The 109,296-nt window shown below is 51.5% G+C and overlaps 5 protein-coding genes and 1 non-coding gene across 8 annotated transcripts in view; 5 read left to right on the top strand and 1 right to left on the bottom strand.

Annotated features, from left to right (window-relative positions):
* Positions 1-25,893: 25,893 nt before the first annotated feature.
* LOC126028643 (sialic acid-binding Ig-like lectin 5) lies at positions 25,894-44,158 on the bottom strand. Its single transcript, XM_049787585.1, has 11 exons — positions 44,109-44,158; positions 43,464-43,525; positions 42,995-43,396; positions 41,925-42,219; positions 31,254-31,309; positions 30,784-31,161; positions 29,053-29,331; positions 27,224-27,322; positions 27,035-27,131; positions 26,681-26,747; positions 25,894-26,352 (listed from the first exon to the last, which is right to left on the bottom strand). The coding sequence occupies exons 1-11, from the start codon at positions 44,156-44,158 to the stop codon at positions 25,894-25,896; spliced, it is 2,244 nt and encodes a 747-aa protein (XP_049643542.1).
* A 1,727-nt stretch (positions 44,159-45,885) lies between these two features.
* On the top strand, positions 45,886-67,358 carry CEACAM18 (CEA cell adhesion molecule 18). The gene is made up of 7 exons (XM_049787584.1): positions 45,886-45,934; positions 58,211-58,564; positions 59,499-59,837; positions 60,657-60,932; positions 62,797-62,929; positions 67,179-67,251; positions 67,338-67,358. The coding sequence occupies exons 1-7, from the start codon at positions 45,886-45,888 to the stop codon at positions 67,356-67,358; spliced, it is 1,245 nt and encodes a 414-aa protein (XP_049643541.1).
* LOC126029333 (small nucleolar RNA SNORA2/SNORA34 family) lies at positions 62,021-62,158 on the top strand. Its single transcript, XR_007502948.1, has one exon. It is a non-coding gene; the product is annotated as a small nucleolar RNA SNORA2/SNORA34 family (small nucleolar RNA).
* A 349-nt stretch (positions 67,359-67,707) lies between the features above and the next one.
* On the top strand, positions 67,708-73,865 carry CTU1 (cytosolic thiouridylase subunit 1). Its single transcript, XM_049787583.1, has 3 exons — positions 67,708-67,750; positions 70,298-70,914; positions 73,285-73,865. The coding sequence occupies exons 2-3, from the start codon at positions 70,407-70,409 to the stop codon at positions 73,863-73,865; spliced, it is 1,089 nt and encodes a 362-aa protein (XP_049643540.1). The 5' UTR covers positions 67,708-67,750; positions 70,298-70,406.
* A 9,952-nt stretch (positions 73,866-83,817) lies between these two features.
* KLK14 (kallikrein related peptidase 14) lies at positions 83,818-88,596 on the top strand. The gene is made up of 5 exons (XM_049787582.1): positions 83,818-83,857; positions 85,097-85,268; positions 87,327-87,580; positions 87,731-87,867; positions 88,444-88,596. Exons 1-5 carry the CDS (start codon positions 83,818-83,820, stop codon positions 88,594-88,596), a joined length of 756 nt encoding a protein of 251 aa, XP_049643539.1.
* A 15,765-nt stretch (positions 88,597-104,361) lies between these two features.
* The window catches only part of LOC126028037 (kallikrein-13-like), a 12,063-nt gene continuing 7,128 nt past the window's right edge, over positions 104,362-109,296 (top strand). For all 3 annotated transcript variants that reach the window (XM_049787084.1, XM_049787083.1, XM_049787082.1), the window contains exon 1: positions 104,362-104,413. In XM_049787084.1, the coding sequence (XP_049643041.1) occupies positions 104,362-104,413 (52 nt within the window). The remainder of the gene's footprint in view (positions 104,414-109,296) is intronic.

Raw genomic sequence — 109,296 nt, 5'->3', positions numbered from 1 at the left:
TTGGTTTGTTTTTGGTTTGGTTTGGTTTGGTTTTGGGCACAGCTGGCAGCCCTCAGGGGTTACTTCTGGCTCTGTGCACAGAAATCGCTCCTGGCAGACTTCGGGACCATATGGGACACCGGGAATGGAACCCGGATCTGTCCCAGGTCAGCACTGTGCAAGGCAAATGCCCTACCGCTGTGCTATCTCTCCGGCCCGGCATTAACTTTTTATCTCCATTCTTATTTCTTTTTTCTTTTTTAGGCAAGCAATTCTGGCAGTGCTTGGGGAACCCCATGAGATGCTGGGGATCGAACCCGGGTTGGCCCTGTGCAAGGAAACAATACCCTCCCCACTGTGATGTCACTTAGGCCCTTTGTTTTGTTTTGGTTTTGGTTTTTGGGTCACATCCGGTGGCGCTCAGGGGTTACTCCTGGCTGCCTGCTCAGAAATAGCTCCTGGCAGGCTCGGGGGACCATATGGGACACCGGGATTCAAACCAACCACCTTTGGTCCTGGATCGGCTGCTTGCAAGGCAAACGCCACTGTGCTCTCTGGGCCCCCTTTACCCTATTCTTTAATCTTTTTTCTTTCATTTTTTTGTATTTGTTTTTGGGCCACACCCTGCAGCACTCAGGGGTTACTTCTGGCTCTGTGCTCAGAAATCACTCCTGGCAGGCTCGGGGACCATATGGGAATCTAGGGATCCAACCTAGGTCGGGCATGTACAAGGCAAATGCCCTCCATATCCTGCTATTGATCCTGGCCCCACTTTTTCTTCCTTTTTCCTTTCCTTTTCTCTTTCCTTTCCTTTCCTTTCCTTTCCTTTCCTTTCCTTTCCTTTCCTTTCCTTTCCTTTCCTTTCCTTTTACCTTTCCTTTTTCCTTTCCTTTTTCCTTTCCTTTCCTTTCCTTTCCTTTTCTTTTTCCTTTCCTTTCCTTTTTCCTTTCCTTTCCTTTTTCCTTTTCTTTCCTTTTTCCTTTCCTTTCCCTTTCCTTTCCCTTTCCTTTCCTTTCTTCCTTTCCTTTTTCCTTTCCTTTCCTTTCCTATTCTTTCTTTCCTTCCTTCCTTCCTTCCTTCCTTCCTTCCTTTCTTTCTTCTTTCTTTTCTTTCTGTCTTCTTTCTTTTCTTTTTCTTTCTCTTTCTTTCTCTTTCTCTCTCTTTCTCTCTTTCTTTCTTTCTTTCTTTTTTCTTTCTCTTTCTTTCTTTTCTTTCTTTCTTTCTTTCTTTTTGTTTGTTTTGGGGTCACACCCGGCATCACTCAGGGGTTCCTCTTGGCTCTACACTCAGAAATTGCTGTCAGGCTCTAGGGGTGGACCAAATGGGATGCCAGGATTCAAACCACCGTCCTTCTGCATGCAAGGCAAATGCCCTACTTCCATGCCATCTCTCTGGCCCCTTTTTTCCATTTTTCAAATGCCCGTGAGGGGGGAAGGTTTGCACACAGTTGTTCCCCTCACTTCTGCACCTCACTTCCATGTGCTGCTCCTCCCTTCACCACCAGCATCCCCAAAACCTGCTGACCCCCAAAAGACACTCTCACCTGTGTGTTTCCCCGCAGCCCTGTATGCCTCCTGTCTACATGAGGCGTCTGTCCCCAGGTTCAAGTCGAGGGGAAACTGAGGCCTCCCTCCCCCCACGAGGAAGGAGCCCAGCTTGTTTCTCACAGCAGGGGGGGGTGCAGCACCCACATCACTCACCTGGGCGGCTGATGCCGGCTGCCTGTCATTTCGTTTCACGAATGTATTGGCTCTTCTCTTCTTTCTACAGGAGGACAGTGGAGAATTGATCAGGATTTGGGGGTTGAGGGAAGATCAGTGGAAGTGGGGTTTGGAGGCACCTCAAATCCAGACCCAGTAGGATCTAGGGTATGTGAGAGCAGGACTGGGTGCAGGAGAATCCTGTGTGTGAATCCTCCCCCTGCCATACCCCCAACCCCCACCCCCAGCTCACCTGTAGAGATATCTGGAGACGCAGGCCCCCAAAAGGCCCACCAACACCGCCTCCAAGAGGGCCACCAGGATGATCAGCAGCCAGGGAATACTGCCCTTGGCCTCCAGTGGAGGAAGATCAGAAGGTGTTGGCTCTGGCTCTGGCAGCAGAAGGGAGCAGGTGAGTCCTCCATTCCACACCCCCCTCGGACCTCCCACCCACCCATCCACCTCACCTGCAGCCCCCCTTCTCTCCCCAGCCCAGGCCTGAGGGATGAACCCAGAATGGGGGTTCAAGTCCTCTGCCTTGGGTACTCAGATACAGAAAGAACCAGGGGATCCCCCCTCTGTGGCATCTCATCTTCTTTCTGGGTCTACACTGGCCCAAGCCATCAGGGTTCAAGATACTTCTCTGTTCTTCCAGAAGATTCTGGAAGGTTCTAGGCAGGGCAGCTCCAGGCCCTACCTTGGCCATGCCCCAGGGCTCAGAGGTGTCTCACTCTGGGGCACAGAAGAGGGGGCCCCCGGGAAGAGGAAGACACAGAAACTCACTTTCCCCAGTCCTCTCCCCACCCCACCGGGCCCCTCAAATGACTCAAGGCTACTGGTGAGGGTTCCCCAGGACATTGGGGACTGACCGAGGGAGGGACGGAGCCCTGGGGGAGTGGAGGGTCACTGAGAAGATAGGAGGTAGGCTTGATTGTGGGGTGGTGTATCCTCACAACAAACCCCCCTCCATGCTCTGAGCTTTGGGGGATCCAGCTGTAACCCTGGGGGTCAGCCCTCTTCCCTCGCAGCTCTTCCTACCTGGCTTTTCCTTGCACTTTTCCAGATCAGTTGAGTCACCTAATAGGGGAGACATGTCTCTTTTTCGCTTTTGTTTATTTTTGGGGGTGGTGGTGGTCACACCTGGCTGGCTCCTGGCTCTACATTCAGGGATTCCTTTAGACAGTGCTCAGGGGACCCTATGGAGTGCTGGGGTGGTCTCGTGACAGACAAACATCCTCCCATTGTGCTGTGAGATTTCCTTCTATTAGGGAGATGGTGGGGTAGGGGAGGGAAACCCAGCACCTCCAGAAGTTCCAGAAAACCCCAAAGAAAGAAAAGATCTAGTCTTGGGGCCTGAGTGTTAGCACAGCAAGGAGTCTGTTTGCTCTGCCTAAGGTCACCCTGGGTTTAATTCCCAGCATCCCATAGGATCCCTTAAGCACTGCCAGGAATGATCCCTGAGAGTTGTCAGGTGTGGCCCCCAAACTAAATAATAATAGCAATAAGGGCCAGAGTGTTAGCACAGCAGTGAGACATTTGCTGTGCACGCTGCCGACCCTGGACAAACCCTGGTTCAGTCCCATATGGCATACCACGAGGTCCTCCTGAGCCTGCCAGGAGCAACTTCTGAGCACAGAGCCAGAGCACTGCTAGGTGTGGCACAAACCACCCCCAAAATAGTAGTCGTTGTAGTAATAATAATAAAAATCCAGTGTCCTTGAAGGCTATCTCCTCTGTCCCCCCACATATTCAAACACACACACGCTCACTCACATCTGAGGTCCAGCACCGCCTCCTTGCTGGTGGAGAGTTTGAACCCGTCGATTATCACGTGGCATTTGAGGCTGATGGGGTTGTTCCTCCAGGTTGGGATGACCGAGATCGAGGACGACAGGGGCTTCTGGGGGCCCATCTTGTAGGGCACGGGCACCAACCAGGAGATGACCGGAGGCTGCCACGTGCACACCCAGGGCACCGAGCAGGTGACGTTGTTGGCGACACCCACACGCAGGGGATGCAAGAGGGTGATGGAGGGGGGCAGTTGCTTTTCTGTGGGGAGAGAGAGGAATAGAGAGAGGGAGAGAGACAAGGCGGGAACAAGAAGGAGAGGAAATGGAGAGAAGTAAAGAGAGGGAGAGGAATAGCGAGAGGGAGAGAAAGGGAGAGAGAGAAGAAGAGAGAGAGGAAGAGAAAGGGAGGGAGGGAAAGAGAGGAGAGACACGGAGGGGAGAGAGGGGGGAGAGAGACAGAGGAGGGGAGGAGAGAGAAATAGAGAAGAGAGGGAGAGGGGAGAGAGAGGGGGAGAGAAATAAAAGGGAGAGAGACAGAGAGGAGGAGAGAGAAATAGGGAACAGAGGGAGGGGAGAGAGGGGGAGAGAAATAAAAGGGAGAGAGACAGAGAGGGGGAGAGAAATAGAGAGAGGGAGACAGGAGATTGAGAGGAAGAGATGGAAAGGGAGAGAAAGAGGGAGAAGAGAGGAAGAGAAATTAGAGGAAGAAAGGATGGAGAGAAGGGGAGAGAAAAGAGGGAGAGAAGGAGGGAGAGGAAGAGGGTAAGAGAGGAAGAGGATAAGAGAGGAAGAGGGGGGAGACAGAGAGGAAGCGAGAGAGGGAGAGGGGGAGTGAGGGAGGGGCAATGAAGAGTCAGAGGGAAGGGATGTGGGGGCTCGGGGTCCCCATGGCCTCACCAGACACCTGGAAGTGGAGGTTCCTGTCGAAGTGAAACACTTTCTGGCCTTTGAGCACCACGAAACGGTAGATGGCCTGGTCATCCCTGTGGACGGAGCGCACCATCAGGGAGCAGTTCTTGGCCTTCAAGTTGCCCAGTATGAGGAAGCGGTTGGCGGTGCGGGACTGGACAGGCCGCCGCTTGTTGGTGGAGGCGACAGGTGGTTCGTGTAAGTTCCGGCGCCACTGGCCCTCCAGGGCGTTGGCTTTCTCCTTGGCCAGGCTGGGGGGCAGCTTGAAGGTGCAGGGGATGAAGAGGCACAGCGGCACCTGCCCTTGCACCAGGCTCTGGATGTTCAATATGCCCACGTTGTCCTTGGGCACTGCAGAGGGACGGACAGACGGATGGACAGACAGGGTGGACCAGGGGCCCGGGCTCCTGGGTTCCCCCAGGCCCACCCGATGGACCTCCCCTAGGGTTTTGCCCCTGGACCCTCTCACGCACCACCGGCTCCCTGCCCCAGAAGCTTCGACATCATCATAAGCAGCAGCAGGAGCATGTCCAAGGGGGTGGTTGCGGGCTTCCTGGGGAGGAAGAGAGGAGGTGGGCGGGTGGGGGGCTGTGAGGCCCCCAGAAGACGGGGAGGAACTCAGAGCACTCGATCTCGGTCTGGGGTTACCTCCTTGGGTTGTTTTCCTTGGTTTCCACTTGGCAGCACTCAGGGGTAACTCCTGGCTCTGTGCGCAGGATTCATAGCACAATAGTAGGGCCGCAGAAATGAGCCGGGTTGGATTCCCAGCTTCCCATATGGTTCCCCCAAGCACCTCCAAGCGTGATCCTTGAGCCCAGAACCAGGAGTAACCCCTGAGCACCCACCTCCCAAATAAAAGACCAAAAGGCTGGAGCGATAGCAAGATGGTAGGGTGTTTGCTTTGCAAGCCAATGACCCGGGGTGGCATCGCGGCCAGTTCCGTCTCACTATGCTCTGGGGTGTGTGTGTGTGTGTGTGTGTGTCTGTGTGTGTGTGTGTGTGTGTGTGTGTGTGTGTGTGTGTGTGTGTGTGTGTGTGTGTGTGTGTTACGGAAGAGAAGCCAGGCCCAGACTCACCCTCGCTGACAGCAATCCCTGGGGACTCCCTGGGGGAGAAGGATGCTATGTTCCCTTTCTTACACACCTCAGGATTAACCAGGTGGGTTAATGTCCTTTTTTCTCGGGGAACGCCTTGGACCATCGGTCCCGCACAACTTCAGTGACCCGAGACCCACGGTGCTGCTGTACTTCCAGTGGGGCACGCTCCCCCCTCAGACAGGGCTGAGCAGGTGCTGGGCCTCCCTCTGCTGTGAGCTCAGAGGTGTGCAGTGGACAATGGGTGGGCGGGGCCTCAGGGGCGGCTCACCGGGCTCCCCACTCCTCAGCCTCCTAGGGCAGCTTGCTCAGAAGCAGAAGCCAGGGCAGAACAGGAGCACTGAGGTTGGAGGCATCCCTTGCGTGGGGCCAGAGGGACAGCACAACGGGGCACTTGCACACGACAGACTTGGCTTAGATCTCCCACATCCCTTAAGGTTCCCTGAGCACCGTCGGGAGTGATCCCTCAGTGCAGAGCTTGAGTATGGCTTGGGTGGCCCCAAAACAAGAGAGAGAGGGGGAATGAGGTTGATGAGAGATAGACCAAAGACGGGGTGGACGTTGGTGGTTGGACATTGGTGAGTGCACAGTGGGGAACTCCTGAAATTTTGTGCACAAAAGTCTGAACTAATGTTAATACAGGGTTAGAACCGTGACTCCTTAATACACAAAATACTTTTTAAAATAATGAAGGACTTGAGAGGCTGGAGAGAGATTCCAGCAGTTAAGGCACATCTCGAAACACTGCCGGGAGTAGTGCCGAGCACAGAGCTAGGAGTAAGCCCTGAGCACTGCCAGGTGCGAGCTCAAAACCAAATAATTGAAATAAAATGATGTGAGCGAGCTGAAGGAAAGAACGAAGGAATGAAAGAAAGGAAGTTGGTGATGGATGGTGTTCTGTACATGACTGAAACCCAAACACAATCATGTATGTAATCAAGGTGTTTAAATAAAATATTAAAAAAAGGAAGGAAGTAGGGAAGTATGGAAGGAAGGGAGGAAAGAAGGAAGGAAGGAAACAAGAAAGGGAGGAAGAAGGCTGGAGAGTGAGGAAGGAAATAAGGAAAGGAGAGATGGAGGGAGGATAAAGGAAGAAAGAAGAAAGAAGGAAGGATATGGAGGAAGGAAATAAGGGAGGAGAAAGGAGGAAGGAAAGAAGGAAGGAAGAAAGGAAGGAGGGGAAAGAGTGAGGGAAGGAAGGAAGGAAAGAAAGGAGGGGAGGAGGAAGGGAGAGAAGGAGGGAGAGTTTCCCATTGGGAAGGGACTAGCAATGCAGGAATAAATGCTCAACTCCATATGACTCGTGTCCCCATGGAGGTGACATTGGGTGATGGAACTCAGGGGTGGACCTGAGATGAGATTGATAACCCTAGGGGGTCTGCTTGGAGGAGGCTGTACCTGAAGTCCTACTTACTACAGCAGTAGTAGCAGGCAATGAGAAAGGGCATTGCAGGAAGGAGGAGCAGGCAGTGTAGATGTGACCAAATCCCTGACGTGCCTTTTGGAAACGGTCCCCCATTGCTGGAGCAAAGTCTTGGGGCGACTGGCAGGACAGCCCTGGGCTTCTTAGAGGAGTTGGTGTGAGATGCAGCTGAGGAGTGGGAACCCGGAAATCACCAGAAGACTTGTGGCTGTGTCCAGGGATGGAAGTAGATACGCAAAGGACATGACACCTAAATGAGGAAGGAGGGGCCAGGCCAGCTACAAATAGGACTTATGTGGGGGCCACACCCAGCTATAAAGAGGGGATACTGCTGGCTCTGTGTTCAAGGCTCACTCCTGGGTCTGTCTGTGTGCTCAGGAATTACTCCTGCGGTGCTCGGAGGACCCCCATGGGACGCCAGGGATAGAACCGGGGTTGTCCACATGCAAGGCAAACACCTTTCCTGCTGTGCAATCTCTTCAGTCCACTGAGCATTGCCAGGAGTATTTCCTAAGCCAGGAGTGACGAGTGACCCTGAGCACTGTAAGGTGTGACTCCCCCGAAATCAAACCAAACCAAAATAACAACCCCGTGAGGGAGTTGATTCTGTCTGCCTCTTTCTTTCTCCTTCCTTCCTTCCTTCCTTCCTTCCTTCCTTCCTTCCTTCCTTCCTTCCTTCCTTCCTTCCTTCCTTCCTTCCCTTCCCTCCCTCCCTCCCTCCCTCCCTTCCCTTCCCTCCCTCCCTCCCTTCCTTCCCTTCCCTCCCTCCCTTCCTTCCCTTCCCTCCCTCCCTCCCTCCCTCCCTCCCTCCCTCCCTCCCTCCCTCCCTTCCTTCCTTCCTTCCTTCCTTCCTTCCTTCCTTCCTTCCTTCCTTCCTTCCTTCCTTCCTTCCTTCCTTCCTTCCTTCCCTCTCTCTCTCTCTCTCTCTCTCTCTCTCTCTCTTTTTTTTTTTTTTTTGGTTTTTGGGTCACACACCCGGCAGCGCTCAGGGGTTCCTCCTGGCTCTACACTCAGAAATCGCTCCTGGCAGGCTCGGGGAACCATATGGGACACCGGGATTCGAATCACCGTTCTTCTGCATGCAAGTCAACGCCCTACCTCCGTGCTATCTCTCCAGCCCCCTCTCTCTTCTCTTTCTTTCTCTTTTTCTTTTTTTTTTTTTTTTTTTTTTTGGTTTTTGGATCACACCCGGCAGTGCTCAGGGGTTACTCCTGGCTGTCTGCTCAGAAATAGCTCCTGGCAGGCCCGGGTGACCATATGGGACACCGGGATTCAAACCAACCACCTTAGGTTCTGGATCGGCTGCTTGCAAGGCAAACACTGCTGTGCTATCTCTCCGGGCCCTCTTTCTCTTTTTCTTTCTCTCTCTTTCTGTCACCCTTTCTTTCTTTCCTTTCCTTTCCTTTCCTTTCCTTTCCTTCCTTCTTTCCTTTCCTTTCCTTTCCTTTTTCCTTTCCTTTCCTTTCCTTTCCATTCCATTCCTTTCCCTTTTCCTTTTCCCCTTTCCTTTCCTTTTCCTTTTCCTCTTTCCTTTCCTTTTCCTTTCCCTTTCCCTTTTCCTTTCCTTTCCTTTCCTTTCCTTTCCTTTCCTTTCCTTTCCTTTCCTTTCCTTTCCTTTCCTTTCCTTTCCTTTCCTTTCCTTTCCTTTCCTTTCCTTCTTCCGTTTCCTTTCCTTTCCTTTCTTTCTTGGGCCACACCTGGCAGCACTCAGGGGTCACTCCCAGCTTTACACTCAGAAATCACTCCTGGCAGGCTCAGGGAACCCTATGCAATGTCAGGATTGAACCCAGGTCAGTCCCAGGTCAGCCACATGAAAGGCAAATGCCCTACTGCTGTGCTATCACTCCACACCCCACTTTTCACCAGCACAGACCTTCTGGTTCATAAGTGTAGCAGCTGACAGAGGCCTCACCTTCCCCGTCCACCCAGCCCCTCTGGCTACTGCACACTCTAGATCCATCCACATTGTGGCCCAGTTCCCCATGGGCCTTGAAGGTGGAGACGTGAGGGAGTGGCCTAGCTCTGTGGGGTGCAGTGATGGGGGAGTGAGGATGACCCTGTCACCTTCCTGAGTCCACACAGGGGTTTTTCACCTAAGGAATAAGGTGAAAGGGAAGAAGCTCAAAAAATAAATAAATAAATAAAAAGACGAAAGAACAAGATCAATGGTCGGAGAGGGCATTTGCCTTACATGCAGCCCACCCAGATTTGATCCCCGGCATCCCATAGAGTCTCCTGAGCACTGCTGGGATTAATTTCTTAGTGCAGTGTAAGGTGCTCCCTGAGCACTGTAAGATGGGACCCCCCAAGCAAAACAAAATAAAAGGAGACTCAAGCCCAGGTTCAACTGAGACAGACTCACTGCATCAGTGGGATGGGAAGAGGCAGAGAAAATGTGTGGAGAAGAGAGTGACCATTCAGTCCATCCTAGGAGGGTCTGCCTGGAGGAGGTGAGGGTGGGACGTTGGGGGTAAGTCATGCTCTCTCTCACCTCAGGATTAAACCTGGAGGGTGTTGGCCCTTCAGTTAGGGTCCGAGCAGATAACCCGACTGGCGCTGAGAGTCAAAGACCCCCTCTGGTAATATAAAATGCAAAAGGGAGTTGAATCAGCTGTGGCTGGGCACTGTGTCATGGACAAAGGGCCTGTATACAACATATATCATGCAGGTTATGTGTTAAATGTAACACACATGTATATACACATGCTACATGCATATAAATGTATTTGTGACATATAAACTCTGCATATTTATAGCACATATACATGTTATATTATATGTAGCATGTATTGTACAGGTATACAAGCATATATTTTCTGCACACAACATACATGTGTTATATAACATATATGTGTCATATATGACATGCAGGTTACATAGAGTTAACAGGCTTCAGGAGGCTAAGCATTTCTTTGGTTAATACAGTTTAACTTCCACAGTCTACATGATTGGTTCCATTTTCATTTTCTTTTTATTTATTTATTTTGGCCACACCCATCTGATGCTCAGGGGTTTCCTCCTGGCTATGCACTCAGAAATCATCCCTGGCTTGGGGGGATTATATGGGACGCTGGGGGACCGAACCTCCTTCCATCTAGGCTAGTGCTTGCAAGGCAGACGCCTTACCTCTAGCGCCACCGCTCTGGCCCCTATTTTTATTTTTATATTTTTGTGGGTTTTTTTTTTCCATTTTCATTCCCTTCATCCATCCCTTATATAGGTGTCTCATGTCTCCCAGAGGACCTAACTCCTGCCCCCCTCACCCCCCCCCCACATCTGGTATGATACCGTTTGGGCTGAAAGACAGAACGGCCTTCATAACAAGGAGGCTTTGGTCTGGGAATGCGGGTGGGGGGAGCAGTATCTGAGAAAGGAGAGGAAAGCGGGGAAAGAAACTTGGAAGCTGCTACAGGCTTCAGGCTTATTAGAGCTTCAAAGTCTGGGAAAACTTTCGAGCAGCTGGGGCTTGTTGGTCAGAGTTTCAGGGTCTGGGGTCTACCACTTCCTCGCCCCAGGAGGGCCTGCCTGGCTCCTTCCAAAGGAATCTGTCCCCCAAGAGAAAGGACCAGGGTCTGGCAGCTCAGAGGACATGCTGGTCACAGAGTCTCTCCCGATCAGGAGGTGAGGGGTGAGGGCAGAGAGGCCGATGGGGGCAGAGGGGGGTCCTCACATCTCTCTTGAGTCCAGAGGCGGCGCACCCAGGCTGACAATGGTTGGGTCTATGCTACCACCCTCAGCACCCCTGACTAGAAGGTTCCTTCAGTTCTGCCCCTGACAGTGTTCACAGAAGAGGAGGAGGAGGAGGAGGCAAAATGGCTTCCCTGATGGTCATTAGAGCCACATTAACCAAGAGCCCAAGTTCTCTGCAGGACAGGGGATGAAGAGCATTTTTTCATGTGCCTTTTGGCCATTTGTATTCGTTACCGTAGGATGGACCGCGGTTTGATCCCCCGGCGTCCCATATGGTCCCCCCAAGCCAGGGGCAATTTCTGAGCGCATAGCCAGGAGTAACCCCTGAGCGTCAAACGAATGTGGCCCAAAAACCAAAAAAAAAAAAAAAAAAAAAAGAAATACAAATGGCCAAAAGGCACATGAAAAAAATACTCCTCATCACTAATCATCAGGGAGATGCAAATCAAAACAATGATGAGATACCATCTCATACCACAGAGATTGGCACACATCACAAAGAATGAGAACAATCGGTGCTGGCGGGGATGTGGAGAGAAAGGAACTCTTATTCACTGCTGGTGGGAATGCCGTCTAGTCCAACCTCTATGGAAAGCGATATGGAGGTTCCTCCAAAAACTGGAAATTGAGCTCCCATTTGACCCAGCTATTCCACTCCTAGGGATATACCCTAAGAACACAAGAATGCAATACAAAACCCCCTTCCTCACACCTATATTCACTGCAGTGCTATTTACCATAGCCAGGCTCTGGAAACAACCAAGATGCCCTTCAATAGATGAGTGGCTAAAGAAACTGTGGTACATATACACAATGGAATATTATGCAGCCATCAGGAGAGATGAAGTCATGAAATTTTCCTATACATGGATGTACATGGAATCTATCATGCTGAGTGAAATAAGTCAGAGGGAGAGAGATAGACGCAGAATAGTCGCAGAATAGTCTCACTCATCTATGGGGTTTAAGAAAAATAAAGTCATTTTTGCAACAATTCTCGGAGACAATGAGAGGAGGGCTGGAATTTCCAGCTCACTTCATGAGGCTCACCACAAAGAGTGGTGAGTGCAGTTATAGAAATAACTACACTGAGAACTACCATATCATGTGAATGAATGAGGGAACTGGAAAGCCTGTCTAGAGTACAGGTGGAGGTGGGGTGGGATGGAGGGAGATTTGGGACATTGGTGATGGGAATGTTGCACTGGTGAAGAGGGGGTGTTCTTTACATGACTGAAACCTAATCACAATCATATTTGTAATAAAGATGCTTAAATAAAGATTAAAAAATTTGTATTAAATTTTGGTTTTGGTTTTGGTGTTTGGGTCACACCCAGCAGTGCTCAGGAGTTACTCCTGGCTCTGCATTCAGAAATCGCTCCTGGCAGGCTCAGGGGACCATATGGGAGGCAGGGAATCAAACCTGGGTCCATCCAGGTTTGGCCACATGCAAGGCAAACACCTTACCACTATGGATCTCAATGGTTCACTTTTTTTTTTTTTTGGGAGGGTCACACCTTGTGGAGCTCCTTGTGGGTTCTTCTTGGCTCTGAGCTCAGAAATTGCTCCTGTCTCGGAGGACCATATGGGATGCCAGGAATCAAACCAGGTCTCCTCCCTGGTCGGCTGCATGCAAGGCAAATGCCCTACCGCTGTGCTATCTCTCAGGCCTCTGTAAAGTTTTTGTTTTTTTTTGGGGGGGGTCACATGCGGCAGTGCTCAGGGGTTCCTCCTGGCTCTATGCTCAGGAATCGCTTCTGGCAGGCTCAGGGGACCATATGGGATGCCAGGATTCAAACCACCAATGTTCTGCATACAAGGCAAACACCTTACCTCCATGTTATCTCTCCTGTCCCTGTAAAGTTGTTTAAGGGGCCATAGCAATAGCACAGTGGGGAGAGAACTTGCCTTGCACATGACAGACCCAGGTTTGATCCCTGGCATCCCAGAGGGTCACCCAAGCCTTCCAGGAGTGTGATCTGTGAGTGCAGAGCCAGGAGTAACCCCTGAGCACCAGTGGTGGCCCAAAACAAAACAAAACAAACCCAAACATTTTAAGGGTCAGAGCAATAACACAGCAGGAAGGGCATTTGCCTTGCACACAGTCAGTTCAGGTTCGATCTCCTGCATCCGTGAGGGCCCTCTGAGCCTTCCGGGGGTGATCTCTGATCTTAGAGTCAGGAGTAGTCAGTCCTGAGCACTGCCAAGTATGTACCCCCCCAAACAAACAGAAAACAAGGTTGGAAAATAGGGCAGGAATGCAGTCTCCCATCTGCTGCCTCTTCTTGGGAAACCAGAGAGCCCAGGTTCAATCCCTGGTGACAGTTCCACCTCGAATGCTTCGCAGAACCTGACAGCCGGCAGCCCGTGCATTATTATAGTGGTTGTTTATTATTCCCAAGGCTGTGAGGATGTTCGGCATCCAGGAACAAGGCTCGTGGAGCCCACTGGTCCCAGCGGATGTTGGGGTGCTCCACTGAGATGCAATCTTGAGTGGCTTCCGTGGTAGAAGCCGGTTAAGTTTGCTCCACCTTCTTGTCCAAACTGCGTTGCATGGATCTTCCTATGTGCAAAGAGGGCAGAGAGTGAGCGAAGAGAAGCAAGAAGTTGGGCAAGACTTGGGGAGCAAATGCAGGAGGGGGCTGGCTTTGGGGGACAATTGTTCTTCCTTCAGCCCAAGATCAGAGAAGGTTCCAGGGTTGGCGTTGGCCAACAGAGAGCACGTGGTGATGGAGTGACATTCTCCACTGGCCACACACACGGGTGCGCCGGAAACACTGATATTCCACAGAAGGAGGAAAGGAGTGTAGATGCTCAGTCTTGGGGAGTTTTACTAATACCCAGGGGTCCCCTCACATCTATGGGAAGGGACTCAACCTCCCTCGGTCTCTTTGAGGTCCCCTTTGAGGTGCCAGAAGCCGGACACATGCACGAAGTTGTCTGTCTGTGCAAATGCCTCCAACATCATTTTCTGTCATTCCATGCTCAATAATTTTGTTTTGGCTTTTGGGCCACACCCAGCAGTGCTCAGGGGTTACCGCTGGCTCTGTGCTCAGAATTACTCCTGGTGGGCTCAAGGGACCCTATGGTTGAAGAGTTGCCCCATCTGCTTCCTGCTGGCCAGGCATCCCCAGGTTCAATTCAAGGGGGAAATTGAGGATTCCTCCCACAAGGAAGAGCACAGCAGAGGGGGTGCAGCACCCACATCACTCACCTGGCGACTCATTGCTTGGGCTCCCTGCGGCGGCTGAGCCAGTCGATTTCACGGGTTGGGGGGCTGGCTTCACCTTTCTACCAGGGGGACAGCGGAGTATTGATCAGGAATGTTCTTTATGCAAGGGGAACAACTGTGATGGTGGGGGGTGGGTTGCAAAAAGAGGGGGATGATGGAGTCCCGGAGACACTTGGATGCCCACCAGGAGGACAGCTCTGGGGACCGCCAGTCTTCCTCCTTGATCCCCCCACATCCCACCCCCCACTGCAGGACTCACGTGTGGAAATGCCTCTCCAGAAAGGCTCCTAACAGAGCCATAATAAAGGCTTCCACAATGGCGGCCACAATCAGGAACACCCACAAGGTAGACATGTCTTCTTCTTCTTCCTCATCATCTATTGCGAGGGGGCAGAGGGGAGGAGAAGGGAGGCGAGAGGAGGAGAGGGGAAGAGGGAAGGTGAGGGGAGCGGGTAGGGTAGACCCCCTCTAGTCTAATTGCCCTCACACCCAACCGGGCTCAGCCCTTTGGTCCTCCCAGGGGTGAGCCCCCCAGAAGGAGCGGAAGGACACCCCCTGCACCTCTGCACCCTTGCATCCCAGCCAGCAAACCCATTTCCCCCCAGACTAGATGTGGCCTCATCTTGGGTCCATGAGATAAACACACACCCCGTTGTCATTGGGGCTTAGAGATGACAGCTCGGCCTGGAAGGCAAAGACACCCACTTGGGTTGATCCCGGCTTCCCAGGCCTCCCTGAGATCCCAAGGAGCAGAGCCTTCAAGAGCAGCCATGTCTTGGCAGGACTAGGACTTGGGCATTCAGAGACACACAGGGCCAGGCAGCTCAGGGAACTTTATTTTTTGGGGTGGGGGAGCCACACTCGGCTACGCACAGGGGCTCACTCCCGGCTCTGTGCTCAGGGATCACTCCTGGGGGGGCTCGGGGGACCCTATGGGATGCTGGAGATGGAACTCAGGTAGGCTGCATGCAAGGCAAATGCCATCCTGTTCCCCGCCTTGCTCTCATATGAGCCCCCAAGTTACTTCTCGGTAGCTCCAGAAGTTCTGGAAGGTTCCAGGCATCTCCCGATCCTGCCTGGCCATGCCCCAGGGCTCAAAGGTGTCCCTGGCATTACTTGCCCAATGTGGTGCATGGAGGGGCAACAGCAAGGGGACGGGAGAGGGGACATGGGAGGATGTCAGACTGAGGGGATTTTGTGATGCAGAGTGGTCAGTGCAAGGGCAGAGGGATAGGCAGACGTGCTGAGGGACAAAGCCATCGGACACCTTAGTGATGCCTAGAAAGTCTGCAGCCCCGTCTGAGTCCCTGGGTGTCCTCTGAGCTGTAGGACAGGGTGACATGTCCATACAGTGACAGGAAACAGCAGCGAGAAGCCTCATATGTAGGGGACCCTCAAATGACTCAAGGCCACTGGGGCGAGTGTCCCCAAGGATATCGGAAACTGAGGGAAAGACAGAGCATGGGGGAAGCTCTGGGGGGAGCAGAGGTTCGCTGGGAAGATGAGGGACCAGGCCTGACTGTGTGGGGTCTATTTCCCCTCAGCCCCCGGCACCCCCTGAGCTCTGGGGAGGGCCCACCTCTGACCCTCACAGTCACCCCTCCCCTCGCAGCTCCTCCTACCTGGATTTTTCGGGAACCTTTTCTGGTCATCTTGGGAGGTTTCTAGGATGAGAGACGAGATTCCCTTCTGAGGGAGATGTGGGGAATGGGGAGAGACCGACAGACACCCAGAAAAAACAGAACAGCCTTGCCCTGGTAGGGCCACGAGGCCTCAGCTGAACACCCCCGAGTCTCCCATTGCCCCAGGACCCGGGGGTCCTGCCTCCCCCCCCCACCCCTCACACTCACCGGTGATGTTCAGCGTGACGGATTTCTTCAACTTGACGTTGGCTTCCACGAAGAGCACGGTGCAGGTGAGGGTCTCACCATGGTCGCTCATCTTGGGGTTGATGATAAGCTCGGAGGTGAAGTTCCTGTTGACGGTGAAAAAGGCCTGGGCTCTTGTCGTCCAGATGAACCTGGGTTTCTTCTCCCACTCACAGGTCCAAGGTATGGAGCAGATGATTGTCGTGTTGCGATTGGCTTCTATCACGGGGAGAATTTGGATTTCGATATCCATCATATCTGCAGGAACAGGGAGCGAGTTGAAGCTATAAATACACACACACACACACACACACACACACACACACACACACACACACCCAACACGGCAGGGGAGCCCTCACTTGGCCTATTTGGGGGGTTGGTGCTGAGGTGGGGAGCATCCAGCGGTGCTCTGGACTAACGCTGTGGCTCAGGCGATGGAGTACTTCTTTTTGTACTTTGTTTTGGTTTGGTTTGGTTTTGGGGTCACACCCGGCAGTGCTCAGGGGTTACTCCTGGCTCTGCTCTCAGAAATCGCTTCTGGCAGGCTCAGGGATCATATGCAATGCTGGGATTCGAACCACTATTCGTCCTGAATCTGCTGTGAGCAAGGCAAATGCCCTGTCGCCGTGCTATCTCTCTGGCCTCAGGGTTACTTCTTTTTTTGGGGGGGGGGCTCCCTGGTGGTGCTCAAGGGTTGCTCCTGGCTCTGTGCTCAGAAATCACTCCTAGCAGGCTCGGGGGACCATATGGGATGCCAGGGATCGAACATGGGTCAGCAGTGTGCAAGGCAAATGCCCTCCCCTACTGCTGTGCTATCACTCCAGCCCCATGGGATGGGTCACTCTAACAGGGCTCTGGTTGGGGGCCAAATGGGACTCTAAGAATCCAACCCAGGTCTCTGAGATGCTGTCAGCGCCAGCCCAGGGTCCTCCCCTCTCGTCCATTCCCCTTCCTCCCCTCCCCATCCCCATTGCCTCACCCTTCACCAGCAGTGTCACATTTTCTATAAACCGGATCTCTTGGTCCATAATGTTGGCAACAAAGTAGAAGAGACCCATGTCATCCACGGTGATGGGGTCAATGCTGAAGGAACATTCCTGGTCGGTCCCCTTCATGTGGCACTGGGTTCGGTTCTGGAACTCGGAGTCCACGATGGCGGTCAGGTTGCTGGAGCAGATGGGGCTGTCCTTGTCCACCCGGAACCAGGAGCCGGTCCTGATACTGTTGTTGGGATAATGATCAGGGTAGGAGAAGGAACAAGGCACGAAGAAGCACAAGTTCTCCTGGGCGTACATCAGGTCATGGACCTGGATCTTGAAGTCCTTGGCCGGGTTGAAGACAGTCTCTGTGGGGGACACATAGAGAGTCAGGAAGCCCCCTTCCCCTCTAAGGACACCCACCCCCGATGGGGGCTCTTCCCCCAGGCCCACTCACTCACTGGCGTGCAGCTCCAGGAGCCTTGACAGCAGCAACAGCATGGACAGCATCTCCGAGGGTGGTGGTGGGGGTGGCCTCAGGCTTCCTGGGGAGGGAAAGAGGGAGGCGAGTGGGTGGGGTCCCCCAAAAGGTGGGGAGGAGCTCAGAGCACCCAGCCAGTCTTTGCTTGGCTTGTTTAGATTTGTTTTCTTTTTTATTTATTTATTATTATTTTATTTATTTAGGTTTTGGGGCCACACCCAGCGGCGCTCAGAGGTTACGCCTGGCTCTCTGCTCAGAAATTGCTCCTGGCAGGCACAGAGAACCATATGCGATGCCGGGATTCGAACCACCCTTGCTCCTGGGTCGGCTGCTTGCAAGGCAAACGCCCTACCGCTGTGCTATGTCTCTGGTCCCATGTTGTTGTTTTTTAAAACTTGATTGATTAGATTTTGGGCCACATCCCACTGTGCTCAGGCTTTACTCCGGGCTCTGCACTCAGAAATCGCCCCGGCAGGCTGGGGGCCACATGCAAGGCAAACGCCCTACCACTGTGCTATCTCTCAGGCCCCGACTTGTTTGGATTTGGGGGCCACCACCAGACGTGAGTAGGGCTGACCCCTGAGAACAGAGCACTCCTGCCAGTGTTCCAAGGACCCTGTCGGATGTCCATCGGTGAGTGAACCCAAGGAAGCAACATGCAAGGCAAACCCCCTCTCTGCTGTGCTAATGTGCCAGCCTTGGCCTGTTTTTTTTTTTTTTTTTGAGGGGGAACCTGGTGGTGCTCAGGGATGACTCCTGTCTCTGCTCTCAGGGAGCACTGATAGGGGTATTCAAGGGATGCCTGGGATTGAACCCGGTCCACTACATGCAAGGCATGTGCCCTCCCTGTTGTGCTATTGCTCCAGTCTCAGGTTATTTGGTTTGGGGGAACACCTGGCGGTGCTCAGGGAGGACTCCTGGTGGTGCTCTGAGGGCCATATGGGGTGTCAGGGATGGAACCTGGGTCAGCTCTGTGCAAGGCAAATGCCCTCCCTGTTGTGCTATTGCTCCTGCCTTGGCTTCGAAAGGGTCTCAAATTCAATCTACCTGGGGGCCTCAGGAGACAAAGTCGGGGTGATCCTTGAGTGCAAAGTTAGTAGTAAGCCTTGAACATTGGGGGTGTGACCCATACAACTAAAACAAAACAAAACAAAAAAAGCTTCCTCTAGGGCAGGAAAATGTTGTACGAAGGCCGTTTGTGGCCCGCGGGCTGCGAGTTTGAGACCCCTGGTTCGGTTTCTGGACCACATCTGTTGGTGCTCAGGGCTGACTGCTGGTTCTGCACTCAGGGACCACTCCTGACGGTGCTCAGAAAGGGTCATATGGAGTGTTGGGGATCAAATCCAGGTCAGCTGTGTGCAAGGCAAGCGCCTTCCCCACTGTGCTATTGCTTCAGTTTCCAGAGCTAAGTGTCCCAGTAGAGGCTCAGAGCCTCTTTCTTTCCCGGGTGCCCAGAAGGGGCGTCCATCCCCCCCAGACCCAGCATAACCACCCTGGGAGAGAATCAAGGAAGGGCCCCACCTGCAGGGGGCCTCCAGGGGGTCTCTGCCCCTGTCTCCTCCCTCCCTCCCTCCCTCATCTCCTCCTTCCTTCCTTTCTTCTTCCTTCCCTCATCTCCTTCCTTCCTCCCTCCCTCCCTCCCTCCTTCCCTCCCTCCCTCCCTCCTTCCTCTCCATTCCACCCAGAGGAACCCTTGGCCTCCTCCTGTTCTCCCCCACCTCATCGCTAGACAATCCCCATGACCTTCATTAGGGCTCCAGTCCCCCCCCACACACACACACACACTCTCCCACCCCACCTCCGGCTCAGGCACTGCCCAGGGAGGGGACCCGGGTCTCTTTGGTCTCTCTCTGGGTCCTCTGGCCCATTTCCATCATTCTATTGATCAAACAGAGACCCCACTAATGAGGTCCTTCTTGTCCTCACTCTCCCTCGCTCTCTGGTTTTACTCCCTCTCCGCTGCTCTCCCTAGCCTGGAGGATTTGCTCCCCAGCCAGGCTTCTCGACCCTCACTCATTCCCTCGAACCTGTGTCTCCCTCCCAGAAAGATCTTGCTTCCTTCGTGACTGTATCTGGGCTCTTAGCACACAATACACTCACCAGATGTCTTACTTATTCCTCAAAGAGTGTAAGTTCCTGCTCTTCCCTGCTTTCTGGAGACCGAGTGTGTAGAGCAGGGGTCCCCAAACTGCAGCTCAAGGACCACATGGAACCCACCAAGGATACTTATCCTGCCCGCTGGGTGTTTTTATTATTATTATTATTATTTTTTTTGCCGCTACTGCCTATCCTGCTTAGCAGCCAACTCATCTCAGCCAGCAGTGCTCACATGTGGGGTGTGAAATAACTCCCCTCCTTCTTTTTTTTTTTTTGGTTTTGTTTTGTTTTGGGGTCACACCTGGCAGCGCTCAGGGGTTACTCCTGACTCTGCACTCAGAAATCGCTCCTGGCTCGGGGGGCCATATGGGATGCCAGGATTCGAAACAGGGTCTGTCCTGTGTTGGCCACATGCAAGGCAAATGCCCTACCACTGTGCTATCACTTGGCCACTTGTTCTTCACTTTAAATATTCTATGTTGGGGCTGGAGAAATAGCACAGTGGTAGAGCGTTTGCTTTGCAAGAGGCTGACCCAGGACCAATGGTGGTTTGAATTCTGGCATTTCATATGGCCCCCCGTGCCTGCTGGGAGTGTTTCTGAACACAGAGCAAGGGAATAACCAACCCCTGAGCGCCACCAAGTGTGGCCCTAAAACCAAAACCAAAAAAATTTTTTTTCCCATTTTATTTATTTTACTTCCAAAATAAGATATGTGCAGTACGGGGCTGGAGAGATAGCACCGCAGTAGGGCTTTTGCCTTGCAAGTGGCTGACCCAGACTGACATTGGTTCGAATCCCATCATCCCATATAATCCCCTGAGCCTTCCAGGAGCAATTTCTGAGCATAGAGCCAAGAGGAACTCCTGAGCACGGCCGGGTGTGACCCAAAAACAAAAACAAAAACAAACAAACAAAAGATATGCGCAATGTGCATAGAACTTTGTTCAGTTTTTTTTCTTTTTAACTATGGTCCAGCCCTCCACTGGTCTGAGGGATGGTGAACTGGCCCTGTTTAAAGCATGGGGACCCGAGGTGTAGAATTAGGCAGTAGCCTCACACATTGAGGGACCATGATCAGTGACCCCATGCAGCATGACATTGGCAAAGAGCACAGTCATGGCATTGGCTGAGGAGCAGAAACAAAGAGAACATCCAGAGCACCACCTGTCTTGGCTGGGCTGATTCTGTGAGCTGTGTGAGGTGAAGGGGCCAGAGGCCTGGGCGACTGTTGCCCCGAAACTGTACTGTGAGCCCCTCCTCTTTGACCCTGGGCATCGCCCCCATACTGTGGGAGGACAGCGACAGTCTGGTCTGGATGCGGGTGTGGAGGAGGGAGGAAGAGGAGGAGGAGGAAGCAGGAGGTGAGGTGAGGATGGAGGCAGGAGACAAGTCTTCAGGTGGAGGAGAGGAAGAGGAGGAAGGGAGATTTTATAGTCATAAATCAGAGGAGATGGGGCCGGAGAGATAGCATGGAAGTCAGGTGTTTGCCTTTCATGCAGAAGGTCAGTGGTTCGAATCCTGGCATCCCATGTGGTCCCCTGAGCCTGCCAGGAGCTATTTCTGAGTAGAGAGTATATGAGTAACCCCTGAACACTGCCGGGTGTGACCCAAAAAACAAAAACAAAACAAAACAAAGAAACCAGGGGAGATGTCTTCTTGGACCTGGGTAGGATGGACCAGGGAACGGAGCGAGAACACACACAGCTTGGAGGGCAAATGTTTGCCTTGCATGGGGCTGACTCAAGATAGATCCCCGGCATCCCACAGGGTCCTATGAATGAACCTGCTAGGAGTAACTTCTGAGCTGCCAGGTGTGGCCTCAAAACAAAGTTAAATGGAGAAGGACCCAGTTTAGGCAGCAGCATGACGTGTGTGTGTGTGTGTGTGTGTGTGTGTGTGTGTGTGCGCGTGCGTGCTAGAAGGAAAAGATGCCAGGCCCAGCCTCGCCCTTGCTGACAGCAATCCCTGAGGCCTACCTGAGGGAGGAGGGCACTGCACCGTCTTTGACTCACCTCAGGATGGAGTACAGAGGGCCAGTGTCTCCTCTTTACTTGCCAAGCACCCGTGAGCATTCGTCCCCACAACCTTAGTGACCCAAGACCCAGGGCTGCTGCTGTAATTCCAGTGGGGCCAATGGGCCACATACACCCCCTTCCCTGATGGGCTGAGCAGCTGCTGGGCCTCCCCTCTGCTGTGAGCTCAGAGGTATGCAGTGGACAATGGGCGGGCGGGGCCGCTGTGCTCCCCAATCCTCATCCTCCTAGGGCAGCTTGCTTAGAAGCAGAAGCCAGGGTAGGACACGGAGCACTGAGTTGGGAGCATCTGTTGTGCGGAACTGTAGGGATAGCACAGTGGGGGGAGGCAATGACTTGCACGTGGCAGACCCAAGTTCGATCCCTGGCATCCCATAGGGTCCCCTGAGCCTACCAGGAGTAACCCCTGAGCACCACCGGCAGCACTGAGATAGGAAACACCCCTCAGGTGTGGCAGGAACTGTAGGTTCTTGAAATCCCAGTTGTCTGGAGAGGGAGGTTGGCGTGTGGGTCCTGGGGTCCTGGGTCAGAGGGTGACCACTAAGGAAGGGAGTTTTCTGAGGTGCAGAATATAGAATAGGGGGAGACATGCCTCCTCCACACACTTGGGAGCACTGAGCATTGCATCTTTTTGGGAAAGGAGGGTCTTGGGCTCCAGAGTCCCTGGCACGGCATGTGGGGACTGGACAGATGGCATAGTGGGGAGGGCGCTTGTTTTGAAGCTGGCTGACTCGGGTTCATTCCCGGCATTCCATAGAATCCCGAGTCCTGCCAGGTGTGACCCCTGAGTGCAGAATTAGGGAATCAGCCTAAATGGAAATATATAAACATTTGCATCTGTATTATTTGGGGGTCATGCCTGGCTGTGCCCAGTGCTGTCTCAGTTGTTCTGTGCTCAGGGATCACCCTTGGCAGTTCTCAGTGCCAGGGACTAAACTCGGATTTGTCCAACTACAAAGGCAAGCACTGTCTCTCTCTTTCGAGGACCCCGTTGTCTGTATTAGTTAACATCATCATCTTGGGGCCAGAGCGATAGCACAGAGGTAGGGCGTTTGCCTTGCATGCTGCTGGTCCAACACAGACTCAGGTTCAATCCCCAGCATTCCATATGGTTCCCCAAGCCTGCCAGGAGCGATTTCTGAGCACAGAGCCAGGAATAATCCCTGAGTACCACCGAGTGTGGCCCCCAAACAAAAAACCAACCAAACAAAAAATCACCATCTTGCATCTAAGGTGCAAGCTTGCAGTATCTGAATTTGGTTGGTAGGGGTGGTGTTCAGGGGGCCGTTCCTGGCATATTTTTTGCTCAGGATTGACCCATTGGTGCTGTTCTGGGCTACATCCCCTGTGTTAACAAATCCTAAGGCCTAGGAAGGCACGATGTTTATAAAGGCCCTAACTGCCTAAGGGAGGGTTTTTTTTTTTTTTTAAAGCTGTCTGCTATTATAGGAACTTTTTCAAAGCAGTCTGTAATTGCAGAGAGGACGTTTGAAAAAAAGTAGCACCTGTAAGAAAAGATGCTTGACAAAATAATCTGTACTCATAGGCATTGGGCCCTGAAAAAAAAAAAAAAAAAAAAAAAACCTTGGTTGCCTGTATATGAGACATTTGGGAAACAAAGAATAAAGCATCAATATTAGTTGAAATCCATACCTTCAGCTGACATTCTAAGATTACTCAGATTTGGGGCCAGCGAGGTGGCGCTAGAGTTAAGGTGTCTGCCTTGCAAGCGCTAGCCAAGGAAGGACCGAGGTTCCATCTCCCGGCGTCCCATATGGTCCCCCCAAGCCAGGGGTGATTTCTGAGCGCTTAGTCAGGAGTAACTCCTGAGCATCAAATGGGTGTGGCCCAAAAACCAAAAAAATAATTACTCAGATTTAATATTTACATGGATTCAAATATTCTTTTTTTTTTTTTTTGGTTTTTGGGCCACACCTGGCAGTGCTCAGGGGTTACTCCTGGCTGTCTGCTCAGAAATAGCTCCTGGCAGGCACGGGGGACCATATGGGACACCGGGATTTGAACCAACCACCTTTGGTCCTGGATCGGCTGCTTGCAAGGCAAACGCCGCTGTGCTCTCTCTCCGGGCCCGGATTCAAATATTCTTTATCTAATAATTATGACTCACTTTTCTTAGAGCCTCTCTTAAAAATTACTCAGGTATATAAACACAACTTATGAGAAACATTTGTATAGATTCTAGTTTTTTTAGTTGGTTTTTTGTTTGTTTGCTTGTTTGCTTGTTTTTGGTTTTTGGGTCACACCCGGCAGTGCTCAGGGGTTCCTCCTGGCTCTATGCTCAGAAATCGCTCCTGGTAGGCTCGGGGGACCCTATAGGATGCCGGGATTCGAACCATTGTCCTTCTGCATACTAGGCAAGTGTCCTACCTCCATGATATCTCTCCAGCCCCAGATTCTAGTATTTTAATTTAATCACTCACCCAAATATCTAACTTAGCTTTTAACCTACCTGCAGTCATAGTAAGAGTTAACATTTCAGGGCCCAGGGGCCTGAGAGATAGCACAGCGATAGGACGTTTTGCCTTGCAAGCAGCTAATCCAGGATGGACGGTGGTTTGAATCCCAGCATCCCATATGGTCCCCTGTGCCTGCCAGGAGCGATTTCTAAGTGCAGATCCAGAAGTAACCCTGAGTACCACCAGTGTGACCCAAAAACCAAAAACAAACCAAAACAAAACCTTTCAGGGCCCAGTTCAGTGTGCATAAAACCAAAACAATTTTCAACTGACCTTGCTAGTGAGAAACTACTGATAGCAAGAAGAAGCCTCAAAAGTGAAATGATCCTGCATCAGAAATATGCTTTGTACAATTTGCCCCGATGCCTTTTTTTGTAAATTACCCTTATGATCTGTCAAGAAATTGAGTATAACTATCCCACCTTGTGCCTTCGAATAAACTGAACAGAGCTTGGTACCAACTTGACTCCTTGGCCCTCTGTTACCCATCTGTTACCCTCAGCCCTCTGTGACCCCGTACACACCTTTCCAGGAACCCCCAGATTTCTTTGTGTCAAGACCAACCGGTCTGTGACTCAGGGGAGCTATATGTTATGCCGAGAATAGAACTCAAAAGTAGATGCAGCCATGCTGCATGTGTCACAGGTGTCAAACCACTGTCCATTCTTTCTCTCCAGAAACCTGGGTATCTGTATTGAATGACACATTTACTAATCATCACACCATTGACACACACACACAGACATAGAACTTTTATTTATCTATATGAAGACAATGGGGATGATTGCACGTTGGCTATACAAAGTAAGCTGTGAATATTTCCAGACATGTGCTTTCATAAGTTTCGATATGAGAGAGTTGCTTTGTTGAATCAAAGGGTGAGGCATAACAGGGTGAGTGGAAGAGCCAGAATTCCAGTTTTCATTTTTATGCAAAATGGGTTGTTATCTCTGCAGGCTTCAGGCTCCGGAGGCAGCCAGAGCTATAGACATATCAACAGTGCTAACTTGAATAACATGTGAAGAGATGTAGCAGTTATCAGAAGAAGAGGGTCAAATGCCCTAGACTCAAGAAGTCTAAATCAGCTGACATGCCTGAATTTGTTTTTCCCTTCTCCAGTTCTGATCATGGGATTTCACTGTCTCTGAAATGAGAGGACAGTCTTGGGCCAATATTTCAGAACATCATTGATCCACTTTGCAAATTTGGTGGAGTGGTTGACATTAGGTCAAGGAATCCTCCTTCCTTCCCAGGGGAGGAAAGGACCCACACTTTGGTCTTCTCTTGGCCAGTTTGGGAAATGGGTCAGAGAGTCCTTCCTCTGTGCATGGAGGAATCAGGATGCACTATGGTCTGTCCCTCCAAGTTCATAGCCAACTTGACTCTTCTCATTTCCATGACCCTTATTTCCATGAATGTCTCTTACACTATTGAAAGGGTCTAGAATTTTCTGGAGAGGATATAAGAGGGGAGCATGGTTCTATATCTTGTTGTATTCTGAATCCTATTGTCCAGCTTGATGTGTGTTCAACAGGTAAGATGAACCACTTCATTCTATTCATGAATAGACACACTTAAATCCGTTCTGCCTTTTTTTTTTTAAATCAGAATGAGTGATGGCATCATGCCATATCAGAAGTTTTGACATGGGTTTCCTTAAGAAGTTTTGTCATGGGTTAGACAAAAGTTTTGTCATGTGTTATGTCATGGGTTTTGTCATGGGTTACCTTAGGACATATAACATAATGCCTTCTCCCCTACATGGTAAAGGAGCTGCTCTGTCCAGAATGGAAGAGAATTCTCCAAATTCTCACAAGGCAACAGGACTTTGTTGATGGGTCCCATATGTAGCTGCATTTAATAAAAGAAAATAGAGTCTGGGAGACAAGACTTCATACATCCATTTCTCTAGTCAGTGAGCAGAGATGTGGAGGGGTAGGTTGGCTTACTGATGCCATTCCTTTAGTGAATCAAGCTGGGGCTTGAGTCTGGGACTCTGCATGCAATGCCAAAGGCGGTGAGGAAGAGCAGGAAGTTTGTGTAGAACTGTTTATAATCCCGATGGCCATGGGGATGTTAGGTCTCGCCTTCTGGGTCCAACTTCCCATATTGCATTGTGTGGATGTTCGAACTAATACTTAAAATTCATTCTCTTTCTTTTGGTCCACGGGGGCTTTCTCCTCAGGAATTTGAGTCAAAGTGATTAAGGAGGGAGTTTTCTCCGCAGGATTTTGCGTGGAAGTGATGAAGGAGGGGGTTTCCTCCTCAGGATTTGGCTTGAAAGTGATGAGGGAGGCGATTTTCTCTTCAGAATTTTGCGTGAAAGTGATGGAGGAGGGGGCTTCCTCCTCAAGATTTGGCTTAAAAGTGATGAGGGAGGGGGCTTCCTCCTCAAGATTTGGCTTGAATGTGATGAGGGAGGCGGTTTTCTCCTCAGGATTTTGCATGGAAGTGATGAAGGAGGGGGTTTCCTCCTCAGGATTTGGCTTGGAAGTGATGAGGAAGGGTTGGAATTGCTCCTGCTGCTCCTTCACCATGGACGTGGCCCTTTTAGAGTCCTTTTGGTCAGGAAAAAGACCCACTTTGCTCGGGACAACCTGTGCATAGAGCAATAAAGTGAACTAGGCCTTAACAGCACATTCACCCCATTCATTCTTCCTTCTGTTCACTTCCCAAGAAAGGTCCCCTGGTTTCCATGTTGCAATGCTTTCTGGGTCATATCACAACTGGATAAACACTCCCACAGACCTATATGGATCATACCATTACTGCCCGGAAAGAGGACCTAAGTCTAAGTTGGGCCCTACACTTCCCAGGGTTGTAATTGAGAACTAACTCGGTGCAAGAGTCCGATTCTCAGCACCCTCCCAGGATCTCCTGAGCACTGTCAGGAGTGATTCCCTGAGCCCTCCCTACATCACTTACCAGGGTGTGAACTGTCGCCTCTTTGGCAGGGTGAATGGCTGCTCTTTTTTGTCGTTGCCTCTTCATTCTGGTGGGAAACACCAGGGTCTCAACTTAGGCTCAGATCTCTGTGGTTGGCTTGGGTTGAGGGCAAGTTGCAGGGGAGGGGTAGAGGGAGCCTGAAAATAAGACTCCGACATGATCCTGGGAACCCCAAGGGGTGGAAGCAGCACTAGACGTGCCTCCAAAGCTCTGGTTAAACTCTGACCCTCTTGAACCCTGAACCTTGTTCCCCCCCACCCCTGGCTCCAGGACTGGTTGGATGGAACCCCGGATGATGTTTCCCCACCTCAGAGCCCACCTGACCCGGCTCACTTGTAGTAGGGAAGGTAGACACAGACACCAAACAGGATTGTGACCAATGCTCCCACGATGAGCCCCTCAACCCAGCCTAAGACTACCTCAGGCTTCACTGAAGACAAAGGAGATGAGGGTGAGGCCTATTTTAGATGAGAACGTAAGAGAGCCCCCCCCCCAAATTTGTCCCACCTCAGCCAGGCCTACAATCCTGTCCGGTACACTCTTCTGGGCCATCTCTGAGTGGGGCCTGGTGCATCTCAGTCAGACTCAAGACGTGTAAGTGCAAGGCTGAGGATGTGAGGTCTTCGGAAGGATAGTGAGTGACCTGGAAGGTGACCCCCCTCCTTTACCCTGAGTGTATGTATCATCTATGTTGGCTCAGCAACTAAGGGGTGTCAGTGGGATTTCGCTTTGTTTCCAGAAGGTTCTGGAGGAGGTGGGTTGCTCAGAGCTTCCGTTTCCTGTTTCTGCCTGGTCATGCCTGGGGGCAGGTGCCTAAATTCCAGGACCTGAAATGTGTCCCTCTGTATGTGCATCAAAATTCTCCTGGGTGCTGGGGACATGGTACTCACAGGGCCAACTACCCAGGGCCACTATCAGGACAGTGGCAGAATACTGGGCTTCAATGTGAGAGATTCGTGGGTGGTCAGTGTGGTGGTGGTGGTGGGGGGGGGGGGCAGCAATGAATCAGAAAACCAGAGCAGGGACCAGAGTGATATATCGCACAGTAGGAAGGACATTTGCCAGACACACAGCCGACCCAGGTTCCATCTCTGGCATCCCATGAGGGTCCCCTGTGCATGCCAGGAGAGAATTCTAAGCGCAGTCAGGAGTAATCCCTGAGTGCTGGCAGGGTGTGGCCTTAAAAAAACCAGCACAGGGGCCAGAGAGATAGCATGGAGGTAAGGTGTTTGCCTTTCATGCAGAAGGTCATCGGTTCGAATCCCGGCGTCCCATATGGTCCCCTGTGCCTGCCAGGAGCAATTTCTGAGCATGGAGCCAGGAGTAACCCCTGAGCACTGCCGGGTGTGACCCAAAAACCACAAAAAAAAAAAAAATATTAAAAATAAAAAAAAAAAACCAGCACAGACTTGGGGTCCCCTACCACAGAGACGCGCTTACACTATCACCCATTTGCTGAAACTGTTTAGTGAGCTTCTCTGAGTAGGACCACGTGCCCCATCTGGAGAGGTGATGGGGGCTCCGGACAGCACTCTTGGCTGTGACACTGGCAGGGGTGTGGACAGAGGGGGATGTTGTGTTTGTGGAGGCCTAGAAATCTCTTCACTGCCCTTTCTTTTATTTATTTATTTTTTTTTTGGTTTTTGGTTTTTGGTTTTTGGGCCACACCCGGTAACGCTCAGGGGTTACTCCTGGCTATGTGCTCAGAAGTTGCTCCTGGCTTGGGGGACCAAATGGGACACCGGGGGATCGAACCGAGGTCCGTCCAAGGCTAGCGCAGGCAAGGCAGGCACCTTACCTTTAGCGCCACCGCCCGGCCCCTTCACTGCCCTTTCATGGCACCCTTTATGGTCAACCCTATTAGACACCAGCCTTGACGACTGAGGGCCAGAGAGGACCCCAATGGGGGAGGGTCCCCAGGAGAGTTAGTGTCTAGACTATTTCGGAGAAGAGGTTGATGGAGACAGGAGTGTCTTTGTTCATTCACCCTTACCCTCACCCCCGTTTGTGCCCTGGGGACCACATGGGGATCATGACCATAGGTGGTTCCTGCTTACATTTCACTGCACATAATTCCGGAGTTTCAGGATTGCCTAGGATGGGAGAGGATTTCCTTCTTAGGGGGAGCAATGGGAGAGAAGTGGGGGGCTCCCCAGATCTGTAGAAGTTACAGAAACACTCAGCAGGTCTCAGGTCCTTCCAGGCCTGCTGCTGGGCCAGAGCTGTTGGACCAAGTGTCCTCGCCTGGTCCCTGCACACCTTTCTCCCCATCTTCAGGGGGGAGATGTCCCCACCTGCCCCTCCACCTTCTTCCCACCCTCACGGACCAGATGTCCCCTAGCCACACTCACAGATGACGTTAAGCTGGAAGATTTTCTCCCGGATCACTCCGGGCACAGAATAGTACACCTGACAGGTGATATTGCTGCTGTTGTCCTGCATCATCGGGGTGAGGAAGAGAATAGAGGAGTGCCTGGTCCTGGGGCCCATGGTGGCAGAGACGGGTGACAGCCAGGTGAAGAACGGGGGTGTTTCCCACCCGCAGCTCTGAGGTACAGAGCAGTTGAGTTTGCTGGAGTTGCCGGAATCCATGGTTGGCAGAAAGTCAACTTTGGGCTCTATGGTGTTGTCTGGGGGATGGGGGAGAGGCAGAGTGCAGAGGAATCAGGTCTTGGAGTCCCCCAGGCTGGGATGGAACTTCCCTTGTGAGGACCTGGGTGGGCCAGAGCGATAGTGCAGCGATAGGGCATTTTGCCTTGCACGCAGCCAACACAGGACAGACCCCAGTTCAATTCCTGGCATCCCATTGGTCCCCTGAACCTGCCAGGAGAGCTTTCTGAGGGCAGAGCCAGGAGTAACCCCTGAGCACCAGGTGTGAGCCAAAACAAACAAACAAAAAAACATCTCCTTGGGTCCATGATAAGGTTTCCAGACAAAAACAAATGAGCCCAACCCCTAGCAGTTCTTTAGGCCGGTTAAAGGGTTAGGAATTTTTCCACTCTTAGCTAAAGCTTCCACTTTGAACCAAGGCAGAGGAAGTTAACCCAGAAATAAAATCACAGATGGAATACAGGGATGGCAAGTGTCTCTCTATTCTGTTAGAATAGAGGAATTAAGTGGGTCTAGAATGTTCCACCTGATAAGACCCCTCAGACAACCAAAGTTGAGTCAGATGAGTCAGAAATAAGTTGACACATCAATGCTAAGAAATAATGTGTTTTGTGCCAAAATGATATAAGCCAATCACAGATGCTGTAAAGATTGAACTGCTTGTATGACCCAATGAAATGCTTATCCTGTTAATGCTTGTAATGTTTATATAAATTGGCTAAGATTTTGCTTTGTGGTGCTTGTCAAGACTCCTGGGTTGATAAGATTGCCCTTCAACAGATGAAAAGCTAAAGAAACTGTGGTACATATGCTCAATGGAATATTATGCAGCTGTCAGGCGAGATGAAGTCATGAAATTTTCCTATACGTGGATGTACATGGAATCTATTATGCTGAGTGAAATAAGTCACAGGGAGAGAGATAGACACAGAATAGTCTCACTCATCTATGGGTTTAAAAAAATTAATGGCATTATTGTAATAAGGCCACAGACATTAGAGTTTAAGGGCCGGAAGGACTGGCTCACAATAGGAAGCTCATCCCAAAGAGTGGTGAATGCTGTTAGGGAAATAACTACACTAACAACTAGCATGACAAAGTTAATGAGTGAGAGAAGTAGAATGCCTGTCTCGAATACAGGCAGGGGTGGGGAGGTGGGAGGGGGGCATTGGTGGTGGGAATGTTGCACTGGTGAGCGGGGGTGTTCTCATTATGACTGAAACCCAACTACAATCATGCTTGTAATTATGGTGTTTAAATAAAATTTATATATATATATACATATGTATATGTATATATATATTGGATGAGATTTGGACATCAGGTAGCTGAATAAACTCCCTTTTGCATCTTGCATTATTGTAGGTGGTCTTGGACTCTCAGTGCCAACTAGGGTGTCAATTTGAACCCTCACAGTCTCTGAGCTTCTGGCTGACAACAGCCCTGCTGTCCGACCCCTCCGGCCTCCTTACTTGTCACAATCACGATGAGCAGATCCTGTGAGTAGATAAACTTGTTCTCACCAATCGTGACACTGAAGAAATATTTGCCATGATCTTGTCTCCGGGCATTTCGGATGACCAGGGAGCAATTGTGTTCTGAGATGTTCCCCAAGAACAGGAAATGATTCCAGGCATCCCCTTCCAACTCCTGGCCGGGGTGGCTGGTGGCCACCGGGTCGTCTTTGAAAATATGACTCCCTTCTCGGTACCAGGCACCGGAAAGCTTATCTGTGGACAAAATGGCCCTGGGGAGGGTGAAGTTACAAGGTACGTAGACACAAAGGCCTTCCTGGACTTGCACAGGACTTTGAATGTTCAAATTTTGTTCTGTTTTCTGAGCCAAAAACCCTGTGGGGACACAAAAGTCAGCCATAATTTCCCCACCACCACAAACCCTATTCCACCCCATCCTCCATGTCCTCTGTCCTGGACACACTCACCAGCCCACAGCAGTGGCAACAGCAGCAACATGTCCAAAATGGAGGATTCTGGGCTCCTGGGAGGGATACAGGGAAGGAAAGTGTGTGGGAGCAGAGGAGGCCCTACAGGAAGCTAGAAAAGAGCTCTGAGCCCCCAGACTTACAGCCCCAAACTCTTGAGAGCAGAGAACAGAGACAGCCCACAGATCCAAAGCCCACGGGAGCATGGCAAGAAGAGGGTTGGGAACAAAAATCTCAGGCTGATGGACGAGAAAGGACAGGGCACAGCACCCTGAAATATAGAATGAAGGCCCCAGTGTGGAAAGGCACCAAGATGGGGAATGGGAGGGGTTCTAGGACCACTTTGTGTGTGTGTGTGTGTTTTTTTTTTTTTTTTTTTTGAGTGTGGTTCACCCATTCAGTGATGCTCAGGGGTTGCTCCTAGCTTTGCACTAAGGAATCACTCCTGGTAGTGTTTAGGGGACCAAATGGGATACCGGGAATCAAACCTGGGTTGGGCGCATGCAAGACAAATGCCCTCCCTGCTGTGCTATTGCTCCACTCCCCTGGTCGCATTATTATTATTATTGTTATTGTTATTATATTTTGGGAGGCCACACCCGTTGACACTCAGGGTTACTACTGGCTATGTGCTCAGAAATCGTTCCTGGCTTGGGGGGAACCATATGGGATGCCGGGGGATCGAACCATGGTCCGTCCTAGGCTAGTGCTTGCAAGGCAGACGCCTTACCTGTAGCGCCACCGCTTCGGCCTCTCCCCTGGTCTTATTGTTGTGGTGGTGGTTATTTGGGTCACACCTGGTGGCACTCAGGCATTACTCATGGCTCTGCACTCAGAAGCTACTCCTGATGGGCTTGGGGGACCACGTAGGATACTGGGGATTGAACCTGGCTCCGTTGCATGCAAGGCCCTCCCCACTGTGCTATCAGTGTTTTTTGATTTTTTGTTTTGTTTGTTTTAGGGTCACACTGAGGTGCTCAGGGGTTACTCCTGGCTCTATGCTCAGAAATTGCTCCTGGCAGGCACGGGGGACCATATGGGACACCGGGATTCGAACCAACCACCTTTGGTCCTGGATCGGCTGCTTGCAAGGCAAACACCCTTCTGCTGTGCTATCTCTCCAGCCCCTCCAGCCTCCTTTTTTTGGGGGGGTCATACCTGGCGATGAGCAGGGGTCACTCCTGGCTCTACACTTCGGAACTACTCCTGGCAGTTCCCATGAGCCATTGTGAGAGGGAACCATTGTGCAGGGGGTTTGAACAATGCAGCTTCAGGCTTGTTGAAAGCAATCCATCTCTTGGGGGGCCTTCCTGGCAGAAGTATGAGTGTGACCTGGGCAGTGAGACACCTTCATACTCACCTCCTGATTACACCTGGATGGTGTGGGGATCCCCCTGGGCTCCTGAGAACCTGGCAGCCTCCTTCCTTCAGCTCTGAGAGAAGAAATCAGGGTCTATCACTCCACAAACCAAGCGGCCTTCACTGTCAGGCAAGAAGGGCAAAGGCCGTGCCCATGGGAACCCCACCGGAACGTCCTGTCCTGGACAATAGGCAGGCGGAGTCCCCAGAATGCTGAGAGTTCTCCCTAGACTCCTGAGCACTGGGTGTTCAGTGCTTTCTGGAACTGGCTTTGGATTCTACTCTGTGCTCTCACCCCTATGTCCCTTGGGCTGTACTCCAGATGTGGAAGGAGCCAGAAGATGAAAAGCAGACCTGAGACAGTGGCTCAGTCCATGACTATCAGATCCACATCTATGGGCCCCAGAATCCCTCTAGATGAGATTAGGGGGACCAGGATGTCACTTCAGTCCACCTGTGCCTGCAGGCCTGGCTCCTTCCTGGGACTGGGACACCTCTCAACGTTCCTTAGAGTGGCATCATCATCTTCCTCGGGTTTCCTGGACACTCTGGGTCCTTCTAGCAAATTCCTAACCCAAAGAGGTGGTCAGGCAACTTCCAGATTTTTGGGGGGGGGTCACACCCAGCAGCGCTCAGGGGTTACTCCTCGTTCTGTGCTCAGAAATTTCTCCTGGCAGGCACGGGGGATCATATGGGATGCCTGGATTCGAACCACCATCCTTTTGCATGCAAGGCAAACACCTTACCTCCATGCTATCTCTCCGGCTTCCAACTTCCAGATTTTAATCAAAGTGGATGGATGGCAAACACCATCCATCTTATGACACCAAATCCTGACCCCTGAGATGTGATGTCGTGACCAAGGAGGTGCCATTAAAACTGGATGAACAGCGAGGTTCCCCTGCTAGGGTGACATAAGAGCTCATGGAGAAAAAGCTCTCCCCCTGGGGGCCACGAGTGTGGAAGTGGCATTGACCCTATCTGACCAGTGCGTCCTCTAGTGGGTTGTCCAGAGAGGGGCGCTCTTTACGCACCTAGGGGCACAGGAAGCTCTTCACTGTTTTGTCAATTAAGTTTTTGGTTTTGGGGGCCACACCCACTGTACTATTCTCTCCAGCCTACCATCATTCTGCCAATTTGTTGTGATTTTTCCAAAGACCCTGAACTCAAAGTCCAATAGAAACTGTCTGGGCCCGGAGAGATAGCACAGCGGCGTTTGCCTTGCAAGCAGTCGATCCAGGACCAAAGGTGGTTGGTTCGAATCCCGGTGTCCCATATGGTCCCCCGTGCCTGCCAGGAGCTGTTTCTGAGCAGACAGCCAGGAGTAACCCCTGAGCACTGCCGGGTGTGGCCGAAAAACCAAAACAAAAAAAAAAAAGAGAGAGAAACTGTCCCCAAGTTGACAGGACTAAGGAGCAGAAAGAGTGTCATTAGGAAGCACCCAAGGGATGCAGAGTCACCTGCAAGACCAGTGGCTGAGCTATTTCAGGGAAGGAGCTTCAAAGGAGAGGTCTCTGTTGAAAAATCCTCTGATCCATTCAGTCCCCTGAGCTCTGCCCACTCCACAGTGACCCCAACACCAGTCAAACTCCTGAGCAAGGCCTTTGCTCATCTATACCACTTCCTAGGCATATCCTGGATGTTGGGGTCTGTGAAACAGGGTTCCCACTTAGGGGAGCAGTGGAGGAGATCACTGAGGATCCCCTAGCTCCGAGTGTCACTCATAAACTGAAGGGATGGAGCGTATGTCCTTCCAGGTCCTCTGTTCAACCAAGCCATCAAAGCAGAATCACCCATAACTCTTGTCTGTTCTCCGACATCCATGAGAACACAGATATCTTGTCCCCACACTCAGAGGTCTCATGGATCTAAATGATTCTCTCCAGATCCACAACCCTGTACAAAGTGACTCTGATTGGGGTGGTTATGGGATGAGGATGAACCCCAAGATCTTGGGATCCAAGGAGGTAAAGGCAGTTGACACAGAGAGAGGGTGCTCCCCAATCTCTTACAGGTCCAGGGCACAGAGGAGGCAGCCAGATCCCCAAGGAGTCATCACAGGGGTCCTTGGGAGGAGTCACTGGGTCAGAAGGAGAAGTCGTGGGGGGTCAGAGGGAAGAGTTATGGGGGTCAGAGGAGGAGTCACAGGGGTCAGAAGGAGGAGCTTGAGGTCAGGGAAGAGTCATGGGGTTAGAAAAGTGAGTCAAAAGGGGAGATGGAGGAATCACAAGGGTCATAAGGAGAAGTCATGGGATCAGAAGGATGAGTCACAGGGGTCAGAGGGAGGAGCCACAGGGGTCAGAGGGAGGAGTCACAGGGGTCAGAGGGAGGAGCCATGGGGGCCTGAGGGAGGAGTGATAAGGGTCAGAAGGAGCAGCCTTGGGAGTTAGAGGGAAAAGTCATGAGGGCCTGGCGTGTGTTCCACAAGGAAGCCTCAAACATTGCTCCTCCCCTGAGCCCCACAGACATCACCCTCATCCCTTCCCAGGATCTGGTCCTCAATCCCTCCCTGCACCTCCATGTCCTGATCCCACCTAGAGCTGGACTTCCGGTCACTCATCAGACCCTCCCTCCACCATCCCTCCTGGCAGTGGGGGCTGCAAAGGTCCTTTTCTCACCCATTGCAGCTCCCCGTGAGCTGGAAGCTGCATCCTCAGCCTCTTCTCAGTTCCAGCCCCTGCAGGCTGGCAGGACCCCACAGGGATGCCCTGTCCCCAGGCTCCTGGCATCTGTGACCCAGAAGATCTGGCTTGTGAGGAGGAGGAGAATTTTCCGTGGAGAGTTTTCCATGGAGAATTTTCTGAGGAGAATTTTCCCAAGAGGTCACAGTGAAGCTGCCTGGGATTCTGGAGAATGTCAGGGCCACATGGGAAGCTGAGCACCTGAGAGGGTGAGGGTTGCTTTCCCTGGAATTTCAGGGCCACGCGAGATTTTGAATGCCTCGCGGGACTTTGAACTGAGGGCTGTTCTCCCTGTGCATCCAGGGAAGCTCAAAGTCACACCGGAAGTTGGTCCAGGAACCCCAGCTTCCATCATCCACACACAGGGTAGAGACCCGGGGCAGTTCCTCATGCTCTCTGCTTTCTGACATAGACTAGGAGGGGCAGGATTCCTCAGTTTCCACTCAGGGACCCTCTCTCCATCCGGAAGTATTATGCCCCCTGTAGGTCTCCTCACTATCCACCTCCCACATCCAGAAAACAACTTAAAGCGCTCTGGACTCTCCAAGACTCCTTTTATATCTATTGTTCATTGGGCCTCATTTTTTTTTTATCATTTTTATCATTTTTATGCTCTGGAATCAAACCAGATCACTTGAGGTCTTTTCCTTTGCAGCCAATCATCATGACTGGCTAGGATTGGGGTACGGGTGTGTGATGTAGTTGAGCACAAGAATGCACGCCCATCATGGGCTCTTCGTGAACCATCACACACTCGAGAACCTCAGTTGTGGGACTGGAGTTCATGGCGTTGGTGTTACATGACCGAGAGGAAACCCAGCAGGAAGCTGGGATGGAGACTGACCACGAAGTGGGGAAACCACCTAGGAAGTATTGAGCCCCAGCGAGGCCTTGCACAGAGGATGACAGAAACCTCTCTCCAAACCTGTTTGTTCAGCTGTCTCAGCTTCCACACCTCAGAGGTTGGAGAATCTCATAGGATGGGAGGTTGGGTGGGGGGATGTTCCTGAGACTCGAGAGCAGAAGGGTCTTTCTGTTTTGTTTTGGGGCCACACCTGGCAACTTACTACTCAGGGTGGCTGTCTGCTGTGTTCAGCCCTTTGACTTCACTTGCCTTTTTGTTTGATTGCTTGGGGTAACTTTAGACACAGGACCTACTGAATTGGACAGTGTCACAGCTCAGCTCCTCTTAAAGGATGCTGTTATTGCCACTGGGAGCCACTGCAAGTGGGATGGGCATTCAGAACAGTGACCCTCTCAATAAATCCTTAAGATATATCTGACTTCCCTATGGAGAAGAGTTTGCTAATAAGCAGAGAGCAGACATTCAGGATGGGAGAGTTCTGGATTTATCTCTTACTTTCCCTCCACTCTCTTGACTACTCTCAGGCATTGTTCTTCTGGGGTGATGTTTCAGATCTAACTGGATCACCCCTTTATAAGAAAATCCACTCCTGTTCTTTGTTTTGTTTCCATGACAACACATACATATATACACACACATAGGGTCAGACAACTTATTTGTGCATTTGGCACAAAAGCTCAGGATTAGGGGTTGGGGCATCATATCATGACAGGGCCATTTTCTCCCACTTCTACTCCTGGGTTTGTTGTTGGTTCTTTTTTTGGGGGGGACCCAGCAGTGTTCAGGGGTTACTCCTAGCTCTGCGCTCAGAAATAGCTCCTGGCAGACTCGAGAACCATATGGGATGCTGGGAATTGAACCTGGCTTCATCCCAGGTTAGCTGCATGCAAAGCAAACACCCTACCACTGTGTTATCTCTCCATTCCCCTACTCCTGGGTTTAGAAGACAGAAAGAGGACAATGTTAGGGAAGGCTGCTGAGCACCTTGCTGGTGGCGTGGTTGATTATAGTGCCAGGGGAGGAAGGAGCTCTACTCTTGGTCAGGGTTTGGGAAAATGTGGATCCTTCCCTTATCTGTATGTCCCTCCTTGGGGGGGGCACCTCGCTGACTCATATATAAAAAGGATTTGTCATTTCCAAACTAGGTGAGTAGAAGAGCATCAGTAATAAAAATATCTTGTTGGATTGGCATCTGCCTATGTAAGTATGTTCAACAGGCAGGGTGGGGGCTGGAGAGCTAGCACAGTGGGTAGGGTGCTTGCCTTGCATGTAGTCAACCCAGGTTTTATCTTCAGCATCCCATATGTTCAGGTAAACAGCACCATGCTAGGTGTGGTTCCCACATAAAAACAAAAAAAAGGCAGAATGACTCACTTTACCCAATCTGACATCATACTAGCATGTGACTCCCATTTGATCTGGATGGAGGAAATGGGGAGACAGTATCATGCTATTTTTTGTTTTCGTTTTGGGCCACACCTGGTAATGCTCTGGGTTTACTCCTGGCTCTCCACTCATAAATCACTCTTGGCAGGTTTGGGGGACCAGAGGGACCAGCAGTGCTCAGGGAACTTGGGTCAAACTTGTGCAAGGTAGATGCCCACCCAGTTCCATATCATGCCATTTTCATACAACATTTTCATACAGAAATTCTACATCCGTTTCCCTGAGTGTGATCTTATGACAATACACAATGTTTTGTCCCCTTGGCAGTGTAGAAGTCACTCAGTCCAGGACAGAAAACAAACAAACAAACCAGTATTCCTCAACTTCTCACAGAGCAACAGGATTCATTGGTTCCAGGAGAAACAGCATTTAATCCAAAGATAGCAAGTTCTCATGCATCCATTTCATGTCAGGAAACCAAGGGCTTGGAGGGGCAGGTGGCTCACTAAAGCCATTCTCAGTGAATCAAAGAGCTAGGACTTGAGCCTGGGACTCTGCATTCAATGCCAAAGACAGTGAGGGATAGCAGGAAGTTCTTGTAGAGCTGTTTATAATCCCAATGGCTATGGAGATGTTAGGTCTCGCCTTCTGGATCCAACTTCCCATACTGCATTGTGTGGATGTTCGAGCTAACCCTTAAATAATTTCATCACTTCATCTTGGTCATAGAGGTTTCCTCCTCAGAATTTTTGGTGGAAGTGATGAAGGAGGAAGTTTTCTCCTCAGGATTTTTAGTGGAAGTGATGGTAGAAGTTTTCTCCTCAAGAGTTTTCCTGGAAGTGATGGAGGGAGTTTTCTCCTTAGAATTTTTTATGGAAATAATGACGGAAGGAATATCCTCCTCAGAATTTCGCATGGAAGAGATCAAGGAAGATTCTCTGCTGAGCTTTGGGGGTGTTGGGGGAAGAAACTGGAGGCTCGGGAGAGTTGATACATCTTGAAGACTAGGAGTTTTCTTCTCTAGAGTTGGCATGGAAGTGGGGATGGAGGTTTGGAATTGCTCCTGCTGCCCCGTGGTGGGTATGACCCCTTTGAAAGACTGTGTATCGACAATATGGGCTTCAGGCGAGGGCACTGGGGACTCGGCGGAGACGCTCTGTAGAACAAGATTGTGTTGGACAACATGTTTGCTCCTCCTTCCTTCTGGCTAACATTTCCTAAGGTCTTTATGTCTCCAGCAAGTAAACCTCAAGTTGGTTCCATTGCGTTTTTATGAACACGCAGGCCAACCTTTATCATTATCTCCCCAAGGGAAGGTCGAAGCCCTGGAGAGCTTAGGAACCTCCCAGGGGTGTCTGTCTAGCTGCTGAGAACTAACCCCAAGCTCTGGCATGCCTCTGGATTCACAGGAAGATGTTAGTGAAAAATCACTTCTTCCCCTACTATCTCCTTCATAGTCACTGTCATCTTGTCTACTCTCCTTTCATCTCTCCCGAACTCTCTGCAACCAACATATCTGCTTCCACCAGACAACCATGTTCACACTTGTCAAGGTAAACATGGGGGGGCCGAAGCGGTGGCACATCGGTAGGGTGTTTGCCTTGCACGTGCCTGACCCAGGAAAGACCTAGGCTTGATCCCCCAGCATCCCATGTGGTCCCCCGAGCCAGGAGTAATCACTCTGAGCGCACAGCTAGGAATTAACCCTGAACGTCACTGGGTGTGCCCCCCCCCCAAAAAAAAAGATAATCATGGGCCTGGAGTGATAGCACAGCAGGGGGTGGGATGGGGGAGGGCATAGCATCCCATAGGGTCCCCTAGGCACCACCAGAATAATTCCTGAGTGCAGAGCCAGGAATAAGCCCAGAGCATCGCCAGGTGTGGTCTTCAAAAGCAACTCAAAGAGAGGCCACAGCAATAGCACAGCAGGGAGAGCATTAGCCTTGAACATGGCTGACCTGGATGCCATCCCTGGCATCCCAAAGGATTTCCTGAGCCAGCCAAGAGTGATTCCTGAGCCAGGAGTAACCCCTAAACACAGAGAGAGACAGAGAGAGGGGGGGGGGGGGAGGGAGGGGGGGAGATAGAGGGAGAGAGAGGAGAGACAGAGAGAGAGGGAGAGAGAGGGAGAGAGAGAGAAGAGACAGAGAGAGGAGAGAGAGAGGGAGAGAAGAGAGAGAGGAGAGAGAGAGGGAGAGAAGAGAGAGAGGAGAGAGAGAGGGAGAGAGAGAGAAGAGAGAGATTGGTCCTAGACCCCCTTACTTTCTCATGTTTCTCACAATTTCTCTTTGCAATGTTCTCTTGTTCCTCACCAGAGCCAAACTGGGGTGGGTGAGACTGGACCGCCTCCCCCACGAGGACCGAGGGAGCCTTTTTGGGGCCCACAAAGTGGGTGTTCCTTGATTCTCACCGTGGAAGCTGGCTCTGTGGGTGCCTGGCCAACCTTTCTTTTCTTGACCCTCTGGGCTCTCATGGGCTCCTTTCTCTGTGCTCTCCTAGAAGACACCAAGATCTGGATTCAAAATCATTCCTTTGAGGTCAGACTGTGAGGGATGAAGAGTGGGGTGGGGGCATGCGGAGGGAGGAGAGGAGCCCCGAAAATCAGTCTCTGAAGCATGGTTCCCTAGACCTGTCCCGCAGGCTGCAGTGACCCCAGCCTTCCTCTCAGTGCCACCCTGGTTTAGCCCCCAAGTGGCCAGTCTTACATGTAGTACATGAGGTAGAGGCAGGAACTCAGCATGATGGTGATCCCGGTCCCCGTTAAGGCCCCCTCCACCAAGGTATGGAAAACGACTTTAGTCTCTGCAGGCAATGAAGAGTGGAGAAGAAGGGAACCCCAATCTGGGAGGACAGCACGAGGCACACCCCTCCCCTCCCCTCTGGTGCTCTGCCAGCATTTGCTCCCAAGGCTGGAAGGGGTGATTACAAAGAGGGAAGTCACAGTTCACCCACACTTCTGGGTGCAGCAAACCCCATCTTTGGGGTGTCTCAGGCAAAGACTCTGATCCATCACCCCAAGATAGTGAGTTCTGGGTTCCGTGGGTGATCAGAGAGATAAAGGAGATGGCTGCCCTTCCCTTCCCCAGAGATACCTGTCTCTCCAGACCTAGGGACCAACCAAGTTCAGGATTACTTCTCTGCAGCCACACCCCCACCCCAGAAATCTGAGGGAAAGGAGAGGCCCAGAGCTTTTGGGGGAGATGTGGAAAGTTCCCTGGGGCTTGGAACCATCGCACAGCAGGGAGGTCATTTGCATTGCACATGGCCAATCCAGGTTCCATCCCTGGCATCCTATAAGGTTCCATCTGAGCCTGCCAGGAGTAACCCCAAAACAAAACAAAACAAAACAAAAAGAATCACCACAGGGGGCTAGAGCACAGGGGGAGAGCATTGGCCTTGCACAGGGCCTACCCCAGTTCAATTCCCATCATCCCAGAGGGTCCCCCGAACATGGCCAGGAGTGAACATGGCCAGGAGTGCAGAGCCAGGAGTAACCTCTGAGCACTGTTGGGTATGGCAAAATAGAGAGTCATAACAGGAGCTTGCCATGGTAGTGGTGGGGTGTTGCATGGCAGAGCGATCAGGACACAGGGGAGAGGAAGGACAGATGTGGGCAGAGGGAAGAGAGACATGCAGAGGCAGTGCAGAGCACTCGGGCGGAGATGTGGCCCTCTGACCTGCAGTAAAGCTCAAAGAGTCCTGTAAGTCAGACGGAACTTCCGGGTGGTCATTGGGGGGGGGGGGGGGGGGGGGAAGAGGAAGAGGAGTGTCCCTGAGACCAGACCAGAGTCAAGACTTGGAGGCTGGAAATAGTCCAGTGCTTGGGGTGTATGCAGGTGACTGGCCTGGGTCCGAGTTCTAGCACCCACTTGGTCCCATCCAAGCATCCCATACGCCCCCAGTGTTATGGGGCCCATGCAGCACAGAATCCCCGGGTCACTCAGAATCTACGGGTCACTTCTCGAGCTTGTCTTGAATTTCTGGGCGAGAGGACAGCAGGTTTGAGGGTTAGAGGGTGGGGTGGGTTGGACTCCCTGGAGCACTAGAAGAATTCCCCCCATTGTCTCCCCCCAAAAGAGCTTAATAAAAAAGGATTATTTAGAGGCCAGGCCTCAGGGTGCAGGGTCTGTTTCTAACTTCATAGTGTGGGCCCCCCATATATCTCCCCACCTGAACTCTGCAACCCAGGCAAGGGATCCCCACCCTTGTCACAGGTCCACCTCCTGGACTAGTTGTCGCAAGAGCCTGAGATCTGCAGATCACCTAGGGCAGGAGACAGGACACGGGGCATATTGTTGACAAGGTTCCCCAAATAGAAAAACCTAGAGTCTTCTCCGCTTAACCCGGGCCCTCCCCCATTCCCCCCATGCCCCCAAGCACCCTTCTTCCAGCTCACAGCTCACTAAGACTCTGACTGTCTTCTCCACCTGGAGCTTGATGTCAGGAAAGTACACCATGCAGGTGATGCTAGAGCCATTGTCCGCTCTCATGGGGGTGACAGTGAGTACCGAAGAGGTGTTGAACCGGGGTCCCAGCTGGGCGGAGGCAGTGGCCTTCCAGGCAATGATCAGGTCGGTTTCCCATGCGGTGACCCAGCGTACAGAGCATGTCACATTGCTGGGGACACCTGAATATAGAATCTTGGGCATGGAGATGTTCGGAGGTAGAAAGGTGTCTGGAGGGAAGGAGGAGAGATAAGTGGGAAGGAATGGTCTGAGGACCCTCCTCGGGGGTGGGAGCCTTTTCTCCATTTCTTTTTGTTCTGTTTTGATTTTTAGGCCACACCGGGTGACACTCAGGGTTTACTCCTGGCTCTATGCTCAGGAATCACTCCTGGCAGGCTTGGGGGACCCTATGGGATACTAGAGATTGAACCTCGCTGTGTTATCACTGACTCCTGGCTTTGAAATATTTTTTGGGGGAGTGGGGAATTTTGGGCCACACCCGGTGGCGATCAGGGGTTACTCGTGCCTCTGAGCTCAGAAATCACTCCTGGCAGGCTTGGGGGACCATATGGGATGCCAGAAATTGAACCCCATCCTGGGTCAGCGCGTGCAAGGCAAATGCTCTACCGCTGTGCTATCTCTCCGGCCCCTATATGCAGTCTTTCTTTATACATATATTTATATATAATATATTTCTTTGTATAATTATATAAATATATGTATATATAAAGAAATATATATAAAAACATGCATATCTTGTTTGGTTGGTTGGGTTTTGGGGCCACACCTAGCAGCTTTCAGGGATCACTCCTGACTCTGTGCTCAGAAATTTCTCCTGGCAGGCTTGGGGGACCATATGGGATGCCGGGGATCCAACTTGGGTCTATCTTGGGTCGCATGCAAGGCAAAGGCTCTATGGCCGTGCTATCGCTGGGCCCCTCTTCTGAATTTCTTCCCCCCAACATGCTCCCAGGGCATGGAGCACCCTCCCCGGCCCACGCTCACCCGAGACATGGATGTAGACAGGATGCCATGAATAGGTGAAGGCGCGCAGGCCTTGGATGATCCGATAGACATAGAAGCCTTCATCCTCTTTCCGAGGTTCACGGATCATCAGGGAGCAGTCATTTCTGTGGGGGTTCCCCAACATCTGGAACCGGTTCTTGGTCCGTTCCAACACCTTCTTGTCCCCTTCCCTGGCAGCCACGGGCAAGTCCGTGATGACTTTGTGTCTGGCGAAGTACCAATAACTATAAATGCGCTTTTCTCCCGCCGAATTATTTTCCAAAGGCTCCCGCCAATAATCAGGGAAATAGACTTGGCAGGGGATGAAGAAAGACAATCCTGGCACCACTGTCACGTTACTGTCCATAATCATCCAGTAGATGGGAGACTGGGCCAACGACTCTGCAAGGGGGGTGCAGTCAGGGCTGGTTGCCCCCCCCCAATGTGTCCCCTATGAGCCCATACGCACCAGCCCACAGCAGGCAGAGCAGCAGCGAAGAAGGCTGAAGCATGTCCGAGGGAGGTGGCTTCCTGGGGAAGAAAAGGGAGAAGGGCAAGTGGGTAAGGGTTTGGGGGGGGGGGTGCCAAGAAGGTGGAGGAGCTCAGAGCGACTGAGCTCAGTCTTTTGGTTGATTGTTTGTTTTTTTTTGTTATTGTTTTTGTTTTAGGGCCACACCCAGTGGCACTCAGGGGTTACTCCTGGCTCTGTGCTCAGAAATCGCTCCTGGCAGGCTTGGGGGACCATATGGGATGCCAGGGATCAAACTTGGGTTCGTCCTTGGTTGGCAGCATGCAAGGCAAACGCCCTACCTCGGCTCTAACCCATTTGATTTTGAGGTCACACCTGGAGGTGCTTGGGGCTGGATTCTGCCCTGCACTCACAGAGCATTCCTGGTGATGCTCAGGGGGTCCTATGAGATGTCAGGTTAAACCACAGCAGCTGCACGCAAGGCAAACACCCTCCCAGCTGTGCTGTTGCTCCAGCCTTGGTTTATTTGTTTGTTTTTATTTTTAAGCCACACCCTGCAGTGCTCAGGGTTAACTTCTGGTCCTGCACTCAGAAAATCTCTCCTGGCAGTGCTCCTAGGGACCCTATGGGATGCCAGGATGGAACCCCAGGGAAATGACGTCACTGTTGTGCTGTTGCTTTGACCCCACCGTCATCGCCCCCAACACGCTGAGTAAAAGAAGGGACCACAGGATGGACAGATGCAGGGACATTAGCGTTGATCCCGGAGGTGGAAACTGACTGTGAGGCAGGGGAGGAGGGAAGGGAGGAAGATGGAGGAAGGAGGGAAGGAGGGAGGGAGGAAGGAAAGAAAGAGGGAGGGAAGAGGGACAGAAAAAAGGGAAGAAGGGGTCAGAGCCATAGCACAGAGGGGAGGGCATTTGCCTTGCATGCAACTGACCCAGGTTTGATCCCCAGATTCCATAGGGTCCCCAGAGCTCACCAGGAGCGATTTCTGAGTGCAGAGCCTGGAGTAATCCCTGAGCACTGCAGGGAGTGACCAAAAACCACACACACAAAAAGCAGGACCAGAGAGATAATACTGGGGTTCAGGCTTATGAACTGAGTTCATCCTCAAGTTTGGGGTGTGGCTCAAGTCTGGATGCTTCTACCTCTCTTCATCTGAGTGGCGCCCGGGGGAAGCAAGATGCACTGACCTTGAGACTGGGCACCTCAGACCCTGGTCTTGGGTCCGGATTGAACCCGGCTGCCAGATCCCCACTCAAGACTTCTTATCTGGAGTCCCAGCAGGTGGGTGTGTTTGACTTACACGCGGCCAACACAGGTTCGATCCCTGGCATCTCATATGGATCCTCGAGCACTACCAGGACTGATCCCTGAGTGCCTAGCCAGGAGTAACCCCTGGGCATTGCCGGGTGTGGCCTCAAAACAGAAACAAAACAAAGAAGGGAAGGAAGCAGGAGGAACAAAGGGAGGCAGGAGACAGGGAGGAGGGAGAGACAAGGATGAGAGGAGGGAGGAAGCAGGGAGGAGCACAGGAGAAGGAGCAGCCAGAAGCAAAGCCTCAGACACAGAAGCTTCTCTGGGGGGGGGGGGGTGTGGGTGGAGGGTCCCAGGAGAGAGAGAAATTAGGTCCCCCATGAGCTATATGGGAGCCCCAGTGTTTGGTCTCTGAGTCCAGAGCAGGTGAGGATGGTGCTAGGGGTTGGCCGTGCCCATGTGGAAGAGAGGAAGCAGAGGTGAGGAGGAGACAGTGCCCCTGGGAGGAGCAAGGAGGAGGAGGAAGACTCAGGGTCACACCAGGAAGCAGGAGAAAGGAGCCCAGAACAGTGCTCACACTGGGGAGCAGAGACCCTCAGGGTGGGGTGGGAGGAGGGAGGCAAGTCAGTTTGCCCTGTGTGGAAATCCTCAAGGCCTGCCTGGCAGAGGTGTGGGCAATGAGACATTCTCTCACTCACCTCCTGATTCCACCTGTACCGTGTAGGGGTCCCCCCTGGACTCCTGCAGCTCTGCCTCTGCAGGGAGAGACCCACAAATCAAAACCCTCGCTGTCAGACAGGAACAACAGAGACCGTGACCATGGGAACCCTCTGGGAAGTCTGGACAATGGGCGGTGGAGTCCCCAGAATTCTGGGAGTGCTCCCTAGTTTGCTGCCTGACATCCAGACTGGATTCTGTCCTGTGCTCTCAACCCTGCCCCCTTTGCTGTGTGCCCTGCACCCCCGCCCCTCACATGCTGTGCTCCCAGTGTGGGAGGATGATGAAGAGGATGAGGAGCAGCTCAGCTTGTGGCTGCCGAAACCACAACCAGGAGAGGGGACCAAGGTGTCGTCCCCTTAGTCTGGCTGCTGCCTTTGCACCTGGTTCCTCCCTGGAGCTCCCTCAGGTCTTCCTGCATCACTCACCATAAACAGGACGGGCCATGAGTCTGTTTGCTGTCACCTCATCACAGCTCAACTACCTGGCATATGGTGAGGGTTGAGGCAGAGGATTAAAAAAGAAAGAAAAAAAGAGGGGGCCCAGAGAGACAGCATGGTAGTAGGGTATTGGCCTTGCATGCAGAAGGATGGTGGACGGTGGTTCAAATCCTGGCATCCCATATGGTCCTGCCAGGAGCGATTTCTGAGCATAGAACCAAGAGGAAACCCTGAGGGCTGCTGGGTGAGACCTAAAGACCCCCCCCAAAATATATATAGATATCTATCTATCTATCTATCTATCTATCTATATATATATATATATATATATGGGGAAAAATGATAAGGGGCTGGAGAGATAGCACAGTGGTAGGTGCTAGCCTTGCATATGGCCAACCCGAGAGGGCCCAGTTCAATTCTCAGCATCCCATATGGGCCCCCAGCCTGCCAGGAGCTATTTCTGAGTGCAGAGCCAGAAGCAACCCTTAAGTAACCCCGGTTGTGGCCCAAAAACTAATTAATCAATAAATAAATAAAGGCTTTTTTTTTTTTTTTGGGTCACACCAGCAGTGCTCAGGGGTTCCTCCTGGCTCTACGCTCAGAAATCGCTCCTGGCAGGCTTGGGGGACCATATGGGATGCTGGGATTCGAACAACCATTCTTCTGCATGCAAAGCAAAAGCCCTACCTCCATGCTATCTCTTCAGCCCGAATCAATAAGTAAAGTTTAAAAAAAAAATAAAAAGAATAAAAAAATGGGGACCGCAGAGATAGCCAATGTGATCTTACTGCACAAAATCTTTCCATAAAAGTCGTCATTATCCTTGGAACAAGATGGAGGAAGTGAGTTTGTATGTGCCAGGCTTGTGCGGACAGTTTATAGGCCTCATCCTCCACCTGGTGCCAGGCCCAAACAGCCATGAGCTCGCCAAGAGGGTGCAGCAGTGTAAGAACCAAGATTCCCCCCCCCTTAAGTAACTCCAGTTGTGGCCCAAAAACTAATTAATCAATCAATAAATAAAGGCTTTTTTTTTTTTTTTTTTGGCTTTTGGCTTTTGGGTCACACCCAGCAGTGCTCAGGGATTCCTCCTGGCTCTACGCTCAGAAATCACTCCTGGCAGGCTCAGGAGACCATATGGTATGCTGGGATTCGAACATGCAAGGCAAAAGCCCTAACTACATGCTATCTCTCTGGCTCCAATCAATAAAAAGAGTTTTAAAAAAATAAAAAGAAAGAAAAAATGGAGGCTGGAGAGACAGCATGGAGATGGTATGTTTGCCTTGCATGCAGAAGGACAGTGGTTCGAATCCCAGCATCCCATATGGTCCCCCCTGCCTGCCAGGGGCGATTTCTGAGCATAAAGCCAGGAGGAGCCCCCAAGCGCTGTTGGGTGTGACCCAAAAACAAAAACCAAAAACAACAACAACAAATAAAAAAGGAAAGAAAAAAAATGATATGATAGGTCCTGACTCAGGTTCGATTCCCAACACCCATATAATCCCCAAACCCTGTGAGGAGTGATCCCTGAGCACAGCCGAGTGTGAGCCACAAACAAATCAACAGAAAAAAAATAATGAAGCAACCTGTTGTAGCTGGGTCTGTCTACTCTGGAGAAAGATGGTAACTCACTTCCTTCCGTGTAGACCCAACTTCTACTGCAGTGGATGTGAGTCCCAAAGCCCCGGGTTAGAGTGTTTGCCTCAAACATCCCCAGAGAGAAGATTCCTGGCATCCCATTTGGTCCCCTGAGTCTGCCAGGAGCAATATCTGAGCACAGAGCTAGGAGTAACCCCTGAGCACCACTGGGTGTGGCCCCAGAACCAACCAACCAATCAATCAATAAATAAAGATTTTCTGTTTGTTTTGGTTTTTGGGTCACACCCGGCAATGCTCAGGGGTTCCTCCTGGCTCTGCACTCAGAAATGGCTCCGGGAAGGCTTGGGGGACCATATGGGATGCCGGGATTCAAACCATGTCTTTCTGCATGCAAGGCAAATGCCTACCTCCATGCTATCTCTCCAGCAATAAAGTTTTTTTCTTTTTTTAAAGAAGAGTGTTTGTAGGGGGCTGAAGTGATAGCACAGCAGGTAGCGCCTTTCCCTTGTACATGTCCAATTTAGGTTCAATCCCCATCATCCCATCCGGTCCCCCAAGCCTGCCAGGAGAGATTCCTGAGCAAAGAGCCAGGAGGAATCCCTGAGCACTGCCCGATGTGGCCCAAACACCACAAATAAAATAAAAAGCAAAGCTTATAAATCTATAGCCCACCAGGTGGCCAATGTGATCTTACTGCACAAAATCTTTCCATAAAAGTCGTCCTTATCCTTGGGACAAGATGGAGGAAGTGAGTTTGTATGTGCCAGGCTTGTGGGGACAGTTTATAGGCCTCATCTTCCACCTGGTGTCAGGCCCAAACGGCCAGGAGCTCGCCAACAGGGTGCAGCAGTGTAAGAACCAAGATTCCCCCCTCCCCCCCACCCCGTTAAGTCCAAGATAAGGAACACTAGACTAAGACAAACCCACCCCCTAGTCAAGTATACTTTTCCACTTCTAGCTGAAGGGGAGAAAGAGTTAACTCAGAAATAAAACCAAAAATAAAATTTATTATTATTAAAAAAAAAGAAATGAAATCAAAGTTAGGTGACCTCCAAGAATAAGGAACTAGGGGGTTGAGTGAGCTTAGAGTATCCTCTCTGAAAAGGCTCCCCAGACAGCCAGGGTTCGAATCAGAGTAGCCTTAGACAACCCAAGTTGAGACAGAAAAGTCAGTGATAAATTAAGGCATCCAATCAATGAAATGATTGTACTGTTACTACTTGTGATTTCTAGATAAACTGCTTGAAGATCTGACTCAGGGTCCTTGGCAAGACTCCCTTGGTTGGATGAGTGTCAGACCTTGGTTAACTTAATAAACTCCCTTTTGCACCTTGCATTATTGGGGGTGGTCTTTGACTCTCCGTGCAGACATGAGTGTCAATTCGAACCCTAACAGCAGGCCAGGCTCAGCACCCCAGTGGGCAGGGAGATGGAGTGGAGAGGATTTAAGGGCAGAGACAACAGGGCAAACAGGCAGGCATGGCTGCCAGCGAAGTGATTTGAAGCAGACAGTTGTCCACAGTGGTCCAGTGGTCCTTGGCTCATTGCCAAGGCTGGTGGGCTTGGTGATGATGGGCTTTCCAGCCTGCTCCAGGTCACACCCCACTGGCCCCAGGCATTCTCCACACTGTAGAGCTCATAGGACAGTCTGTGGTCCACAGGCTCACCCAGTACTCTTGCCTTTCTGGATGGCAAATGTGTTTCAGAGATCAGAGATGCCGGCAGGATGGAGAAGCATTTTGTGCACTCACTACCCATGTGCAGAAGGGTAGACAAGAATTCAGGTTGTATGAAGTCCCTCAGAATGGGTGAGTGGTTAAAGAGACTGTGGTACATCTACATAATGGAATACTATGCAGCTGTTAGGAAAAATGAACTCCTGAAATTTGCTTATACGTGGATGAATATGGAGAGTATTATGCTGAGTGAAATGAAGCAGAGGGAGAGGGATAGACATAGAATAATCTCACTCATTTGTGGGGTATAAGAAAAATAAAGATAGTATGGTAAGGGGGGGAGAGAGTATGGTAATAATATCCAGAGACAATAGAGATGAGGGCCAGGAGGACCAGCCCATAGCAGGAAGCTTGCCACAATAAAGTGGTGAGTAGAGAAGGGTTAGGGTAGAGAAGGGTCCACTGTGACAATGGTAGTTGGAACTGATCGTTCTGGACTAGAACTGAAAGGGGGTAGAGTGGTAGTCATGCTACTTCTTCAATAACAACAGTGCGTGTTTCTATTAAATCAACAATGCAAGCAACAGTATCAAAAAGGAAAGCGAGAAATAAAAATGCCTGCCCCAGAGGTAGACAGGGTGAGGGTGGGAGGAAAACTGGAGACGGTGGTGGGAAATGTGCACTGCTGAAGGGTGGTACACATTTTATGATAGAAAATCAGAAACAGGGGCTGGAGAGATAGCATGGAGGTAGGGGCATTTGCCTTGCATGCAGAAGAATGGTGGTTTGAATCCCGGCATCCCATATGGTCCCCCGAGCCTGCCAGGGACAATTTCTGAGCGTAGAGCCAGGAGTAACCCCTGAGTGCTGCCCAAAAACAACAACAACAACAAATGAAAAAGAGAGGGGGGGGAGGGAGGAAGAAGGAAGGAAGGAAGGAAGGAAGGAAGGAAGGAAGGAAGGAAGGAAGGGAGGGAGGGAGGGAGGAGGGAGGAGAAAGAAAAGAAGAAAGAGAAAGAAAGAAAGAAAGAAAGAAAGAAAGAAGAAAGAAAGAAAGAAGAAAGAAAGAAAGAAAGAAAGAAAGAAAGAAAGAAAGAAGAAGAAAAGAAAGAAAGAAAGAAAGAAAGAAAGAAAGAAAGAAAGAAGAAAGAAAGAAGAAGAGAAAGAAAGAGAAGAGAAAGAAAGAAGAGAAAGAAAGAAAGAGAGAGAGAGAAGAAAGAGAGAAGAAAGAAGAAAGAAAGAAAGAAAGAAAGAAAAGAAAGAAAAAGAAGAAAGAAAGAAAGAAAAGAAAGAAAGAGAAAGAAAAAAGAAAGAAAGAAAGAAAGAAAGAAAAGAAAGAGAAGAGAGAAAGAGAGAAAGAGAGAAAGAGAAAGAAAGAAAGAAAGAAGAAAGAAAGAAAGAAAGAAAGAAAGAAAGAAAGAAGAAAGAAAGAAAAAGAAAGAAAGAAAGAAAAGAAAAGAAAGAAAGAAGAAAGAAAGAAAGAAAGAAAGAAAGAAAGGAAGAAGGAAGGAAGGAAGGAAGGAAGAGAAAAAGGAAGGAAGGAAGGAAGAAGGAAGGAAGGAAGGAAGGAAGGAAGAAAGAGAAGAAAGAAAGATAGAAAAAGAAAAGAGAAAGAATCAGAAACTATTTGTAACCCTCATGCTTAAATAAAATAAATATTTTTTAAGTAAATATTTTTTAAAATAAAAACTTAGGGGGCCAGAGAGATAGCACAGCAGTAGGGCATTTGTCTTGCACGTTGCCAATCCAGGGAGGAATTCTGGGTTTGATTCTAGGAATCCCAAATGGTCTCCCAAGCCCACTAGAAGTGATTTCTCCTAGCCCAGAGTCAGGAGTACCTCCTGAGTACCAACAGGTGTGCCCCCCAGAAATAGAATCCAGTTTACTGGTACAAGTCTGAGGTTCTTTATTACAGACATTATTGAAATCATATTTGTAACCAAGGTGTTTAAATAAAGATAATAATAATAATAATAACAATAATAATAATAATAATAATAATAATAATAATAAAAGAAATATACTGTTGAATCCCTCTCTTGGGGGTCCAAGACACTCCCTTCCCCAAGCAGTGATCTTGGAGACCGGAAATGATTTGTTTTGTTTATTCCACCAATGTTCCAAGCCTCGTGGCCTTATCACCAGGGCCTGTTGAACTTTTATGGCTGAATTAGTGTGGCTGGGAACCCCTCCCAGAACTTTGCCCTGGGAGAGGCTCTGAAGATTTTATCTCCTGATAAGATATAGTGTTGGCTGAGTGTGTGCCTGTGAAGGGGGGTGGGGGGGAGCTAAAAGGCAAAGTGCATGCGGGACATCTGGGTTCCATGCCAAGGAAGGTAAAAAAAAAAAGAAATACAATCAGGCTTCAATGAACCAGAGTGATAGCACAGCAGGGCAGGCATTTGCCTTGCATGTGGCCAACCCGGGTTCGATCCCAGCATCCCATAGGGTTCCACAAACCTGCCAGGAACAATCTCTGAACATTGAGTCAGGGGTAATCCCTGAGCACTGCTGGGTGTGCCCCCCCCCCCAAATTGGGTTTCTTGAGTGTGCATTGATGTACAGTATAAGGTTCAGGTAATAACAGGGGCTCATGTCCAAAATGAATGAACTTCTTTGAAGGGAAATAATTTCCAACATCTGAAAGGCATCTCACCTTAAAGGTATTTGGGGGCTGAACACTTACAGATCCATCCTCTTGGATTCAGAGACAGGACCTCATAGAAGATATCCAGAGAGAGGCTGGAGAGATAGCATGGAGGTAGGATGTTTGCCTTTCATGCAGAAGGACAATGGTTCAAATCCTGGCATCCCATGTGGTCCCCTGAGCCTGCCAGGAGTGATTTCTGAGCACAGAGCCAGGAGTAACCCCTGAGCACTGCCAGGTGTGACCCCCCCCCAAAAAAAAGATGTCCAGAGACAGGACCCCAACCAAGATGCTCCAGCCAATAAGGGATCCAGTGTGGAAGGGGCCACCCTGAGCTCTGTTCAGTTGGAGAAAATGAATCTGTGCAACCCAAGGAGGCTTCCGGCCAACAGTCATTCCTGCTTCTGAGGACCTATCAGCATCGGGCATTCAGTCTCTTGCCAGGAGCCCTGAGAATCCACTTCTAGCGTCTTCACCCTGATGATGAAGATGTAATAATGCACCATGTTTCTGCTTGCAATAGGGCGTGTGTAACTCTAATTCTGAAGCAAAGCCTTTGTTTGAAAGGGGATGTTTGTTCTCAGGCTGTATCAATGGCCCAGCCCCAAGGTAATGCCCCAAGGTAATCACCCACTAAGTGATGTCAAGTTGCTGAAGTGGCCCAATTCGCCAGCTCTCAGAACACAAAGCTGCCTAATATATGGCATTTGACACCTCCAAACTTCACAGTTCCTGACAACCCAGTAGGAGCAGTAAGGTGAACCTAGCTAAAACCCTAAACAAAGGTGTTCCTCAGACTTCCTCTTACTGGTAAACGCTTCTTTCTTAAAAAAAATTTTTTTTAAGTTAATATCTTTATTTAATGGGGCCGGAGAGATAGCATGGAGGTAAAGCTTTTGCCTTGCATGTGGAAGGACGGTGGTTCGAATCCTGGCATCCCATATGGTCCCTGGAGCCTGCCAGGAGTGATTTCTGAGCATAGAGCCAGGAGTAGCCCCTGAGCACTGCCGGCTGTGACCCAAAAATAAAAAATATATATCTTTATTTAAGCATTATAATTACAACCATGTTTGTAGTTGGGTTTCAGTCACAAAAAGAACACCCACCTTCACCAGTGCAACCTTCCCACCACCGATGCCTCCACCTCCCTCCTCTCCCGCACTCTCCCTGTATTGAAGACAGGCATTCTATTTCTCTCACTCACTACCATTGTCACAATAGTTGTTAGTGTAGTTATTTCTCTAGTTGCACTCACCACTCTTTACTCACCACTTTGTGGTAAGCTTCATATCATGGCCTGTCCTTCCAGCCATCATCTCTATTGTTTCTGGGTATTATTACAATACTGTTTTATTTTTCTTAAATCCCACAGGTGAGTGAGACTATTGTGTGTCTATCTCTCTCCCTCTGACTTATTTCACTCAGCATAATAGTTTCCTTGTCCATCCATGTGTGGAAAATGTCTTGACTTTAATTTTTCCTGATGGCTGCATAATATTCCATTGTGTATATGTAACCATAGTGTCTTTAGCCACCCATCTGTTGTCAGGCATCTGGGTTGTTTCCAGATTCTGGCTGTTGTAAATAGTGCTGCAATGAATATAGGTGTGCAGAGGCATTTTTGTATTGTGTTTTGGTGTTCCTGGGTATATCCCTAGGAGTGGTATAGCCTAACCTCCTCTTTTGATATGTAAAAGTCCACCTGTTTTACTAGACCTTCCCCCTCCTGGTTTTGGGAAATGGTTTGAATAAAGAAAGGAGTTCTTGGGCCGAGGCAATAGTATAGCAGTAAGGCATTTGCCTCGCACTTAGTCAAACCTGGGTTTGACGAACCTGGGTTTGATTCTTGACCTTCCATAAGGTCCCCCAAGCCTTCCAGGAGCGATTTCTGAGCACAAAGCCAGGAGAACCCCTGAGCACCGCTGGGTATGAACCAAAAAATACCCCCCCCAAAAAGAAAGGAGTTCTGGCTTTGGAGAGGGGGACAGAGAGACCACATGGCAGAGAGAGGCCATGAAGCAAAAATCAGGCTGACTCCAATGAATCTTTTCCCTAATGCTTGGTGTATTATTTCTCTATCACTACCCTGATTCATCAGACCCATCCAAATAAGGGGTTAGAAACATGGCCTGGGGTGGTCTCACCAACTTTAGAATTTTTGTTGTAGTTGTTGTTGTTTGCCACACCTGGTGGTATGCAGGGGTTACTTTTGGCTCTGCACTCAGAAATCGCTTCTGGCAGCAGGGACCATATGGGATGCTGAGGATTGAACCTGGGTCCGCCCCTAGTCAGCAGCATGCAAGGCAGACACTCTACCTCTGTGCTATCTCTCCAGCCCATGGATTTTTATTTGACAGGAGCACAGCAAATTAGCTGGGAAAGATGTGTCAATGCTCACTAAATTCAGGAGTGAAAACAATAAAACAGAAGGCTCTGCTAGCACCAACTAGTCCAGTCAATTAGTAACAAAGTTGTGAAATACGTATTCTAATGAGCCATATGAAATAAATTATTTTGTGCCTGGTAAGAGGGAAGGATTGGTGGGGTGGAATTGGGGATATTGTTGACTGGAAGGTCATGCCAGTAGTGGGATTGGTTTTGGATGGAACATTGAATGCCCAAAACCACTGTATTATAAACAGCCCTGTAAGTCACCGTGTTTAAATGAAGTTTCAAATACTACCAAAAAAAACTTAAAGAGGATTTTTGGTTCTCCCAAAGTCTTAGCTAAGGAAAAACAGAGGACTGCATGGCATACTATGCTTTAAAAATACACAGTACAGGGGCCGGCGAGGTGATACCAGTAAGGTGTCTGCCTTGCAAGTACTAGCCAAGGAAGGACCGTGGTTCGATCCCCCCAAGCCAGGGGCAATTTCTGAGCGCTTAGCTAGGAGTAACCCCTGAGCATCAAATGGGTGTGGCCCAAAAACCAAAACAAACAAACAAACAAACAAAAAATACACAGTACAAGAACTGTCTTTGCCCACTTGCAGTCATTTTCTTTGTGTATTTCTTAGGGTACATGCCTGCTACATGCAATACTGGCTGGTTCACAAATTTTTGAATAAAGTTGATCAGACCTGTACACTCAACCTAAATGAATATTGGTTTCTTTAAAAAAGAAAAGTTAAGGGGCCCGGCGGTGGCGCTAAAGGTAAGGTGCCTGCCTTGCCTGCGCTAGCCTAGGACGGACCGCGGTTCGATCCCCCGGCGTCCCATATGGTCCCCCAAGCCAGGAGCGACTTCTGAGCGCATAGCCAGGAGTAACCCCTGAGCGTCAAATGGGTGTGGCCCAAAAACCAAAAAAAAAAAAAAAAAAAAAAAAAAAAGAAAAGTTAAGAGGCTGGAGCACAGCAAGTAGGTAGGACATTTGCTTTGCATGTGGCCATCCTGGGTTTGATCCCCAGCATATGGTCCCTTGAGACTGTCAGGTGTAATTTCTAAGTACATGAGCCAGAAGTAACCACTGGGTGTGCCACCCCCGAAATAAAAATTAAAGTTAAAACTTAATCATGAGGGGGCTGGAGCAATAGCACAGAGGTAGGGCATTTGCCTGTGCATGGCTGACCCAGGACAGACCTGGGCTCAACCCCCAACATCCCATATTGTCCCTCAAGCCTGCTGGAGGCAATTTCTAAGCACAGAGCCAGGAGTAACCTCTGAGCATCACTAGGTGTGAAGCCCCCCCCAAAAAAACCTCAATCATGAACAATTTATATCTGAGGGGGAAAAAGATGTATTATGGACAACCTTGTAACCACAGTGTTTAAATAAAGTAATTTTAAAAAGTTAAGTATTTTGCTTTTGTTGTTTTATTGTGCCACACCAGGCAGTGCTCAGAGATCACTCCTAGATCTGTGCTTAGAGATCATCCCCTGGCAGGCTCCAGGAATCTCTATGGGGATGATCGAATCTGGAATCAAGTTTTGGTTGAACCCATGTAAGGCAAGATCCCTCATGGCTGTCCTCCCACTCCAGTACCTTATTAAGCTCTTGTAGTGAGCACACGGGTTCCTACATTTAATTAATTAATTAATTAATTAATTAATTGGTTTTTGGGTCCCACCTGGCAGCACTCAGGGGTTATTTCTGGCTCTACGCTCAGAAATCGCTCCTGGCATGCTCAGGGGACCATATGGCATGCCAGGATTTGAACCACCATCCTTCTGCATGCACGGCAAAAATGCCTTGCCTCCATGCTACTCTCCATCCCAGGGTTCCTACATTTATGGGGACAAAACCATGTCAAATGCTCAAGAGATAGTAAATAGCCTACAAGGGTCATAAACTCATAAAGATAATCAACACCCCACACGGCTTCTTTTCGTCCTCCCATTAAGGGGCAAAGTCCATTCCGAAGAGAAAGAGAAATACGGGGAGGAGAAAGTAGTTCAGGTACACAAGTGGGTCGAGAAGGGGCAGGGAAAGATATCCGGGCCCTGCAAAGACCGACCATAGGTGGGGAAACCCACAGAGCATGGAACCTTCTAGGCCCAGCCGGGGGCTCTGGAGTGGACCGATCCTTCTGGGTAAGCAACCCCCAATGGCCAGGGCAGAGAAGGGACCTGAGGGATGGGAAGGGGGTGGCTCTTCACCTGAGTTCACACACCAGCTACATCACATCCATAGAACATATGAGTACATGTGTGAACTTGGATACATAAACCTAGTGCGTTCTCTCTCTCTCTCTCTCTCTCTCTCTCTCTCTCTCTCTCTCACACACACACACACACACACACACACACACATACAGCTCCCTTCTCCACCCATAACATCCCAGGTGTGGTGAACTGGGACCCCCATCCTCTCCTTCTTGTTTCTTCATTCCTAACTGTCTGACAGGACCCACTCATGCCCACCCTTGGCACACATGTTCTTTGTATGACCCAGAAGTTCTAGCCACTGATCTCAAACATCACCAGGGTTCTTCCTAGAGAACCAGATTCAGGTTCTTTCTCAGCTGTCTGTGCCCCCTCCCAACCCCAGAGTCAAGACTTGGCATTGGGTCATACAATGTCCAGCACCTGTCCCTTCATCACTTGTATGTCATATGTATGACAAACTCAATCACGAACTTTGTTTTTTGTTTGTTTGTTTGGGGGGCCACACCTGGTGACGCTCAGGGGTTACTCCTGACTCTGTGCTCAGCAATCGTTCCTAGGTTGGGGAACCATATTAGGGGATCGAACCACGGTCCGTCTAGACTAGCGTGGGCACTGCAGACTCCTTACCGTTTGTGCCACTGCTCTGGCCCCTCTATCATAAACTTCATAACTGTGAATTAGGGTGATTCAATGAAAGCATTTATTTATTTAAAATAAAAATGATGGGCCCGGAGAGATAGCACAGTGGTGTTTGCCTTGCAAGCAGCCGATCCAGGACCAAAGGTGGTTGGTTTGAATCCCGGTGTCCCATATGGTCCCCGTGCCTGCCAGGAGCTATTTCTGAGCAGACAGCCAGGAGTCACCCCTGAGCACCGCCGGGTGTGGCCCAAAAACCAAAAAAAAAAAAAAAAAAAAAAAATGATGGAGCAAGAACAATAGCACAATGGGGAGGGCACCTGCCTTGCATACAGCCAACCCACGTTTGATCTACAGCATCCCATAAGTCCTCTGAGCCTGCCAGGAGTAACTCCTGAACACAGAGACAGGAGTCAGACATGAGCATCGCTGGGAATGCCCCCCCACACCACCAAAATAAATAATTTGAATTTGAGAGGACTAAAGAGAAAGTACAACACATGGCCAACTTGGGTTCAATCCCTGGCACCCAGTATGGTCTTCTGAGCCCACCAGGATTGCACTATCTCTGAGTGCAGAGCCAGGAGTAAGTTATTTGTATAAGCAGGTGTGATCCTAAAATCAAAGAGTTTGAGCATGGTATACATATATATGTGACAGATGGCATATGCATTCATATAAGCAACTTATATATAATACTATATATAAAGAATACACATAGAAGTTAAATATTGGAGATCAGAGATAGCACAGAGGGAAGGGAGCTTGCCTTGCATGAGGCTGATCCAGATTTGATCCTTGGCATCTCATGTAGTCCCCTGAGCCTGCTAGGATTCCTGAGTGCAGAACCAGGAGTAACCCCACAGTGCACTGGATGTGCCCCCCTTCCATAAAAAACAAATCCTCTCCCAAATTAAACCCAAAGATTTTAAGCTTGAATAACCAGATCCTTGGCACCTAGAAAGGGTGCTTGAAAGGGAAGAGAAGGTCACAGCAAGGTTGGGGAAGGTCAGAGATGGGTCTGGTGGCTAAGGCCAGACTGGAAGAGGTCCAGGCTGGGACTGGGAGGGGAACAAGATAAGACCGTGTCTCCAGAGTGACCCGTACACCTGTGTCCTCTAACCTGTGTGGCTGTTTTTGTCCTACCCCATTCCCCTTTTCTCTTCTTCAGTCTTCGGGCTGGCCTGTGGCATCTGCCCGGCTTCAGGCGAGATTGCTATTGATGCACGTTTTTTGGAGTATTTTGAGGGTGCAGAAGCTATGCTGTTACTCTCGGGATTCCCTCCCAGTGCCACCGAAGTCAGCTGGTACCGTGACACCAAAGTCTCTGAGCCAAACCTCATCTTGAGCCATCTTCCACCCTCCAATATCTGGCATAAAGGTCCCCGATTCAGTGGCCGGGAGAATATCACAGAGGGCAGCCTGCTCTTCAGCTGGGTCAAAATCCATGACACGGGGAACTACACGGTGAAGGTGACCAGCCCAAATGGGGACCAAACAGCCACAGCCTTGCTGCGCGTCGGAGGTGAGTGAGCGGGTCAGGTTGGCCTGTCCCCAAAGAACACAGGTAGACCTGGGGTGAGTGAGTGCCCTTGGCTATAACCAGTTTTTACACTATCCAAGCTGATTCTTCTTCATTTTGAGGAGAGCACACCTGACGGTGCTCTGGGGTTACTTCTGGCTCTGTGCTCAGAAATCACTCCTGGCAGGCTCGGGGGACTGTATGGGATGCCGGGGTCGAACCTGGGTCCTTCCTGGGTCAGCCGCATGCAAGACAAATGCATTATTTCCACGGTTCAGGTTTGGAGCAGGACAAGTCAAACACGGGCAGTTGCCTGCATCTACACAGCCTCATGTCACCCCTTACTTCTCAGCCCCCAAGAGGTTCTCTCCCAAGGCCCCAAATCTGTGGAACAATTGGCAGCATCTCCCATCGAAACAAAAATAACAAAACAAACCAAAGCAACACAAAAAATAACAAAAGATTTTTTGACCAAGCCTTATGGGATGGAATACGCTCTTATTTGTTTTGTTTTGAGGTCACACCCCGAAGTGCCTAGGTATTACTCCTGGCTCTGCAATCAGGGGTCACTCCTGACCATCATTCCTCTGGGAACCGTCTGGGATGTCAAGGATAGAACCTGGACTGGCTGCCTACAAGGCAAATGCCCTATCCACTATGCTTTCCCTATGCCCTATGGAACATATTCTTGGTATATGCGGGTCTTGCCTCTATCCCAGACACCTTGTGGAGGGTGCTCTGAGTACAGTCAAGAGTGACCCCCCTACCCACCCCTCCTACTGTCCCCAAACACCACAAGTAGGTATGCTCCCCTCCTTTAACGCCAAAATAAAGCAGTAAATTCATGCATCCGCCATTGAGAGGAGCAGATCTTGGGAAGAGAGAACCCAGCTCTAATTCTTTTCCACCTTGTTTTCTTTTCCTGCTTTTCCCCCAGAGTATTTCACCACTCCTGTTCTCACAGTCAACACCAGCTCAGCTGTAGAGCTCTTGGATGTCGTTGGTGCCAGCTGCAACACCAATGCCACCAAAATTGAGTGGCACTTGTCAGACAGACCGGTGGTCAGTAACGATCGAATGACGCTTTCCCCAGACAACCGGACCCTCGTCATCCATAGGATCAGTCGCTCTGACACATGGCTTGACTGTGTGGCATCAAACTCTTTAGACATGACTAAAAAGGGTTTTGCCAGCCTGTCTGTAGCCTGTGAGTATTCTGAGGCTGTGGAAGTGAAGGCCGAGAAGACCTGGGGACTGGAGCACTCAGGCGGGCAGAGTTGGTGACGGGAGAGCGTGGAGGACCCACTTTGTAGTAGTCAGCCTGCTTTGGAATCCCAGGCTCCTCACACCGCAGAACCCCCATTGCTCAAAACCCCAATCTCTGCGACTCAGAATGCAACTGGTCCATGGAAGTGGGTGACTGAGGTTCTAGCTTTGGAGGTCTAGAGGATGTTTAGCCACTCCTTCCTTCACTCAGCGTGGAAGTTCAACTTTCCCTTTCCACCTCTCAGTCTGGAGCGGGTCTTGCACTCTCCTCGGTCTCCGTTGCATGCTGGGCCAGGACAGGACAGGAAACCTTCTTTTCTCCCCTACTAACCGGCTAGAGGGTTGGAACCAAGACATAGGACATAGGGGCTGCCACAAAGAAGTTCCATGGAGGAGCTTCCTGGGCTGGAGGCAGGAGAGGGTAGGGGGTGACGATGGGGCGGGGAACACCTTATATGTCCTAGAGAAGGCCAGTAGAGTCTCCTGAACTCTCCCACCCTCTCTTCTGAGCCTCCTTTTCCTCCTCTGTAAAACAGGTTGGTGCACAGGTGATGGTGGAGGCCAGTGCAGGGGCCCTGGGATAGTCAGTCGACTCCTACCCTAAACGTATTTCATTATCACAGTCCAGTTGAACCCTGGGACTGGGTTGTTCTTTTCAAACTCAGCTTGGTGGGTGCTGATGCCTCCCCTCTGCTAGGAGGTAGCTGGAGTTGCGGGTGGGGGTCCCTCTGGCTGGAGGAGGTGTTTTCCTATGGGTGAAGGTGATGAGATGACTTTCCCAAAGGGGAGGGCCAGAAACCAGCCTTCCATCTCCTACTTGTCTCTGCAGATGGTCCCGACTCTTTGAGCTTCTTGAGCCAACCTTATAACTATGAAGGAGTCGTGACAGCAGACATAGGCTCTCTGGTGAACATAGAATGTATGTCCTACTCGGTGCCAGCTCCCACGTACCGTTGGACCCACTACAACACGCCCCTGAACGTCTCGGGGCAAAAGGTGACCATCCGAAATCTGACCGAGAAGCAGCTGGGCCGATACCGGTGCACGGTGCAGAACTCCAGGACCCAGATAACCATCTACAAGGACGTATGGATCAATAAACCCCGTGAGTACACCAATCTACCTTCCTATGGGCCACCCTCCCACACTCTGGGGCTCAGATTTCTTTATTTTTTTTATGATTTGGGGCCCACACCCGGCTATGTTTGAGGCTGGAGCCTGGCTCTGGACTCACGAATAGCTCCTGGTAGTGCCGGAAATTGAACTGGGGTTGGCTACGTGGAAGGCAAGCGCCTTCCCTGCTAGATGATGGCTCTGACACCTGGGGTTCAGATTTGTAAGGCTTTCCACCTCCTTACATTTCTCCTAGACTGTATCCTTTTTGGAATGGGGGCCTCCTTCTTGCCCTCCCGCCCTCCCACACACATCTGAGTCCCCCACTGCCTCCTCCTGGATCATAGACTGGGATAAGGTCACCAAGGCTGACCACTGACTGGACGCATCTCTCCTGTGTGCCCTTAACAGGAGACGGTCCATTAGCTTTCACCAGCAGATGAGAAGAGCAAGGCAAGGGGGCAGCTGAGGGCCATGGCAAGCACAAGACTGTTCCCTGCAACTGTCTTCATTCTTCTTTCATGTGGTTTCCTGCCAAATGGAAAGATGCCAGTCCTGGGCCTGGTGTTGGGGTGGGAAGCAGAGATGTGTTGAGAGAAGAGTGAGACACAGAGCCTGGAACCCAGTGCCCTGTTCCCCTCCCAGCTGGGCCAGGAACTGACCTTCTGCTCAGAGTAGCATCAGGTTCAGCTCTTTGAAGCTGTCAGTCATTGTGGAAGGAGAGTATGGGAGCCTGCAGGGACCAGAATGTTGCACTGAGGGATCTCATCAGTGCAACAGGACTCCCAGATACTGATACGGGCAATAACCATCCTATTCACTTTTTACTGTTGTTGTTGTTGTTGTTGTTTTGGGGCCACATCCGGCAGCAATCAGGACTTACTCCTGGCTCTGTGTTCAAAAATTATTTCTAGCAAGTTCTGGGGACCCTATGAGGTGCCAGGGATGAAATCCGAGTTGATGTGGGCGAGGTGCTATCGCTCTGGCCCCAACGTGTGTGTGTGTGTGTGTGTGTGTGTGTGTGTGTGTGTGTGTGTGTGTGTGTGTGTGTGTGTGTGTTTTGAGGTTATGACATATTCCTTGGCCCAGAATCAAGACCAGCAGTTTGCTAAAACTGTTGGGTCTCAAACAGGAACCTAAAGAAATATCTTTCTATAGTCTGTTGGCCATTTCACAATTTGGTAAATGTAATGGTCAATTTATTAGAAAGAAACATCTAAAAAGAAAAAAAAAAGATGCATCCAGTGGTGTTTTAGGGAGTACCAAACAGTTCTGGGCTCAGATGATTCCTGGAAGTGTTCAGGTGACATGACGCGCTAAAGATCAAACTAGGGGCACCAAGGAAAGCGCCCACCTTAGTGCATTACCTCATCATTCCCTACACATCAGCCCCTTCCTGTTCCATTACCTCATCAATCCCTACACATCAGCCCCATCCTGTTCTGCAAGACAGGCTGGGCAAGCTCTTGGTTCTGATCGCCTGGTGTTCAATCAGAGCTCAGCATATATTAGTTAAAATGAGCTTACCCCATGATCAACAGGCACCCTCCCCCAGGCCCAGGCACTCTCCATACCCTCATGGCTCATGGGCCTTCTCCAGAGTTGCCTGCAACATCACACACTTCTCGGGGCTCCCTTTGAACCATCCTCTCACTCATGAGAATTTCCTCTCCTACCCTCAGTGGTTGGGGTGGGCCGGTCCCATTCCCTGCTGAATCCCCCTGGAGTTTTCTCATATTGCATGCCTGGAAACTCCTCATATGACTGGCACTATGGGATCTTGGGGGGGGAGTCAAGATCTTGGGGTGTGGGAGTCAAGAGGTGCCATCTCTGATGCTTTTCACCTATCCTTCCAGGGTATGTTCCTGATACTAAAGTTTTACATCTCGGGAAGCCTGTGGTGGTGGTGCTCATTATGTTGGCTGTCCTGGGTGGCCTCTCACTCTGTGGAATGCTGATCTTCATCCTGATTGGCCAATGCTCCAACAGGTACCTGTTGCCCATATGCTCGAAGGCTACGGATTGGGGACAGAGACCCACTCCCAGGAGAGCCAGAGTGGGATATGCCTGAACTAGGCTGTAGGGTCAAGTTGAGGCTGACAGATGGATCCTGTGACTAGATGATTAAGGTGCAGTGAGGAGATGTAGAGTCCTCTCTATCTCCAAGGGGCTCTGTGGGGCTTCTGGAACATTGTTTTCTCTAGTCCAGATGAACCAGGTACATGATAGTTACTTATCACCAAGCAGAAATGGGCAAACAGGTAGAAAAGCTCAATTGTGATGGTCAGCAGTGTTGCATTAAATAATTAGCGATGGTGCTGGATGGAGAAGGATGGATGGAGGGATTTTTTTTTTCTGCCATCCCAGGCCATGTGGCTCCACAATCAGTTGGCGGGTCTCAGGTTTAGGTGAACGGCAGAATTAGACTCATCCAGAGACAGGCATCAGGAAGCATCAACTTTATTCATGCCCTATCCACCACATGTGTGGCCTATATCATAACCTTTCAAGCATTCAGCCTTTCTTAGCTAGCCCTGCATCTTAACTCCTTTCAGCCATCTTCCCTTTGACTTCCATGCTGGCAAAAGACCAAAATGACCCTAATCCCCTCTGGTCAAAGCCTTATCTACCTTTTTCAAGACCCCTCCCAGGAATCGGTGGGGTTTGCAGGTAAGGTCAAGTTACCTAGGAAGAATGGGTGGGGATGAGGCTTCAAGCAGGTTGGTTACAGCATTGACCAAATTCGAACTTGACCAAGGCCGATCCAGGAATGGTGTCCCCAAGGTGATGGCTTCTCCAGTGTCCTGGGCTCCCACCTGGGAGGACAGGAAGAGAATCACTGGCCTCCAAGGGTACTGTGGAGGGTGGTCAGTTCAGTGAGCAGAGTTCTGGGTAGAGTAGACCCAAGTCTCTCCACCTCTGCACCATCAATTCGTGAAGTCAAGTGAGGAAGAGGAGGTGAGATGTTGCACCGCAGGTTCTACCTAGGCGAGTATGATCAACAATCTGAGTTTTGACTACTCCTGGAGTCATTTCGGAAGAACAACTAGAGATGAGAATGATTCTCCTACCAGCCCAGAACTCTCTGGAATGTTCTGGATGTGCCTTCCTTTTTTATTTTTTAGTTTTTTATTTTTTGGTTTTTGGGCCACACCTGGTGACGCTCAGGGGTTACTCCTGGCTATGCACTCAGAAGTCACTCCTGGCTTGGGGGACCATATGGGACGCCAGGGGATCGAACCGCGGTCCATCCTAGGCTAGCACTGGCAAGGCAGATACCTTACCTCTAGTGCCACCGCCCCGGCCCCCCTTTTTTATTTTTGAGAAATGTATTATCCTTAACTTGACCATCTCCACTCCCCCCCCCTTTTTTTTTTTTTTTGGTTTTTGGGCCACACCCGGTGATGCTCAGGGGTTACTCCTGGCTATGCGTTCAGAAGTCGCTCCTGGTTTGGGGGGACCATATGGGACGCCGGGGGATCGAACCTCGGTCTTTCCTAGGCTAGCGCTGGCAAGGCAGACACCTTACCTCTAGCACTACCATGCTGGCCCCATCCCCTCCCCCTTCTATATTCTATATTCCAGAGGCATTCAGGAGTTACTCCTGGTAGGCTTGGGGGACCATATGGGATGCCAGAGATTGAATCCAGGTTGGCTGTATGCAAGGCAAAAGCGCCCAACCCTCTGTGCTGTCACTTCGGCCCCATCATGGACTATTTTTAATGATCATTCCTTTTTTGTATTTTATTTCCCCCTTCCCTCTCCTTCCTGCTGCTGCTGCTGCTACTGCGGCAGTGACAGGTCACAGGGTTGAGGCTCACTGAGGTGATAATCCATCTAACTCTGGTTCTTCCACTGTGCACGGTACCGTCTGTCTGTCTGTCTGTCTGTCTGTCTCTCTCTCTCTCTCTCTCTCTCTCTCTCTCTCTCTCTCTCTCACACACACACACACACACATGCGCACACACACACACAGTGGTTGCACAGGGCCAAGGAGGGGTGGGATGTAGGGAATAAAGTCCATACACTGTTCCACAGACCCTGCCGTCCATTGGGACTCTCTCTGCCTCTGTAGCAAAACGGGCACTTTTGCCACTGAGACCCTTCTGGTGTGACTTCTACCCAGATTCCTCTTATAGGATGAATGGGGCCACACAAGTATCGACCTCAGAGCTACAAGTACAAGACACACAACACACAAGGTGAGGTGAGGTGACTGGCAGAGAGGACCTGGAGGCGACCTATGAGACCTGCCCGCCTAAACCCAGCCCGGAGTCCAGCTGAAGGGCTCAGCCATGCCCGTCTGAGGTCAGGAGATGGCAGCTCCTCGGAGCTCCCACCTAGGACCAGCGGTATGACTTTTGCAAACTTGGCTACTGGCTGCTGCCTGTCCCAGTCAAGGGGGCCACTGAGATTAGGTGGCAGGTCATGCTCGAATTCAAACTCTGCTTCCCTGGCAGCCAGTGAGCTTCCAGCCTTTTCATTTCCTTATCCTGCTGCAAGCAAATCAGCTGTACGGATGAAGCAAAAAAAAAAAAAATGCTCCCAGTACTGCCAATGACCAAGAAATGGAACCACCTGGAAGTGGAGAGTGACTGTCATTGTTAGAAATGACAGTGGGGCGGAGGTGGGATGTTTAACTGATGTTCAAAGTGCTCGGAGATTGATGAAACACAGATGGTAGGTGGCAAAGCTTCAGCTGATCCACTAGAATGATGAAGAGGTGATGATGATTGATACAGATCACAAGTGGAGCACATGTGAATGCCTTCAAGAGTTTTGTATGTACCCCTGAGTGTTGTTTCTGTGTGATAAACTGCCATTATCATCAAAAAGAAAGAGGAAAATTAAAATAATCTGGGACATGTTTAGGTCCCATCATGCCATTCAGTTTTTTCTTCCAGCCTGACATCATTCATGTGCCCCCAAATAGCTCCAGATGTACAATTCCTTGGTCGTACTTTAGCACAGAAAAAGGGAGGGAGGGAGAGAGGAGGGAAAAACAGAGACTCAGCTGACTAAATCCACAGAAGCCAGGCAGAAATTCATTTGAGATGCCTCCTAGGAACAAAGCAGAGAGAACAGAATCTGGAATAAGGCGAAGTTTCAACTGAACCGGTTGATAATGCCATAGAAACTTGTCACATCTGTCTGTCAGGCGGCCAATTTAAATATCAGACGCTGGGTGAAAAACAAGAAACAGAAATCACAGTTGTGCTGTCCACTAGATGGCTCTCAGGTGACACCGAGTCCCACAAGATTTTCACAAGCAGGGGACGGGTCCCCTCCTCCCGATTTCTCCATTTCTCAGGTAGCTGTGGCCTCAGGAATTGGAGCCGGGAATTAACTGCAGGGAAGGAAAATTAGTCCAAGTTTGGGGACTAAACTCACTAAAAATAATTTCCAGAAGGAAACCCAGAGTGAAATAAAAGGTCTCCCTTCATTCCAGGTGTATGAAGGAAAATGTGAAGACTGGATTCTGGGGGCCGGGGGGGGAATGTGGGAGCACATATCCTCAACACTCCCGATGGAGAAAGTGAACTGTGGTGGTGACCCCTCACCCCAAGATGGAGAGGTGAAGGGTCCAGCCCTGCTCTGGGTCTGGCACTTCTGAGGTCTTTGCATCTCAAAGGCTCCCAGCCTTGGAGCTGCTTTTGTTTGGAAACACAGTGATACTGATTTTTTTCATGCTGTCAGGACTTCACCAATAAGCAAACCAGCAACAGGAATCGAGTTTCCTTCTTTGCACTGTCCAGTTCGCCTATTAAACTTAAATTTTAAAAAAAGTTTATAAAATTTTGTTTTGGGGCCACACCTGGTAGTACTCAGGAATCACTCCTGAGGGTTTAGGGTGGATAAGGGGGGGGGGCATGAAGTGTTGGGGACCGAAGCAGGGTGTATGTAAGGCAAGTCCCCGATCGATCCCGCTGTATGATTTCAACTCACTCTGAGAAAATGAGCCAACTCCCCAGGAACTCTAGATTGCTCCTTGTTCTAGGCCCACAGTGCTCGAGGAGGACTCCTGGCTCAGAGCTCAGGAGACCTAAGGGATGCAGGATCTCGGGGAAGGTAAGCACCCTACGTGGCTGTCCTATCTCTCTGCCCCCGTGGCCCTCGATCTTATCCACAGCCTAGAAGCTGGCAAAGAAGGCCCCCCAAAACTACCAACAGCCTGAATGCAAGTAGCAAACCTCGAGGGCCACCTTGCCCCCGGCACATGCGCACTAACGCCAAACAGAGCCAGCGCGCAGATTCACGACATTGCGCACGCGCCGATTCACGCGAGCGTCGACTGCGCATATGCAGATCACGCAAGAGCCCGACTTTGCGCACGCGCAGATCACGCAAGAGCCCGGCTTTGCGCTTGCTTTACCCCCAAATCCCTTTCAATTCCCAGCAACCGCACTACGAAGGGTAAAACAATATGGTCCATCATCCCTTAGAAAGCCTCCCGTAACTCCACAAAAAAAATAACACTTCCGGCTGACGCAGTAATGGCGGCAGGCGAGGAGAAAACACTGCAACGACTACGCGAGACACATGTACGCAGGCGCAGAAAGAAAGCCGCGCAAGGCATTCTGGTAGTTGTAGGCAAGGGGCGGGGAAATACCGAAAGCGTTCCGCTGGGCATTCTGGGAGGTGTAGGTCAAGAGGTCTCGGCAGCCGTAGTATTTCAAGCGGAATCCTGCTGCGCGGGATTCTGGGAGTTGTAGGCAGCGTGGCCTTGTAGGAAATGTAGTTCTCCAAGCTACTTCCGCGCCAGGCTTCCGCGTGTCAGTTTCAACGGCCCATCCTTGATTTCTGGCCCTGGTGAGGATTTTCTCCCGCGACTGCTGAGCTGGGGTGTTCGGGGTGGGGGTCCGCTTTCTTTTTTTCTTCTTTTTAATTTTGGCTCCCTGGGAGTGTGCAGGAGATCTCCGGCAGTGGGCTGATCGTTGCTTCTGTGATTTCCAATCGCCTGTGTTCTTCCATTTCTGGGCCTGGATCTCTAGCCTGGGCTGTGCATGCCTGTTCTGGGTCTGAGTTCCCAGCCCCGGGTTCCAGTTGGACACATCTGGGACACGCCACGGGCCCCTCCTGGAACTTCCATCCTGATTGGAGGATGAGATGCACAGTCCTTCCCTGTCACAGGGGCTCGAGGCTTCCCGGAGACCCAAGGCCCAAGGCGGGTGGAAGGTGGGACAGTGGGTGGGTGGGCATTGCAGATCCTGGGGGGAATCCCAGTGGATCCAGTTGATCACTCCGCAAGGAGACAGCTGGGGATCTTGGAAAACGAAGCTGCAGCGCTTCCAGAAAAATGGGACCAGTAAAATCAGGGGGATCGAGTTCCAAGGGCTGGGGAAGTGCCTGGGAAGGAGTAGCTAGCAGAGGGGGGGTGGGGGGTGGACAGAGCAAAGATCTGGAAACAGGTGTTTTTTTCTTGAGGTGCTGAGGCTTGGGTGCCCGATGTGGGAGATGAAACTAGGGGAGAGGGAGGCAGATGGTGCAGTTCCTCAGGGGTCCTGAGCTTTCCCTAAAGTAAAAGGAGTCCCTTGGGGACTTGGGGGGCTGTGGGTGTGGCTCAGTGGTGAAGCACTTGCCTGGCATGCAGGAGACCTAGGTTCGATCCCCGGAAAAGGAGACCGAGAGACAGAGAAGTAGGACACAGAGAAGATCATGGTGGGCAGAACCCCAGCCGCTGTTCTGTGGAACGCAAGCTGTGTAGAACCCAGTGGCAGTTCTGTGGCGGTCCGGCAATGTAGACCCCCACGACTGTGCAATGCAGGTGGCTGTGTAGGAAGGGAAGGTGGACGTGGGCCCCAGTGTCTCTGCACTTTTCCTGGTCAGAAACTGGCCCAGATGAGGGTGAAGGAAAGAGATATAGAAATGTGTTTGGACCCTGGGTCTGTCACCTAGAATTTCTGATTCCATTCGGGCCCCTGGGGTCTGAGGCCTGAGCTAATCCAGGGGCTGCCCTAATGGGACATTCAGAGGCTGGGCTGTGTCTGTGCATTGCTGTTCAGAATTGCACTCAGGGAGCATGAAGGGTTGTGTGTGAGTGAAGAGGAGAGAGAGGGGAGCTGTGCAGGTCCCTGGACCCTGGTCTTTGCCCTGAGCAGTTACCTGATCCTGTAGGGGGAAGCAGGAAGTATCTGAGACACTGCTAGCCCTGGCTACACTGCAGGACACCCCACAGGCAGGTGAGCTGGATTTCTTCTTCCTCTTCTTTTTTTGGTTTTTGAGTCACACCCAGCAGCTCTCGGGTTCCTCCTGGCTCTGCACTCAGAAATTTCTCCTAGCAGGCTCTGGGCACCACATGGGATGCCGGGATTCGAACCACCGTCCGTCCTGGGTTCTCAGCATGCAAGGCAAATGTCCTACCGCTGTTATATCTCTGGCTCCAGGCTGGATTCTTCATGGTGTTTGTCCAGGCGGTGGGAACCCAGAAGGGGTGTGTGTGTTGGGGGTCAGGATTGGGGAGGAGAGGGAGATGGGGATGGGAGGTTGGGCACCTGAAGGGGTGCTGGATGTCCCAGAAGCAGTGGGAAAGTCTGGATCCAGAGCAGAAGCCACTTGGCTTCCTGGGGGAAGCTGGAACCAGTGTGACATCCTCACCTGCCTACCTAGAGAGAAATACAATCTTTTCTCCTCTGCCCCCCCCACTCCTCCTTTTCCTTCTCTTCCACCTCTTTCTTCTCCTCCTCCTCTTCTTCCTCCTCCCATCCTTCCTGCCATCCTTCTCCCCCTCCTCACCCCAGGGAAACTTCTCCTCTCATTGCCCTGCAGACCGGGTTGAGAAAGCAATGGAAGTTGGGGCCCACTCATATCAGGGCTGTGCAAAAGGCACAGAAGTAAATTTGGGCCTTAGTTGGCTTTAGCTCTTCACCCCCACAAATAGGATCCAGCCTCATTCTGGACTGACTTAGCTGGCTGGACTTAGCCTTGAAGCCCTGCAATTTAGGCAGAAACCTCCTTCCACCATGGGGAACCCACCTGTCACAGGAGGGAGGGAACAAACTAGTTCTGCCCACCCTGTTCTGGGCTGGGCTGGGCTGAGCTGGGCACACCCGTGATCCTGGAATCCCCTGTGGAATTGTTAAGTTACATTTTATTTTACCCCAAACAAAGATCATCCCTGGTTCTTTGTATGTGCTTATTTTACAATGTGGTTTCACCCCAAACAAAGGTGGTCATATAAGGAAACCTGCGCGGGACAGGCTCAGGATAGCTGTCCAACCCGGGTCAGCCTGGTCTGGATTATTTCAGGCAGGACCCTGATTCAGACTCGTTCACCTGGGGTTTTGAGATTTGGGGTGATTTTGGAACATGGGGTGATTTTACAGTGGATCCTGCTTTTTTCTCTCCCTTCCTGTCCAGGAGGAACTGACCAGATCCAAGAGGAGCTAACCGGGTCCAGGAAGAGCTGACCGGGTCTAGGAGGAGCTGAACCCTCATCGGGACCCCCCACATCCACCTACCCTCCACCATGCCCGCCCCACAGTGTGCCTCCTGCGGCCAGGCCCGTGCGGCCCTGCGGCGTCCACGCTCAGGCCAAGCGCTCTGCAGTGAGTGTTTCTGCGCTGCCTTCGAGGCCGAGGTGCTACACACGGTGGAGACAGGCCGGCTGCTCCCCCGGGGTGCCGTGGTGGCCGTGGGCGCCTCGGGGGGCAAGGACTCGACGGTGCTGGCCCATGTGCTGCGGGAGCTGGCACCGCGCCTGGGCATCACCCTGCACCTGGTGGCCGTGGACGAGGGCATCGGTGGCTACCGGGACGCGGCCCTGACCGCCGTGCGCCACCAGGCAGAGGTCTGGGGGCTCCCACTCACCATCGTGGCCTACTCGGACCTCTTCGGGGGCTGGACCATGGATGCCGTGGCCCGCAGCACCGCAGGCACTGGTCGTAGCCGGGCCTGCTGCACCTTCTGCGGGGTCCTGAGGCGCCGGGCCCTGGAGGAAGGTGCACGCCTCGTGGGGGCCACGCACATCGTGACTGGTGAGTCAGGGGATGGCGGGGAAGTGGGTCCCGGGAAGGGCGAGACCCGCATGGGAGCATTGTAGGGAGCACGGAGATGGAGGGATGAGGCTGATGACATTATATCATAATGATGATTGTGTACTGTGAGTTTATGATATATTATTATTACCCAGTGGGGAGGGCATTTGCCTGGCATGCAACTGAATTGGGGTTCTTTATTTGGGGTGAGGGGGTTTGGTCCACACCCAACATCCCTCTGGGCTTACTCCTGCTCCCGGCAGGCTATTGGGACCATATGAGATGCTGGGAATCAAACCTGGGTCTGTCTCAGGTCAGCCATGTGGAAAGGCAAACACCCTACTGCTGTGCTAGCTCTCCGGCCCCCATATCCCCAATCTGGGTTTGAATCCTCGGGCATCCCCTAGGGCCCCTGGAGCACCACCAGGGATGACCCCCCCCCCCTCCAGCACAGAACCAGGAGTAACCCTTGAGCACTGCCTGGTATGGCCCCCAAGCAAACCCAAAACTGACTTCCTTGAGCCAGTTGGTGTCTTTTATGACGTCCCCAATGCCCAGGTGCCTGCCCTTTTCTCCTCTTTTCTAGACACCCCACTGCACCCTCAGGTAATCTCCCTGCAGGGCCAAGTCTGTGTGTTCTGGAGCACTGTGAAAGGAGTCCTTGGTGGTCTCTGGCACATCAAGCAAGTTGCTCCCTTCCTGTGCCGGGCTGGTTAGTCAGTGCATCCCCACTGAAGCCTCAAGGGGAGCCCATGCAGGTCCCCTCATTTTCCCCAGGGCCTATCTTAAGCCTCCTCCACTGGTGGCTCTGCTGTGCTCTGGGCGCCAGTGCTTTGGAGGGGTCCCCCGTCTCTGTTCTCAGTCAGGGGGTCCCAAACTCTAGACTCAGCAGTGGGAGTCCCTAGACCTGAACTTCAAGTTCTGAATTCCATCTCTAAACTCAGTAAGGGGGTCCTGGCTCTGGCTTTAGTGTGGGGTCCTCATCTCTGGGCTCAGTGGGGGTTCCTGGATCTGGTCTCAATGGGGAAGGGTCCCCGAATTTGGGCTTGAATGTGGGTACCCCAACTCTGGACTCAGTCGGGGGGAGGGGTCCCATACTCTGGGCTCAGCAGGGGAAGTACCTAGACCTGAACTCCATCTCTGGACTCATTGGGGGTCCCTGGCTTTGGTCTCAGTGGGGAGGGGTCCCTGGTTTCTGAGTTCCCTAGAAGGTGCCCATCTCTGGGCTTTAGTGTTGGATCCCCATCTCTGGGCTCAGTGGAGGGGTTCCCGGGCTGTGTGCTTAGTGGAGATGGGTCCATAGGTCTGGCTTTAGTATGGGGTCCCTATCTGTGGACTCAGTGGGGAAGGACCCCCAGATCTGGGCTTGAATGTGGGGTTCCCGTCTCTGGGCTCAGTGGAGGAGAAGTTCATGGATCTGGGCATTAGAATGGGGTTCCCATCTCAGGGCTCAGGGTTTGGTCCCTGGCCCTGGGCTTAAATGTGGGGTCCCTAGTTGTGGACTTAGTGGGGAGGAATCCCTGGATCTGAGCTCTCCTTGAGGGTTCCCATCTCTGAGTTTAGTGGGGGGGGGGGGCTTTTTCCTGGCTCTGGGTTCAGTGGAAAGAGGTCCCTGGGTCTGGGCTCAGTGGATGAGTCCCAGCTCTGAATTTGAATGTGGGGTCCCTATAACTGCACTCAGTGGGGGGTCCCCAGCTCTGCACTCTGGGGAAGGGTCCTTGAGTCTAACTTCCCTTTGAGGGTCCCCAAATGGTGGCTTGAATGTGGGGGTTCCCATTCTGTGCTCAGTGGAGAAGTCCCAGCTCTGGGCTTGAATGTGTGGTCCCTATAACTGCACTCATTGGGGGAGTCCCCAGCTCTAGACTCAGTGAGGAGGGGTCCTTGGGTCTGACCTCCCCTTGAGGGTCCCCAGATCTGGGCTTGAATGCGGGGTTTCCATCTCTGTGCTCAGTGGAGGAGTCCCAGCTCTGAGTTTGAATGTGGGGTCTCTATAACTGCACTCAATCGGGGGTCCCCAGCTCTGCACTCTGGAAAAGGATCCTTGGGTCTGACCTCCCCTTGAGAGTCCTCAAATGGTGGCTTGAATGTGGGGTCCCCATCTCTGTGTTCAGTGGAGGTGTCCTGACTTGGGGCTTGAATGTGGGGGTCCCTATAACTGAGCTCAATGGGGGGGGGGGTTGTCCCCAGCTCTGAACTCAGTGGGGAGGGGACCATGGGCCCATCTCTGGGCTCAGTGGGAGGCTCCTGGCCCTGGGCTTTAGTGTGTGGTCCCCATCTTTGCACTCAGTGTGTGTATATATGTGGGGAGTGGTCCCCATCTCTGGGCTCCTGTCGGACCTGACACCCCTCTTTTCCCTCCACTCCCAACAGGCCACAACGCGGACGACATGGCCGAGACGGTGCTGATGAACTTCTTGCGGGGCGACGCAGGACGCCTGGCCCGTGGCGGGGTGCTGGGCTCAAGGGGCGAGGGGGGCGCACTGCCCCGCTGCCGGCCCCTGCAGCTGGCCTCGCAGAAGGAGGTGGTGCTATTCGCCCACTTTCGGCGGCTCCACTACTTCTCCGATGAGTGCGTGTACGCCCCCGAGGCCTTCCGAGCCCACGCGCGACGCCTGCTCAAGGCCCTGGAGGCCGCGAGACCCTCGGCCGTCCTCGACCTGGTCCACTCGGCCGAGCGCCTGGCCCTGGCCCCAGCTGCGTGCCCCCCACCGCCCACCGCCTGCACCCGCTGTGGGGCCCTGGCCAGCCGCCCCCTGTGCCAGGCCTGCGCCCTCCTGGACGGCCTCAACCGTGGCCGGCCCCGCCTGGCCATCGGCAAAGGTCGCCGGGGACTGGACGAGGAGGAACCCCAGAACCAGGCCAAGGTCCAGCCCGAACCCCAGGCCCAGAACCAGGCCCCGGCCCAGTCCCAGCCTGGCCTGGCTGCCTCCCTGGCCCAGCTCACCTTCTAGGGCCAGTCCGAAACTCAGCACAAGGTGGTCAGCACTCAAGGGGTGTCCAGCTGGCTTGGTCCTACCAAGCATGTGGTCACTGGAGGCCGCTGGGCTCTCAAGGTGCAGGAACCATGAACCGTCCAGAAACCCAGGCATCTGAGTGAGCTAAAACAGGGGACTTGGTCTCCAGGTCACCCCACCCACCATGTTTTCTGTCTCGTATGGGCTGGCCCTCTTCATTCTTCAGTCCTTCCCCCCATCTCTTCTCTCTCTCTCTCTCTCTCTCTCTCTCTCTCTCTCTCTCTCTCTCTCTCTCTCTCTCTCTCTCTCTCTCTCTCTCTCTCTCTCTCTCTCTCTCTCACACACACACACACACAACTGCCCCTATGCAATCATAACACACACTTTCTTTTTCTTTTTTTTTTTTTTTTTTGGTTTTTGGGCCACACCTGGCGGTGCTCAGGGGTTACTCCTGGCTGTCTGCTCAGAAATAGCTCCTGGCAGGCACGGGGGATATGGGACACCGGGATTCGAACCAACCACCTTTGGTCCTGGATCGGCTGCTTGCAAGGCAAACACCGCTGTGCTATCTCTCCGGGCTCAACACACACTTTCAACCTTGATTTGTACTCATAAGATGGAACTGGAGAGCTCTTATCAGATATCCTGCCTGCCTGCCTACCTGATGGCATAAACCAGTATTTCAGTTGGTTACCTATTCAATCAACAAACCTTTTTTCTTAAAAAAAAAAAAAAAAAAGAAAAACAAAACCTCTGTTGGCATTAAGTTGTCCTCAGGGGACTAAGATTACTGCAGCGAGCAAATCTGAGTTCAGAAACACGTGGATCATATCAGTGTTGGAAGAGGGAGGGAGGGAGACAGACAGAGAGAGAGATGGAGCCAGTTTCCATAGAGGCAGGAGGCGAGGGGGAAGCAGAGTCTGGTAGAGGCAGGACGGATTTAATTTATTTTAGGGGGGGCTGGGGAGATAGCATGGAGGTAGGTCGTTTGCCTTGCATGCAGAAGGAACATGGTTAGAATCCCGGCATCCCATATGGTCCATTGAGCCTGCCAGGAGCGATTTCTGAGAGTAGAGCCAGGAGGAACCCCTGAGAGCTGCCCGGTGTGACCCAAACACCAAAAAAATAAAATAAAATTTATCCAAGAATGAGCCCAAATTACAAAGGAAAAGGAAGGCCACCTGGGTCCCCCCCCCCCCCCCAATCACTCCAGCTGCAGTACGGGGAGCAGGAGGTAGGGGGCAGTAGGCACCACGGTCAGCAGGGACTAGGCTTGTGCTTCAGGGCTGGTCCAGGGAGAAACGCTTGGGGGCACTCTTGGACTGGGTTTTGGATTCAAGTTCCACAAAGGATTCAAACTCGAGTTCCTGTGTTGAATTCCCTGCACAATGAGGGGCTCTTGGGGGGCGTGGTACAAACATGCTCTTTCCTGGTGACATGTCACATTTAAACTATCCAATAAATGAGATAAGAGGAAAAATTGGGGGTCGGAGCCATAGCACAGCAGGGAAGGCATTTGCCTTGCAGGTGGCCCACCTAAGTTCAGTCCCCGACATCCCATAGGGTCCCCCGAGTCTGCCAGGAGTGCTTCCTGAGCACACAGCCGGGTGTGACCCAAAAAGAAAAAGAAAAATTACCAGATTGCTTCGCCTGTCCGATTCCTGGCATCACCACCAAAAATCCTTTCTGGCCATAGGCCCTGAGCACTACTGGCTGTGACCCCAAAATTAAAAAAATAAACACAATATTCTGGGGGGCCACACCCAGTGACGCTCAGGGGTTACTCCTGGCTATACACTCAGAAATTGCTCCTAGCTTGGGGGCCCATATGGGATGCTGGGGGATCAGACCACAGTCCCTTTGAGATTAGTGTATGCAAGGGAAATGCCCTACCGCTTGTGCCACCACTTTGGCCCCCCCCCAAAAAACACAATTTTTAAAATTCTAATTGCCATAGACTTGGGAGTGGCAGGTGAAATCCTAATGTCACTTTTACTCACTTTATCCAGAAATGCTATTGTTCTAGTCTGTGCTCATTACATTAAAAGAATATTTTGTGGAGATGTTTGATTCCTGGCTTTGTTTTATGATTCCTAGAAGAGCTGCTCCTGAGCACCACCAGTGAGTCCACACAGCTGGGGTCCCTCCCCTAATTCCGCTCTCCAGCCCCCCTCCATGTCGGAGCTGGGGTGTGTGTATGTAGGGGGTCTGGCCCAGATTGGGGGCGCTGCTCCTGCCACCCGCCACTCCAGGATTTGCAACAGGAGCCAGCACCTGTGCAAAGAAAAAGCTGGACAGATGTGGCAGAAACTGGGCAGGGCTGGAGGGACACAGAGGTGCAGCCGATGGTGACTTGGGGTGGCCATTGCAGACTCTATCAGCTCAGACCGCAGCATTTTGGGGTACCACCCAGGAGGAGGTGCTGCTCAGGTGGAACTTGGTCGGGCTCCGTGTCCAGAAAGGGGGTGCAGGGGTACCTGAACATAAGGAGGCAAGGGGCCTGTGTCATAAAATGGGGTGCAGTGAAGGTGCCCCGGGAGTGCCCGGAGGGGCATGCCTTACTCTTGCCTCCAGCCCCAAAAGAACAATTATGAAAATAGACCTGGCACCCTCAGGTGGTTAAGGGAACCCTCCCCCCAGCATCCTCTACATTGGATGTGGCAGTGAAGTGAGGGACCTTCAGGGGACAGTGCCCCAATGAGTCAGGGAGACCAAGTTGGGGTGAGGTGGCTGCCACCAGGGGCACTGTAACCCCCACACACCAGGAGTGTTTCTCAGGATCCTGTTTTCTGCATGAGGCAAATATTGGGGTGTAGCAGAAGACAGATCAGGGGAATGACTGTTGGGGGACCCTGGGGTTTCATCCCTGGCTCCTAGGATGGGCCCATCAGGAGTGACTCAGGAGCACCAAGTTGGGAGCAGGGGCCTGGGAACATAGGAGAGTGGGGAGGTCATTTATGCGGCTGACTCGAGTTCGACCCCTGGCATCCATAGGGGTCCCCTGAGTCTGCCAGGAGGGATTTCTGAGCACAGAGCTAGGAGTATCCCCTGAACACCTCTTTGTGTGGCCCCAAGACCAAAACTAAAACAAAAGAAAAAACTAGGAGCAGCTCTTGAACCCTGCCACAGGTGACTTCAAAACCAAGTCCAAGTCAAAAAAATAAAAATAAAAAGAGCCTACAAATAAATAAAATACAAATAAATAAAAATTAAAACGAGCCACTACAAATGTGCTCAGATTGTCCCAGTGATGGGCAGGTGACTGGACAGAGCCCAGGAGAGGGGTGACAGACCAAGGGGACCACGAGACAACTCCCCAAAAGGCATGAGCTTGAGGAAGCGGAGACCAGGACCACTCTGGGCTCTGAGCACCCCAGCGAGGTTTCAGCAGGATGAAGGGGAGTTGACACTATGGACTCGAAGCCCCCCACCCCAAGGGGCTGCCGGACCACCTCAGGGTTACCCAGGACCCCAGCAGATGGGCAGGCACTTGTGAGAGATCTCCTGGGACTGGGTAATCAGAGATTAACAGAGAGATAGGTTGGGATCCTGAGCTTGTTCCTCTGGGGTTCACCACAGCCCTGGACAACCAGCCTCATCTCCCTCCCTCTCCACATCCTCAAATAGGGGTTCAGGCATGTCTGAAGGGCTGGAAGAACCTGTCACATTGGGGATGGCAAGGGGTAGGGTCACAGAATGTGTCGAACCTGAACCCGAGCTTGTTGGGTTCCCAGAAACAGGCATGTGGTCCAACGAACGCATTGATTAAGCTTGGACGTGAAGGGGTGTCTGCAGCCTCCCCTAATGTCTTGTTCCTGGCTCCTCACCCACAAGAACAGAAAGTGTTGTGAGAATCCACCTGTTCCCCTGTAGCAAAAGTTAGGGACAGCACCCCTCCTCCCCTGTTTTCTCACATGTTCCCATGGGTGTGTCCTGACCATAGGTGCCCGATGCAAGCTCCACCTCTGTGCCTGGAAAAATCTCACAACCACCCCTCTTTCCTCTTGCCTCCCATCACACCTCAAAGACACTCAGACCCTCCCCAGCCACTTGCACCAAGCACCCACAGTCTTGCGCCCCCCATCATCATCCCACATTCTGCACCCCAAAACCCAGCCCCAGCTCATCCCTGCCTCCCATTTCAGACAAGGGGCGCCCGGAAATTCCTGAAGGCCAAGTTCCCCGCCCCGCCCACCCTGGTACCCCCTTGGTATGAGCTGGCCACCAAGGGCGGGTCCCCCAGGCCCGCACCCCAGTCACAACCCCGCCTTGCCCTTCCTGCTTCCTCCCGCGAGAATGGAAGAGGCGTTGCATCCTTAGGTCTTTGTTAGGGCTAATCCCACCGCCCTGGGTGGCACCGTCGGTTCCTTTGTTCTGGGGTTCAGATTCATCCTCCGCCCACCTTGTGTAATGTCCTGGACCTCTTCCGCCTCTTTCCTTCCAGACTGTCACCTCCTCTCCCCAACCCCCAAGATTCCGCATGTTCCTCAAGGAAATAAGAGTCCAAAGCCATGTTCTGGAGCCCATGGCTCAGTGGGGCACGAGGAAGGCACTTGCCATACACGCCACCCACCCCGATTCGATTCCCGGCACCTGACAGGATTTCCCCAGCCCTGCCAGCAGCGCTTCTGGGCAGAGGCCCAGGAGGAAGTCCTGAGCACAGCCAATACTTCCCCCCAAATTAAAATAAAAGGTATGGTAATAATGCCCAGAGACAATAGAGATGAGGGCTGGAAGGACCGGCCCATAGTATGAAGCTGACCACAAAGGATGGCAAGTGCAGTTAGAGAAATAACCACACCGACAACTATCATGACAATGGTAGTGAGTGAGAGAAGTAGAATGCTGTCTGGAATACAGGCAAGGGGAAGGAGGAGGAAGATGGAGGGCATTGGGTGGTGGGTGGGAAGGTTGCACTGGTGAAGGGGGGGGTGGTCTTTTTTTTTTTATAACTGAAACCCAATTATAAACATGTTTGTAATCATGGTGCTTAAATTAAATAAATAAATAAATAAATAAAAATAAAAAGAGGTGATGGGGCTGGGGAGACAGATCCTCAATGGATTGAACACATGCTTTGCATCACAAAAGGCAGAGTTTAGCTCACAGCACCCAGAAGTGAGCTAGGAGCTCTGAGCACCGCTGGGGGTGTCCAGTAAAAAAAAAACAAAAACGAAAGAACAGCATTTCTGATTGTATTTTTGGCTGGGTGCACACCTGGGGTTACTTCTGGCAGACTCGGGGGACCCTAAGGGATAGCAGGGATGGAACCATGGTCAGCCAGGTACAAGGCAAATGCCTTCCCCGCTGTGCTATTGAGGTCAGAGCACTTTTGGAGAGCAAAGGAGAGTTAGATGGCCTGAGAGTTTGGGGAGAAGCTCTCAGACCAGACCTTGTGCTATTTCTTTCTCTCAGTCTTATAGTAGGGACAAGACCACCTTTGTCCCCGAAATCCTGACTTTTGGAACCTTCCTGCCATGTCTTCCTGCTCCTCCCTCTACACAATCACCTACCCCATGGTCCAGAAAACCAGACCCTCTACAGGTCTTCCTCTCTAGTCCATGAGGGTCTTTTTTACAGAGGCATTTTGGGGGAACCAAAGAAGAGGACAGCGGCTAAGAGTACCTGCCACAAGCATAAGGTCATGAGTTGGACCCCTGGTCCATCGCATGCCAAGCACCATCTTAGAACACACATGCACTGAGGCACAGATCACACACACACACACACACACACACACACACACACACACACACACACACACGGGGTGTGTGAGAACAACATCATGAGTTCAGGTCATCTTCATCACGAAAAGGTGCCTGAGGGGCCAAAACACAACGGGGAAGGCGTTTTGCCTTGCACAAGAACCACCCAGTTTCAATCCCTGGCATCCCTAAAGTTCCCCAAGGACCGCCAAGAGTAACCCCTGAGCATTGCTGGATGTGACCCAAATAAACCCCAACCCACCCCCCCAAAAAAAGAAAAGTAAGTAAAGGGTAAATATAAAAGGTCACTGGTCAGACCATCAAGATTTTCTGCAGATGAGAAAGGGGCGAGAGTGACAGGACAGCAGGGAGGGAGGGAAGGAGCCTTGCATAAAGCCAGCCAGGCAGAGTTCCCTCCCCAGAACCCCAGAAGGTCCCCCAAACTAACAAAAACAAACAAATGTGGGGAGAAAGCCTGAGTGTATTTGCTTACCAGGAAATACCATTTTGTCTTAGCTCTTGATTATGAAAATAAAAGGTTTTTGTTTTGTTTTTGGGTCACACCCAGCTGTGTTGAGGGGTTACTCCTGGCTCTGCACTCAGAAATCACTCCTGGCAGGTTCGGGGGACCCTATGGGATACTGGGGATCGAACTCAGGCTGGACCCCGGGTTTGATGCTCTATCTGCTTTGCTATGGCTTCGGCCCTGATTGTAGAAATTCTGCCTTGCCTTCATTGATTCGGGGTTGAACTTTCCGGACCCACTTTTACTGTTTGTTTGTTTGTTAGATTGTTTTGGGCTTGACATTTTCGCCTTCAACCAGCCTGGGTGGAATTTCATGTGGATTTGCCCTCCATGCCCCGCTTCCCCAAACTTTGGATTCTTGATTCGGTAGTGGGGAATGTCTGAGATAGAGTGGGGAGGAATGAGTGAGGTGTCTGTCCGGAAACTGGCCCCCATGATCCTATTGGATGACAAGAAGTTGGGGGGTAGGGAGAGCATTTTCAACTATGTCTGGGTCATCACCCTGGAGTCCTGAGTCAAGAGAAATTATAGCCCTAAAGCCCCACGTCCCCTGTCCCAGCGTTGATGCCTTCCAGGAACACAATTCCATCTCAATATTGTCTCTTGTGCATGCGTTGTTCTCCCATCTCTCTAGGACCCATCCGTGTGTTACGAGTGTGACATTCCTGAGCTTTCCTGTGTGTCATACATTCCAAACCTGGCCTCTCTTCCCCCCTCTTTGGGTCTCTGTCCTTCTGTCTTTAAGTCTCTGTTGCCCTGTCCTTTTGTCTCCTGAGTTTCTGTGTCCCTGTCTATGGTCTTTCTCTCCCTCTTTCTGGTCTTTGTTTCCCTCTCGCTGGGTCTCTGTCCTCCTGTGTCTCTGTCTCTGCCCGTCTCTGGGTCTCTCTTTGGGTCTCCGTTCCACTCTCTCTGGGTTTGTCTCCCTGTCTCTGGGTCTCTGTCTCCATCTCTGGGTCTGTCCCCTGTCTCTGTGTCTCTGTCCTCCTGTCTGTGAGTCTCTGTCTATTTCTGGGTCTCTGTTCCCCCTGTCTCTGGGTCTCTGTTCTCCTGTCTTTAAGTCTCTGTCCCCCTGTCTCTGTTTCCCTGTCTTCCTGTCTCTGGGTCTCTATGCCCCTGTTTCTGGTCTCTTTCTCTCCCTCTTTCTGGTCTTTGTCTCCCTCTCTCTAGTCTCTGTCCCCCCATCTTTGGATCTCTGTCCCCCTGTCTCTGGGTCTTTGTTCTCCTGTATCTAGATCTCAAGATCTCTGTCCTCCTGTCTCTGGATCTCTGTCCTCTCTGTCACATGTGTGCAATCGTCATTCTCATGCCTCTCCATCTGGGGCACATGCTCGCACTGTCCGAGTATCTGGAATCACACCTGCCAGCCAGAGCATCCTTCATCTGCATATGTGCTTCGCATCCCAGCATCCCTGCACTGGAGCATCTCTGGGCCACGAGTGGTCCCTGAGCGCCTCTTTCCCATGACGCACATCCTGCTAAGCCCCTGGCCACCCACACGCTTGACTCAGCCCCGGGTTCGGTTCCCGTGCCGGGCCGCGTGACCTAGCCTTATGTGGACATGGGGCTGAGCATCTCTGGCCTAGCCCTAGTGTTCCAGAGGTTTCTCCCGTCCCATGGCCTGTCTCCTTCGGCTTCAAGACTGTCTCTCAAGACAGTTTGGGGAGGCCCCCGCAGGTCCCTGGATGCCGGGGCAGAGTCCCTGGTTGACCCCGGTGGACCAGGAGAGGGAAGGGAGGATCCTGGAACTGGGGAGTGAGGTGTCCCAGGCCCCGGAGGGAGGAGGGAGCGAGGTGGCCACGGTTCTGGCGGGAGGAGCCTTGCAGAGGTGCCTCCTGACTCAGCGCGTGGTGGTCGGTCAGGACGGGCCAGGCCCGCAGAAGTTGCTTCAGGAGGAGTTTAAGAGGCTGGGGGAGGAGCTGAGCAGCCCTGCGCCAAGTTGGGACATGCTGGGCCCCCGAATCCAGGGCCCACGAGGGCCGCCAGCCTGGGAGCCTTTTCTGGCCAAATCCCTTCGTTTCCCCTGCTTGCTCAGGCCTCTAACTCCTCTGTCTCTGGCTGGGTCTCTGTCCCCTATCTCTGGGTCTCTGTCTTTCTCTCTGGGTCTCTGTTTCTCTCTCTATCTCCCTTCCTCTGTGTCTCTGTCCCCTCTCTCTGGGTCTCTGCCTCCCTGTCTCTGGGTCTCTATCCCCCATCTCTGGACCTCTGTCTCTCTCTGGGTCTCTGTTTTTCTCTAGGTCTCTCTGTCTTTCCTGTCTCTGGGTCTCTGTCTTTCCTGTCTCTGGGTCTCTGTCCTGCATCTTTGGACCTCTGTCTCTCTCTGGGTCTCTGTTTTTCTCTGGGTCTCTCTGTCTCCCTGTCTCCCTATCTCTGTGTCTCTGTCCCCTGTCTCTGGGTCTCTGTCTCTGAGCTCTGCTCTCCCTCTGCATTTTCGAATTGGGGACACCAGTTCTGCACTGACCCTCCTCCTGCCCCTGCTCCCCCACTTTTAAGCCCCAGCTCACCCCAAGTGAGGACAACAGGGGACCGTCCGTCCAGTTAGCTTGGTCCCCATCTCACCTCATAACGCCCCCCTCACTCTGATTTTTGACCACGTTAGTCCTGGGGACACACCCGGCCACACTGGGGGCTCGGGGCCACGCCTGGTGGTGCTAAGGGGTCACGGAAGCGGGCACAGAGCCTGGCTGTGCACGTGCTGCCAACTGTCACGCCACTTGAATTGTTTTCCTTGGTTTGGGGGCCCCACCCGTGGGACGCTGGGAACGTTCCCACCAGTATTCTGGGTGCCGTGTTGGGATGGGACCTGGGATTTTCTCTGGGTGACTCCCAAGTCTCCCCTTGCCTTCACCCCAACCCACCTTCCTGACCCCCGTGGGGCACCCCAGCCCATCTCCCCTTTGTCTCTAGCTGGCACCCCCCCCCATACCCTCATTCTCTCTCAGACTACCAAGTCTTCCCCATGGTCCTTGTTCCTTGTGGTGCGTGTGTGTGTGTGTGTGTTGGGGGCCGTGGGAATTGGGGTCTCCTTCCCCTTTGAATGCTGCTTCCCTCCTCTTCCACCCTCATCTCTGCGAATCTCAGCAGCCTCCACAGTGTCCCCACTCTATGCCCCCCTCCAACACCTGTCACCCATCTCTTTTCTGCCTGTCCATCCCCTCTTCCCGTCCCCACCTGTACAAACCACTGATCTCAGTTCACCTCTCTTCCCAGTGCAAGCCCCTCACCCCTGCCCTGTCCCGGGACACCCCCAGTCTCCATCCCTGGACACCTTCTCCCGGGCGGGTCCTCATTACAGTGTGGTTACTTCTTCGACCAGACCAGGAGGGAGGGGATGAGCTGGGGATACTGGAATGGGAACAGGTAATAAAAAAAAATAATAAGTGTCAGAAGGGCGGGGTGCAGGGTGGGGGCAGGGCCAGTTGCCCAGATCCAGGATAAAAACCTCCCCGATGGACGGGGGAGAACGGCGGCACCCCCACTTTCTGCACACCTGGGCACTCTGGCAGGAGTGAGCCCAACCCAGCATCATCCCTGACACCCCCCCCCCTTGCCATATCCCCTTCTCTGTCCTTCATCCTTCATCCATATCACTGAGAGTCTCTGTCTCTGGGTGATAGGCTCTATAGGTCCCTGTCTCCCCATCTTAGGGTGTTCAGCACCCCAAAATTCCCCACTCCCCTTTCTCATTGCTTCTGCCAGATCTTCACCCCAGCCTCCCAAAATGTTCCTCCTGCTTACAATATTCCAGATCATGGCTGTAGGTAAGTTTGGGGTGATGGTGGTATGGGTGGGTGTGGTGATGGTGCAGGGTTATGGGGTCACCAGCAGCTCCAAGAAGAAATGGGGAAGGGGTTCTAGAGATCCAGAAGGTTCCAGCTGCAGAGCAAGCATGTAACAAGGTGCAAAGAAGTAAGAGTGAGGGCCCGGAGAGATAGCACAGTGGCGTTTGCCTTGCAAGCAGCCGATCCAGGACCAAAGGTGGTCGGTTTGAATCCCGGTGTCCCATATGGTCCCCCGTGCCTGCCAGGAGCTATTTCTGAGCAGACAGCCAGGAGTAACCCCTGAGTACCTCCGGGTGTGGCCCAAAAACCAAAAAAAAAAAAAAAAAAGTAAGAGTGAGACTGTAGAGATAGTTCAGTGGGTAGGGCACTTGCCTGGTATGCAGCCAGACAGACAGGGTAACAGGAAGGCACACTCCTTGTGTGCCACCAACCCAGGTTGGATGCCCAGCAGTTTAGAGGATGCCCTGAGCCCCACTAGGAGCAAGTCTTAAGGACTTCTGGGTGTGACACCCCCCCCCCGAAAAAACAAGAACCATAAGAGGGTGTTGGACTGGGTGTCGTTGCAAAGGACTGTGGTGGCTGGCTAGTGGGGGGGGGGGGGTCAGGGACTATGGCAGGGTAGGAGTATGGCACAAAGGGCAGAGGGCTCGAGGGGCTGGTGGCTTCTAATCACAGTGTGATTAATTGGGGAAGAAGAACCCAGAGCTTCTGAGCAAGTTGAAGGATGAGCAGCGGATGTGTGTAGACTCTGGTGAGAGGTGCTCACCATCAGTGCTCATAGGATAGCAGAGGCTAGCACACTGGATGCCCAGGTTCAAGGACAGTGTGGCAGACATGGTATTGGCTTTGCACATGGCAGATCCAGGTTCTATCCCCTGGAATAGCAGTTGGGGTCCCCTAAGCCCAGGCAGGGGTGGCTTCAGTAAGCCCCACTCTGAAGTGAAAGAAGAGGAAACATCTCAAGGCTAGCCATGGGAAAAGTAATAGGTATAATGGAGATGATGGGGGACCAGCAAGGGTCAGAAAGGTCCCTATCATGTTGAGAGCAATATCGGGGGAAAGTCAGCTTCTATAAGATGGGGGCAGGGAGAGGTGGGTGGTGAGTGGTCTAGGTTCTAGGCCAAGAAAGGAAGGATTTCAAGTGTGCCACATCCTGGCAGTAAGTGGGTGGGTCTGCCCTGTGATCACCATCCTCCCATCCCCATTTCCCTTCCCCAGCCATGGCACAGACCCCCGAGGATGATAACAAGATCATTGGCGGCTACACATGTGTGCAGAATTCACAGCCCTGGCAGGCTGCCCTGCTGACAGGACCGTTTCGGCGCTTCCTCTGTGGGGGGGTCCTGCTCTCAGACCAGTGGGTCATCACCGCCGCACACTGCGCCCGCCCGTGAGTCACCCCATTCTTGGTTTCCCTCCAGCCAGTAGACTCTAGGATACTCAGGTCCCAGGACTTGTCCAAGGGCATGGGTCCATGTGTGGAACCCTAGGTTGTCCCTGGTTTCTTGTCTGGAACCTACTGAAGAACTGAGAAGAAGTGAAGGGAGAGAGGGAGAGTCCAGGCAAGAATAGAACGGAACGAGTCTAGAACCCAGAGAGTCTGGAGTCTGGATAGTCTAGAATTTGGATATCTAGAACCCAGAGCGTTTGGAACCAGTTTAGAAGTCGAATAATCGCAGGGGTCTCAAACTCATTTACCTGGGGGCCACAGGAGGCAAAGTTGGGGTGATCCTTGAGTTTTGCATGTAGTAAGCCTTGAACATTGGGGGGTGTGACCCAAAGAACTAAAACAAAACAAAACAAAAAGAGATTCCTCTAGGGCAGGGCCACAAAATGTTGTATGGAGGGCCGTTTGCGGCCTGCAGGCTGTGAGTTTGAGACCCCTGATCTTGAGTCAAGAGAGTCTGGAACCAGGATATTCTAGAACCAGGAGAGCTTAAAACAAGGATAATCCAAAATTGGTGTAGTTTGGACCTGGGATGGTCTAGAACTGGAATGGTCTAGGATCCAGAGATCCCAGTACCAAGATAGTCTAGAACCTAGAGAGCATGGAACTAGAACAGTCTAGAATTTGGACTGGGATGGTCTAGAATGGAGAGAGCATTATGAACCAAGAGATCCTGGAACCAGAATGGACTGGAACAGGGATAGTCTGGAACCAGAATGGTTTGGGGTTGAGATGGTATAAAGCCTAGAACCACGGTAGCCTAGAATCTAGGAGAGAACCAAAGAATGCCTTGAATGCAGTCAACCCTGGTTCCTCTGAGTACTTCCAGGTGTCATCCCTGAGCACAACTGGGTGTGGCACATAAAAAAACAAAACAATAAAATAGAATCAGAATCTAGTCTACAGATGAGAGTTCACACTTCAATTGATAGCTAAGTCCATGAACACAGAGAGCATGCCTATAGACTGAATCAAATTTAGTGCCCCTCCAAGATTCTAGACCAGAATCTAGAACCCATAATAAAAGTCAAAGTCCAGGTGAGGGCTTACCCAGGGTGTATAAACCAGTTCTACTGTCATATCCAGAAGTTTATGGCGACTAGAATGCAGAACTCAGCCCAGAACATCAGCTTGTTCTAGAACATTAAGCTCTTGTAACACCTAGAACCTGGATCTAAGCCCTAGCCTCAAGTTCCACCTGAAATCCAAAGCTGGATGCAGAGAGACCTCAGCGGGTTCAATGTATGAGTGCCATTCTCAGCTTTGTATGGTCCCCCCAATACTTCCAAGTTCAGTATTGGGTGTAACCTGTGAGCACCTCCAGATTCTCCTCTGAAGCCAAAGACCAGAATGCAGAACAGAAGTCTGGGCTCTTTCCTGTATTCAGTCTGAAAGAGAACCCACAGGATAAAAAATGAACTGAGACCCAAATGTGAGACCTGGGGCTGGAGAGATAGTGCAGGAATTGAGTTTCCCTTTGCACGTGGCTGACTTGAGTTCTAGCCCCACAGTGGCAGGGTTCCCTGAGCCATGCCAGGATTGATTCCTGAGCACAGAGTCAGGAATAAGTCCTGTGCGCCAAAACACAGCTAACGACATACAATCAAAACACAAAAGCTCAGAAGACAAAAACTCAAATCCAAAAGCTTTCGTCTCCAGGAAGTCGCCAGGATTCAGCTCTCAAGCCCTGCCCTGACTCATATATCAGGGTTGGGACCATTGCGGCAGTCAGGGACCAGTCTGGGCTGGCTAGAGGACAGATATGACAGAGTCTAGAATCCAGAGACTTTACAGAGTCCCGAGCTCCCAGCTCTCCCTGTGCCAGACCTCACCCGAAACCCGGCTGGCGAGAAAGGGTGAGCAGTGGGCTGGCACCCCTGGTAGGTGGTCTGGGCACTGAGGGACACTTGGTGCCAGGAAGGCAGCAAGACCAAAGGCTGGGCAGGCGGGGGGGTCCCAGGTCAGACACTGAGCGTGTTTGTTTTGGGGGTCCTGGGCCAGGATCCTGCAGGTGGCCCTGGGGAAGCACAACCTGAGGCGGTGGGAGGCCACCCAGCAGGTGCTGCGCGTGGCTCGCCAGGTGCCCCACCCGCAGTACAACGCCCGGACCCATGATAACGACCTCATGCTGCTGCGACTGGCGAAGCCCGCTCAGCTAGGGAGGGCGGTCAGGCCCATCGCCACGGCCTCTGCCTGCGCCAGCCCTGGCACAGCCTGCCAAGTGTCCGGCTGGGGCACCACGGCCAGCCCCATCGGTGAGGACCCGGGTCGGAGGGAGGAGGCTGGGCCCTTGATCCCCGGGTCGGAGGGAGGAAACTGGGTCCTGGATTTCCGAGTCTGAGGGAGGGGGGAACTCAGGGCCTGGTGGACAGTACATCCCAGTGGTAACCCCCTTGTTCCCCCAGCCAGGTACCCCAATGCTCTGCAGTGTGTAAACGTCAATATCATGGATGAGCAGGCGTGCCGCAAGGCCTATTCTGGGGCGATCACCCCAGGTATGGTCTGTGCGGGGGTCCCCCAGGGCGGCAAGGACTCATGCCAGGTGAGGCCGGGAACAGAGCCGGGGTGGGTGGGGAGGTGCCAGGTCAGCGTCCCTCCCCCAGGGACCCAGGGCAAGTGCCAGGAGCCAGGCTTGAGGGGCTGGAGTGATAGCACTGGGTTTGATCCCCAACATTTCATAGCATCCTTTACAAACTGCCAGGAGTGATTAATGAGCACAGAGCCAGGAGTAACCTCTGAGCACTGCTGGGTATGGCCCCGAAGCAAAACAAAGCAAGACAAGAGCCAGACTTGACTGTTCAGGCCTCAGTTTCCCCCTCTGTCTACCCAAAGCCATGGGAGGACTTCAGTGAGGTTGATGGCATTGTTGGGGAGCAGTAGGCTCGCGAGACCCTACTCAGTCCTGAATCTACACATAGCCCCACCAGAAATGATCCCTGAGCAAGCCAGGTGTGAGCCCTCAAAAGACCCCCCCCAAAAGAAGAGTTTTTGGGAGACTTAGGACAAGGAGAAGCCAGTGGGACAGACCTGAAGCAGGATGGAGACAGAGGAACTGCAAGGGACAAAAGGGACCTACCGGGGCTGTACCCACACCCCTTTCCTGCCTTGCTCCCCACAGGGTGACTCCGGGGGTCCTCTGGTGTGCAGGGGTCAGCTGCAGGGCCTCGTGTCCTGGGGGATGGAGCGCTGTGCCATGCCTGGCTACCCCGGCGTCTACACCAACCTGTGCAAGTACCGTGACTGGATCCAGAAAACCATAAGGGGGAGCTAATGACGACTGCCCCAACTCCTCCCTCAGACCCGGGGCCCTGCATCCAGTCCAAGACACTCATTTTCAGTGCTCCTGTCACCCCTTTCTCACTCCCTGAGACACTCCCTCCTGGCAATATCGCACAGGCATGAGCCATCATGGCACCCCAGAAAAGACTGTGAAAGGCTTTTGTGGCTCTCAAGGCCAGAGAAGCAGTAAAGACCGAGTAACCCTGAGTCCCATTGGGGTTTCATTTCATCCAACACTCCAGCAAGTGGCTCTGGGCCTGGGTCACACGCGCTCCCTTGCTCCACCACCACCACTCAGGCCATTGCCTAGGGAGGAGCTGTTGGGGAGAGTTGTTGGGGCTGTGGGGGGACAGGAGCCTGGGCCCCGCCATGGCCTGGCACCCAGAGAGGCACCCACGAGAGACAGCTCGTGTCCTCAGAGCTCAGTGGCCGCCCTGCTGGTGTCCCACCTGCCAGCCTTGCCCCAGCTTTGCTGCCATTTTCCACCTGTCACCGGCCTTGCCTTGGTCACAGACACCCATGAAAGGAGCTGGAGTGCCAATCTTGAGTGCTGACCCTTGAGACACTATGAGGATGCAGATGCCCTCTCCTTCCTTCCTTCCTTCCTTCCTTCCTTCCTTCCTTCCTTCCTTCCTTCCTTCCTTCCTTCCTTCCTTCCTTCCTTCCTCTGTTCTTCCTTTCTTTCCATTTTCCTTCCTTCCTTCTTTCCTTCCTTCCTTTCTCCCTCACTCATTCCCTTCCTTCTTTTCTTCCTTGCTTTTCTTCTTTCCATTCTTCTTTCCTTCTTTCTCTCCCTCCCTTCCCTCCCTCCCTTCCTCTCTCCCTCCCTCCTCCCTCTTCCTTCCTCCCTTCCTCTCTCCCTTCCTTCCTTCCTCTGTTCTTCATTCCTTCTTTCTATTTTTCCATCCTTCTTTCTTTCCTTCCTCCCTCCCTCACTCATTCTCTTCTTTCCTTCCTTTTTTGCTTTTCTTCCTTCCTTCCTTCTTTTATTCTTTCCCTCCCTTCCTCCCTCCCTCCCTCTCTCCCTCCCTCCCTCTCTCCCTCCCTCCCTCCCTCCCTCCCTCCCTCCCTCCCTTCCTTCCTTCCTCCTTCCTTCCTTCCTTCCTTCCTTTCTCCCTCCCTCCCTCCCTCCCTCCCTCCCTCCCTCCCTCCCTCCCTCCCTCCCTCCCTCCCTTCCTTCCTTCTCTTCTTCCTGTCTTCCTTCCCCTTGTCCTATTTCTCTGGCCTCATCCATTTCTTTCTTCGGGGTTTATTTCTCAGCCTCTGCCCTAGACCAGGCCCTGATACCCGGGTGTGGGCCAAGCCTGGTTCTGGTGGCCGAAGCAGGCTGGGAATAAGCCAGACCGAGTGAGATTTTTCTTTTGTCCATGTTTACCTCCTTGAAGAGGGAACAGATAAGGGCCTGAGAAGTCCTTCCCACCAAGGTGGGAGGATCACTGTTGTTTCCGGGTTGGGCACAGATTCCGGGAGCCAGAAAGGTTCACACAGGCGCCAAGGGAGTTGTTGGCGAGTTTTCAGGAAATTTGAGAACCGATTGCTAAATATCCCTTATAAAAATAAACTAATAAACTAATTGGGAGCCGGAGAGATAGCACAGCACTAGGGCGTTTGCCTTGCACGCGGCCAACCTGGGACAGACCCGGGTTCAATCTTCAGCACTCCATATGGTTCCCCAAGCCTGCCAGGAGCTAGTTCTGAGCACAGAGCTAAGAGAAACCCCTGAGCACTGCTGGGTGTGGCTCAGAAGCAAACAAACAAAAAACTAAAGGGGGCCTGGAGAGATGGCACGGGGGTGGGGGGGAGGGCTAAGGTGCTTACCTTGAACATAAAAACAAAAACAATAAACATAAAAAAAATCACAAGAGTCAGAGAGATAGGCCAATGGGAAGGGCACTTGCTTTGTACACAGTTGAATAAGGTTTGATCCCGAGCATCCCAAAAGGTCCCCCAAGACAACAACCAAGAGTGCTGAACGAGGAGTAACCCATGAACATCACTGAGTGTGGACCCCAAAATAATAAAATCCCATTGGCCAGGGATATAGCTTAGTGGTACGAGTGCCTTAAATGGATGAACTCTATATTCAATCTCTTGTACTGTAATAAATAAGAATAATAATAATAGGGGACGAAATGATAGCACAGCAGTAGGGCATTTGCCCTGCATGCAGCTGACCTGGGATGGACCCAGGTTCAATCCCCAGTATCCCACATGGTCCCCCAAGCCTGCCAGGAGTGATTTCTGAGCCCAGATCCATGAGTAACCCCTGAGTGCTGCCGAGTGTGGGGCCCCAAAACCAAAATAATAATAATAATAATAATAATAATAATGAATAATAGCACTAACTTAGAGATTAAATATTATATACTAAGAAAAAAATGCGTATTGGACCAAGGAGATGGTAGAGCTGACAAAGATTGTGCTTTGCATGCTGCTGGCCACAGTTTGATCCCCAGCACACCACACAGGGACCACTGAGCACCATCTGGAGTGATCCCTGAGCACAAAACAGAGCCAGGAGTCAGCCCTGAGCATCACCAGTTGCGACCCAAAACAACAACAAAAAGCTCAAACTAGTTTTCTGAGCCCCAGCACCCAGTGGTCTAGCAGCATAGCTGGGAACCCTGTAACCCCAAGCCCCAAACAAACAAACAAAATCATTCATTAGCTGCACTGGCCATTTCAGTGGCACAGAAGCAGGTCACCATATACATCAGGTTTGGGACCGGCCCATGGGGGGGTAGCTGACACAATGCATAGGGTCCACATGGCCATGGCAAAGTGCTGGTGAGTGGCTGGACTGTTGCTTCTGGGAGTGCGAGGTCCAGTAGGACCAGAATTATCTAGGAGTGAGTCTGTCCCCAACCCAGTCCACATTGCAGTGAGATTCCAGAGGGACCTGGATATCCAATTTAAAAAGAACCACATAGAGGGCCAGCGAGGTGGCGCTAAAGGTAAGGTGTCTGCCTTGCAAGCGCTAGCCAAGGAACGGACCGCAGTTGGATCCCCCGGCGTCCCATATGGTCCCCCCAAGCCAGGGGCGATTTCTAAGCCCTTAGCCAGGAGTAACCCTGAGCATCAAACGGGTGTGGCCCGAAAAACCAAAAAAAAAAAAAAAGGACCACATAGGGGCTGGAGAGATAACATGGAAGTAAGACGTTTGTCTTTCATGCAGAAGGTTGGTGGTTCAAATCCCAGCATCCCATAGGGTCCCCAGAGCCTTCCAGGAGCAATTTCTGAGCATAGAGTCAGGAGGAACCCCTGAGCGCTGCCGGGTGTGACCCAAAAACCAAAAACCAAAAAAAAAAAAGCACATTTATAGAAAAGTACGCTTACAAAAAAAACATGTTTAGGGGCCGGAGTGATAGCAAAGCATCAGGGAATTTGCCTTGCATGCAGCCGACCCAGGAGGGTCAATGCCAGGTTCAATCTCCGGCATCTCACTTGGTCCCATAAGCCTGTCAGGGGCAATTTCTGAGTGCAGAGTCAGGAGTAACCCCTGAGTGCTGCTGGATGTGGTTCAGAAACAAATCAATCAATCAATGAATTAATAAATAAAGTGGGGCCAGAGAGATAGCATGGAGGTAGGATGATTGCCTTGCATGCAGAAGGACAGTGGTTCAAATTCCGGCATCCCCTATGGTCCCCCAAACCTGCCTGGAGCAATTTTTGAATGTAGAGCCAGGAGTGACTCCTGAGTGCTGCTGGGTGTGGCCCAAAATTAAAATAAATAAATAAATAAAGTTTAAAATATATTTTAAAAAACCATGTTTACAGAGAACCACATTTACAAAGAATCACGTTATGGAAAACTACATTTGCCATTTGCAACGTTCACTACGACCACATGGTGCCACGACTGGACACCAGATCTCCTGCATGCAAAGCCCACTCGTGTTCCAGCGCCTCGTGGTCGGCCAAGTCTCTGGCCCATGCCTGCTGCTGTTTTGGGAATAGAACAGACAAGTTCTCCTGCTCCCGAGGGGTCAGTCCTAAAGCAGACGACAGAAATGACTAAGAATGAGAAAGCAGGATGAATAAAAGCAGGTGTCATGCGGGAAGGAGACAGTGAAAGGGACAGGCACGGTCCGGGTTCCCCCTTCAGCAGGAGCTTATGCAGGGGAGGTAGAGGGAGGTGTCAGCTGACTTGAGCAATGTCACCCCCTTCTGTTGCAAAGCCGGAAGATGACAAAGGAGAGTCTGTCTGATAAGAGCGTCTTTGTTGGGGCCAGAGATAATAATAATGTATGGGGCCCGAGAATAGCACAGGGGTAGGGCGTTTGCCTTGCAAGCAGCCAACCCAGAACGAACAGTGGTTTGAATCCTGGCATCCCATATGGTCCCCTGAGCCTGCCAGGAGCAATTTCTGAGTGCAGAGCCAGGAGGAATCCCTGAGCGCCACTGGGTATGATCCTAAAAACAAAAAATAGTAATAAATAATAAAAATTATGAGGCAGGGCCCGGAGAGATAGCACAGCGGCGTTTGCCTTGCAAGCAGCCGATCCAGGACCCAAGGTGGTTGGTTCGAATCTCGGTGTCCCATATGGTCCCCCCGTGCCTGCCAGGAGCTATTTCTGAGCAGACAGCCAGGAGTAACCCCTGAGCACTGCGGGGTGTGGCCCAAAAACCAAAAAAAAAAAAAATATATGAGGCATTAATTAAGACCCTGGGCCTGCTTCTGCTCCACTGCAGTTTCATGCGCAGCACCACCAGGGGTCACTCCAAGAACCACCACCCAGGTACTACCAGGTGTGGTGCAAAGGAAACAGAATCTTGGGGGTCCAAAGCAATAGCACGGGGGCAGGCAGGGCTCAGACTCAACCCTCAAAGAGTCTCCTTGGAAAGGATTTCCCGTCCCTTATCTGTTCCCTCCTCAATGAGGTAAACATGGACAATGGAAGCATCTCGCTTGGTCTGGCTTGTTCCCAGTTCTGCTCTGGCACCCAGAACGAAGCCTGGCCTGCACCCAGGGATCAGGGCCTGGTCTAGGGCAGAGGCTGAGAAATAGTCCCTGGAAGAAAGAAATGGGATGAGGCTGGAGAAATAGAACAAGGGTTAAGGCAAAGAAAGAAAGAAAGAAGGAAGGAAGGAAGGAAGGAAGGAAGGAAGGAAGGAAGGAAGGAAGGAAGGAAGGAAGGAAGGAAGGAAGGAAGGAAGGAAGGAAGGGAGGGAGGGAGGGAGGGAGGGAGGGAGGGAAGGAGGAAGGAAGGAAGGATGGAAGGGAGGAAGAAAGGGAGGAAGTGAGGGAGGGAGGAAGGGAGGGAGGGAGGGAGGAAGGAAGGGAGGAAGGAAGAAGGGAGAAAGGAAGGGAGAAAGGGAGGGAGGAAGGGAGGAAGGAAGGAAATAAAGAAGGAAGGGAGGGAGGAAGGAAGGGAGGGAGGAAGGAAGGGAGGAAGGAAGGTAGGAAGGAGGGATGGTAGGAGGGAAGGATGGAAGGAGGGAAGGATGGAAAGAGGGAAGAAAGGAAGAAAGGGAGAGAAGGAGGAAGAAAGGGAAAGAAGGAGGAAGGAAGGAGGGAAGGAAGAAAGGGAGGAGGGAGGGAGGGAGGAAGGGAGGGAGGAAGGGAAAAGGAAGGAAATAAAGAAGGAAGAAAGGAGGGAGGAAGGGAGGAAATAAAGAAGGAAGGGAGGGAGGGAGGAAGGGAGGAGGGAGGGAGGGAGGACGGGAGGGAGGAAGGAAGGAAGGAAATAAAGGAAGGGAGGAGGGAGGGAGGAAGGGAGGAAATAAAGAAGGAAGGGAGGGAGGAAGGAAGGGAGGAGGGAGGGAGGGAGGAAGGAAGGAAGGAAGGAAGGGAGGAAGGAGGGAGGGATGGAAGGAGGGAGGGATGGAAGGAGGGAAGGATGGAAGGAGGGAAGGATGGAAAGAGGGAAGAAAGGAAGAAAGGGAGAGAAGGAGGAAAGAAGGGAAAGAAGGAGGAAGGAAGGAGGGAAGGAAGAGGAAGGAGGGAGGGAAGGAGGAAAGGAAGGAAGAAAGGAGAGAAGGATGGAACAAAGGAAGGAAAGAAAGAAGAAAGAAAAAAGGAGGGAGGAGGGAAGGAGGGAGGGTGGAAGAAAGGAAGAAAAGAAGAAAGGAGAGAAGAAAGAAGATAATGAAGGAAAGGAAGGAAGAAGGGAAGTAAGGAGAGAGAGAGAAGGAGAGAAAGAAGGAGGGAAGGAAGAATAGAAGGGTGGAAGGAAGAATGGAAAGAAGGAAAAAGGAAGGAAGAAAGCAAGGAAGGAAGGGAAGGAAGGAGGAAGAAAAGAAAGGAATTGGAAAGAAGGAAGAAGGAAGGAAAGAAGGGAGGGATAGATGGAAGGAAAGGATAAAAGGAAAGGATAAAGAAAGAATAAGTGAAGGAAGAATACAGTAAAGAAAAGGAGGAGGAAGAGGAGGAAGAAGAGGAAAAAAGAAAAGGAAAGGAGAGAGCTCAATGGTTATATCATGAGCTTTGCATGCAGTGGCCCTGTGTTCTGTCCTTGGCATCACATAGCCCCCTGAGCACCACTAGGAGTGACCTCTAACACCCTCCCTACTGTACTGTCGCTCTGGCCCCAACAAAGAACTTCTTGTGGCCAAACAAGATTACGTAAGCTGGGAAGAGTGTGTAACCAGCTGGTCTCAGAGCCAACTGCAGCAGGGTCTGGCTTTAAGCCTTAGCATGATGGCACAGTCATAAAATGGGCATTTTGTCAGGAAAGCCTTTGCACATGTACAAGGGGGCGCACACGAAGGAAAAATAGGATGTGAAAAACTCCTGGGTACAAAAAATGACTGAGAAGTGGGGGGCATTTTTTCACATGTGCACAAAGAGAAAGCTGATGAAGAAATTCTGTTCCATTGACCCATTTATCCATCCAGCCAGGACTCAGGGGTCCTCACCAGCCTTCAAAGATACTCCAAAGGCTCTGCTTTGGGCCCCCTTCAAAGACCAAAGAGTGAGTCATAGACAATTAGTCCTATAGGGACAGAGCTTGTCCTGCACGTGGCAGACCCCCATTTGATGCCCGGTCCCAGCCATGATCCCCTTGAGCCCCACCAGGAGTGATCCCAGAGTACAGAGTCAGCCCCGAGTACTGCCATGTGTAGCCTAAATAAGTAACAACAATAAGATTTTTGTTGGGGGGCTGGAGTGATGGCATAGCAGGACAGCTTTTGCCTTGCACGTGGCCAACCCAGATGGATCCAAGTTTGATCCCCGGCATCCCATATGGTTCCCCAAGCCTGCCAGGAGCGATTTCTGAGTGAAGAGCCAGGAGTAACCCCGGAGTACCATGGGGGTGTGGCCCCAAAACAAAAAAAATAGAATGAGAATAAGACCCCAAAACAATAGAAATAAGGTGGGGGAAGGCAGTGAGGGCAGAGAAGGGAACACTGTGACAATGCGAGTTAAGGAAAAAAAAAAAAAGAATTATTCCTCTGGACAAGAACTGGGTGCTGGAAGGAAGGAAAATGAGATGCATAATAACCCTTCAGGAACAGTATTGCAAACTACAGTGTCTAAAAGGGAGGGAAGGTAAGAGAGAGAGGAGAGAGGGAGAAAGAGAGAAGAGAGGAAGAGAGAGGGGAGAGAGGGAAGGAGAGAGGGAGGCAAGAGGGGAAGAGATAGGGAGAAGAGAGAAAGAGAGGGAAAAGAGAGAAGAGATGGAGAGAGGGGGGAGAAAGGGAAGAAGAGAAGGAGGGAGAGAGGGGGAGAGATAGGGAGGAGAGAGAGACAGAGAGAGAGAGACAGAGAGACAGAGAGATGGAGAGAGAGGCCAAAGAAGCAGAATGGGGCTGGGGCACAAGAAGGAAACTGGAGACATTGCGGGCGAGAAATGTGTTGGGACATCATATGACTAAAACTCAATCATCAACAACGTTTTTATATTTGTTTGTTTTGGGGCCACACCCGGCGGCACTCAGGGGTTCCTCCTGGCTCTGCACTCAGGCATCACCCCTGGCGGGGTTCAGAGGACCCTAAGGGATGCCGGGAATCAAACCCAGGTCAGCTGTATGAAAGGCAAATGCCCTCCCTGCTGTGCTCTGGCTCCAGGCCCCCCATCGACAACTTTTAAATTCTATATCTCATGCTGATTCAATAAAAATAAAGGTTTCATTATAAAATAATCGTGGTGGACATCTGGGTCCTGGGGTTATGGACAGCAGGTGGGGTGTGTCAGGCACTCAAGGAGCAGAAGAGAAGGTGAAGAAGGGGTTCAGGGGACTCTGGGAACTGATGGTAGGAGCTGGTGGATTGATTGCCTCCAGACCAGCCTTCCCATCCGAGGGCGGTGGGAGGCCCCTCAAGGTGTTGATCAGAGGAGTGAGGTGCCTGGCAAGGGGCCTCTCTGGCACCCAACTTCGGAGTAGGTGGATGAAGGCAGGAGCGAGCCTTGTGGACAGACAGGAGGCAGGAGAGAGTCCCGGTGAGGTGAGCGTGGAGGTGACTGGGGGGCCCTCCCAGTGGGGGCAGGGGAGGAGGTGACCTCTGGGGAGCCAGGAGGTGGGTCCCAGTAGGATTGGGGGGTGAGAGGAGGGTGCTGGGGAGGTGATGGGGAAGACGGAGGGGAAGGAGCGTGTTCAGAACAGGCGACACCTAGTTCAGGGCTTTGAGCGGGGCTGCCTGGAGGGCCCCATTGGGATGTGGGAAGCCAGGAGATCACCAGGAAATGGGAGAGACCACCAGGGCAGGAGATCAGAGAGGGAGAGAGAGAAAGAGAGAGAGAGACCGAGATAGAGAAAGACAGAGAGAGACCAAGAAAGGCAGAAAGAGACAGAGAGACAAGCAAGGCAGAAAAAAGAGACAGAGATAGAGAAAGAGACAGAGAGACAGACAGAGACAGAGAGACAGACAGAGACAGAGATATAGAGATAGCGGTACAAAGATGTAGATACAGAGATAGAGAAAGAGATAGAGAGAGACAGAGAAAGACAGAGAGACAAAGACAGGGAGAAACCAAGAAAAGCAGAGAAAAACAAAAAAAGGCAAAGACAGACAGAAACAGAGGCAGAAAGAGACAGAGACAGAGACAGAGGCAGAGAAAGAGACAGAGATATGGAGAAAGACAGACTAAATAAGAGGCAGACAGAGAGTGAGACAAAGACAGAGAGACAGAGATGAGACAAAGAGAAACAGAGATAGAGAGGCAAAGATAGGCAGAGATGAAGACAGAGGAGACAGAGACAGAGAGAAGTGGGGGCAGGCCAAGTCTGGATCTCTGAGGTGCTACATACAGAAATGGGGGACCAGATTAGGAACAAAGGGAGCACAGGCAGTGAATCAGGAGAAAACCTAGAGGGTACAGGAAGTCCTTGAAGAGACATTTGTTTGGTTGGTGTTTTATTTTGGTTTCGGGCCACACCTGGCAGTGCTCAGGGGTCACACCTGGCTCTGCACTCAGAAATCACTCCTGGAGGGCTTGGGGAACCCTATGGGATGCCGAGGATCGAACCAGGGTCATTCACATGTGAGCAAATGCCCTCCCTGCTGTGCTGTCACTCCAATCCTTGGAAAAAAACTTGTTAAAACTTCTGGTTTCTCCAATACAATGAAGCCTCAGAGCAGGGTCTGGTGAGATGGACTCTGTTATTAGTGCTCCTGAGGGGAGATCCATGGGGGGATGTGGGGGGTTGTGGAACCCATGCTGGCTGGTTCCCCAGGCAAAAGAGAGAAATTGCAGCAAGTTCACTGTGCCCGAGACAAGATTCTTGTTTAGGGAAGCAAAAGTCAGATTCTAAGCTGGAAGCAATTGAATGTTCTATTTATATATTTACTTTGGCTTACTGAAAGCACACACGGTGATGCTCAGGGATCACTCCTGGCTCTGAACTCAGCGATTGCTCCCTCCCTTCCCCTCGCCTTCCCTTTTCTCCTCTCCCCGTTGCTCCCAGGTTTTTCTCTCTTCTCTTTTCATGCGACTCAGGCTGTTTTGTTCTTCATTAAAAGCACTCACTGTCCATGGAAGGGCCCAGCAGGGACATTTGGGGACAATTGGGAAGGTTCTTGCTTTGCAGAAGCCAATTGAGATTCCATCCCTGAGCACAGAACCAGGAGTAAGTCCTGAGCACTGTCAGGTGTGGCCCAAATCCACCCCTTCTTCCCCCAACCAAAACCAAAACCAAAACCAAACCAAAACAAAACAAAACAAAACAAAACAAAACAAAACAAAAAAAAAAACTCTGTCTTCCAGGAGTGAGAAAGGATGGACACAGTCAGAGATGCAGGGGTTCTTTTTTTTTTTTTTTTGATGCAGGGGTTCTTAGTGGGGCCAGAGAGATAGCACAGTGGGGAAGGCATTTGCCTCCCAAGCGGCCAACCCCGGTTTGATCCCCGGCATCCCATAGGGTCCCCCTGAGCCTGCCAGGAGTAATTCCTGAGTGCAGAGCCAGGATGAAGCTCTGAGCACTGCTGCAGCCCCAAAACAAAATAAAATGGACTTGTAGCTGCTATGGCAGGAAGGGGGGCACAGGGCCCCCACCACGGACCAGGCCAGCTGCCTGGGTGGGAAGGGGGCTCCGTCACTGTGCTCTGGGCCACATGGACCCTGTTGCAGAGAGGGAGGGTCACAGCCACTCAGCCATCTTTGTCTCGGCTCTGGTCTGAGGTCCACATTCTCTCTCTTCAGCCTCTTCCCCTTATGATTTCTCTGTCTGTCTCTATCCCTCTGTGTCTGTCCATCTCTGTCTTTCTCTGTGTGTCTGTATTTCCCTGCCTCTGTCTCTATGTGTGTCTCCGTCTCTGTTTCTTTGTGTGTCTATCTCTGTCTCTTTGTCAGTCTGTTCTTCTATCCCTGTGTATGTCTGTCTCTCTGTTTCTGTGTCTCTCTTTGTCTTACTCTGTCTCTCTGCCTCTATCTGTCTCTTTCTCTCCATCTGTGCCTGTCTTTCTCCTGTCTGTCACTGTATGTCTGTGTGTGTGTGTGTGTGTGTGTGTGTGTGTGTGTGTGTGCGCGCGCGCGCGTGTGTGTATGTGTGTGTGTCTTTCTCTGTCTCTGTCTCTGTGTTTCTGTCTCTGTGTTTCCCTCTCCCTCACCCTGTCTCCACCCCACACACACAGCTTCATCCCTGTCTGCCCCCCCCATCCCTCAGGTACGTGTGGGGCCTCTTCCCTGGGGCCTGGGTGTGGGGCCAACTTTCTCGCCCGCCCCGGCACCTCCAACCAGACCTTCCAGTCCCTGCTTGCCAAAGAGCCAGCTTGGGAGCCAAGCCAGGGAGGCGAATCCAGGGCCGGCTGCTTCCGTGACCATAACCGCGCCATTTGCATGTGTGGTGCCTGTCAGCTTCTCCCCAGGCGCCTCCAGCTCCCCCTCACGTCACCCTTCTCTGGGACAGCGATGTCATTTGTGGGGCAGGGAAGTCGAGTCTGGGACCTAGGCTCCCAGTTCACACCCCTAACCCCAAAGCATGTCTTGCTCAGGAATCACATCCAAACGAGATCTCTGTCTTTTTTTTGGGGGGGGGGGGGCACATCAAATGACGCTCAGGGTTTACTCCTGGCTCTGCATTCTGAAATCGCTCATGGCTTGGCTTGAGGGACCATATGCGACACTGGGGAATGGAACCTCGGTCCGTCCTAGGTTACCGAGTACAAGGCAAACGCCCTACTGCTGCGCCACTGCTCCGGTCCCAAAAATCTCTGGCTTTTTCTAAGCTTCTTTTCTTTCTTTAACTCCAACCCTGCTATGGGGTACAGGGGAGAGAGGTGGGGGAAGGGGAAATTCTGATTCATAAGAGGGACACACCCAAATTCGATTCAGTGACTTCTGTCCTCTCTAGACCCCAGCTCAGTACTGGAGTGAAAGGTGGGAAGGACCCAACCTTCAACCAAGCTTTGACCTGGCATTCACCCCAGGGCAGGTGCCCTCACCCCCCAGATTCCCTTCCCCAATGCGAAAGGCTTCTCAGGAAATGGAGACCCGGGCCACAGTAGGTCACAGCACCCCGACTCCCACACATGCCTGTTACCTCATTTCACCGGGAACCCTCCCTCTGGTCACCTAGCCTGAACCCAGGTCAGCTCAAAAAGGAATGAACTCTTGGGGCCCAAGAAAGAGCACATTGTGGAGGGCATTTGCCTTGCACACTGTTGACTTGAGTTGGATTCCCAGTATCCCATAGGGTCCCCCAAGCCTGCTAGGGGTGATTCCTGAGCACAGAGCCAGGAGTAATCCCTGAGCGTCTCGGGATGTGCCTCCCAAACAAAACAATCAGGAAAGGAGTGAACTCGGTGTTCACACTACTCTTCAAGGTTGGGGTGCCCCCAAGGCGACCCGGAATCACACTGGCTGTCCCCTACTCTGCTTGAAGAGGAGCTCAGTGGTGAGATAATAGATATAAGAGGTTAAGCTCAGGCTTTGCATGTCAAGGATTCCAGTTCAATCCCTGGCACCACAGAGGGTCCCCTAAGCACCACCAGGAGTGATCGCCAAGCATAGTACAGAGCCAGCTCTGAGCACTGCTGGGTGGGGGACCCCAAAACAAGCAAATAAAAAAGGAGCTCCTACCTCTGATGCAGCCCACACCCTGACACTTTCCCCATTTCTCCAACCACTCGACTTCAAGTCTTCATGTTGCCAACATCAACACAGGAGGAAGCCCAGCTGCATCTCAGCCAGTCTGACATGGCCCCAGGGCCAGCCCCCCCCCCAAAAAAAAAACCAGGCACCCATTAGAACCCTGCTCTCCTACTGCTCGTCACACACAATCCTGGTTCCCTTCTGCCACCCCTACCTCAGTCACTGTCTTATTTCTTCTGCTTTGTTTTCGGGTCACACAGGCAATGCTTAGGGGTTTCTCCTGGCCTGTGCTCAGGAATTATTCCTGGCAGGCTCCGGGGACCCTATGGGATACCAAGGATCAAACCTGGATTGGCCACATACAAGACAAACACCCACCCCATCTCCTCTGTGCAGTGGCTCCAGCCCCACTGCCGTATTCTATATTGTCCACTCCAGACTTTTATTCCCAGCCCAGGTCTCCGATTCACCCTAAACCTCAGTACACACAGATTTTCCTCCACCACAAAACACCAGGGGACTGAAGTCTCTTTCCCAGTCCTTCTCAGAAGCTCCTTTACAAAGGTTCAGTGGCGTTGGGAACACTGCCAAGGATTTGTCTGTCTGTCACAGACAGTGTAAATAATTTTTGTTGGAAGCAACATTTTTAATTTCATGTGATTTTTATACTTTTCTATATTTATTTATTTGTTTGTTTTTTGGGTCACTCCTGGCAGCATTCAGGAGTTACTCCTGGCTTTGCACTCAGAAATTGCTCCCGACAGGCTCTCGAGACCACATGAGATGCAGGGATTCGAACCACTGTCTATCCTGGATCGGCTGAGTGCAAGGCAAACATCCTGCAGTGTGCTATTGCTCCGGCCCTATCTCTCTCTCTCTATTTAATAAATACATTCCTTCATGGAATCACTATGGAGATACACAGTGACAAAGCTGTCCATGATTGAGTTTCAGTTATACAATGTCCAACATCCTTCACCAGGGCACATTTCACACCAATGTCCCCCGTTTCCCTTTCCTCCTTCCCCTTGCTCTCTCTCCTGCTTGCCTCTGTGGCAGATATTTTTCTTTCTTTTTATCTCTTTTTTCTTTTTTTTTCCTTTTAGACACTATGGTTTGCAATATTGTTACTGAAGGGGTATATCATGCATATTTCTTTATCTCCTTTCAGCACTCAGTTCTTGCCATAGAATGATCACACTCACTGCGGGATGGGTAGGTAGGTAGATAGATAGATAGATAGATAGATAGATAGATAGATAGATAGATAGATAGATAGATAGATAGATAGATAGATAGATAGATAGAGATGATAGATGAATGAATGGATGAATGGGTGGGTGGATGATGGATAGATGGATAGAAAGATTAATAGATTTTGGATGAATAGATAGAGAGATGGATGGATAAATAGGTAGATAGGTAGAATGGTATTAATAACCAGAGTGATGTTTTTAGGGGATTTTTGTGGGGAACACACTACTTAAAGACTTTTAATGGTACTGAGTGAAACAGAGGTGCCAGGGGTCAAGCACAAGCTATGTACTCAAATTCCATCTGTTTTGTTTATCTGTTATCTGTTTTGTTTGTTTGGGGGTCCAACCAGATATAGTTCAGGGATTCCTCCTGCTTCTGAACTCAGGGATCATTCCTGTCTGTGCTTAGGGGACCCACTGAAGCGCTGGAAACTGAATCTGGGTCTAGGCAAGCATCCTCCCTGCTGTCCTATCTCTCATTGGACCCTCCAGTTCTAACTGAGATGTACCCCCAGACCCCCTGGACTCTAACCCTTCTTTCATCTCTGTCAGATCCAACTGCTTTCTTGTCTTTCCAAAGTTGATCTGGTCTCATCCCTGGCTTCCTTCCAAATCCTGGCCCCACCTCTGTGCTCCCTAATCCCTAACTCTCCCCCCTCCACCCCCCAGGATTAACTCACAACCCCACCCATTCAGTATCAACAGCTGCCAGCCTACTCATCCTCATACCGTCTCTTCCTCCTTCCTCTTCCCCTGTCTTCAAGTCTGCAAGAACCCGCCTGGCTTTCACCTCCATCTCATGGCCTCCCTCACCCCATGCGTTCCTACAAGATCTCTTGCCAGTAGAAACGACACACACCAGGGCCCAGCACACACATATGCACCCCAGAGCCCAAACTCAATTGAATCTGTGGAGTTTCTTCTTGGGGACAGAAGGATGTGGAGGAAACAGGAAGGACTGAACAGTCCCCCTCCCTTGAGCCTCCTTGTGTTTTCCCGGAAGGAAAGACCAGCTGCAGACAAGGAAGTTCAGTTGGAGGAGGTTGAGTCTGGGGTTGAGGGAGAAGCCTGGAGTGGGGTGAAGATGGGGTCTGGAGATGGTGGTGAGGATGGGGTGTTGGTTGAAATCAGGGCAAGGAGGAGATTGGGTTGGAAGACGGATACCTGGGAGGTGGGGTCTGCTGAGAAAGAAGGGTGACAGGGTGGACTCTGGGTGACTGTCCGGGGTTCAGGAAGAGTCAGGGGGTTGAAGCAAAGGCCAAGACATGAATGCTCCTGTCTCTGCTTGAGTCCAGCGGCCTCTGAGTTCATGGTCGGTTCAAAGCAGGTCTGGGTGGGGACCCATCTGGGTCACCTGGAAGCTCCACCCCGCACCCCGAGGGCCAAGCCCAGGCTTGGGGGGTGCCAGGCTACAGGCTGCTGAGTCTTCGGGGGTGGAGAGCGGAAGGGCCAGCAACAGGGAAATGCTAAGGGTGCTGGGGGAGGGAGTTTAGGGGTTAAAAGCCATGGGTCGGGGCTGAAGTTGGAGAAAGCTGGTGACTGAATCTCTGCTCCAGGGCCCCTCGCCCAGGTAGGGACGCTGGGGAGGGGCAGGGGAGGGTTTTGGGGTGGTGGTGGTGGTGAGGGAAGGCCGGGAGGGTGGGGGAGAGGCAAAGAACAGAGTAGGGAAGATGCCACCGAGGAACGAGGAACGCTGGAGGCTGAGATGAAAATCTGTAGGGATGATGAGAGAAGATGCAGGTTGGGACCTAACCAAGAGGGGAGAGGGGAGGGGTGAGGGGTAAACAGGGCCAGGAGGGCCCAGATGGAGGCAGGGGTGGGGGGGAGAGGGGGACAGGTCAGCATGGGAGGAAGGACACAGCCCCCTCCTCCAAGAACCCCTACCTGGGCATTTGGAATTTCTGGGTTGCTCGTGGAGGGGGCTGGTGCGTGGAGAGTTCAGGCTGGATGATAGTGGGGTGGGTTTCCAAGGTCAGCCCCTAATTGCCCCCTCCACCTCTTCAGGCCGCACCCCACACCCAGAGCGCCATGTGGCCCCTGGCGTGGGTCCTCACCTTGCTGACCCTGGGTTTGACAGGAGGTAAGACGTGCACAACTGCGCATGGGTGCGCGGGGGTGGAAGCAGGGTGGCCCCCCACAATGGTGGGAGGGGTGCAGGGGGTTGCGCACAGGAGAACCACGAGTTCTGTCCCCTCCCACTCGGACCGGTCCCACGGGGACAAACCCTGGAGAGTTTCCGGCTTGTCCCTGCGTGACCTGGTTTCCAGATTGGGGTGACTGGCCGGGCCCCAGTAAGTCAGCCTGGAAGGGTTTCACTGAGTTGCTCCCTTGCACCCCCTGGACACCCTCTTCTTCCCAGTCGATCTATCTGAGTGAATCTTAAAATTCGATGTGGTGCTTGCTAGGGTTCATTGGTGGGCAGGAAGAAGGGCCTAGGGAGCTGGACTGCTCTGGGCCTTCACCCCACCCAGATGCCAAAACTAGGGGAGGGTCCAGGAGGTTACATGAGGGGTCTATAGGGGCTTCTGTAGTGTAGGCACCACGCTGAGGTCCCCCAGGAGACTCTGCTGGTCCTGGGGCTCTGTATTCATGGGCACGATTGCCCCTTATTACAGATATTTCATCTCCACTCTCTACCCGCCCTGAACTCTTCCGGTTGACTCTTTTTTTAATCCTGGAAATGACGTCAGACTAATCTGATTCCACCCAGAATTGGTCCCCAGAGATGCCTCTATTCTCATCTATGCCTCTTTTGATGCAGCTGAATCCACCATTCACACAGCCTTTCTTCCTTTCTTCCATCCATCCATCCATCCATCCATCCATCCATCCATCCATCATCATGGTTCCATCCTTCCTTCTTTCCATCCATCCATCCATCCATCTACCCATCCATCCATCCATTCTCCCATCCCATCAATCCATCCATTTATCACCTACCAAACCTTTATCCATTCATTCATCTCTCCATCCATCCTCTCTCCACCCACCCATCTGTTCATCTCTATATCCATCCTTCCTCACCTACTCACCCATCTTTCTTTCCATTCATTCATTTATCCTTTCTTCAACCTTCTCATCCATACATCAATCCACCCCATCTGTCCATTCATTAATTTATACAAGTACCCACTCATCCAAACACCCATCCACTCATCCATCTGTCCACCAACCCATCCATTAACCTATCCGTCTACCCATCCACTCACCCACCCATCCATTCATTCGTCCATTTACCCAAGCTCCTTTCCATTGATTTATTTCTACATCTCTCCAGCCATCCTCTCTCCATCCATCCATCTGTTATTCTGTATATCTATCCTTCCTTCACCTACCCACCCATTTATTCATCTATTCATCCATCCTTCTTTCCATCTACTGTATTTTCCGGTGTATAAGACGACTTTTGAACCAAAAAAAAAGTCGACCGAAAATCAGGGGTCGTCTTATACGCCGAGTATATCCTGAAAAATGTTTCAATATGCTGCTAAACAAAAATTGTCTGAATATTGGCACAAAACGAATTTTCCAACTTGATCCTGCACCAATCACTGCCAGGCTGCTCGGACCGCCTCTCTGACTCAGCCAATCCAAGCAGGCTTTTTATGCATGCAATTTATACAGTGTTCTGTACCTGAATCTACACTGTAAAAAGCCTGCTCAGATTAGCCAGAGTCAGAGAGGAAGTCTATTACAGTATAAACTTTGGACCTTTGCTTGTTGTGATTGGCTCACTGTGGAAGATACAAATGCAGCACAGGAACATTCTGTCTTATACAGCAAATATAGGCCTAAACCTATGTTTTAACTGTAAAAATTAGGGGGTTGTCTTATACGCCTGGTCGTCTTATACACCGGAAAATACGGTATTTATCATTTATCCTCTTCTCATCCTTCTATCTTTCTACCCACCCATCCATCCAAACATCTGTCCATCCACTCATCCATCCACACACCCACATACCCACCCACCCACCCACCCATCCATCTGTTCATCCACCCACCCAATATCTGTGTTGAGGACCAGGCACTGTGCTGGTGCTGAACAAGCAGTCTCTCTCAACAGTCTGGGGCTAGCGGGGATGGCTGCAACCATTATTCCAGCAATTATCCAAATAATTAGGTAACAATTAGTTCCTCCTGTGGCACAAGGGGAGGTGGCAGTTTCCAAGAGACAATAGAGGAGGAGCCCAGAGACCTAACAGGGAGCCCCCAACCCACCTCCCAAGGACCCCCATACTGACACCTGGGGAAGGAAGGGGGGGTCCATGCGCAGCCAGGCCCAGCACCACCCTTGGCCTGAAGCTGGGTGGCTGCTCTTCTTGGCAGCACTCCCAGAACTCGGGCCCTGTCTCGGGCCTCTCTTGAGTACCCGCCCTGGGCCAGGAGTGCTGCGTGCACCAGCTTGTGAGGTAGGAACACTGCAATCACTGCACTTCCATGCCAAAGGCCCAGACCCAGACCCCCCCCCCCCAAGGTCCTGCCCTCTCCCCGTCAGAGCTTCAGGTGTCGCCAGGTCAGAATTCTCGAGCCGTACTCCCAACACCTGGATCCCACCATTCCGCACTGGAGGCCTAAGTGGGGAAGGGGCCTCTGAGGCGCAATCCCTTTGTGTTCTTTGCACTTAGAAATTTTGGTTGAGGAGGTAGTTCAGGGGGTCAGGCACTGTCAGGTATGATGCCCCTCAACCCCAATCTAAAAGTCAAGCATTAGCCATTGTCCTTGATGGAAATCCAAGACCTTCTGCTAGAAACTAAGAGGCTGTAGGGTAGGACTTATGCTCAATACACTCAATACAGCCATGTTTGTATTGTATGGATTCAGCAAATACCAACAAATCACCAGAAATTATAATGGCCACACTCAGTGGTGCTTGAGGACTGTCCCTAGCCTGCCACTGGGTCTCTGTCACAGCAGTGCTCAGGGGGACTGTGGGGACCCAGAAACAGAACGCAGGTCCCTTGCAAGGCAAAGCAGGTACTCCAGTCGTTTGAGCCAACACCCCCTCCCTTTACTTCCCAGGCACCCTAGGGTCTCCTACCTGAGGAGCTGCAAGAAACCTCCCAAGTCCACTATAGGTCAGCCTTGCCCATTTTTTTTATTCCCACCAAACCGCATTGATAGCTGGTTTGACATGATTCATTTAAGGGTGTTTTTTCCCCTTCTATTTCCTTCAGGCTTAAGAAGTTAGTTCAGGGGCCCGGAGAGATAGCACAGCGGCGTTTGCCTTGCAAGCAGCTGATCCAGGACCTAAGGTGGTTGGTTCGAATCCCGGTGTCCCATATGGTCCCCCGTGCCTGCCAGGAGCTATTTCTGAGCAGACAGCCAGGAGTAACCCCTGAGCACCGCCGGGTGTGACCCAAAAAACCAAAAAAAAAAAAAGAAGTTAGTTCAGGGGCAAAGAAAGATAGCACAGGGGCTGAAATGGTGGTGGCGCAAGCAGTAGGCATTTGCCTCGCACAAGCTAACCTAGGACGAACTGGGGTTCGATCCCTCGGCATCCCATATGGTCCCCCAAGCCAGGAGCGATTTCTGAGTGCATAGCTAGGAGTAACCGCTGAGCATCACTGATGTGGACCCAGAAGAAACAAATAAACAAAAAAAAAAAAGGAAAGATAACATAGTGGGGAAAGCATTTGTCTTACACATGGATAACCTGAATTCGATCCCTGGTAGGGTCCCCTGAGCCTTCCAGGAGTAATTCCTGACTGTAGAAGTAGGAGCTCAAAACAAAGAAACAAAAGAAAGTGAGTTCAGGGACTAGAGAGATGGTACAGGGGTTAAGGTCTTTGCCTTAATCAAGGCTGACCTGGGTTTGATCCCCAACACCAAATAGTGTCCCCCAAGCTTGTCAGGAGTGATTCCTGAGCACAGAGCCAGGAGTAGCCCCTGAGCACCATTAGATAGGACTCAAAAATATCTCCTTCCCCCACCAAATATCTCTAATGAAAACTGTACTCATTGGCCTTAAAACAATACAAAAGGGCAGAACAATAGCAGAGTGAAAAGGAAATTTGCCTTGCACGTGGATGACCAGAGTTTGATCCCCAGCATCTCATTTGGTTCCCCGGGTCTGTCAGAAGTAATTCCTGAGCACAGAGCTAGAAGTAACTCCTGAGCACCACCGGGTGTGGCCTCGCAACCCAAACAAAACGAACAAAAAAATCCCACAAAAATTCACAAAAGTGATTTGAACAAGATTGGGGGTGCTACTAAAAGTTTATTTTTGCCCTCATGAGATTTTTCTGCTGGGAAATCTGGACTGAAAGGCTGGAGACAGAGAGAGGAGAGAGCACAGGGCCTAGGTAGGACTCTGGTCCCAGGACCTACGATTCGCCAGAGAACCACCAGGGGCCACTCCTGAGCAAAGAACCAGAAGTAGCTCCAGGAAACAGGAGGTTTTAGCGAAGGAAGGAAGGAAGGAAGGAAGGAAGGAAGGAAGGAAGGAAGGAAGGAAGGAAGGAAGGAAGGAAGGAAGGAAGGAAGGAAGGAAGGAAGGAAGGGAGGGAGGGAGGGAGGGAGGGAGGGAGGGAGGGAGGGAGGGAGGGAGGGAGGGAGGGAGGGAGGGAGGGAGGGAGGGAGGGAAAGAATGGAGAAAAGAAGGAAGGAGGAAGGGAAGGAAGGAAGGAAGGAAGGAAGGAAGGAAGGAAGGAAGGAAGGAAGGAAGGAAGGAAGGAAGGAAGGAAGGAAGGAAGGAAGGAAGGAAGGAAGGAAGGAGAAGGAAAGAAATTGGGAAGGAATAAAAAAGGAAGGAAGGAAAGAGAAAGAGGACGTAAGGCATAGTAAGTCAGATTTTGAACGTGCAATTTGGTTTTGGGGATTGGGCCACAAATGCTGGTGCTCAGGGGTTACTCCTGTTTCTGTCTGAGCTCAGAAATCACTCCTGATAGGCTCAGGGAACCCTATTGGATGCTGGGGATTGAACCCCGATCAACCACATACAAAGCAAACACTGTGATCTTG

Source organism: Suncus etruscus, chromosome 14 (genome assembly GCF_024139225.1).
Source record: "Suncus etruscus isolate mSunEtr1 chromosome 14, mSunEtr1.pri.cur, whole genome shotgun sequence".
Lineage (NCBI taxonomy): Eukaryota > Metazoa > Chordata > Mammalia > Eulipotyphla > Soricidae > Suncus > Suncus etruscus.
The sequence above is the reverse complement of the archived record's forward strand: the minus strand, read 5'-3'. Positions and strand labels throughout refer to the sequence as shown.

What these genes read in the sequence shown, in the direction of transcription:
- LOC126028643 (XM_049787585.1), bottom strand. Translation starts at nt 44,158, where the DNA reads ATGACGGTGGGGTCAAAGCAACAGCACAACAGTGACGTCATTTCCCTG. An exon ending in AGCTGTGAGCTGGAAGAAGG is followed by an intron (nt 31,310 to 41,924) that starts GTGCTTGGGGGC and finishes TATCCCTCCCAG; the next exon opens with GAGCCCAGAATCCTCCATTT. An exon ending in GTCTACCTTCCCTACTACAA is followed by an intron (nt 26,748 to 27,034) that starts GTGAGCCGGGTC and finishes GTTTCCCACCAG; the next exon opens with AATGAAGAGGCAACGACAAA.
- CEACAM18 (XM_049787584.1), top strand. Translation starts at nt 45,886, where the DNA reads ATGAGTCTGTTTGCTGTCACCTCATCACAGCTCAACTACCTGGCATAT. An exon ending in GCTCAACTACCTGGCATATG is followed by an intron (nt 45,935 to 58,210) that starts GTGAGGGTTGAG and finishes TCTCTTCTTCAG; the next exon opens with TCTTCGGGCTGGCCTGTGGC. An exon ending in CGTATGGATCAATAAACCCC is followed by an intron (nt 60,933 to 62,796) that starts GTGAGTACACCA and finishes CTATCCTTCCAG; the next exon opens with GGTATGTTCCTGATACTAAA.
- CTU1 (XM_049787583.1), top strand. Translation starts at nt 70,407, where the DNA reads ATGCCCGCCCCACAGTGTGCCTCCTGCGGCCAGGCCCGTGCGGCCCTG. An exon ending in GGCCACGCACATCGTGACTG is followed by an intron (nt 70,915 to 73,284) that starts GTGAGTCAGGGG and finishes CACTCCCAACAG; the next exon opens with GCCACAACGCGGACGACATG.
- KLK14 (XM_049787582.1), top strand. Translation starts at nt 83,818, where the DNA reads ATGTTCCTCCTGCTTACAATATTCCAGATCATGGCTGTAG. An exon ending in GCCGCACACTGCGCCCGCCC is followed by an intron (nt 85,269 to 87,326) that starts GTGAGTCACCCC and finishes GTCCTGGGCCAG; the next exon opens with GATCCTGCAGGTGGCCCTGG. An exon ending in CACCACGGCCAGCCCCATCG is followed by an intron (nt 87,581 to 87,730) that starts GTGAGGACCCGG and finishes TTGTTCCCCCAG; the next exon opens with CCAGGTACCCCAATGCTCTG.